This window comes from Haliotis rubra, unplaced genomic scaffold, assembly GCF_003918875.1.
Source record: "Haliotis rubra isolate DU_JTF1 unplaced genomic scaffold, ASM391887v1 Scf184, whole genome shotgun sequence".
Taxonomy (NCBI): domain Eukaryota; kingdom Metazoa; phylum Mollusca; class Gastropoda; order Lepetellida; family Haliotidae; genus Haliotis; species Haliotis rubra.
In genome coordinates, this window is record NW_025765825.1 from 1,489,853 (window position 1) to 1,634,031 (window position 144,179).

The window sequence follows — 144,179 nt, forward strand, 5'->3', positions numbered from 1 at the left end:
TATTTGACATGTATGAATCAACATACAAATAAACGAATTATATGTTTATTGAAATGAGAACCGCGATATTATTAACTGATTCCTTGAGCAGCAGTCCCGAATACTTATAATAATAAATATGCGGACCTCGCCTTTGTAATGTCTCGCTTGCATCCCAAGTACACTGTCGTCAGGCTCCCCATTGTTCTCGGTGCCCTTGGTTTGGTACCTCCTGATCTCTTGGCGCAGATCAGGAGAGTGCCCGGGTTCTCCACCGGGAGCACAGCCCTTCTGACACTCTGGGTAATGCAGAAGGCTGCAGTGTTAGGGAGCCTTCATATTCTCCGAAAAGTTCTTGTAGGGTTCGACTAGGCAGTGTTTCCTGGGAGAAGTCCCATTCGCTGTCTGGGCTGCGTGTAGAGGGGGCGAGGGCCCTGAGCTGATGATGAGCCTTACCAGCCTGACTATGCCAGGATCACCCCAACCCTTTCTGCTGCATACTATCTTTAATCTGTAAAACATAATAATAATGAGTTCATGTATATGGCGCCAACTCCATACACTATGTGTATGCTCATAGCGCTACAAATATACTACAATATTAACTGTCAGTGGGACATAAACACAAGGCAGTAGATTTTATGCAAAGTAATGCATTAAAGTGTTGAACCACTACCAATTATCACTGAGCTAGGTATGTTTGTGAGCTAGGTACGTTTGTGAGCTAGGTATGTTGTGAGCTAGGTATGTTTGTGAGCTAGGTATGTTTGTGAGCTAGGTATGTTGTGAGCTAGGTATGTTGTGAGCTAGGTATGTTGTGAGCTAGGTATGTTTGTGAGCTAGGTATGTTTGTGAGCTAGGTATGTTTGTGAGCTAGGTATGTTTGTGAGCTAGGTATGTTTGTGAGCTAGGTATGTTTGATTGTTTACTTGATGTTAACGCCACATTCAGCATCATTCTAGCTATGTGGCGTCGGTCTGTATGTAACCTGTACAGTATGTATGTAACCTGTACAGTATGTATGTAACCTGTACAGTATGTATGTAACCTGTACAGTATGTACGTAACCTGTACAGTATGTATGTAACCTGTACAGTATGTATGTAACCTGTACAGTATGTATGTAACCTGTACAGTATGTATGTTTGATTGTTTACTTGATGTTTAACGCCACATTCAGCATCATTCTAGCTATGTGGCGTCGGTCTGTATGTAACCTGTACAGTATGTATGTAACCTGTACAGTATGTATGTAACCTGAACAGTATGTATGTAACCTGTACAGTATGTACGTAACCTGTACAGTATGTATGTAACCTGTACAGTATGTATGTAACCTGTACAGTATGAACAGTATGTATGTAACCTGTACAGTATGTATGTAACCTGAACAGTATGTATGTAACCTGTACAGTATGTATGTAACCTGTACAGTATGTATGTAACCTGAACAGTATGTACGTAACCTGTACAGTATGTATGTAACCTGAACAGTATGTATGTAACCTGTACAGTATGTATGTAACCTGTACAGTATGTACGTAACCTGTACAGTATGTATGTAACCTGAACAGTATGTATGTAACCTGTACAGTATGTATGTAACCTGAACAGTATGTATGTAACCTGAACAGTATGTATGTAACCTGTACAGTATGTATGTAACCTGTACAGTATGTATGTAACCTGAACAGTAATAATAATAATAATAATAATAATAATAGGCCATTTATATAGCGCCTTTCCACGTCACAGGGATATGCTCAAAGCGCTTCCTATGTATGTAACCTGAACAGTATGTATGTAACCTGAACTGTATGTATGTAACCTGTACAGTATGTATGTAACCTGAACAGTATGTATGTAACCTGAACAGTATGTATGTAACCTGTACAGTATGTATGTAACCTGTACAGTATGTATGTACAAACATTTGTCAAGTGAGTATACTAACCTCCAGTATTCGGTAATGTTTCAGTGAAGAGTAGATATTTTTACATTTCCACTAATTATTTGACAAAGCATATCACCGGGAAAAGGTAACTATATTTCATGTAAAGTTCCAAAAAAAAAAATGTTTTCTGAAATCAAATACTGTATCTTTCGATACATCCATTAAGACGAATGGTCGGGATAATGCATGCTGCGCACCATTTTGGATGTTTGTGTGTTTGTTGTCAACAAGAGACTCCCTGTGTTTTCATGTGGACAGCACACACTGCTTGATTAGCTACCAGGTGCTCATAAAACACCCATAATTTGTTTAACCGCATAAATTATGCTTAAGAAACTCCACGGCTTGCTGAAAATCATCATCTGCACGTCGCGGGTAAGCTGCTGACGGCAATGGCCCCAGACGGTGTTGCCATATATTTTAACCCAAAATGATCTCGTTGAAGACGTTATCTTCGGCAAGGCGACACTCACTGGGAATGTGGACCACAGCTTTTCATTGGTAGTGACAATATCAAAGATGAACACTGTCGGGACCACTTTGTTTGTTCGAAGTCATTTTTACACTAACTGCAAATCCTGGAATGAAACTTCACGGTGCATCTGTAGAATACCTGCGCGTGATGCAAAAGACCTTATTAGGCAGTATATCATTGCTGCACTGCAATGGCCGGTCTCTCTCCAGGCCTGTTCCTATGGAACATGTCTGGGATGAGATGGACCGACAAGAATAGAACCGGAGGGTAACGCTAGATCACTTGGGCCAACCTTTGGTTGACGTTTAGAACAACATTCCATAGACTGTTTTAAATCATCTGGGGTCTTCAGTACACTGCCACTGCCTCACCTGTGTCAACACAAATGATGGTCACATGGCGTCAGTTGTTACACAGCATTGTTTGGAGGTATGAAAATATATTGTTTTGTTTTCAATAACATTTACACCAATATATATTCCATACAAAACCCAAAACTGTGAAGAGCGTTTAACTTAGCCTTCTTCGTTTAGCTGGATTCAGAGCCAGGATAGGTCACCAGAACTTCATGCTTGTACCTGTAGTCAGTCTGGGGTTTGGTGGATTGCTTCACTGTGCTAATTGGTTGATTGCGTCATCGTGCTAGATGGGTGATTTCTTCATCGTACTAGATGAGTCAATTGCTTCATTGCGGTTGATGAGTTGATTGCTTCATCATGTTTGATGGGTTGATTACTTCATTGTGTCCAATAGCTTGATTGCTTCATATTGCTTAATAGTGCTAGATGGATTGATTGCTTCATCGTGCTCAATGGGTTGATAGCTTCATCATTCTAGATGGGTTGATTGTTTTGCCATGCTAGATGGGGTTGATTGCTTCATTATGCTAGATGGGTCAATTGCTTCATTGCATTTGATGGGTTGATTGCTTCATTGTGCTTGATGGGTTGATTGCTTCATCATGCTCTGGGGGTTGATTGCTTCATCATGTTCTGAGGGTTGATTGCTTCATCGTGCTCAATGGGTTGATTGTTTCACCATTCTAGATGAATTGATTGCTTCATTATGCTCTGGGGGTTGATTGCTTCATCATGCTCTGAGGGTTGATTGCTTCATCATGCTCAATGGGTTGATTGTTTCACCATTCTAGATGAATTGATTGCTTCATTATGCTCAATGGGTTGACTGCTTCATCGTGCTCAGTGGGTTGACTGCTTCATCATTCTAGATGGGTTGATTGTTTCGCCATTCTAGATGAACTGATTGCTTCATTATGCTAGATGGGTCAATTGCTTCATTGCATTTGATGGGTTGATTGCTTCATTGTGCTTGATAGGTTGATTGCTTCATCATGCTCTGAGGGTTCAGTGCTTCATTGTGCTCAATGGGTTGACTGCTTCATCATTCTAGATGGGTTGATTGTTTCACCATTCTAGATGAATTGATTGCTTCATTATGCTCTGGGGGTTGATTGCTTCATCATGCTCTGGGGGTTGATTGCTTCATCATGCTCTGAGGGTTGATTGCTTCATCATGCTCTGAGGGTTGACTGCTTCATCATTCTAGATGAATTGATTGCTTCATTATGTTCAATAGGGTGATTGCTTCACTTTGCCTAATATGTTCATTGCTTCATCATGCTAAATGGGTTGATTGCTTTGAATCTAAAGGTCCATTCATTTACAAGGAAGCACAACATTAATTAATGTTACTTATGAAATGTCATCGAAAGTTATTGTGAGAACATGATATTACTCTACTACTAAGTGGAGAATCAACCCAGTGCCTTCTGTGTGTTGAACGCTCTAACCACTAGGCTACTACGCCCCCCCCTCCAGTGGTATAGGTTTCATGGATTGCTGAAACATGTTTTGGCCTTTGGACTTTTAATCTCCAGTAATGTAATGTTGAACTTTGTCATTTTACAATACAAGATTTGAAAACCATAAAAACCACACTGTTTAGGAAGCAAAGTTCAGTGTTAGACACGGCTTCCCCCTCTCCATTACCTACTGTGAAACTGTTGACACAGAGCAAATCAGATTTCACAATTGTTCTGTGAATGTTAAGTACACCGCATTTTACCTCAACTTGTTTTAAACCTACAACAGAATGGAAAACCATTGTTTTGGCAGAATGATACAATGATTGAAGATGTTAGTTATTTAAATGCCACAACAAGTTGCTCACACCACACTAAAGCAAGTAGAAACTCACAAACTATTGAAATGTTCTCTTAATTAGGAATTACATGTAACTCAGAAAGTGGAAGACAAAATGTCCTTCAATACAAAGAATAATGTTTCTCAAAATAACTTAAAGCAACACATATGAATTATCATAATTCTTTTATTATTAACAACTGTATATCTAAACTAATACACATAGTCTTAATACTCAAATTTGGAAGGTACAAAAAAGTAGATATAACGTCGACAAATCACCAATACACATAAATAAATAAATTATCATATCAAGGGCACATGTCTATATTCAGTACACAAATAGCACTCCTAGTATGACCTAACAAATATACCTACACCAATTTCCCCTGTAGTAGTTTGTCATCCATGATAAAAAAATTTGGCACATGAAAACCGCCAGCTGCTTATGTGTGAGGGTAGGAACCAGATACAGGAGTCTGAACCGGTGGGGACAAGGGGGAATCTGAAACCCCTGAAACTATCATTGTACTGATTCCTCATCACCATAACATTCATCATAATGAGCAACTTTCTGTAACATGCTGGACAGAGAAGACAGAAGAATGTCTGAAATGTACAGTTTAAACAAGGATGATCTCCCTTGTGATGGCGGAGACAAAATGAGTGAGTTAGGTTCGCTTTAAGGCTCTACTTTGTACCTCTGTGGGGAATCAAGCTCCTGACTTTCACAAGACAGTGAATTTAGTCACTATGCTACTTGACGACCACTACATTTTGAGTGAGTGAGTGAGTTAGTTAGGTTCAATTCGCTTTAAGGCTCTACTTTGTACCTCTGTGGGGAATCAAGCTCCCACTACTTTTGGTGAGTGAGACAGTGAATTTACTCACTATGCTACTTGGCATTTTGACCACTACTTTTTGACCACTACATTTTGAGTGAGTGATTGAGTGAGTGAGTGAGTGAGTTAGGTTCGCTTTAAGGCTCTACTTTGTACCTCTGTGGGGAATCAAGCTCCTGACTTTCGCAAGACAGTGAATTTACTCACTATGCTACTTGACGACCACTACATTTTGAGTGAGTGAGTGAGTGAGTTTCTATGATGGGGAGCCTCAGTTTCACATCATGTGTTCTTGAAACAATCAGAAATACATCCGTAACTTCGCTATCAGTTAAGATTGCTGAGTGCCGCGTTAAACAACAAACAAAACAAACAAAACTATCAGCTAAACATGAAAATAAACACCATTATAAAATAATAAACACAAATTTTCAGATAGGGAGGTCTCATTCTATCAAACTGAATGCATGAATAACCGACAAGTCATGCACATATTGAACAAACAGGGAAGGTCCACTAATTGCTTTACAGGAAAACATTGACTCACTGGGCTTAAAGATGTAGGTCACACAAATAAACTTTATCCCTGGTGTTGCATTGTATTTAACTGTAAATACAGAACACTGACTTGCAGCATATCTGAGCAGTTGAAACACTAACATCATGATCATCTGCACTTTCATTATTTTTGTAATGAACAATCTTGTTGAAAGTGAACAAAGAGAATGAGCAATAATTTAAAGAATAAATATATTCTCAACAAGGTGAATTGCTTTTGAACTGGAACATTAATTAGTCCATCTGGCATCCATTTGTTCATTTCTTATCACCGATCAGGGCTAATTTAACTGTTGGATTCCCTTGATACAGTTTCCTACGTGGTGCCCTAAAGCACAATACTATTGCAGCGGTGGACTGACTCTGAGTTTGGTTTTACGCTGCTTTTAGCAATATTCCAGCAACATCACGGAAGGGGACACCAGTAATGGGCTTCACACATTGTACCCATGTGGGATTCGAACCCGGGTCTATGGCGTGACGAGCCAACGCTTTGCAGCGGTGGAGCCCCTGTTACCTAAACTGTGGGTAATAGAAGTGATGCCATATATAAACCTGTTGGGAGCACAGGACAACACTTTCCATTAATGCATTTAAAACCAAACCCAACAATAAAAAAATAGACACAGATATATCAAATTTGTTTTCAGTTAACCTACCCATGAATCTTTGAGAAATGGAAAAATATAATTCAAGAAATAAAATCAAACGACTTTCTGACAACCAAAACAGAAGAAATATCAAGTTACATAACAGTATTTTTATCATTCTTTCTAGCACCCCAAGCTAACTGGTGAACACAAAATATGGGACCCAACAAAGGAGAGTAATTCATGACCAACAAAAAACCACTAAAATGCATAGAGAACTGAATCTGCACAATTGTATACCACAACTGACTGGTCAGCACAGAGGCCATATCATTGGTATATGGTCAGCAGTGTGTAACCATAGCGACGATACACTTGGGTCACCTGGACAAAGAATATAAATATTCCCCAGCATACATAAACTTGTGACATGCTGCATGTTGTATATAAATAGTGCAACAGTACATTTGTTTCATGTTTACAACTGTACCATGTGATGGAGCTTGTGACCTGAGAGCTACACACTGGACTGTGTCATATCAGCCACAGGCTCTATTAGTGACATTCCAGCAAACAGTTTTGAACTTTGAACCTCTGTGGTGAGTGAGTGAGTGAGTGAGTGAGTGAGTGAGTGAGTGAGTGAGTGAGTGAGTGAGTGAGTGAGTGAGTGAGTGAGTGAGTGAGTGAGTGAGTGAGTGAGTGAGTGAGTGAGTGAGTGAGTGAGTGGTGAGGAGTGAGTGAGTGAGTGAGTGAGTGAGTGAGTGAGTGAGTGAGGAGTGAGTGAGTGAGTGAGTGAGTGAGTGAGTGAGTGAGTGAGTGAGTGAGTGAGTGAGTGAGTGAGTGAGTGAGAGTGAGTGAGTGAGTGAGTGAGTGAGTGAGTGAGTGAGTGAGTGAGGTTTAACACTGCTTTAAGTATTGTTTCATGAAAATCACAGTGGGGGAACAAGAAAGTGGATTCACATCATGTTCCCATGAGGGGAATTGTTTTACATTACAATAGTTGTAGAAACTAATAAATTAGTACACTCATTTATTACTTGACACTAAATCAATAAGACATAATGAGGAACAATGTATGTGTTTGTGTGTGGTGATGGTGGTGGGTTGCGAGGAAGCTTATTTAATTGTAAGTAGATTGCCTACCATGATAACACGTTGATTTGTAACAATAGATATTATTACTTCGGTCGGATGATCCATGAGTATATTTTCACTATAGAAATATAGAAATAATTCATTAATAAAAAATAGGGAACAGTTGGATTGCATGACATTTCATGACTTAAAAATATATTTTAATCAGGATCATTGCCAAATTGACAGAAAACATGTTTGATGAAATTGATATGAAATAAACACATCTAATAATATCAACATGATTAATTTTTAAACAATCAATTGGAGCTTTGCACCATTGTGTGAGAGAGAATAGTGTAACTTTTTAGAATATTGTCATTAATTTGTACAATCATCGTATCTACTGATATGACAAAGATAACATAGAGGGTCATGATCAAACCAGCAGTGACATACACAGTGGAACAATGCTAACCTAAAGCCCTGGGTGCCGTTGTACAAAGCGATCTTAGGCTAAGGTGACCGTAACTCCCATACCTTAACATAGACTTAAGGTAGTCTTAGAACTAAGGTTGTTTTGTACAACTGGGCCCCATTCCACAGAGAGATCTTAGTGCTAAGGTGACCGTAACTCCCCTACCTTAACATAGACTTAAGGTAGTCTTAGAACTAAGGTTGTTTTGTACAACTGGGCCCCATTCCACAGAGAGATCTTAGTGCTAAGGTGGCTGTAACTCCCATACCTTAACATAGACTTAAGGAAGTCTTAGAACTAAGGTTGTTTTGTACAATGGCACACTGGACCCCATTCCACAGAGAGATCTTAGTGCTAAGGTGGATGTAACTCTCATACTTAACACTGGGTTAAGATAACTGTAGCGCCAGGATCTCTTGCAGAATGAGGCCCTTGGTCACCTGTTTCACAAAGCAAACATAATGATATGGCTGCCATAACTAACATTGTTTAGACTTGTGTCGCAGTTCTATGATTGCTGTGTAAAAAGAAACCTTGGAGCTAGGCTAGGCTAAATTCTCACCATCCATATCCTGTTACATGTCTTCCCACACTCCAATATCTGGTATAATCTTGAAACAGAGAACCTTCCACTGAAGGGTATTAATTTAGCCATGATCCTTTCTGCAGTGATTATGACTGTAAGCTATGTACAGGACACAGTGAAAGTCTGACTATCACAAGACTCCAGGAATTGGCAGTTTGTACCGTAAGCAACATAAGCTACAATCACTAGATTTGATATGGGTTTGCCAGAAAGAGACATATCGAAAATATTATGACACCCTAACAAGTGTAAAGTTCTACAAGATAAATACTATGATAGTGTGCCGGTGCCAAAATGCATCCTAGTTCGAGTTGTATAGTAAAATATACAATAATGTTATTCATAACATATCATAGATATGGGGCATATTGAAATAATGAACAAAAATATATATGGGATATTGACACAACATGGTATGTGTGGGTCTAGTTAATGAACTACTTGTACCAGAGTAGAACTGGGTATTCTTGTCACGTTGAAAGAGTTAGGGTTGAAGGTGGGTTTGGAATGAGGTTGATGGCGGGGTTCAAGCAAGTCAATTATTCTTGTTGATTGTGCCAATGTGGCAAAAATAGGATGGCAAGGAATATTATGACCAACGTTTAGGCTCTTACTGTTTCTCATCTCCTTCAGGTTAAGTTAAATTGATGTTCCCAAAACATTTGCCCAGCTGTCTATTATCATCCTGCTCTGAGGAGACAACAATGTTTTCCGTATTGACACCGACCTGCTTTCTTATTTTCTCACGGTTGAAGGAGGAAGTATTAAAAAAAAGTGGGTGGGGGATTGGGGTGGGGGGATAAGGGAGGAGTAGGAGGCGGAGAAAGGCTGTTATGGTGTAATTAAATTGTTTTTACTCTGAACATGAAATACACTGTCCAAACCCAATTAATGGGATGCTTTCTATAATTCAACATCTTGATAGACTCTACAAAATTCAACGCTACAAATACATTCTTTTGAAGTTGCAGCAAGGACAGACTTTTACAACACGCAAAAACCTATAACATCACAAAGGAGCCAAATTGATTCAACTTGATTAAAACAATTAAAGGCACTAAGGGATCACAATGGCACTGATCTCTAATAAACTCATTAAGTCCATGACCTTTCAACAGCAACATTTGGAAACCATAGCAACCATCAGAAGCAAAACCAGGGGAACGGTTAGTCATTAGTTGTTGCCACAGTAACACATTGCTATTGATAAGCACTTACTAAGCATGCAAAATGTAACTAAATGCCAGTAGGTTTAGGTATGAAGACCTCAAATAACATGTCTCGTAAGTGTGAGTCAGAGAACAAAATATCAAATACATGTATACAACATTCTAAATTGCATCAATGTGCATATTTGGTTAGATATGTGCAAACTTCCCAGATAATGAAAATACACAATGTCATTTAGAAAGTGGTCAAATATAACCCATTATATTTGGGATTACAATTTCTCAGAAAAGTACAGATTCTAGTACTTTCGTTGGATTGAGTCCCATTAGGGATAATATTCCCACAATTTAAGTTTGCTTTACTGAGTAATGTGGAACCAGTTCTTACATCCACTGCCATGTCTATAGGTAAGACCGACTTGTAACAAACAAAGCATTGTTTAGCAGGTTCAGGACTCTACGCCACACTGTCACCCTAGTGTCATTAGCAGAGAGCAGTTATTCAGTCTTTCATTCTATCAATTGCCTAAAAAGAATTATATTGTCAAATTAACTGCAGACTATTTTGAGTAAGATTCTTGTAAGGTTTTGCCTTTAAGCACAGTGATTAAATTTGAATAATACATTACCAAATTTCATTTCTAGAACTAATAACGAAGCCCAGGGATTAGAGATGTTACATCTGTGCATCCCCTGAAAAATGGGCAAAAACCTCTTGCTAGATCACAAACTCTCGTCACATGTTTTAAGTATGGTGAGAAGTGAGTTACAGTTGACGTTCTGCGTCTCATCTGACAACGGCTTGATACTAACACAAACAACATTATGGATACATTCTAGATAATGACCTTACAATGATCCAGGTCAGATCTAGATCCTGGAAACCATCAAACGGTTATTGTACCTCGTCAACATGCCATCAACTTGAATACATACAACATATTTGTAGTCATTTGTGTCAGTGGTTCTAACAGATCACAGGGCTTTGTTTATACTGGCAAGCATGGTTTATCACAACAAAGGGACAACTCTACATTTTCAAGAGTAAGGCTTATTGCATCATGAAAATGTCTTTATAGTGAGGCCAGACATATTTTTAAACTTTAGTTTAAGAATCTGTCAATTTGAAATGAAATGTGAAAAAATAATATTAATAACTGAAAAGGTGTGCTTTCTTATTCTGCCAACAAGATATGAATAACATGTTTTAACAAATTATTCAGCATACTTTGATTAAAACTTGTTGAAAATATATCCTAAAATGTTCAAAACACAACTAATTTTGAGCATGCTGACGAATCATGTGAGATTAATCTGCCTTTAGTTTTTCCTCTACCTTCTTAACATTTACAGGTAATAAAAATTACGGTAATATTTACAATTGGAGTTCTTATTTTTTACCTTCCATCCTAAAAATCTGCAGAGACCATGAAAATAATGTCTGGCCTCATAACATATAATAAAAATTGAAGACTGTATACAGCACTGGAAACTGTCATGAAGTGTATTGCCCTAGTGGACAAGTGGTGAGTTGTCTTGCCCTGAACAACATACATGTATAACAGGTATTGTCATAGATATATCAACATAATTAAATACAAACTGTCATGCAGGTTTCACAAGCACTAACAGTGTGTTGTGAGTCATGGATGACCAAGTGGGATTCTTTTCATAATCAGGACAAAATTCGAGCGATGATGTGACTGCACTATCCATTTGAAAATACAACTAGTCTTCAGGTAGATATGTTAGATTACCAGAAAGAATTTCTTATGCTGTAATGCAGTTCAATTGATGTCTTACAATGATATCAGGAAGCACATGATGTAGCACTAAGCACATATACAGTAGACAGTGTTGTTGGCTCTTCAACTGCTTGTAGCAACATTCCACAATATCACATTCACAATGGTTTTAAACACATGTGACGATGGCCATGATGATCACAACCAATTTTTATTGTGACATTTCTCTTATTTCACAAGCAACATTTGTTTGATATTTGAAAGTCTTTTCACTATCAGAATATTGCAAACTCCACACCACATCAAATGGTTGTGCCATTATTGATTGACAACACTGAAATTGGAAATTTTAATATAAATTGTATATTTATATACTAATCCTATCTCACGACTTATACCTCTCTCTCTTGCTTCGACTTTTGTATCTTTAACAGTTCAATCGAGACTTGAAAGTGGGTTTCTTTATCAACTTTATTAGATACTTCTTGGATGCTACCATTGAAGAGGGAGTCAGTAAACCAAGGCTGGCGAAACAGTTCTGTTTTAAATCGCTCCTCCCATGAAGAGATGTTAAGGGGTCCACGTCGGCGAACAGCAAGAGTGTAGCCCAAAAAATGAGACAACTGATCCAGGATAATTTGGAACTGGTCCAGAGCTAAAGTCATGCATCCTCGGATGTAAGCGTCTTGATCAGAGTAAGTATGCTCCAGAGCAGTGTTAACAGCGTCGACTGCTGCAACCACATAACTAATAGATGGCAACGCCTTTCTCACGGCTGAATCCATGTGAGCCAACTCTCGGTCCTCAATAAGGTAGGGCGAAGCAGCTCGTTTACCACACAGGGTTCCAATATCCTCATCAACTGTTGGAGCCGTAGAGATTTTTGTTAGGCCGTGGACATGAGAGGTAGAAGGATTATATCTGGGAGCAGAGAATCCGTCCTTAATTTGTTTCAGGCTCTTGAAGACATCATTTAGTGTACTGGATAATTTCAGAATACAAGGTCGAGGTGGTAGGGTGATGGTAGACCAATCCTGGTTCCTAAGAGTATAAGAGTGATCCAGGTCATCTGCTGAAGTACTCAAGGGAAGTTGGAGCTTCTCAACAATCCAAAGGAGTACCTGAGGTGTCTCAACTGCTGCAAAGCTACCCCCAGGGGTAAATAACTCAGAGTGAGCGGGAGATACAGGGAGATGCAGGCATGGCTATTTGGACTGGATCAATCTCAGTAGGTGGACCAGATGAAGAGCCAGGGGCTACCGAAGCCCGGATGGGCTGGAGTAGACGGCTGTATTTGGTTCCAGGCTGAGGTTATGGCCCTGATCATCATATTTAGATCCGGAGTCGCTGTAGGAGTGGGATTGTTATCAGGTTTCCATGACTCAGCGATGATCCTAGAGTGAGTCGAAGGATTCTCAGAGCGTGTAGACGGAACATCATAAGAGACTGTAGGCCTATTAGTGGTATCAGAGCAATGATCAACCGAACGTCGGTCAGAGGAACTGTATCGAGATCTCGACGTGGTAAGTACTGAAGTAGGTTGGTAAGCCGGTGATCTGGATTCCCTAGTATGGCTAGGTGATCCGGTATGATATGAAGAACTAGTCCGGGTCGCTGTAGTTCTAGTTGGTGATCTGGTTCTGATTGGAGCTCTGGTTTGGCCATCTGAATAGGATCGGCCATGAGATGTGGATCTGTACTGTGATCCCGATTGGTCAGGTGTAAGGTGATCTAGATTGTATAGGTGACCTGGATTGGTAAGATGATCTGGATTTGTAAAGTGATCTAGATAACTACCCTCTGAACAGGTTTTCTGAGCAGTTGGTCGAGCACAGATATGAGGAGAGTAACTCAGATTCACCTCAGCCCTTGTATCTGCAGCCAACATTTATTCACTATGTTTACTATGGTAGTTACCCCATCTCTAGTTCGTTAGGCTATAGTGACAGAAACTAAAGGGAGACAACCTAACCAAATATTTAATGCTAATCCTGGTTGTCTCCCCTTACCTGAAAGTTACACCATCTCATCACAGGGTTACAACATAAATAATGAATGGAACCCAGGGTCCTTCAAGTTTCTACTTTACAATTTAGCCTAAGGACACCCTTTATCTTCAGTTTGAACCCTGGGTTATGAAAAGGACCTGACTTTTTCCTCACTTTCGAACACTTTAGTGGTCTTATCTATTTAACATCATAGTGGAGCTTTGATAAATAGGAAAACGGAAATGCTGGCTATCTGGAAGCTCTTCACGGCATCATCACGATGAAGCTCCTGAGGTATCGGTTCTATCATCTGGGTTCTTGTCTCGGTTTGAGCGTGGTCTGTCCTTGTAGGCATTTGGCGGCAAGTTGTACAGCTCATTATCGACAGTAGCTCCGTGCAACACAAACTTCCTGTAGCCTTCTAGAAGCTCCTTACAGCTTTGTTCATCATGCAGGGTGTTGACAGGAAACTTTTCTTTAACTCGCTTACGTTCCTGGTGAAGAAGAAAAAAAATAATTAAATACTATTTTATCCCATCATTGTTTTTTGTTTGTTTGTTGGCACATTCAGCAGTCTTCCAGCTACATGACGATTGTCTGTAAATAATCAAGTCTGGACCTCAGAATCCAGTGATTGACAGCATGAGCATCAATCTACTGGGACATGAAGACATGTGTCAAACAAGTCAGCAAGCCTGACCACCAGATAACGTTAGTGGCCTCTTACGACAAGCTGGAAGCTGAAGGCCAATTCTAACCCGGACCTTGACGAGGCCTATCATTGCAGTAGTAATAGGCAGTAATAGACATCGGAAAGATAACATTCTTTGTTCTTGTATCATTATTAAATTCATTCATCTTTTAAAACATTCATTTGATTTTTTATGATAACATTGACTTACGGAAACGGGAAAACAGCTAAGAGATGTGCCTAAAAAAAGATCACCGTTAATTTCACCAGCTAGTCTGTCTAAGTCTATTTTAGAATTTCTGGTCTCATCAAATTATGCTAGTGAGCAAATGCTCTTCAGCACACTGTCATTACATAGTTAACTTTGAGTTACTTGCATACAAATGTGCATGGGAAATGTTAATAACAGAATAACAACCCTCTAGGAAATTAACCAGTGTATTCAGTACAAGTTGTATACCTTTATCTCTTTCCAGATCTTTATTACTGATATAAAGTAACATCAGACACATATATCAGCTCTATTGCAGTGAATAATGTATAAATGATCACTAGGTCTCATTCATTGATAACTGGACATATACATTGATGTTGTGAGTTTACTTGACATGTCGAACAGTTTGTGCAGCACAAACAGATGCAACTAGTCGCTGCTAATCACTGCTTAATGAAAAATGTTTGCTATATGGTGTGAAAATACAAAAAGTACCAAACTTTGAAAGTAAACACTCAGTGTTTCAAAACCACTACCTAGAGGCCTGATTCCCCCTCCCCACATTATTTCATTACCATGGTAACCTTAAGACAGTGGGCCCCATGCCTCTCATAGGCCAAGGAAAACAAGTGAAAACCTGATCATGCACTAGCAGTAACTACACACATCTTGTAAGCCATCCACTTCAAACATCTGCAGTTGATGCTGGAAACCAAAGTTGGGTCTGGCTACATTACGGGCTCCTCGCACAGCATTCAAGGCATCCTTCCAGCCTAGTTTTGTCACGGTCATGATGTAGGCTGAAGTGACTGTCACAGCGAGAAATACCTGCCAAGCTGAAAAATAGAGATCAATTTGTTTTGGCTACTGCTTGTAGGATATTGAAAACATTTAAAGTGAGGACGAGCATGAGTAACCCAAGTAAAGGTATATTTTGGTATATTTTGTGCCCAACATGAGTGAGTGAGTGAGCATGGTTTTACGCCGCTTTTAGCAATATTCCAGCAATATCACGGCGGGGGACACCAGAAATGGGCTTCACACATTGTACCCATGTGGGGAATCGAACCCGGGTCTTCAGCGTGACGAGCAAACACTTTAACCACTAGGCTACCCCACCGGCCCAATGCCCAACATGAGAATTCCATAGGCGTTCTATAGGAATCAAGATATCCTTCAGTTTGTCTCCATCACTGGCTTCAGGGGATTCAGAGCAGGTCGACAGCCTCCATACTTGTCCCCAACAACCAGTAGGAAAACAGACCTGAAGACTGTCACTTATGTGGATAGGATAGGTTGCTAGGCCTCAAATTTGTCAGGATTCAGGCGAAATATAGATCTAAGGAGCATTATCTTGTCCTGACATGAAGATTGGGGAGAGACAGTGAGTGTGGTGAGTGAGTGAGTTTTACACCACTCAGCAATGTTCCAGCAATAACACAGACGGGTACACCAGGAAGGGACTTCACACACTGTGCCCCTGTGGCCTTTCGACACATTGTGCTACCCTGTGGCCTTCGACATGATGAGTGGATGCTTTAATCATTGGGCTACCCGTCCACCTAAGTATTTCCATTTGGGGAAAGGATAGCTTGACAGTAAACTTCCTTTTTCATTACATAGGACCTGGAAACTTTTTATGGGTACAATGTGCAGTGTATATTATGTTAACAGCTTAGTTTGTCTAGTCCAAATATACATGATGCTCTTACCAGTGAACCAGCACACTACCACCACTCAGTCTGGCACTGTGTATGAAGTCTATGCACTGAGGGAAGAACTGAGTGAGATTCTGCTCTGAATTATCACTGGCCAAGATACACAGATATTCCCTGTCCTGAAAAGGAACAAAACAAGCTGTTAAATATCAACCATAGGCAATCACCTTATCATCGGGTCGGCATCTTCCAATTGTGTCACGTTTGTGCATATCTCATTGTACATACAGTAGCATGGTAAACAATGTGGACAGGGCTACAACCCTTGATGGTATGGTTGTATGAAGACTTGAATGAACAAACAAGTGACATGCAAAACTGGATTCTGTCCAGAAAATAAACATGGTCAACAATAACAAGGACAATGGATGGGCTAATGGCAAACTACAGACATTAAGGAATAAAGAGGTTGAAACCCAAGCACAAGCTCTCAATCTTTATCATGGTCACAGAAGTAAATACATATCTATTGTATATGTCATTTGAAAATAGTAAACATCAACACTTTATTCAAAATTAGCAGCAACATATTCCTGTTATACATGCTTAACTGACCATGCTGACTTTGTTTTGTGCCAAACAAAACATTTCACAAAATGAGCATCACAAAATATTCATATAATGATATATTTACTACAAGCTAATCATGTTGAAAAAAACATGTCCATTTTTGGCAAAGATAACGACACTTGGAGGAAGTGACGGTGCCTATAATGCCTGTTTACTTATCACCTGAATTACTTCTGTTCTATCAGGTAAGGCAAGTAACCATGGTAATATTATCTTAAGCAGTGCTTTAGCTGTATCATGTAAGGCAAGTAAACATGGTAAAATTACCTTAAAGATCACATATACCCTAGGGGTACAAATACATAAATCACTAACTGGCAGCGTTATAAATGAAACCCCGTCATTAAAACTACTCATTTCGACCTTTAATTGACTTAAATCGACCTTTTGGACAACAGTGCACAATTCTCTACCGCTTGACGAAATTTCAACCAATCAGAGCGCTGTAGCTCTGTGACGTCATATGAGGAATAGCTTTGAGGGCCGATGCAGAATTCATCTACATTTTAGGGGGTAAATTATCTTGTTTACAGGCTTGTATAAACCTGAAATCGTGACAATTGTTGTGGAAAATGAAAGCTATATGTTCTCACAATCTACTGTCATTTAATTTTGTCTCCTGTTTTGCCTAGTTTCCGAGTTACAACCTGTTTTCATAGACGATTCTGTCAAAATCGCTTGGTGTCGTTAGGCCCTATTTGTATAATGACTGATCCAAATTGATCCCATATCTGTGTTTTTTACCTCGATATTTAATCATGTCATGTAAAAATCTGTTTGTATTCTCAAAACAGTGTCGGCCCATAAGTTTTCACATGCAATACAGCAATTAATACTCCCTTGTTGTAACCCGTGTTAGGTGGTATAAACCTACACATGTTATTTGTCATCATTCACTTGATGGTCAGTTAATGAATTTATAACAGGTATAATTAGTGGTAACACACTTAGATTACCGACAAAGGTTTCCATTTGGCATTTCTTGTGTCTGGAGTAAATATTCAACATTATAAACATTGATCAAAGGATTAACCGATAAAACGCTGATTGATTAATTACTTTTATCTTACACAGCCGGAATTGTCAAAGGGTAGTGTTTATGTATGTAGATTTACTAATCTATACTGAATACACTCTGTGTCGTAATCGGTGTCTCTGCGTAAAAACAACGTCCTTCTTTCAAAGGATTAACCGGGCAATACATTGATTGATTGCCCATTATTGGCTAACTAAATTACTGTTCTTAAAGAAAGGCGGGCATTATGCAATTAGTTGCCAGGTGTGCTATCTTGGGTGACCAATGAGACTATACACCAATACCTGAAAAGATTTATCACTTTTCGTATATTAAACTGTTAAAAGACACATCATTTGGAACAATTTTGTGGATATTGATGGATACATTCCTCGAACAAGGTAATGGCCTGATATTGTTCCTATAACTTTAATCTGTTTTAATTTCAATATTTGCATTTTGTTTTATTCATTTGTCGTAGCATTCAACAGAATCATTGTTTTCAAGCCATGAAGTGTAATGAGACAGACAACATACACTAGGGTGTGTGTCGCGAATTATGATTCACATTGGCAAACTATAAAATGTCTAGATATTATAGTTCTGTTATAAATTCACTATAAGAAGTATCAGCAGATCGTCTGCTTTTTATTTAGTTTCAAAATGCATACAAGTATGACAATAAACTAATTAGGATTATAAGACCAAATATAAAGACGCATATTGACTAGTATCTACATACTGGTGAGTGGACATTAACCATGTGAATGTAGCAAGAAATTTATTAGCAGTATTGTGACTTCACCCCCACCTCGTTTCCGTGGAAGAAATCGTTAATGTTATAAATTGTGTCATGCAAAATCCGTTTGGTTATGATTCCAATACATATTTAACTATGAGTAGAAAGTAGTTTTGATTTTCTAACTTGATGAAAACAAACTATAATCTCATTAATTCTAACAGACTTTACGATTTTCAGAAATGAAGCCCTGTCGGGAACATCCACCAGTCTGAGGATAAATGCTATTTAGGTTTGTTTTCACCGAGAGTTACAAAATCAAAACTACTTTCTACTGGTAGTAAAATATGTATTTTATTGATGGCCAATAGAATTTGGCATGACATAGCATATAACATAACAATTTCTCTCCTGGCGGCGAGGTGGGTGTCAATATAATACTACTTACAATATTATTGTTACTTGACCACAACCTCACTTCCGAGGAAGAAATCGTTACGTTACATGTTGTGTCATGGAAAATCTTTATGGTCATCAATCATATACATATTTTACTACAACTAGTAAGTAGTTTTGATTCTTTACTGACTGAGTTTAGTTTTACGCTTTTTAGCAATATTCCAGCAACATCACGGCGGGGGACACCAGAAATGTTTGATTCTTTAACTTCCGTGAAGCTGATATGAACACAAGTAAGATATCGTTTCAGGCTTCCACAACGCTAAACCGCACTCACAAACATAACCCATTTAGCACGAACTGCGGGGTCCTGTGGAAATCTGTGCATGGGGACACCATCGCCCGACCCTAGGAGCAATTGGCGACAAAGCAGCGATTCGGCATGTAAAGTCGTTGATGTCGAAAATCATCAAAATGATGAGCGTGCTACACACTTTCTATACAACTAACTGAAAATCATTCCTCATATGGCGTCACTGCAGTGCTCTGGCGACAGAGTTACGTAACCTGTCTGTGGTTTTAGTTGGTGAGAGGGAAGCAGGCTGACTTTTGGCCACTTTTAATCGCCGGTATTAATTAACCACAAGTTTTTAAAGAATAAATTTGGTGTTCCGTGATAAGACTAACCACAAATCTTTCATATGTAATGGTTAAAAGAGTAACAAAAACAAAGTTTATTATTTCTTTAAGCAGTGCTTTAGCTGTATCATGGATGGCAAGTAAACATGGTAATATTACCTTAAGCAGTGCTTTAGCTGTATCATGGATGGCAAGTAAACATGGTAATATTACCTTAAGCAGTGCTTTAGCTGTATCATGGATGGCAAGGATGTGTGTAATGTTGTTAGCATTCAGCTGTTCAACATCTTTTGAATCATGAAAGTTGCCAACATACAGGCCAGGTAGGATCTGAAAGAAATACGTACACCATATGAGTAAACAAAACCTACTTGATCACTTTGATAACCTCATGCTATAGGTTAATCAGGTGAAAACTATACATGCTATAGGCCAAATTATAATGTGACTCAACATGCTTTAGTATCATGACATGTATTGATACCTGAAATAGGCATAATTGTCACCTGTATATTCAGAATTACATTATATGAGCTTCAGAAGACAAACACAATTAACAGGACCAACATTGTGATCCATTTTGATTTTGAGTTCATGTAATACGTATTTAACATGTAATGCGTATTCAAGTTAATACAACATGTTCAAAGGCTACTTTTGAGAAAGTTTTTTGTTTTTGTTTTGAGAAAGAGTAAAAGGTATGTATACCTAGTACTGGTATTGGCATACAACCTGTGATGCGATACATCACAATACTACAATTTTAGTCACGATGATATTTTGCCAAAGTATTGTGCACTAAAGCTCACGATCACGATCACTTAATCCGACATAAGGGTGGCGATACGATCATCATCCGACAATAATTCTAACACCAACTATAAAACACCTTAAGATAAAACAAATGTTCAAATGAAAGAAACTTTAAGTTGGAAAAAAAAGTCACATTAGGCACTTTTTTTTAAAAACAAATACAAAATAAATAAAACAATACTGTTATAAACAGAAAAATAGATAAAAAACATCTTTAATATCTGCATGTTGCTGGATGCAGATTTGCAATTCGGCAATATTCAAAGTTAAACATTGATTATCATGGTCCATTTGAAGAATATTATCGGGATATACGAAAAAGTAAAACTTTGTATCGATTAACTGTATTGGTAGGTCCGTGGATCGATGCATCGATGCGTATCGATGAATCGTCACACCACTATGTATACCTTTTTCCTATATTTGAAATTAAGCATGATTAGTGGTAAAAACATTATGATATCATTGTTATGTTTAGGATATTGCATGATATTATGAATATGCTGGTTTGCAAACCACTAGTCCCAAAACTCTGTCTGGTAAAGAAGTGTTCATATGGTCAAGTAAGATTAGATGGTACTAATCTATGTACTAACATAAAAATTGAAACCATGTATAATAAAAAACTTGGTAAACGCAATAGCCTGTAGGCTGCTGTGTTTGATAATATGACCAAACTTGGGGTTATTTCACCAGTTTGGTGCTGATAAACATGAAAAAACACTACACTTTAAAAATAGCTAAAAATTAACCATGAACATCCACTAGCTCGAATAGTAATAAAATATAGCAATTGTTTGGAATTCTACTAGCCTTTGGGATACCTTTAACATTAACAACTAAACAAGACTGGTCAGGTAGAGCCACTGATAACTGCTAATTTACATCCCTGTTCATAAATATGTACAAGTATTAATCAACATAAGCCAGTAATCTCTTCATGCATTAAACGTGGTAAAAAGATTATTATCCTCTACTGAGCTTTCGCAGTTTTCATGCAAACGCTTACAAAGCACAACGCGTCCAAATTTACCTTGTTCATTCCGTTTCCCATGTCTGCTTTTGTCAATGTCGTTTGCACAGTACCGTGAGTACGTCTTGATTGCTCTCTTTTCGTGCGCTATGAAAACCGTGGCATCATCTTAAGACCCACTTGAGATATTACAGGAAAGTCTTCACTTGACAAACTTGGGATCAACTGTTCGGACAGGCTTAGGGCATTGCAAGAGAACTTCGAAATTACTTTTGCATATGTAAACAATACCTTTTTGATAAAACGGAAGTTGACATACAGGTTTGTGGTTGTTGCAATCTAATCCGTCTGCACAGTCAATTTAAGTCCAAATATTAAACTTGTACTTAATTGCTCACTGATTATGCACATTTAAATATGTATTTATGATTAAAATGGTTAATGTTACAGTCTATTCCTAATGCGTATGTCGTAAAATTTCTCGACTAGTTTCCGGCATAAACAAATGCAAGCATGTGGCAACGAGAAGCTATCGTGTTTGCACAGGAGCTTCACGGAAAACTGGAATGACATATAGCAAACGTTGAACTAGCTTTTACCTAGCGGAATGCTCTGTGACCGCTAAATACATACACGTTATCAATTACTTAAGACTGATTGCTAGTAGTTGAAGAAAGCGAAAACCCAAATCAAAACAGAAGTCGATAAGATTAAGAGATTCACTCAGCATCAGGATCTGTCTGCTCTTTGACAGCAAGAGATGAGTGCATCATGACGTCACACTGAAACAGACAAGATATCCATTCTCTGTTTGAATGCACAAAATTGCGAATCACTTCAATACCGGATAAAACAATGAACTCCAAACCTGGAACTTCAAAGGTAAATGTTTTGTTGTTTTCATTTTTTAAAAACAAATCAGACATTGTTAATAAGTATGAAACTATGTATTATGGCAGGGATGGGTTACCCAAGTACCTGGGTCAGGTAAATTATTTTCATAAGCTGGGTCCTGAATAAACTACTGTACCTCGAAACGTTTCGTCACATGACTGGTCACATATATGTAACTTATGTTCTGATACATTGCGTACATTTACAGAAACGAAATAATGAACTAAATTTAGTGTAATTGTTTGTTTTCCAGTCATAGATATGAACAGGACAAAATCACTCCTTGTATAGAAGGCTTTCTGTTGCATTGACAATTTTTGTTGTATTTAAGCAGTTGTGTGTCTCTCCCACTGAATTAAAGTTATTTAAGATTGGGTATATAAATAATTCAAAATGCAGCTTCTGCCAAGACGAAATTGAGACACTCGATCACGTTTTCTGTTCAACCATATCTGGCAAGTGTATGTTTGTTTTCCAGTCATAGATATGAACAGGACAAAATCACTCCTTGTATAGAAAGCTTTCTGTTGCATTGACAATTTTTGTTGTATTTAAGCAGTTGTGTGTCTCTCCCACTGAATTAAAGTTATTTAAGATTGGGTATATAAATAATTCAAAATGCAGCTTCTGCCAAGACGAAATTGAGACACTCGATCACGTTTTCTGGTCTTGCAGTAAAGTCAACCATATCTGGCAAAAACTTGAAATCTCAGGCTAAATCATAAAGCTCTTGTCAATATCAAAATATCAAGAAAACAGGTATTGCACGGTTTCCCAGACTAAAAACAATGACCCTCTCAATATTATTATTATTATCTTTAAAAACCTAATTTTTGGAAGCAGATTAAAAAACATTGTGCCACCTTTCCATGTTTTTCAGAATGAAATTAGACATTATTATATGATAACAATTAAAGTGCTCTTCTTTAATGGAGTGTAATATCAGCCCCTTTTATAAGTTTTGGTCTTCATGTCATGAACTGTTCACATAATTTGTACATCATATGCTTGTTGTAATGTAACCTGACTGTAAAACATCTCTAAAAACAATAAAATTATTTTTAAAAAAATAAAATATTTTCATAAGATGGGTCCTAAATAAACTACTGTACCCGACATCGCTTCGGCCACATGACTGGTCACATATATGTAACTTATGTTCTGATACATTGCGACTACATTTACAGAAACGAAATAATGAACTAAATTTAGTGTATGTTTGTTTTCCAGTCATAGATATGAGCAGGACAAAATCACTCCTTGTATAGAAGGCTTTCTGTTGCATTGACAAGTTTTGTTGTATTTAAGAAGTTGTGTGTCTCTCCCACTGAATCAAAGCCTATCATAGTTTCAGTAATTCATCCATGAACATCCAAAGCTCCACACTATCCAGTTTAGTCTATAATGTTTTTGTGATACCTTTTAAAGGGTAGAGTATAACTTATAAGTTCTTGATTTTCTGAGTTGAGTTTGGAACAAACTTCAACCAATTGCCACTTTTTAAAGTTTCAGTCACCTTTACTGTCCTGTAACTCAGGGAATTTAAAGTCTGATACTGTAATGGGTACTTGCACATCTGGTTGGGTAATGCCGTCTTGGGTTGCAAAATTTCATGCAGACGCAGATAACTACCCCGGATGCACGGTATTTTTGTGTGTCTATTCTGACGCAGTATTTTTGGATTTCTGTGTCCATTCCCCAAATTTGTGTGTACTGGACACACAGTTGTTGGATCCTAACAGCTTATCGCCTTACAGCAAGGCATCTTGTGAACGATGTGACCCTAACAGCTTATCACGGGCAGCAGTCATTGGTGTTTGCTAGACATCACCAGTGATGGCTGTGTGTAATTGCTGTTTATTGGTGTGGTTGTGTCATGGTGTGGGCGACATCACACATGACAGGCAAACTGATTTGGTTTTAAATGTTAGTGGTGAGCAATAAAGGACAAAATTTTATGTCCTGTCATTGTTACATTCGCAATAAAGATTGTTAGAAATTTTGAACTGCAGGGTGACAATGCAGGACTATAACATGCCCACTTTGTCTCTGATTATCTGTGATGAGAAAGCCGACAGGTATTTGAATGGGCATAAAGTCCCTTCACTTGTCCCCACTAGAATCTGTTGGACAGTTTTGAGCATTGATGAGTTAAGAGAGTGTACACCGGGTGAGAGACATAGCGCCTGCCAATATGGGGCATTTCTTCCAGTGGAATGGCAGGAAATACCATGTGCAACCATACACAAGTTAGTCAACAGATTGCAATCAAGAGTGGGGCCAGTCATACATCAGTGTAGAAATTTACCTAATACATCAACATTTGAAGTCAATGATATCATCTACATTTATATGCTTTTCTCAACTAACATGCAGGGTCATTTGAATTTCTTTTCACAGAAATTGTTACAGGGGAAAATAATGCATTTGTGAATCAACAATTATATATGGTCAGCTGAGTTTTGTTATGACTGACACCCTAGTTATCAACATATCTTGTTCTAACCTATAAATGCAATAGTTATGATTACTTGAAGCATACAATCCACAGTATGTGTTTGTTCATTTCCATTCCACAGATCACAGGTCAGAGCAGATATCCTAGACCGAGGGCTGTCATAACGTAAGTGTAATTTAATTAGACGCAAAATCAGATTTAATATCATATAGTCTCTTTCATATGGGATTTCATTATTTATTGATGTCCCTCGAGACATCATGCTTTGAACCTAATGGAAAATTCATACTGTCATTTGGCTATCAATGAAATAATCAGACTAATACATATACACAGGATCCACTCGTATACACAACCCAGTGCAATACAATAGGTTGTCATACTGCACAACCCAGTGCAATACAATAGGTTGTCATACATCACAACCCAGTGCAATACAATAGGTTGTCATGCAGCACAACCCAGTGCAATACAATAGGTTGTCATGCAGCACAATCCAGTGCAATACAATAGGTTGTCATACAGCATTCACAACCCAGTGCAATACAATAGGTTGTCATACAGCACAACCCAGTGCAATACAATAAGTTGTCATACATCATAACCCAGTGCAATACAATAAGTTGTCATACATCATAACCCAGTGCAATACAATAAGTTGTCATACACCACAACCTTCTGCAATACAATAAGTTGTCATGCTGCACAACCCAGTGCAATACAATAAGTTGTCATACAGCACAACCCAGTGCAATACAATAGTTGTCATACAGCACAACCCAGTGCAATACAATATGTTGTGATACAGCACAATACAATAAGGTTGTCATACTGCAATATAAATTAATTGTTGTCATACAGCACAATGCAGTGCAATACAATAGGCTTGTCATACAGGACAATGCAGTGCAATACAATGGGTTGTCATACAGCACAACCCAGTGCAATATAATTAATCATGTCATACAGCAATACAATGCAGTGCAATACAATGGGTTGTCATACAGCACAATGCAACCAGTGCAATACAATAGGTTGTCATCATACAGCTCAACCCAGTGCAATATAATTAATTGTCATACAGCACAATGCAGTGCAATACAATGGGTTGTCATACAGCACAATGCTGTGCAATACAATGGGTTGTCATACAGCACAATCCAGTGCAATACAATGGGTTGTCATACAGCACAATGCAGTGCAATACAATGGGTTGTCATACAGTGCAATACAATAGGCTGTCATACAGCACAACCCAGTGCAATACAATAGGTTGTCATACAGCTCAACCCAGTGCAATACAATAAGTTGTCATACAGCACAACCCAGTGCAATACAATAAGTTGTCATACAGCACAAGCCCATGCAATATAATAGGTTGTCATATAGCACAAGCCAGTGCAATACAATAGGCTGTCATACAGCACAATGCAGTGCAATACAATGGGTTGTCATACAGTGCAATACAATATAGGTTGTCATACATCACAACCCAGTGCAATACAATAGGTTGTCATACAGAACAACACAGTGCAATAATACAATATGTTGTCTTACAGCATTTGAGAACAGAAGGGATGTACAATGGGTTGTCATGCAGCATTTTGAGATGACATGATAACATATGTTCCAGATTAATGCAAATGATTTATGCAGCAATTTCTTTTAGTTGGATGAGTTATATATGGTATTTGTTTTTCAGTTTCACAAATAGAACATCTAAATGTACATGGGTGGTGGGGTAGCCTTGTGGTTAAAGTGTTCATTCCTCACACCAAAACTCTGGGTTCTATTCCCCACATGGGTACAATGTGTGAAGCCCATCTCTGGTGTCCCGTATGATATTGCTGGAATATTGCCAAAAGGGCATAAAACCATATTCAGTCAGTCACAAGGGCTAAATACACAAATGTTTAGTATGCTCCAAGACTGGGATGAATACATCATCTTGTACTGTTCCCCCACATCCTCAACAATTCATACCCGTGAAGGTCCGGGTTAGAATACTGATCTTCAGTAACCCATGCTTGTCGTAAGAGGCGACTAACGGGATCGGGTGGTCAGGCTCGCTGACTTGGTTGACACATGTCATTGGTTCCCAATTACGCAGATCGATGCTCATGCTGTTGATCATTGGATTGTCTGGTCCAGACTCGATTATTTACAGACTGCTGCCATAAAGCTGGAATATTGCTGAGTGCGGCGTAAAACTAAACTCACTCACTCACTCAAAACAAATCACAGGGAAGGGTGACACAATAATCATGTACATGAAACATATCCTGAAGTATAAAAAAACATTATTATTTGAACATGAAGACAAAAGATATTAGAAATGCCTGAAAACAATTTGCTACTGAAATAATGCATATTTGAAATTTTACATCTCACATCAAAACAGCAGCTACAGAGGGGAATATTATGGATTTACGTAAATCCTGGTGTTTCAGGGACCGAGAAATCCGCTACAGGTGCTCCTTGCAGAACACAATCAGCGAGGTATTACGGGATCGACCAGGCTGGCAGGAGGTTATTGGGTATGTATAACACACTAATTCAGTCTTGTCCTCCTCTAAATGATGTTTTGTCTGGTCCAGACTCGATTATTTACAGACCGCCACCATATAGCTGGAATATTGCAGAGTGCAGCGTAAAACTAAACTCACTCACTCACTCTAAATGATGTTTGCGTATTCTTTGGACTGTTATGAGTTTGCCTTGACCCCATCTCCCCTATCCATCACCTTCTCCCTTGTATCCCCCTTCTAGAGGGGCNTGGAACCTATACTTGTATTGTAGGGAGGGTCACTGGGACTTCAGTTGGAGTGATTGTGATTACTTGTACTGTACAATAGTTGTACTATAGCAGAGCTACAGATGGGTCATTGAGTTATGTACTCGTGTGTGTTCATCTCAATTGGGTATCCTAATTTTCCTTTAAGTAACCAAATAAATTGTGCCCACCTCACTCAAACTCAGTTGGGTATTTTGCCATTTTCCATTAATTGTAAAAATATAATAAAGTTTAAATGTTGGTTTACATGTTTGTTATTTATATTTGATCTAAAAACGATAAGAAGGACTGCAAGTTCCATATGCTGAAATAGAACCTCTCAATATATCTCAGTTATTTTAGCTATCCTCAGTAACCTCCATCTGGTGCACATGGGTCTGCTTCCTCCCAGTAGGATTTGCGAATGTTAAAAACAACTTAAACATGATACATTCTGCATTCAGTTTAATACAAACTTGTGTGTACGCATTTTCAAACATCAAATTTTTGAGCATTTTCACAAAATATTTGCAACGCGTGTATACTGCCTATAGGCAGGGACAAGTGGGACTAGGAAGTGTGAGTTTACACATTCAATATTCTGCAGAGTGACTGTGATTACTTGCACTATTGGGTACCTTCTGCTATGGTGGGAGTACTTCAGGGAGGGCAGTGGGACTTCTGCAGTGACTGTGATTACTTGTACTTCAGGGAGGGCAGGGGACTTCTGCAGTGTGACTGTGACTGGGACTTCTACTGGTGTGATCGGGAATGGCTACATCAGAACTATGACACCACCTTCCTCCACGAGCATCAGAGAATCCTGCACTTCAGAAATCACTATGAGGTGAGTGAGATAACAAGGGAATGTTGTGTTACATGGTCCGAGTTACATGTTACATGAGTTGTAAAGGTACATGAGTAAAGGTACATGATATTCATGATTACAGGTGACATCAAAATCTCATGATGTGATGGCGAACAGTAAGGGACTGTTCATAATTTATGACTAAGAGGGGGTGATGATGATTTTAAGGGGGGATCACCCATTTTGTTCTGGGGAGGTAGGGGGGTCATCAATTTTGAACACGTTTCTAGAGGGGTCAGCAATTTTGTACATAAAAATATTTAAAATTATGCTTTAAAAATATGGAAAGGGGAGGGGGGGTCATTGACTTTGTACATGACATGCAGGGGGGTCACTTACTTTGTACATAAATTTTAGGGGGGGTCATTCACATTGTACATGCTTCTCCATAAAAATCATCATCATCCCCCCTAGCCATAAATTATGAATGGTCACTAATCTGTTTACCATGTTTGAGCCTGAATTGATTACTTACTAGATTTTCAAGAAAGTGTTCAAGGCCTGTGTAAAAGAAAACTGATGACTGGTGTGATTCACAAGTCTATTTCTAACACTGACATAGTTTATGAATGGCAAGTTGCAGTTAGCAACATGGTCAGTTTCAACAGTGCCAACTTCGTTCCAGCCTCCTGCTGATTGCCATGTCTAACTTTGTGTTAATTATTTCTTCAGTTGTTATCATCTGTAGGTATTTGAGGACAATAAAATGATGCAAGGTGTTTGATGAGGTCACAAGAGGGGATGCTAGTCTAATAATACCTTGTGGCATTACAGTGACAGTTTAGTCTACAGTGACAGTTTAGTCTATAGTGACTGTTTAGTCTATAGTGGCAGTTTAGTCTACAGTGACAGTTTAGTCTATAGTGGCAGTTTAGTCTATAGTGACTGTTTAGTCTATAGTGGCAGTTTAGTCTACAGTGACAGTTTAGTCTACAGTGACAGTTTAGTCTACAGTGACAGTTTGGTCTACAGTGACAGTTTAGTCTACAGTGACAGTTTAGTCTATAGTGACTGTTTAGTCTATAGTGACTGTTTAGTCTATAGTGGCAGTTTAGTCTACAGTGACAGTTTAGTCTACAGTGACAGTTTAGTCTACAGTGACAGTTTAGTCTACAGTGACAGTTTAGTCTACAGTGACAGTTTAGTCTATAGTGACAGTTTAGTCTACAGTGGCAGTTTAGTCTACAGTGACAGTTTAGTCTATAGTGGCAGTTTAGTCTACAGTGACAGTTTAGTCTACAGTGACAGTTTGGTCTACAGTGACAGTTTAGTCTGCAGTGGCAGTTTAGTCTATAGTGACTGTTTAGTCTATAGTGGCAGTTTAGTCTACAGTGACAGTTTAGTCTATAGTGGCAGTTTAGTCTACAGTGACAGTTTAGTCTATAGTGGCAGTTTAGTCTACAGTGACAGTTTAGTCTATAGTGACTGTTTAGTCTACAGTGACTGTTTAGTCTACAGTGACAGTTTAGTCTGCAGTGGCAGTTTAGTCTACAGTGACAGTTTAGTCTATAGTGGCAGTTTAGTCTACAGTGACAGTTTAGTCTACAGTGACAGTTTAGTCTACAGTGACTGTTTAGTCTATAGTGGCAGTTTAGTCTACAGTGACAGTTTAGTCTACAGTGACAGTTTAGTCTACAGTGACAGTTTAATCTACAGTGACAGTTTAGTCTACAGTGACAGTTTAGTCTACAGTGACAGTTTAGTCTACAGTGACAGTTTGGTCTACAGTGACTGTTTAGTCTACAGTGACAGTTTAGTCTACAGTGACACTTTGGTCTACAGTGACTGTTTAGTCTATAGTGGCAGTTTAGTCTACAGTGACAGTTTAGTCTACAGTGACAGTTTAGTCTTCAGTGGCAGTTTAGTCTACAGTGACAGTTTAGTCTACAGTGACACTTTGGTCTACAGTGAATGTTTAGTCTATAGTGGCAGTTTAGTCTACAGTGACAGTTTAGTCTACAGTGACAGTTTAGTCTACAGTGACAGTTCAGTCTTCAGTGGCAGTTTAGTCTACAGTGACAGTTTAGTCTACAGTGACAGTTTAGTCTACAGTGACAGTTTAGTCTAGTCTACAGTGGCAATTTAGTCTACAGTGACAGTTTAGTCTACAGTGACAGTTTAGTCTACAGTGACAGTTTAGTCTAGTCTACAGTGGCAATTTAGTCTACAGTGGCAATTTAGTCTACAGTGACAGTTTAGTCTACAGTGACAGTTTAGTCTGCAGTGGCAGTTTAGTCTACAGTGGCAGTTTCGTCTACAGTGACAGGCAGTTTAGTCTACAGTGACAGTTTGGTCTACAGTGACAGTTTAGTCTACAGTGGCAATTTAGTCTACAGTGACAGTTTAGTCTACAGTGACAGTTTAGTCTACAGTGACAGTTTAGTCTGCAGTGGCAGTTCAGTCTACAGTGACAGTTTAGTCTACAGTGACAGTTTAGTCTACAGTGACAGTTCAGTCTACAGTGACAGTTTAGTCTGCAGTGGCAGTTTAGTCTACAGTGGCAGTGGAGTCTACAGTGACAGTTTAGTCTACAGTGACAGTTTAGTCTGCAGTGGCAGTTTAGTCTACAGTGGCAGTTGAGTCTACAGTGACAGTTTAGTCTACAGTGACAGTTCAGTCTACAGTGACAGTTTAGTCTACAGTGACAGTTTAGTCTACAGTGGCAGTTAAGTCTACAGTGACAGTTTAGTCTACAGTGACAGTTCAGTCTACAGTGACAGTTTAGTCTACAGTGGCAGTTTAGTCTACAGTGACACTTTGGTCTACAGTGACTGTTTAGTCTATAGTGGCAGTTTAGTCTACAGTGACAGTTTAGTCTAGTATACAGTGGCAAATATAGTCTACAGTGACAGTTTAGTCTACAGTGACAGGCAGTTTAGTCTACAGTGACAGTTTGGTCTACAGTGACAGTTTAGTCTACAGTGGCAATTTAGTCTACAGTGACAGTTTAGTCTACAGTGACAGTTTAGTCTGCAGTGGCAGTTTAGTCTACAGTGGCAGTTTAGTCTACAGTGACAGGCAGTTTAGTCTACAGTGACAGTTTGGTCTACAGTGACAGTTTAGTCTACAGTGGCAATTTAGTCTACAGTGACAGTTTAGTCTACAGTGACAGTTTAGTCTACAGTGACAGTTTAGTCTGCAGTGGCAGTTTAGTCTACAGTGGCAGTTGAGTCTACAGTGACAGTTTAGTCTACAGTGACAGTTTAGTCTGCAGTGACAGTTTAGTCTACAGTGGCAGTTGAGTCAACAGTGATAGTTTAGTCTACATTGGCAGTTTTAATAAGTCTATAGTGGCAGTTTAGTCTACAGTGGCAGTTTTAATAAGTCTACAGTGACAATTTAGTCTAACAATGCAGTAAACTATCTTTATAACAAACACGATTATATCGAACTGTGTTTTGTACCCGACCACTTGCTGTGTAATTTAGTCATAATGCATACAATGAGCTACGGTTTTAATGAACAGAAATTACTGGTCCCTTTGAGTTCAGTATAACCATAGTTTACTGTATGTTATTTCTGTGTTTTCTTGAAAAGAGACTTTGGCTATATTAATTTGTTTATTGTGTAGGAGATTAATTTGGTTCTATTTGTGAATGAGAGACACAAAATTATGTTGTCAGAATTGGTATGAGAATTTTCTGAACAAACATCTCACAATATGAGGCATGATGCCTCAAGGTCAGGTACTACAGAGATCCATTGTTTTACCGGGTAGTAGTCTCATTTACATTTCTTGTCTGCTAGCTTACCAGAAAGAATTTAATGGTGAAGAATTTGAAGAGGCTTCGGAAACAAGTGGAAAGAGAACATGGCAAGCTCGAGGCTCAAAGGTAAATGGTCAAAGGATGATGATGATGATGATGATGATGATGATGATGATGATGATGATGATGATGATTGATTAAAGACAGCCAACAACATAACGTGTTCATTTATAAACAATCTCTCGTCTTGAAGTATTATCTTGGTCCTGTGCATTTGTAGTCATCGTTTTTGGCTGTGTCATATCTCAGATAACTCGAAGTATTTACGTAGGTCCCTTCAACTTTGACATAACACTGTTTGACAGCATCATTGATTGATCAGTGGAAAAGTTACACACAAGTTATAGTTTTAATCATGAAGTAACTTGACTTATATTTTGCGATCAATTTCCTTTTTCAGCTTTGACTTCTACCCAACTACATATGAGTTACCTGTAAGTATCCTCACTCACTGAAGGAAGTTTGGAAATGGTCTGTACACTGTCATGTTTATCATGGCTGGCAGACATGTTTGTTTACAGAAACATCCCCATCATGAGAAATGGAGGAAGGCAATGCAAATGGAACAAGAAACCTAATATGACACCTTAAAGTCTATTATCTACACTAACAATCTAGCTCTCTTGCAGCTAGCTATATGGAACTTCCTGTTAAAGTCTGTTGATCAGGCTACTTATGTCCTATCTGGAGCTATCAAAACGATAGTATAATGTCACCTAAATCAAGTAGGACCCAAACTCCAGTGCATCTGAATCAATCACGTGGTCAGCAGCATGTGGTCTGACCTCACAGGAAAGGTCATAGTCTCCTCCTTTTTCTGTGGGGCATGTTGCATTTACCTGGCCTGTTCCATCTGTCTGTCTTCAGGCCAGGTGGTGAAATCAGATGGCTGGTGGTCAGTTGTGAAATTGGGTGTTGGAAATGAAACATGGTGTATGATTGTAAAACAGAGGTCATAATGTCACTGGGTATCTTGTAATGAGGTGGGTAATGAGATGGTGTAGTGTGATAGGTAGAATGTAATAATTACAATATTATTGTCTGATGAATCACCAGTAGTACAGCACACTGAGCACCTTACTGATGAAATCTAGGCGCTATAGAAATGCATTATTATCCCCCGGGGGGTATTAAAATGGACTCTGTCTGTAATATGGCGGCGTCGTCCGTCAAATCCGTCCGATCAGATCATTATGTGCACATTTGTCTTTTCCGGAGCAGAACTCTAAAACCGTTCAATATTTCTTCACCAAACTTGGCACATACATGGATCTGGTGGTGTACTGGTGCCTTTTGGTAGTTTTGGAATTCTGAATAAAATATTTTTGGCATTTCCATGGCAACAAGTTTGACTAAAACTGAAATTAGTGGTAGTGCTCTTTTCTGGAGCAGAACTCTAAAATTGTTCAATATTTCTTCACCAAACTTGGCACATACATAGATCTGGTGGTGTACTGGTGCCTTTTGGTAGTTTTGGATTTCTGAATAAAATATTTTTGGCATTTCCATGGCAACAAGTTTGACATAGACTGAAATTGGTGATAGTGCTCCTTTCTGGAGCAGAACTTTAAAAACCTTTCAATACTCTCCTTCTACTTTTCTATATATAACTAAATATTTGACATAATCATAACTCGTAGACATAATTATGAAGAGTATTTTGCCATTGCGGGGGATATTGATGACTTTGTCTTCTTGTTATTATTATTTTTATTACTGATGGTGATCCATGTTGTCTGCAGTCGGAGTACCATATCTTTGTGGAGGAGTTCAAGAAGAGCCCTGGTGTGGTGTGGATCATGAAGCCTGCAGCCAAGTCACAGGGGAAGGGCATTTTCCTGTTCCGTAAACTGAAGGACATCATGGACTGGAGAAAGGTAGGGACATAGGGACCATCAAATGTTGGAAGGGAATGGCTGGCCCACTGGGCTAAGGTGCCTTACTAAGACTGGTGGGGTAGTGGGGTTGCCTAGTGAATAATGTGTTCGCTCGTCACGCCGAAGACCTGGGTTACATTCCCCACATAGGTACAATGTGTGAAGCCCATTTCTGGTCTGTCCTGCATGATATTGCCGGAATATTGCTAAGGGACCGTTCATAATTTATGGCTAGAGGGGTGGGGGTGGGGTGTGTGTGTTTTGTGATGATGATTTTAAGAGGGTCACCCATTTTGTTCTTGGGAGCTAGGGGGTCAGCAATTTTGTACACACAAACTGGGGGTGGGGTGGGGGTGTCAGCAATTTTGTACATAAAAATATGTTTAAAATCATGCTAAGAAATTATGGGAAGGGTAGGGGGGTCATATTGATTTTGTACATGACATGCAGGCGGTTTACTTAATTTGTACATAAATTTTAGGGGGCGTCATTCACATTGTACATGCTTCTCCATAAAAATCATCACCCCCCTAGCCATAAATTATGAACGGTACCGAAATGTGGCGTAAAACCAAACGTACTCACTCACTCACTAGGACTGTATTTCATCAAACTTCACTTACTAACCACCCCTCCCTCTCCCTACTTCCTTCACTCCCTCCTTCACTCCTTCACTCTCTCACTCACTTGCATTGATATATGACATTTTTGATCACCTGGTACTATAATTATGTCTACAGTGCATCAGTCTTCTCCGACATGATGCTCTCATGTTTTACTGTTACTGAAATACTGTCCAAAGAAATATAGTAGGCGTCATAAATAAAGGGTCAAGCTATTGGTAGCAGTATTTCTTAAAAGTTGTAAAATCTTCGTTTTTGTTTGAAATATATACAACTGAATGTTTTACAAAATTTCTTAACAGTATGGAAAAACACATCAGGACGCTGAAATGTCATTATTACGTTCTTTAACGTTCGATACATTCTGTTGCAAATGGCACATTTTTTATTCAAATTTTCAATATGGAATTCCACCTGCCACTTGATGTCAATGATTTGCACATGTAAGCCACTCTATCCATCGAAAGTGGAGGACAATACACATGCATTGATGCTCTTTCACTGTCGTTCACTGTTCAGGTACCTGTTTGAAATTGCAGCTTAAAATGAGACGTTTTTTGACACTTGCTGAAAGGGGTCAGGCTATATAGGCCTTTTTGGAATCTGGTCAAACTCAGCGGCAGGTAGCTATCTGCCTTAATGTGCTGTTACTGTGGCAGAGATTTCAAGCCAATGGGTCCATGGAATATGCATGTCGACCAGGTGCTCCTTTCACGAAGCAACCTTTACTAAGGTTAACCTTAACTCCCATTCTTTAACATTGCACTATGGTTACCTTAGTGACTTGCAATCACCTTAGTGCTTTGGGAAAGGAGGCCCAGGTTGCCCCAGAGTCCGAGATTATAGCCACATGATTAACACTGCGTTATGTAACAGATTCCTTAACGCAGCACATCTTCAGACAGAACACTTCAATGTTAACAATGTAAGGATATCCAGTGTAAGGATATCCACTGTTCGTCCACCACTAACACCACGTCACAGGCAGGCGCATTTCAGATTGAGTAGACATCATGGCCGCTGGAATCAATGTCAATGGTCTCGTGTGGGCTTCACAGATGAAAGCAGATTCAATTTGTCCTTCCACAATGGTCGGAGAGCGATTCACAGATGCAACTGTGGCCACATGTAACCGATTTGGCAGGGGTTGGTCATGGTTTGGGCAGGGATAACTCCTGCTGGACGTACTCCACTGCACATGGTTGACGGTAGTCTTACCTGACAGCGTTATCGGGAAGAAATTCTGGCTTCAATAGCAGTATCATTCCTGCAAGTTATGCATGGCTTTTATGGTCGACCCTCTTTACTGCAAGGCGACAAGGCTAGGCCTCATAGGGCCAGGGCCCCATTTCACAAAGCTCTCGTTACCCTAAGATCTCGTAGCTTTTCTCATAGCATTCGTTCCTCCTATGTTAACTTTGAGAACTTTGTGAAAAGGGGCCCTGGATTGTCACAGGAATTCCTTAGGCAGCAGGGTGTAGAGAGATGGTGTGGCCAGCATGCCGGACCTCAACCCAGTTGAGCATGCCTGGGATGAACTTGGTCAATGTGTGTATACACGTCACCCAGCACCAGTGGATATCCCAGGACACTGCAGAGCTCTAGTAGAGGAATGGAATGGGATTCTGCAAGCTTTTTTTATGAACTTAATAAAGAGCATGAGAACAAGGTGCACCTGTGTCTTGGACGTGCGAGGAGGGTACACAAGATATTGAATGACCGAGTGCTTCATGTTTGTCATTTTCATTTTGGGGGGTTGGTCTATACAACTGATGTTTGCTAGTGCTTTTTGAACTTTTTGTCTCTATGTCACGATGTGTCAGTTTGTCAACACATTACACATTATGATGACACTCTTAGTTCTATTATTTCTGAGAAACTTGTCTTGACATATGTGCTATATATCATTTGACCCTTTATTTAATGATGCCTAGTATATATAACATAACTCTCATTATATGTATGTACATAGTGGCAGGAATATGTCCATTGTTTGAGTTGTCATCCCTCTGACTTTCATTTGTACTTTACAGGGTCAGTACCAGCCAGTGTCCGACCCCAATATTCGGGAGGGTCCGGAGCTCTATGTTGTACAGCCCTATATTGAAGACCCCTATCTGATTGGTGGACGCAAGTTTGACATCCGTGTCTATGTTCTTGTATTGTCTGTAAGTAACTAAAGTATCCCCTTTGTACTGTCATGATAGATTGTAATGTCCAAATACCTACTCAGCCCTTGTACACATTTGTTTTGAGTCCACCTTGTGTAAAGGATTTGTCAGATCTTGACAGAGTTATCAACTTAAGATTTGATTCTAATGAGATTGCCCTAATTTGATAACTCTTCATGAACAACCATTCAAAAATGTCATATTGATATTGAACATAATCTTTTGACACCTGTCTTAAGAATTTAGTTTTAATACCAGTCTCAACATCCTATCTTTGATAATAAAATACGTCCCTTTATGCTCTGTCCTTTCTTGACACCCATGAAGATCCAGGTTAGAATTGATCTTCAGTAACCTTGTCGTAAGATTCGATTAACAGGATCGAGTGGTCAGGCTCGCTTACTTGGTTGACACATGTCATTGTATCCCAGTTGCATAGATCATGCTCATACTGGATTGTCTGGTCCAGACTCGATTATTTACAGACCGCCACCATAGCTGGAATATTGCTGAGTGCTGCGTAAAACTAAACTCACTCACTAACACACTCTCCTTTCTTGAATCGTATCAAGATTTTCTGTGTTGTAATAAAGTTTTCTTTTACTGTCTTGCTATAGATGTTTATTTAGTTGGTTGATTCAAATGTTTGTGTTTACAGTACAACCCGTTAAAGGTATGGCTATACCGGGATGGGTTTGCCCGCTTCTCCAACACCCCGGTTCTCGCTAGACTCTATTGAAGATGCGTGTATCCTTCCAAAGTTACTACTGAGTACAACTTTTCAGCAGCTTACACCAAGGGGCAGGTCAGAACACATGCCCAACATCCACTTCATGTCATAAGATAACTTCGGTGTGGAATTTAGACGTTGGTGTAATGAACAAGGGGTGTCCATGGATATACAACTTCTTAATACAATAATGTTCAATGTTAGATCCTAACACCGTTATCAAGCTACGTTGATTTGGTTGAGTGTATGTCATCCTACCACAGATGTCATGGTTAATAACAACCACTGGTTTGTCCTGACTTTATTCAGGGGCGGTGGGGTAGCCTAGTGGTTAAAGCGTTGGCTCGTCACGCTGGCGACCCGGGTTTGAATCCCCCACATGGGTACAATGTGTGAAGCCCATTTCTGGTGTCCCCCTGCCGTGATGTTGCTGGAATATTGCTAAAAGCGGCGTCAAACCATACTCAGTCAGTGAGTCAGTCCTGACTTTATTCAGCTGGACAAACAGATGTATAGTAGCATAGTGTGTTGACACTTCATGCGTGGTTTTGACAGTCAGTTGGCAGCAATAAATTAATGGTCAATGTAAATGGTTTTCAACATCTTTCCAAACAGCTTTGACTAACAACTGTTTAAATTCTGTAAATAACAATGCAATCCTTTTTGAACAGAAACTTCTTTTTTCATGTTAAGAATTACATTCTTGTTTTATCAGTATGTCATAGATGTTATACTGACTGACTGACTGAGTTTTGTTTTACGCTGCTTTTAGCAATACTCCAGCAATATCACGGCGGGGGACACCAGAAATGGGCTTCACACATTGTACCCATGTGGGGAATCGAACCCGGGTCGCCGGCGTGATGAGCCAACGCTGTAACCACTAAGCTACCCTACTGCCTAGATGTTATACATTCAACCTTGGCTTACAATAGTGTTTTGAGTGCTGGTAATTCTATGCCAGTCACTAGAAAACATTAAGACATTCTTTGTGCAGAAAACATTAAGACATTCTTTTGTGCAGTAGCTCAAGGTTGGAGTTGGCACAAGTCTGTTTCGAGTCCTGTGTTGTTGCTACTGGGTCGGCCTCCTGTGTAGGAGCAAGGACTCTGCCCACCCATCCAACTACTGTCTGTGACCAACTACTGTCTGTGACCAACCAGATTTGTGATCTGTAAACAGATCGTAGGGTATAAGGTGGCCGGAATAATTTGCTAAAGCATTATGAAAAGTATTACAGAAACAGTCTCTTCCCCTTAGTCTTCAGTAACACCATCCTCAGTGGTTTGACATTACAACTGTACAACAGACACATTTAACTGATTCTTGTCTTTGTAATGTACATAGTCAATCTGAGATGAAGATCTAGGTTCACTTCAGATAGCATACAAAGGTAATTGTTCATATTGGCTACTATGACCTTGACCTGTCTAGATGTTCATCTGACCAACGTAGCTGTTCAGAAGACAGCTCCAGATTATGATCCAGAACGAGGCTGCAAATGGTCCACACGGCAGCTTCGAAAATACCTCTCTGCGAAACATGGTGATGAAGATGTAAGCACAAAACTACTTTTGTCAAAAAGTACACTATAACATGGAATTAGTTTGGAAGTACCCCTCTTGCCACCACTTGTCTGAATTAGATCATCTGCAATTTGTTGTACTGCTGAAAGCAGCACGGATGATCCATAGCAAGAGACACCGCACTTCACTTTGCTGAGTTATCTCCCTTAGACCTGCCAAGATCAGGTGGCATAATCACTGGATTGTCTGGTTCAGTGTCAATTCTTTATACACCGCTGTTATGTGGATGGAATATTGCTCAGCGTGGTCTCAAAACGAAAAAAACAAACATGCCAAAGAATTCAGAAGTATAAACTGGATTCTGTGTTTTAGAATTATTCCAAACAGACTCCTATTTTTGTGAGATGGTAGATTATGTACAACTTTGTTCTCTTTATAACTTGAAATTCATGACATGACAAGTTATTTATGCCTTAACTGGACATAATTTTCATTGTTTTCAGTTTAATCTGATTTGTTTATATTGTTTTATTTCTCTGTGCAGGTGAAAAATCTGTTCAAGAACATTGACAACATGATCATCAAATGTCTACAGAGTGTTCAGAAGATCATGATCAACGACAAACACTGCTTTGAGATGTATGGCTACGATGTGCTGTTGGACTCCCAGCTCAAGCCGTGAGTATAATGGACCCTCTATTATCGCGGTAGTTAATGTTGTCGCCATCGGGATTATGAACGGCTGCTGACATTTACCATTTTATATATATTTTCAGTTGGCTGATGTATAATCTTCATTTCTGTCACAGATAATGTGACACATAGTCGCAACTCGTTTAATGCCATTGCGGCAATTCCGATTGTCTCGTTTGACCTTGAAATTGAAGCAACTCTCTATTATCGCGGAATTGCTATTTTCTTACTATGGCACGCGGTACAAGCAGATTACACTGTGAAACGTTTACTAAGACTAGCAACGAATCTAAATAGTTTGATCATTAAAAATTATTTAGGAATTTTATTCACATCAGTAATATCATCATGTTTTTAACCCAAACATCTGAAACTTCTATTCATTTGGATACAAGGTAACAATAACGTTACAATATAGTGTTTTTCTGCCTTAAAACGTACCATACAAGTTGCTGCCATGTGTAGAGTGAAGTTGCATAATACGTCACTTCCTGTTATATTTTTAGCACGGAAAATATGCAAATGACCTAATAGTTGTTGCAGGATTACTCTTGACGAAATAAGTTTTGATTCATGCTAGATGTAGTGGCGGTAGGGGGTCATACTAGTTTCAAAATGTTCCAGAACTTACTGAAAAGTTGAATGCTTTACTATTTCTACGATTAGACATGATATTCCAGTGAAATAAATGACTTTTTCAAGAGCGATGAATATATTTTACATAATTTGCATATGTAAACAGCCGATGCGGGGCATGGTGTTTCTGCTTTCCCGATGTTTTCGTGTGCCGTGATAATAGAGAGTCCCAGTATACATCCTGTCACCAGATGACGCAGTCAGACCGAGAATGTTCTCAGAACTCTAAACTTATCAAACAGTTGGATTTGGTGGTCCAAATTTGAGGATTTTGTTTCATCAATGGTGTAGATGATTGTTCTTGCTATCAACCACTGGTTCGCTCGGCTCCATCCTTGATAATCCAGGTATAATATATGCCCTCAATAATGATCAATACCATGGAGTAGTTTGACCCGACAGCTGTTTGTTATCAAGGGAAATCTCTACCAGTGTCTCTCTTATCAACAAACAGGACACAGGATTTCTCACGCTCACGTGTGTAGCCTGATTAAACGTCTACTTTCAATATCACATTTTTTTAATCTGGTTCAACGTGAAGCTACCGAATTGAGACATATACTGTATAGCTGTAGATATGTGTCCGAGATTCTTTGCTATATCTACAGACCAGTATGACATAGCATGGCTATTTCCCCATAGTGGCATTGAACAGGGGTTCAACATTTTTTTAAAAGCCACTTGCCAGTGACTTTAAGAAAGTAACTTGTCCTGACTAATTTTCCACTTGCCCTGATTTTATGACATAATTATGATGATGTAATTATGAAAGAAGAAATGAACATGGTATTTGATGTTAATGTTTACTGGACTATTGATTGAAAAGTGATAAATAGCAAAGAAAGATAACTCTACTTTATTATCATTGCGAAATGTAATAGCTACATTTTGAGCAGATATGAAATTAAATCCAAGTTTGTTTGCTGTTTGAAACCATAAGTGGAAATTATCTAGTAGCCCACGGACAGGTACAAATTATTGAGACACAGAAAATTCATTTTGCTGTATTCTGTGTCTGAGAAAAATTTGCATTTTACATTGTAAATGAATATGAAATTCTTTTTCTGTTATGTATGCCTAACAAACAGTAGCTGCAAGTTTCATTCTAACTGGAAAGATGTAATAAATCATAATTGTTTTAGTGATAACCTTTGGCCCTCTGCTGAAGAAAATGCAAGGAGGATATTCATCACTTGCTTAAAGCTCTCTGCCCCATTGATTGAATGATTGAATAAGAATGTCTAATGAAAACTTTGCTTCTTTTACAATAATGTGTGCAAGTGCTGACACAGTCCATTTGCCTGGCTTCTTATGGTTGGTTTATAAATCTATGACATGTTCAGTGAAAACAGGTAGTTTTTTGCCTGAAGATAAAAAGCAATGAATCTGATTGAACTTCAAGCGTTCAGGTCATCTGAATGGTTGCAATGATGCCAGTGTGAAGTTTAATTTTAACTCACTCAGTTGCAACACTTAATCTTTTCCTCTAGGGAATGGACATTGTCGATGTGGCTCATTTGGTAGAGAATTAATTGCTGACAACATCTCTGTAAACGGACCAAAAACTTAAAATGTACGGTTTTGAACCTGTTTAATGAAGACGAAGTGTTCTGCATTCACATGGCTTCTCGGCCTGGCTGCAATATTTCTCCTCTAGCTGATTGCAGATACCCAGACGATTGAACATCGATGTCAGCAGCTTCATGAATATTAAACTTTTTGGGACATTTCCTCAGATCTTATTGTTTCTAGCCACTAAATCTTATAATTGACCCTCTCCTTGGCAAGTAATCACTTAGTACATTTCCTTTGAACTAGCTGGCTCATCGAGATCAATGCATCGCCATCACTGACAGCAAGTGGGAAAGACGATTACGACCTGAAGTATGGCCTGCTCACTGATCTCCTAAATGTGCTGGATCTCGAGAACAGGTGACAATCAGTGTGTTTATTACTTCTGTACGTCTGCAGTACGCTGTTGGCAGGTTCCATATCTGGTGTATCTTCTCCAGGGTGAAGCTGGACATGGTGGACACTAAGGGGTCAAGGACACTTTGACTGCTCTCTGTACTATCTGTTATGTGTTGATTCCCAAGATGAAACTAAGATGTTAACTGGGAATCAGTCTGTGAATCAGTCTGTGAACCAACAAGCATCAAAGAAATGTGATATAATTAATAATTTCTTTGAAAGGCTTCTTAGAAGTTGTAAAGATGAAGGAAAACCAAGTTCTATGGATAGTCAAATTCTTTGTTGCAATGAGAGCGACGTTTCAGTGTAGGTACTAACACTGTTATCAAGCAAGTGATGATAACTTGATTGAGAAAATCAAAATTGAAACAGAATCATTCATCATTCATCATTTATCATCATCATGGGATCTGGTTCTGTTGAATGTATCTGATTCTCTGTACTTGAAAATTGCTAAGCAGGTATTTATGTTACTTTTTGGAACCAGTGACATTATTTAATAGTGCAACCATAATTTGATGGTGCAGCCAAACTTATAAGCCAGGTTGCACCCGGTGCAGGTACTGGAAAATTAACAAAATCGCACCCTGAGATATTTCTGTCTAAATCTGGTAAAAGTCTAAATACACCACACCCCCGCACCTCAGTGACTAGCCACATATACAATGTATTACACTTCAAACATTGTTACACAATGAACAATACTGCCACATTTCATTCATTGATTTTTTATCATTCTGTTTTCAAGGCAGATAATTTTTTTGTCTAGTTACCATGGCAAGTTGTGATTCTTGTTTCCAATCATAGAATATTTCAATTTCATGAACACTTAGGTAAAGCTATATGATTATTATGACTGAACCTGACTCGGAACACTGGCAGAGCTAGCAAGTTAGATTCAAGTCATTCATAATCTGCTTTGTCAGCGAAACTAATTTATATTAGGTATACTACTCAAAATAAGTGAAGCAACACTCAGTTGTTTCTGATACATATAGTTAATCTTTAAGACAAATGTTCTTTGGAATATATTTTAAGTATTATATGTCAATCAAATGTTTGATCATAACCCTTGAGACAACATCTCAGTTTGATCAAGTCATCAATCTTTACTTCAAACCATGACTTCAGTGGGCTCTCCGTCACCAAACATTGTCCCTGTTAAGGTGGAATTGGTCAACACTTAGCAGAGTCCATGTGCCCTGCCTCAAGTTCAATTGAAAGATTTACGTGCCTGTAACAGTGTAAGGCAGTAGGTATTAATGGGCAAGTCTTAAGCATGTTATGACCTTCTAAAAAGAAGTCTTTCAATATTTCAGTACCCTAACACATTAATCAACTGTTTGGACACATTCTTTGAAATACAGTTTTAGTGTTTTAGTAATGTCAGTATCTAACATGATGGGTTGTTTAAAATCTTGAGATAAAATCTGTGGCCAATGAATACAGTTTCCTAAGAGACATGTAAACAAAATGGAGGTTTGCATCTTGTGACTTGTCCATTTGGCTTTCTATCAGCGCAGGGGCGGTGGGGTAGCCTAGTGGTTAAAGTGTTGGCTCGTCACGCCGAAGACCCAAGTTCGAATCCCCACATGGGTACTATGTGTGAAGCCCATTTCTGGTGTCCCCAGCCGTGATGTTGCTGGAATATTGCTAAAAGCGGCGTAAAACCAAACTCAGTCAGTCAGTCAGTCTATCAGCGCGACATGTGCAGTGATATAGTACCCTAGCTGCATCTGTGAATATTTCTTACAGTTGACACACCAACACTTAACCATACTTTCATGTTGTATGAAAATGAAAGCTGAAATTAGCTTCTTTTTGTAAAGAAATCCCCATTGCTGCTTGATAAGGGAAAGCAAGGAGGTTTGGCAAGTTTTTGTAATGAGAATTGCCCTGTGCCCTTTAAACATGCGAATCTCTGAAGTGGGAAGATGTGAATGCTTGACTTCAGACTGACAGGGAGAGAGAAGAGAATTGGCGGCTGGGATCTGCTCTGGGACGACGGACCCGTCGCAGCGGATGAAGGCAACATGGACTGCAATGGAGGCACCAGTGTCTACAATGCAAACTCCTTCCTTGGTAACATAAATCCCACTATTTTTATAGTAAATAGCATATCAGTTCCTTACAACTATGTTTCTGGTATTTGTGGATACAATTGAGAATATTAGCTTGTTGGATGCTTGCTACAGCAGGTCTGATAGACATGGGGTAATCCAAGCATGACTCACATGAGTTGGCATGTTAACATTAATTGTAACGACCTGCTGATTTCCATACATTGTACAGCATGTTCGGTGGTTGTGACGAATATCAACTGATCGATTTGCTACCTCTTATACGATTCGATGTGCTGATATTAGTGTTGATCTCATAATATGTAGTATATAGTATTTTGTTTCCATGGTATTAAAACATCTGAAGCAGACGTAGCAGCAGTTATCAGTGACTTTTTCAGAAATGCCAAACTGATCGATTCTCTTTTGGAATAATCCCTGCACGTGATATTCCATAGTGTTTCGTGACTCAGATAATCACCCACAAAACACTCTGTTTCCTCCCGTGAAAAATCGAGGTGTGGTTTCTTTGAAGCAGACGAAGCCATGTTTCGCACTTGTATGAACACATTTACCATGTGACACCAAAACACAATTTGATTGGCCACGTCACATCCAACTTGCCGAATAACTAGAATAGGCTCTACACACTCGCGACACAATTGACATGTGTTCGAGCAGCCAATTTGTACCGTTTGCTGAATTCGATTAATCACTCAGATGATATGACTCGGTCAATTCAATGTGCCGACCAGTGTGAGTTCGCCTTTAGGGTTGATACCCAGCAATATGTTGGTTGTCAGAGGTTACAGTGGGATTGGGTGGTTGACTTCGTGACTTGGTGACTTGGTTGACACCGTGTCATCGTACCCCGACAATGTGGATCAGTGCTTGCATTCACTGGTTGATTATTTAACAACCTGCATGGATATGGATATGCAGAGATGCCAACCACTCCAATTTTGGAGGAGTTACTCCGATTTTCAAATACAAAATCCACTCTCCGATTTGTCTATAAAAACTCCCATATTTTAGAAAATACAAATATGTTTATAAATTTAGAATGTTTGAAAGAATTTTAGTAAATATGTTCGTTTGAGTTAAGAATTATCTGGTTAAGTATGCCCAGAAATTGCATATTTCCAAGCTAAATCTAGAGATTTTCATAGGGGAGGCCCCCTAGACCCCCACCGTCAAAAGGGCCCCAAGCCCTGTCTCACGCTCAACCCCAACTCGCAGCTTCAGGGCTCGGGAATTGCTTTTAGCAAGGCATGATTCCACTTTCGTTTGATTCAGGGTTGGCATCTCTGGATATGGATATGCTCCATCTGTGTCATTTGGTTGTGGTCAATATATTCCTTTGCCTAGTTTTATAATGATGTTTATTAAGATATATATTTACTCGTGTATGTATGTCTTTAGGTTGTCAAAATGAGCGGAAGTCCCAACTTAGAGAAATGTTCAAGGTGGCCCAGATGGTAAAGAGACCTCAGTGAGAGCAGACGCCAAGATTACGTAGCAGAACAGATACTAAACCACTTCAAAGAGGAGATAACAGAACCATATTACAGAACAGACGCCGAAACCACATTGAAGAGCAGACATCAGAGCAAACACCAAAACCACATTGCAGAGCAGACATCAAAATACCTGACAGCAGAAACCAAAGCAGATGCCAAAACAGTACAGAGCAGAAGTTAAAGAAGATGATGTAGCAGAAGACAGATCATCTGTGACAATCTTACCTACTTACATGGTACATGTAAATGCTTGCATGTTTTCATGTTTGGTGCCATGGAAATGTAAAGATTTGTTTTTGAGTTTCTGAAATGATTTTACAGAGCTCAAGTTAAGTATATTAAGAAAAATCAGAAAATTATTCCTAAACTTTCAAGACTCTGGATTCATGATAATGCATTTAAGCTGATATTGTGCTTTATCAGACTTGAAAGGGTGATCTTCTCAGGACAAGGGTGTTTGACACACAGGATGACAACAAACTCCGTACTTGGTTAAGCCCTTCATCATTGTTTGTCTACGAAATCAGTTTTGATAATCAGGTGCAATGGAGGGATAGGAACGCTGATGAGAAGTCTAGACATGGCTGAAGGGCACGCAGCTCACCATTTGTGATATTCCATCAGCAATTTTGTCTCAGCAAAACTTTATGATACGCACAGATTGGCGTGTCTCTGCATACTTTAACCATGAACAATGAACAAAATTTAAAGTAGAAAGATAAAATTTTCCTCCCTAAGCTCTCAGGTTTTAAAAAAGCCATGAGAAAGAAGAATTGATGAAACTTAATAGTTGATTACTTCAGAGTGACCATGACAGGATATCCAAGGGTGAGTCCTTGTGTACACGCTGGAAGTCTGACATTGTATTCAGACACAGGCAATATCTGGATGATGCTGATGTTGGTTAGAGATCTTGTGACTTGCCAGTTCTGCCACATGCAATTTTGTTTTTGCAATATATATATATAATTTTGTTTGCTGTGCTATATTTAGCCAAATGGATATATTTTTTATAAGAAAATGGATTCTGACACAGGGAATGTTGGTCTTGCCACCATATATGGGTGATGTATTAGAGGTGATAGAATATTGTTTTATGCTGCAGTCTGTAATACTCGAGCCATAATGATAGTGAATGAATAACAGTATGGCAGTCGCAAACCAGTGTTTGATAGCATGAACACCAACCTGTGCTGCTGGGCTAGTATGACTTGCATTTATTGCATTTTCATTGGTTGTTGGGACAAATATTTGCAAGACTACAACTTGGCAACGTCGCTTGAAAGGCAGATTGGTTCATGATTCATGCCATGCTTCACAGATCTTGCTGGTCTCTTTGATCTTTAGGATTAATTGTGTAAGGGTTAGGTATGAAATTATGAATCCCCCGACACAATCTATATCCCTTGGATCCCCATGACAGCTCTCAGGGTAAATTTTTGGGCTAGTAATCTCTTTTAGTGAATTAACCAATGATGTTGGTGGAAAATCTGTGCAATTTTGATCAAAGTCGAGGTAATTTCTACTATGCATGCACAAGCTAAACAGTTTGGTGCAGATCCCCAGATTGACAAGCACTGTATACTTGGGACTGCTCCAGTGGCCCTGTAGTAAAGTGCACAGGGGAGTAATATGAGTTCCGATCCTTATGAAATGTGGTCAGAGTAAGTCCTTAATTAACACACCTCAGTGGTGGATCCAGAGTTTGAGTTGACAATGGCAAGGATCAGGTGGATGTTGCCTGTCACTGTAGCCTGTCCAAAAGGAGTGTTACTCAACCGCTGGTTTGCCAAGCTGGGATAGTTTAGTTCCTGGTCACTGCTATATTCATGTAGTGTTGTTGATGGTGGCATAAAACAACATTCAGCCATGGATATGTTTTGTTTGCTCACAAATTGAAATATATCTCATATCTTATAATATTAATCTCCATCACAAATATCATATCTATATTCCATTCAAATATGCAATATATTTCAGTTTGATGCCAGTTTATTGAAACTTATGAAAGCTGTATCATCCTAGCCAACAAGAACCACAGTGTGACAGTGATATACAATGTGTGTGTGTGTGACTCATTATGCCCTGATCCTATGTGAGACGTATTTTACACTTAATAATTAATACACTTAAATCAATGTATCGTTGATGTTATCCTGGCTATAGAAGCTTGATGGCCAAGTGGGCACTGTGCTTGCTAATCAGGCAAAATACAATCAGATAACACTGATATAGGGAATCTTCAACATGCATAATATTATACAATTTCCCTGTTCATCAGCTTCCAAATAGATGTAAAAGAGTGAATGTTATCAATATGTACAACTTTATTTCATGATTTAGTTATATCATTACTTTACCGAAGAGGAAAACTTTATTACTTCAGGCTTTCCTCCAGGTATGGTGTTAAACCCAACTCACTCACTAATGCTATTAATTTGGTGAAACCAGTAGTAATTTCATGGTAACCCTTTCTACTGAGGTCCCCTTATGTAGGGCATTCTTTTGTTTTTTGTTGCTCAATGCCCCAACCTTCAGTATATTCCAGTAATGATGGTGCTCTCTAAATAATCGAGTATGGCCCTGACAATCCAGTGATTGACATGAGCATCAATCTGAATTAGGAGATGGCTTGCAGCAACCAAGTCAGCAAGCCTGACCACCTGATCCCGTTAATCACCTTTTACGATAAACATGGGTTGCTGAAGACCAATTCTAACCCGGATCTTCAAGGGTCCTATGTATAGTAAGTAGGCTTGATGCTTAACACTGTATTCGATCCAACCTACCTGTATTGCTTCAAGAAAAGTATGCACACCTGTTTGACTGGATGAACTGCCTGCAGGTGTACCTCTTGTCTCCACAAACCTGGGTTGTTCTGACCTTTGTGTTCAGATAATACATTGATATAATAAACTGGTACCAAAGGTGCAAATTGTGAATTTTTTTAAAGTAAAATCTGTATTTTGTGTACACAAATTGTTCTCATTATGTGTATATATGTGGGTTTAGTCCTGAAAGACTGACTGAAACTGTCTTCCACATGGCATGTAAATTGTTTTGATTGTGTAACATTTTCAGAATTAGTTGAAGTGTTTTGTTCAGTTGTTCAGTTGCATGAAAATGGCAATGGTTATAGATTTGCTAGATACTCTAAGAATTAAAGACCTTCACTAAGGAAATGTGAGGAAGCAGGAGACACATCACGAGGCGCATGCGTCAAAGAGATAAGGCACACGGTCCAATCCTTACGTGTGAAGACATTGTTCATTCCTGGTTTAACGTCACACTCAGCCATATTCCAACTATGAGACTGTGGTGTGTAAGGAATTGTGTCTGGACCTGACAAACCCGTGATTGCAGTCACGAGCATCGATCAGCCCAGTTGAGATATGATGACTGCATTAAACTAGTCAGCGATCCAGACACTGGATTCGTTAGACGCCTTTTACTGCAGGAATGTGTTGCTGAAGAGAGTTCCAGCCCGGATCTTCATTGATCTGGAGGCAGACATAGATGTCGCAGTAGCCCCACAGTAGTAACATGAGGTGTGAATGTTGTGCAGTAGGAAGACAGACTGTCATGAGTCAGGAGTACCTGTTTGGATTCCGAGTTAAAACTGGTCTCTTGCAGCCAGTTGTAGTCTCAGGAGGCGGTTGCGGCATGGTCACGTGGTCAGCAGTCGTGACCAGACATCTTGGATCGTTGCTCACAATACCACCACTGGCTTGTACATATTTACCGGCGACCTTGACAAACCTGAACATTGCCACAGATCGGCATTTCACAACCACTACATCAAACCCAAATACTAAAGTATAAAACATCATACATACATTGTGGTATATATAGGTGTTACAAAGATGCAAAACATCCCAGTTGTAGATGTTTCAGACACACAGCTCTGAATTGCATGTTTCAGTGATCCGTCCGTTATAAACATACTGCAGCATGGGTCAAGCAAATACCAAGCATATAATTCTGGATATTGCCGGAGAATGGCAAGGACTACTGCCTCCTTTGGAATATTCATTTCCGTCGTTATTAAGGAACCTGACGAGGAGATAAAAGACCCCAGGAACCGCCACAGATAGGACACGTGATGACAAGGAGAAGTTCCACAGATAATTGTTGTGTTCTGTACATTTCTGTATACCGGTAATGGGCCGGACCCGGGGACAAAGCCACTAATTGTGACGACCTTTCCGTTTATTATGGTCAGAATACATAAAGACAGCTAGGTGCCCAGGGACAGTTTCATCACTCATTAATGTTAAATGCATTATTATTTTTACAAAAGTGTTTTCAAGAACATCATCAAGTATGTGTACGGAGGGTAAGGCAGAACGCTTGTTAATTACCAGGAGAAATGAGCACCTATAGAATACAGCACCACAACTTCTCGTACGGACAGTCTGCGGTAGGACACCCGCGACCCGTTGTTACCCCGACAACTAACCATCTGAGCCACGCCAACACTGTTACATTTTGTGTTTAGAAATGTATCTTGTCATTTCAGAGATGGACGGAAATGAACGGAAAGAGTCGAATAGGCTACGGACAATTACGAAGGCTACGGGTAAACTTAGTGTCTCGTGATATTAATCTTCGGACACATTGACAAATGATCCGGATGCCATTTGGCACACTCGCCCCATTCCGTAATCTACAAGATATTGTGTGGTGTTGAATGATCCGATATGGCGCGAACTGAAAACGGTTGTTGACGTCGGGCGTCAGATGTCGAATTCACGATATGAATAAATGACGTGTTTGTAAAAAAATAATCGTGTGAATTTGTGACAGAAAAGCGTTACAGGGAAAACCGTGAGGATAAGAATGAGGTACACATGAGCATGTCTGGTGACACCAAGTTCCAGGGTAATTAGCACATATTTTCGACATTAAACCACTTCACCGTGCCCAACTTTCGACATTTTTGTGCGAGAAAAAGTATTAAAAATGCGAAAGGAAAAACAACAACAAATGCTACACATGCATTATATAGGTCTACCTACCATATTGGATTAGGTCCCTAACCCTAACCCTAACCCTAAAAAACAAGCCCCAACAAACCCCACAGAATAATCCTAATAGATAAAAAGAATTGACCGAAGCGGCACGAAAATGGCTGACGTGTTAAGTGTAAATATGAAATATATTAAAAACAAATGTGCTTTCATAAACTGCTTCTTTCTACAAAATGCGCCTCCGCCGTCGATGTTTAGCATCCCTACAGCGCTTGGTTTACTTAATGAATAAAATATGTTTAAAACAAATAACAAAACAAACTTAATGACAATGCGACAGTGCTCCAAGAGGAGATAACTCTCGCTAATCCAGCAAGTCTGACGTCACAGAGCATTCTACCATGACTTAAGTAAATACTGGATTGTGATTGGTTAATTAAAGTCATTCAGAGGTATATAACCACGTTATATACCTCTGATTGTCCAATACAGTATCTGTTTTGGGCGCACATGGAGGTGTTTGCTTACACAATCTTCGTCCGTATTCTCCACGTGTTGTCAATGTTTGAAGCCCACTTCACGTGTCCCCCGCCATCGCTCACTCACTCAACAATCGCTTAGAAAAATTCCGAGCGCATATGATATGAATCACAATTTCCGAGTGTATATATTTGGATTAACTCGCGAAAATGGTTTATTACCATGGTTACAGTGAAGTATATATAAAAGACTAGGTGTATCTTCTACATTTTGGCACCGAGAGGACGGAACTTCATCTCCAGTTTCCGCAGTGAATACCGGTCTCGCTTCCATGTCCACCACTCCACGCCATTGTGGATCTGGGAAACAGAAAACGAACGAAGAGTTACATAAGTTTGTGGCAAAAACGAAACGAACTATGTCCAAAATATTGATTTTTATATGGATCACAAACCGCCCAAGACTGACTGACTGAGTTTAGTTTTACGCCGCTTTTAGCAATATTCCAGCAATATCACGGCGGGGGACACCAGAAATGGGCTTAACACATTGTGCCCATGTGGGGAATCGAACCCGGGTCTTCGGCGTGACGAGCCAACGATTTAACCACTAGGCTACCCCACCGCCCCACAAACCGCCCAAGAACAAATGCTAGCAGTGATGTTAGGGATAATTACATTAATCTGAATACTATGCCACTGTTGTGTGTGTTTTACACAATGTGCTACTGTCATATGTTACTACCATGTTAATGGCAATAAGGAAGCCAGGACCGGCCCAACCAGTGGTCGATAGCATAAAGGCGTTGGTTGACATGCAAACAGGTCATCAAATCTTGGTACTTCCTGTTAACCATCTTGGTGTTAAGGGGATAAACAAAGGCCCACTCCCCTCATAGTGCCCGTGTTTGATATCTTTCTCAGTGGGTTGACAAGATAATCCCACCATTACTTCGGGCTAGAGGGCGGTGGGGTAGCCTCATGGTTAAGGCGCCTGCTCGTCACGCCGAAGACCCGGGTTCGATGCCCCACGTGGGTACACCATTTTTGGTGTCCCACGCCTTGATATTGTTAGAATATTGCTAAAAAGTGGTGTAAAACCATACTCACTCACGCGGGCTAGTGTGCACGTAGCCATGCATGCACGCATGGACGCACACTTTACCGCGATCCAACAGACCTTCGGTCACGCCAGTAAACACCACTTTTTAAAAATCCTATGATTAGTCTAAGGTTACCCTACCCCACAAGACGTCTCTTTTTAAACAATGCTCGTTTTACAGACATACAATGGTATACTGAACAAGGTCATCAGAGAGACCCCCTTTAAATATACTTATAGCGTCCTAGCAAAAGGCTGCAAGACGTCATGCGATTTACACGGCGATTGACAAGATAACAGCAAGTAGACATATGACGTATCACACATATTACACATGGCGATGTTGAACCTGACAGGGGGCTCCTCCAGTTGGCCACTAAACAGCCATGGATGACAGTGACGACTAGCCGTCAACGTCATCGGTTACTGACTGGCACTTATTACCAGGACACTGTCGCCAACGAAGGATCTTCGTCTCAATCCTGCAGCTGCCGGACTTATTTAATGATAAAGCTGACACCCTGCCTGTCACATGTATACCGGTGATCTCTGTAGCTGTTAAACCGTTAAATCCATGATGTACCTGAGGTTACTGAACTGTACAAGGGAGTCAGTTCGTTTGGTTTGATGGTTAGAGGGTTGTTGTTACCGCACTCAGCAATATTCCAGCTACATGGCGGCGGTCTGTAAATGATCGAGTCTGGACCAGACAATCCAGTGATCAACAGTATGAGCATCAATCTACGCAATTGGGTGAGTGAGTTTACGCCGCACTCAGCAATATTCCACCTATATGGCGGCGGTCTGTAAATAATCGAGTCTGGGCCAGACAATCCAGTGATCAACAGCATGACCATCGATCTACGCAATCGAGATACGATGACATGTGTCAACCAAGTCAGCAAATCTGACCACCCGATCCCGTTAGTATCCTCTCACGACAAGCATGGGTTACTGAGGACCCATTATAACCGGGATCTTCACGGGTATAGTTTGGTTTGAACAGTAATTTAGTTACAGGACAGTGTCAGCTTTGTCTGTCTATCTGTCTGTCTGTCTATCTATCTATGTATCTATCTATCTGTCCGTAGGTCCTTCCGTACGTCCGGGCGGCCTGCTGCTTTCTGTATGCACGCGCGCACGCACACACACATTTCACCAACAAGTGATATATATACGTTGTTATTCTTCCAATGGTTTCACTTTATAAGCAGTAACAAACAGTGGTATATGAGAGTAAACGTACAGCTTCCGTGTGTGGAGACGAATATGCAGTGATGTTGTGACAAAACAATCGTACACTGAGCTAAACTGATTTGAACAAACTACCAGCCGATCCAGAGCGACCAAAAGATTATCCGAGAATATACGAAGTTAAATGGGGGACACGGCTCAGGTGAAGGTCAGTCGCAGCTATACGACGTTAATGGTTACCCAAACCACACTGATCCATGAGACACACTCTCCTACCCAGAGTTCCATGCGGCAAGCCAGCATAGTACCTCTGCCACAGGCCAGAAAAATGTGACGATTCGTCACATCTTGCAATGTCCATTCAATATAATGTACAGATTTCTTTTACTCTTTTATTTTTGACGAGTCTACACATCTAACTAAACATCTTTAATAGAATGGTTTAGTTTCACTGAGAAAATATCTAAAAGCATGTAACACTATTTCGATTTGCGTAGCGATCCTTTGTTTACATAGGTTGTACGGCTCCACGTGCTGTCATCGAAGCCGACGGAGAGCAAACGATGCAGCCAGTTTGATATCTAAATATGTACTGTCATAGACCTAACTGTCGCAGTTGTGGAACAATAAATATGTAACAATGTAAAACATTATGAAGAGAGCGCCGAAAAGCTTTCGTGAGTCCAGTCTCTTCTTATTATGAATATGCGCGTTTGATTACAAACAAGAGAAAAGTCCGGTCACGTGATATGCAAATTAGCCTGTGACAGTGATGTTATGTTAAGTCATCGCTGTGCCGGAGTGTGACTGAGACAGTGGTTCATTCACAATGTTTGAACACCGACTGGAACTGTTGAGCCAAGTCTGGGTTAGACCAACAGACCAGCAAAACCGTATATAACTATCTATGGCAAGAGACCAGTACTTACAGGGGCTGTGTAAAATCCTTGGTTGTAGTATTTGCCGGTAGGGTTGGCAGCCCAGCACTGGTTGTACCAGAAGCCGCTGCCGTACACGAGGCCGCAGTTCTTGCTGTGGTTGTCGTTGTCGCGGTCCCAGGTGGAGAAGGGGACATTGTTCTGGGAGAATGTCGACCTGGAGAGAAGACAGAACTTTACTGGTCTGAACTAGTGCGAAGGGTTGGATGGACTTGCGATGTACGACTGCATTATAAATGATTGTTTTCAACTATTGGTTGAGATTCCACACCATAACCTGACCCGTAACAACGCCCACAGCTACGCACGCGCAATCCGCATTTTAAAAGAACCACGTTCTATGTAACCCGTCCCAACAACCAGCGGTAGAGAAATTTGACAATACAAAATTCTAAACCTAGGCATTATAAACAATTAAAGTGTCCAATGCAATTCCATATTTTGACAATTATATTTTTTGTCCGGTAAGCATGTGACTTGCCTTGTCGTTCCCTGCTATCATCAGTATGTCATAGTGATTCACAAACACGCAGACTTTGTAATGATTCTGGAAAGAGTCCCTTCCCAGCTAACATCACGTAACTGGGCCATTACCATTACTGGCCCAGTAAAGACAGAACATCAGGCCCATTTAAGGCATTCCGGTTTCTACTTTTTACAACAAGCTGATACCAAAACAAACTCTTAAAAAGAAAAACACACAAGAAAACACAAGTTTATGCATATGAGTTTAATTCATGAAATTAGATGAAAACATGATGTGTCATTCTTTCATTGATTCAGAGTTCCTTGTCCTTCTGGATGAGCTTGTTCAACAGAAGTTTCAAAATTTAAATTCACCTGATACAGTCTTTTTATAAAGTATTTTTCAAATTTTCATTTACCATTCAATCTTTCGATGTTTTGTCCAGTATGACATGATTTTCAAACAACACTATAATCTAGGCCATATGTTGAATTTATGTTTTTGTATGAGGCATGTCTACAGGTTTTCCGTTATCTAACAACATGACATACATACTGAATGTTTCAAAATGCTCATGTCCTAGCGAAATTCATACTGCATGTTATAGTTCTCTAGAAGTGATTCACAACAAATACCGTTACTTTATAGTGTCACATTAAGTTAATTTACATTCGGAAATGTGGAAAATATCACACTCAACCTTTTGGCCACATCTCTTGAGCAGAGGACAAAGTCCTGAAATAATCCCCCGCAATTCACCACACATGAAGTGCACTGCCTGTGCTGGGCCAGTACTGGGCCGGTACAGTATTGAGGTGCAGTATTTACGGTAACCACCCATATGTGGCCCAGTACAGTTTTGTTTGTAACGGGCCACTAACGGAAAACAGGCACTGGTCCAGTACTGGCTCTATACTGTCGTACATTATGCCAGTACCAACGGTACAGGCCAGAACGATGCCAGTACTGGCCCCTTTACGTGATGTTAGCTGGGTTCTTATACATTTGGACACCAACCGACTGAAGGAAGGTTCTACTCACGATGGGAAGTTGAAGGGATCTCCTGCATCACCAGTGTAGTTTCCTAGATGGATTGTGAAGGAGTCACTTTCGTTAGACAAGGAGAAGGCGTTGTATACAGCGTAGGCGCTGTTGCCGTCCCAGTCGTAGATGTCCACTCGCATCTCCATAGGCCCCTGCTTCAGGAAGGTCTCGATAAGCTCGTTGCCCCAATAGTAGTTACTTGATAGAATACCGAACCCGAACTTGTACTCGTTCCACGTCCGGTTGAAGCCCACGGTGTCGCTCACACGCCTGATGATGAATAAGGGTGAAACCCAACGTCGTGTTAGTGAGTGTGAGTATGGTTTTACACCATTTTCAGCAATATTCCAGCAATATCACAGCGGGGGACCTTCACTGTACCCTCGTGGGGAGTCGAACCCGGGTCTACGGCGTCTCGAACGAACGTTTTAACTAACGTCAACGTTGACCCGAGCGTCCCTAACGTCGCTTTAACTAGGAAGGGAAACCCCAAGGTGGTGAATGACGTTTACGTAAACTGCCTTGATGAACACTGCGAACATGGAATATGAAGTTTGCAAAAATCTTTTTGACTTTGACAAACGCTGTTCCTTTAAGTTACGGTTAACACGTCATCTTTCCCTTCGTACATAATGGTTCTTTAAAAAAGCTGCGTGAAAACACCAGTTTTCGATGACTTGACCTGCCTGTGCTTGTGTTTGTGACGGATCCTATCGTGGGGCAGGATATACTTACTTAACACCTAATATCATCACTATTTAACAGTGATTCCTAAACACGTGCAAATAATATACACAATGTAGTCGGAATCGTATAATTACCACTGTTTTCATGAAAGGTTTAATTTCGTATCATCACAGAAATTAATTAACAGACGGATGATATACCTGAGGAAGTTAGTCCAGCCCCCGTTGTCAGTGGTCATGTCGCAGTTGCCGAGGACCTCGCCCCCACCGGGAGCCTTCAAGGAGTACACGCCGTCATCGGTGATGTTCTGGTACTTGCGGAGGTCCCAGCAGTTGTTTTCTGGAGCTGAGGACACAGACACGTGGTGGGTGTAGACAGACACAGGTGAGTTAATGCTTAGAATATCGATTAACGGTTTTAACCGATTGGTACAAAACACTACCATCAGAAAAGGGAAGAGTAGCTTGACATTATTGTCTGACAGCTCCTCCTGTGGTGGGTAATAACAAATAATATGACACATGAACAGAACTGTGAACATATCAATAATTACGGGTCAATTCCTTGTAGAACATTTGACAAATTAACCACAAATAAAGAGAACATACCAACGCCTTCCCTGGTGAAATACAATATTCATACAATTAAACATTGCTGGGCAAATCGTATACAGTTTACACCTCTAACAGATTTGACATTTATAGAATTTCATAAACCGTCAGACCATAACAACATTTAGCCAAAATATTAAAATAATAAAATTTGACCTACAAAAATGTATCTTAATGCCGAAATGATATAACTATATGTAGCTGAACAAATGTATATTATGGTTAAAGAGACCTATCTACACGTCATCCTTGCTACCATCAGATGTTCCCAACACCCCGACAAGCATGGTTAACATGGGACCTGGTAAAACCAAACTCAGTCAGTCAGTCCAACCTACTCTGTTTATAAAGTAACTTCCTTGTATAAAGCCCGTCTTTGATACCATAATTAGGTGCGGTGGGCAGCCTACTGGTTAGAAGACCCGGGTTCGATTCCCCACACTGTTCAATATGTGATACTGCTGGAATATCACTAAAAGCGGCGTAAAACCATGCTTACTCACAAACAAGAAAAATGTTTCTTCTGGATATGTAATGTGAACACGGGACTGTAGACTACATTCTGTAGACAGAACAAAATCTGACAGTAAGAATATTTTCAACCTTATGAAGCCTAGGTTTTGTGCAGGAAGTTCTGGACCGTGAATGTTGGTGATGTGTTAAGTACTGCAGGTGTACTTACTCTCATCACAGAAGTGGCCGGTGATCTCAGGGTAGGTGCAGTTGCAACTGTAGCTGCCGTGTGTGTTGACACATACGCCGTACACGCAGGGGTTGGCCGCAAGACACTCATCGTAATCTGCATAAAAACAGAGAAGCGAACGGAAGTGTACAAAGAGCGTCAGGGCGCCTTGCTGTCTCTTACATGAAAACATTACGTGAGATTTAATCAGGTTGTTGGTCGGGTGAACTAACCAGTCTCCACAGATTAAAAATCAGCATTGTTTTCTTAAAGGTCACATGCAACCAAAACATCAAACATTATTAAAACATAATTAACACTTATTCATGACATATAATATACATTGCTGGTTATGAAAAAACATATAAAACAAAATTATAATCGTACAATCGCAAATCAAAAGTGCAATATTTTGTACTTGGGTTTACTTCCCAAGAAACGAAGCAGCCGGGATACCGAACTCAAGTGTAAAGGCTGGTTCATTTGCAGATGCCCTCACGGCTCATTTTGTGTGTATATATAGAGATGTTGGGTTTTGTAAATACATGCTCATTTTTTGTGTATAACATTTTGCAGTCATCAGACATCATAACATGTCATGTGTACAAGTATCACACCTGCCTGTCTGTGTAATTACATAACGTGACAGAGACCGAACTCGGGCCATAAATCAATGCGTTTTGTTTATGGTGTATAGCCTGATAGGTGTTAAGTTCAAATTGCATGTGGTCAGTGATCGAAGTTGTGTATTGAATATTGTCATTAGCAAACAGACACATAGGTGTCAATAAAACAGACATTGAGTTTTGTCTGTGACAACGACATATCTATATCACAGTTCGAAATTCTGTCAACGCTAAATAATGACATTGCCTTTAAGTATCTAACTGAGAAAGTGACTCGGTAAGAAGAACGTGTGGTGAAATAGACAAATGAAATTATATAAACAGTTAAATCGGTAATCTACTGTCATAACATATGAAAAGCTCGCGCCTGTGAAATATCAACAAAACATTAGAAAAATAGCTCACATCAAAGCCTTCACCGAGTATTCACCTCCAGCGAAGGTTTTCCGTCTTGAAATCTCGAACACCTTACTGGTTGACACATAGCTGAGTAGATCTAGATCCTGACAAGGTTCTTTTATGTAATGAATAGATTATTTACTATTTGTTTTGATTAGATTACTCCCGCTCACAACCTTATAATCCGGACATCCCGCTTCCAAGCTACGCGAACATATTTCACTGCGCATGTGCTATGAGCGCAGCCCAGCGTAGCGCAACCCAGCTGTTGAAACCACTTTTCACCCCAAGCGCTGGGTTTGTTTTTTTGAGTAGCCTAGTGGTTGAAACCTTCTCTCGTCACGCCGAAACCCCGGGTTCGATTCACGACATTGGTACAATGTGTGAAGCCCATATCTGATGTTCCACGCCGTGATATTACTGGAATATTGCTGAAAACCGGCATACAACATTGACAACCTGTATATTGGCCGAAATTATTTCCAGTGGCCAAGGCAGACACACAGTTCACAGCTACAAAGTGGTGATGTGATCTCACCTGCTTCACAGTTGACTCCGCTGAAGCCCGGTGGACATGCGCAGTAGTAACCATTGATGTCATCCAGACAGAAACCCCCGTTGACGCAGGGTCCAGAGAGACATTCGTTGATGTCTGCAGAGGAACGACTCGTTTGCTTTAAAAACAGTTTTGGTGGAAATGAAACGTCCACGCGTTGTGTCTTATGATACATATATAACATTTGATTAAATGGGTGCATTTATGGGCCTTTTATTTGAACAATTGTGACAATCAGAGTTGACTTGTTCAAGATAATGTGCTCAAAATGTCGTAGAATAACGACTTCATACTATTAACCGTCTTGACACAGTGAGTGAGTTCAAATTTTACATCACATCGGCATTATTTCAGCCATATCCTATCTGGACACAATGGACAGATCGGAGCACCAAGAACTGGAATATACGTGTAGGGTAGGAGCACATGTCTACTACAAGCAAAGAAACAAAATACCTGATGTGACATCCTCGTGGTTTGAAGCGCCAACGTTGTCAGTGTCCCACAGCTGTGTTGCACTCCGCTAATCATGGGTTCGAATCCCACTTCGCACTGATTCTGTTCAGTTGTCCGTTAATAATCGCGTGGTTGTGAGTAACCACGTTGCTGCCTTTACCTTTCAACCAGTAGTGAAATGAAAGACACTCTGTCTTAAAGCCTCACTCTTACTCAGTTCTACCCGTGAAGATCCGGATGGGAACTGATCTTTATCAACCCATTCCGAGATCGGGAAGTCAGACTCGCTGGCTTTGTTGATGCATGTCATTATAAGCGAACTGTGTAGGTTGATGCTCATGCTGTCAATCTCTGTCTATCTGGTCCAGACTCGACTGTGTCTGTGTTTATTGAACATCAAACTTACTTATTTCGCAGCTGGATCCTGAGAAGCCTGGTTCACAGACACATGTATAGCGGGCGACGAGATCGGTGCACGTGCCGCCATCACCGCAAGGGTTGCCCTCGCATTCGTTAATATCTGAAATAAAGAAGTGAAATGGTAATAGTGAGTTGGCGAGGATATTAGAGATCACATCTATTGTTCATTTAGCTCATGTTGTAAATCAAACAAATCAGTTACGTGACAACAGCTTTTGAGGTCAAAACATTTGGTGAAAAGTAAATATTTAAAACAATACTGCCACACTTGCTGTCAAGAATATTAATTCAAATTCGGTATTATTATTGTGAATTCTCACGTGTCACAATTTCTACTGACAACCTAAACACCGGGTTTTTCAAATATCCGGCTCCGATGAGTGAGGAGTTGGGTTTTACACCGCTTTTAGTAATATTCCATCAATATCACTGCGGGGGACACCAGAAATGGGCTTCACACATGGGGAATCGAACCCGGGTCTTCGGCGTGACGAGCCAACGCTTCAACCACTAGGTTACCCCACCGTTCCCCCAGCTCCGATGAACCTATACTAGCCCTTATCTACTGGCCAACGTATCTGACGACACCTGAGACTTTGAGATACTCTGTATTGTGGACATATTCAAACTATTAGTCCGTCATATCAGATCTGTTTTGCGAGATTCAATTCATCACACGTACTGATGCTGCAGTTGCGGCCGGTGTATCCGTTTTCACAGCTGCAGTGGAAGTCGCCGACCATGTCGGTGCAGTTGCCATGTTCACAAGGATGAGCATCACACTCGTCAATCTCTGAAAACAAGGGAAACCCATTAGCATTCAAACCACCTTAGAAATTAACGTTCTTGTTCGTGACAAAGCATATCACTGACGTTGGGTATCTGTGACAAATATATTCATCCAATTTCCAAAGTGTCGACCTCGATCCTCCGATTGAGCGACAGTATGTTTTTGTTTTGCCGAAGTGAAAACCTTCCAGATAAAACGAGATATTCAACTCTACAGAAGTTAAAGAACAACGATTTGCTTCTGCATGACTATATATATTTCATGACAGATTAACTATTGCGCCATTAAGAATGGTATGTTCCTTAATTCCTTTTGAATACTATGAAACAGGCGTTATAAACACAAGTTGTTGATAACATTTCTTTAATGACCCTTTGACGTATGCTTTTATTTGTATGGTAACTACTGAGGTAATATTTGTATGGTGCCTCATGTCTAGTTTTATAGTGCCAGCCCCACTGGGATGCCGAGATGACTTCATGCAGACCAAACACATTTTATCCCCATTACGCCGAGAGCAAGGCAGAGAACCAATATATACAATATTATAACATCTTTTGGTGTGACACCGCCAGGGTTCGACCCCCTACGTTTACAGGGCAGGTGTTTCATCATCTAGACTATTGAGGAGGTCATTTCGTCATGGAGTAAATAAATGATTGCAATAAAAATCAAATGTCGGTTACAAAACACGTCCACAGACAGGAGCTATCGCGACATGTACGTTGGAAACAAAGATGACGTATCAGTCGAAAATCGATACTGGATTACAAACGTAGATCATTCTGAGTACAAAAACTAGGCCGAGGAAAATGAACAAAGTAGAGACCAGTGAAACGAGAGCAGAAAAACTAACAAGGCGTCCTTGCAGAGATGTACTTCCTGATCCAACTGGTTTCCCATCACTAAGGACATTATGTAAATTATGATAGTATTAATTATTATTGATTTACGAATGGATCTTTTTCTGGTTTTATCGAATTCAAAAACCGTTTTTGCTGGAATTAATTTGCAGTTGTAAAAAGCACGACTCCATCCATTGTCTTGACTTTTTCAGAGAAATCGATCGATCGACTTGAAATAGATATATCCACCTGCAGTGCTTGTTAGGGCTTCAGTTTACAGAGACTATGGGTATTTCCTAAAAGAGGCGGTGGTTTAGGAGTTTAGAGAAATGTTTATAACTTTAGGGTTTACAGTTTAGAATATATTGTGAAAGACCAATAACTGAAGAGTTCCTGCTTGTACTATTGTGACTGTGGGAAGTAATGAAATGGGTTTTAAGATAATGAAAATATGGAATGACCAAGGGAATTTCTGGTTCTCTATTTGCCCATCTTAAAGATCATGGGAGGATAAACGGAAATAATGGAATTTTCGAACAAATATGTGCCCATAAAAACAGTTTTGTTAATATGAGCTAAAACGAGTGTCTGCATACACTGGATTCCAGAATAATGGCACGTGTTAATAATACTAATGATAATGAAGTGGTAGTGGTAGTGGTAGTGGTAGTGGTAGCGGTAGTGATAGTGGTAGTGGTAGAGGTAGTGGTAGCGGTAGTGGTAGTGGTAGTGGTAGTGGTAGTGGTAGTGGTAGTGGTAGTGGTAGTGGTAGTGGTAGTGGTAGTGGTAGTGGTAGTGGTAGTGGTAGTGGTAGTGGTAGTGGTAGTGGTAGTGGTAGTGGTAGTGGTAGTGGTAGTGGTAGTGGTAGTGGTAGTGGTAGTGGTAGTGGTAGTGGTAGAGGTAGTGGTAGTGGTAGCGGTAGTGGTAGTGGTAGTGGTAGTGGTAGTGGTAGTGGTAGTGGTAGTGGTAGTGGTAGTGGTAGTGGTAGTGGTAGTGGTAGTGATAGTGGTAGCAGGTAGTGGTGGTGTAGTGGTAGTGGTAGAGTGGTGGTGGTAGTGGTAGTGGTAGTGTGAGTGAGTTAAAATGTTACCTCACATCGACAATATTACAGCCATATTGTGACGACAGAAATTCATAAATTAAGTATAAATCTTAGAATGTTTCATAAAAGACTGTCATCGAAGGACAGTATAACTACTAGAATATCACATTTAGATTATTAAAACTAGTTTGAGAAAAACAACATATTAAGCTATTCATTTACAAACACAATATAAAAGTGGGCAAGAGATCGCTAGAAACTAAAGTGAGGCCACCATACTGTAGCGGCAGTGGGTAGTGGTAGTGGTAGTGGCAGTGAAGTAGGGTAGTGGTAGGCAGGTAGTGGTAGTGGTAGGTGGTAGTGGTAGTGGTAGTGGTAGTGGTAGTGGTAGTGGTAGTGGTAGTGGTAGTGGTAGTGGTAGCGGTAGTGGTAGTGGTAGTGGTAGTGGTAGTGGTAGTGGTAGAGGTAGTGGTAGTGGTAGCGGTAGTGGTAGTGGTAGTGGTAGTGGTAGGTAGTGGTGGTAGTGGTAGTGTGGTGAGTAGTGGTAGTGGTGGTAGTGATAGTGGTAGTGTGGTAGTGGTAGTGGTAGTAGTAGTGGTAGTGGTAGTGGTAGTGGTAGAGGTAGTGGTAGTGGTAGTGGTAGTGGTAGTGATAGTGGTAGTGGTGGTAGTGGTAGTGATAGCGGTAGTGGTAGTGGTAGAGGTAGTGGTAGTGGTAGTGGTAGCGGTAGTGATAGTGATAGTGGTAGTGGTAGTGGTAGTGAAAGTGGTAGTGATAGCGGTAGTGGTAGTGGTAGAGGTAGTGGTAGTGGTAGTGGTAGTACTAGTGAGTGAGTTTAAAATTTACGTCACTTAGGCAATATTTCAGACATATCGTGACGACAGAAATTCATAAATTAAGAATAAATATAAGAATACTTCATAAAAAGCTGTCATCGAAGGACTTCTGAAATATCACATAGATTGTTAAAACTAGTTTGAGAAAATTAAGCTATTCATTTACAAACACAATATAAAAGTGGGCTAGAGATCGCTAGCAACTGAAGTGAGGCCACCATACTAATGAGTGAGTGAGTTAATATTTAACGTCACATCGGCAATATCTCAGCCATATCGTGACGACCATACTAATGAAGTGGGTAGTTGTTGTAGTAGTAGTAGTAGTAGTAGTAACAACTGACATTGCAAATGCAGACGCTAAGGTAGACAGTGTTGTTGCCGTCCTTGCAGTTTGACGTTTATGCATATATACACACACTATTGACAAACTTCCTCAAACCCAACCTGGGGTACGTTGCTGTGATCACTCACCCCAGAACAGCGTGTTCCCGTGGTGTGGTCTTGGGCAGATTGTGCAGATACACTGTTGACTGGGCTCAGTATAACGCATTAAGCACTCTATAATTATTTCACAACTAATTCTCCATGAATAATCGGGGTTTGTTTTCTAACAGGTTCTCCCCTCGCAGCGCAAGAAGATGAAGTAATCATTCAGGGGTATAATTGTAATATCAAATCCTAACGTCATTGCCAGCAGGGTGTAATTGTGTAGAGAGATTCAGATAGCCGCTGAGTGGTTGCGTTTGTGCGGCATGTTTGTATGAAAATGCCTTGGAATCTGGGAAACGGCCTGAAAACTATGTCCTTGTAGAAATATGCAGTTGAGTATCTTGGATAAGCTTGGACGACAATTTCATCATATAGTTTCGAAACGTATTGTAGCATAATCTGACAAATTATATACATTTTCAAGGTTGATACCCTTTGCCTAAATGTGTTTTTTGGTGGAATTTAATTCAACTACCCACGAGATTATATATGCAAGGATGTACGAATCGTTTTACTCCATCTCGTAGATGACGTTTAAACCTTGGCCATGGTTTACGACCAGCTGTGTCATTCGTAACTACTCGCCTCTTTCCATGACAAGAGTAGTTACGAATGCAGCTGTGTGTTTTGATTATACAGTTAAAATTATTTTCATCTGGGATAATTTTGTATGAATACGGCTGTGGCAGGAAACCCTTTCGAGAACACCTGGTGTTAGCTGAGATTTTTAGTGGTCCATTGATATATTTTTCAGCGCGTTGCCTTTCTCGCCCAAAACTGATTATTCTCCGATTAAGGCGTTAACGTTCTTGTCTATAAAGAATTCAAACTGACCGATAACGTGTCAAATGATAAATAATACAAAACCAAATGTGTCTCTAGCGTCCGAATCGGATCATCTTCCTAGATCTACGTAACCTGTATTGTAAACTATGGACATAGAATAGATACAGTGCTGCAAACAGCTAAAAATCTGCATTTGAATATGATGTTATATTCACCATCGTCTTCAATACACAATCGACCACAATCTTAATAGATATTACCTTCACGTTATACACAGAAATTCTGCCGCGAACATGTTACTCGCACAATGTTGCCAAATTGGTAGCCAGCATTTCCTGTTTATGGGCACCTTTATGATCTCATCGCCTAAACGCAGCATCGATGAAGACACCGAGGCAGAAGCTGGTAATGCCATCATGTCTGTCGTCAAGACAACCAAACGTAACAGGGTAAACTAGGGCTATATCATACTTTGTGCATAATTAACACCTCACAACTAGTAAACACGGCAGATTGGTATTCATAGCTTCAATTATCCAGCTCATCTTTGAGGATTTTGCTTATCACACCATGAAATTGGTCCCGATATAGGACCGTCATGTCGGCCGATGGATTCACAGAGATATGATCGCCTGTTGTTTCCTATGTTAGAACATCATGTTGGACGATGCATTTATTGAGATATGCCCCATGTTTGTTTCCTGTATTATATATTTTCTGCAGTGTTGTTTTTTATGTTAAGCCATTTATATACTTATGTTCTCTTGTTTGTTCTTGTTAGACCATCCTGCTTTCACTTAGAAATGTCCCACGCCGTTCCTAATGTTAAACATCACGTCGACCCATGCTTTCATTTGGACATATCCCATGCTGTTTCCTATGTTAGACCATCATACTGTCATTTTCACATTTGTACAATATATACTTAATTAAGTTCAGTATATGATACACGATGTCGCGTTCACCCTGAGTATTTCACAATATTGTTTTCACTCTGTACCATGGACGGGTTGCCGATTAAGATGACTGCCGAGAGCTTCTTTCTGAAGTAATCTAAGAAGTCTGATCATTCTAAAAGTTAAATGCTTATATTTTAAGTCTGGTCTGGGGAAATCAGTGTTGGAAAGATGGGCAACGGTCCACGCCTTTGGAACACGATGACACCACAGTGTGCCACAGAGCCCGTCCTTCCGATCAATGCTAGTGCACTCTAACAACACTCACTGGCTCCTAGGGCTACTTCTTGCCGGGGTTCTTGAAGGTTGTTCTAGCACGGAATGTCACATCAAAGCTCACAGACGTAGAGTAAGAAACTGATAGGAACACCTCCACCAGTGAACCAATGACAGATTTGCCATGTTTTCCCGACTTGCAACCTTTGGAGAGATTCGCACAACCTACCATACTTGATTAGCGTGGGATATCAGCACCACAGCAAAACTACGATTGCTATGAAGGTTTCTACGGACACGAAACTTGTTCAACGTAACACTCCCAATTACTCCGTTTTTGTCACCACTGCCTGTCCACAACCCTGGGTCAGGCTAACAGTCACTCTAACTAGTGGTATGGACACGAAGGCACCCAACCCATTTGTCACACAAATAAGTGCCCCCACCCAATCCCCGAAAAATCAAAACAAGACCGAAAGATCCCTTTAAAATAAACAACACAAAAAAAAAGAAAAGAAAAAAAAGACACCAAAAGACAACCAAACCGAAACAACACAACATACCAGTGTTACGTAGGTTAGGTAGATATAACGTATTTTGTTTCCTGAAGTTTATCTCACCGCACTGCTCTTGAGACAAAATGGATCTCTTGGGCATAAACATGTCGACGGCCTTTGTTTCTAAGCGTCGTTCAGACTTCCTGTTCTGAATAAAAACAGCATCCATACCTGTTTCACAGTTGTGTCCAGTGTAGCCCGTCCGGCAGACGCAGATGTAGCGGTCGTTGAGGTTCTGGCAGATGGCGCTGTTCTTGCATGGGGCGGATGCACAATAGTCTGCGGAAGGCAGCAGATTAGAAGAATCAATCATTGAATAATGGGCATTTGCTAGTCTACATTGTTTCAAATATACTTTGTTACCTATGTTAGTGATGTCTTCTCATACAGATGTGACGAGGTGAAGGTCAAGATGTATTTACATGATTATACAACATTTACATTGGCGTCACCCATCAGTTGGTACACATTTAGCTGCCTCTTACAATCAGCAATGCAGCGTTAAGAACCTATTATACTCTGCGTTAGGTGCTTCGTAACCTGGACGAAACACATGTTCAAGTAGGCTTCATTGTGCTGTGCATGATAGAATTGATGGTGAATTCAATATGTCAACACAAGTGCATGACTAATGTCACCACAACGCTTGTCTTGAGCTCTGGATAACTAGAAGTGAGATGAAATTGATATACCCCGGCGTTCATTATTATTCAACTCGGCAAGTAAACGTATGTGGCTGCTTGTGCTAGTTTTCTGTTTTTAATGGGCTATCCCAGACAAGTACACCGGAGATAACATGGCTTGCCCACTCAGACACATTATAGCGCAGCCGGGGATCGAACCATCAACCTCCGCAATCCGGAGTATACCAGTAAGGCAGCCACGAAAAACTAGACAGGTTTTCAACGATTTCTAATAAGATGAAGTTTTCATGTTTTACTGTTATACACAATGTCTTAGCCTTTAGGTCAGACATTTTAACGTGCACTCTTTTCCCTAAGTTTTATAATGGATTATAGAAGAAGCTTTAGAGTCTCAACGTAGTGGATCGACAATGCCAATTGACGTCTGTTACAAAATCATATGATCAATATATTGAATGGCATTACAATCTTTCTTAATACTCAAACCATTTGCACTTAGGAATCTGGTAATCTATTTCCGGTAACCTTCAACTAGAGACGGACAGCACTAACGTCACACCAACGTTACCTAAAACTCTAGACTCGAAGTCTTGACCGAATACTATTTGGCCTTGGCCTTAGAATAAACTTTAATGGCCTTCCGCAACATCATCTTCTTAGTACTTGACCCTGATCTCTGACTCATGTTTGTAGAGCTGAGTGCTAAGATATCGGAGTTTGGTATGTGTAACATGACTTTCTCTTGGTCACCGTTCTTAAATATTGTCATTGTCAAGAGAAGTGAAAGAATGAATTTTATTTCAGTTTCATTACGTTCTTTCAGAGTGTAATGAGAGAAAGCCCGAAGTGACATTTGTGAAATCCACGAGGTACATTGCTAACCAGCGTAGAAAGGTCAGCAGGGGACCCGAGAGTAGAACCAAAGGTCATCAGGGCAACCGGGAGTAGAACCAAAGGTCATCAGGGCAACCGGGAGTAGAACCAAAGGTCATCAGGGCGGAAGTAGAACCAAAGGTCATCAGGGCAACCGGGAGTAGAACCAAAGGTCATCAGGGCAACCGGGAGTAGAACCAAAGGTCATCAGGGCAACCGGGAGTAGAACCAAAGGTCATCAGGGCAACCGGGAGTAGAACCAAAGGTCATCAGGGCAACCGGGAGTAGAACCAAAGGTCATCAGGGCAACCGGGAGTAGAACCAAAGGTCATCAGGGCGGAAGTAGTACCAAAGGTCATCAGGGCAACCCGGGCAACCCGGGAGTAGAACCCAGTATCGACGGTTTATGGCACGCCAAAATTTACACAACGACTAAGCCACCCATGCCTGCCCAAGGAAAGATATTATGCCCATTGCGTGGGCACCCAGAGCGGTGATCTCTGGCCCAGGGACCCAGAGAGAGAAAATATTTATTCTTCCCGGTTGAATTCTGACGGGTACACGTGCACGGGTAAGTTAAAGATGTACTGGAGTCAGAACTCGCGTATCCGACCAAGGGAGGAGACCCACATACTTTACATACGGCAAACACGGACGCGATAAGGTACATCTTCGGAACGTGTTTTGACATACTGGTTACCTGGTCGGCTTTTATGACTCTAATAATAAATTTGCAACCAGTAAAAGTAGATGAATTGATCAATAGCTTTAATTACACGCAGTGTCATCCGTTTTGTAAAGACTTCAGTGAAACAATATGTCATCGTAACGGGACACATTTTTTTTCAGCAATATTATATTTGTCGTTGGAAGCTATCACCAAGCGATGCAACTAGAATTTTGTGTATATCGTGCCATGCAACTTCATCTCAACTTGGCTCTATGGTATTTCAAGACTTTCTTGATTCTTCTTCCATGCTTCATAAATAGCAACCATTAATCCAAAAACATTACGTCATCAGCCGGAGGCATCCATTCAAGTACATTACGTCATCAATCGGGGACATTCATCCAAGTACATGACGTCATCAGTCGGATACATTCATTCAAGTACATGACGTCATCAGTCGGAGTCATTCATTCAAATACATGACGCCATCATTAGGGTGAGGGATTACGTGATTTTTCGGAGTGACACAAGTACATTACGTCATTATTCGGAGACATTCATTCAAGTACATTACGTCATTATTCGGAGATATTCATTCAAATACATTACGTCATCATTCGGAAACATTAATTCAATAGAGATTATTACACGAGCAAGTGTGTCATACGACTTATACGAAACGAGTGTGAAATTTTGCAGTGCCCGAGCGAGAGCGAGGGCAATACACAATTTTGCACGAGTTTCGTATAAGTCGTGTGGCACACTTGCGAGTGTAATAATTTCTTTATTATCCATTTTATTCATGAACATTTGTGCAGTAAAATACGGCAAGCAAGTGTGACTGCCCTGTTCATTGACGTCATGTTCAATTGTTTAAGTGACGTCACAGACGACGAAATAGAGAAACAATGGTTGCTAGGCAAAAGTGATATGTGCACATATGCACATATGATATATATGACTCTGGTCATGTTTCACCATATGTATAATAAAGTACATTCCGTCATCATTCGGGGGAGACAAGAACATTACGTCATTACTCGGAGACATTCATTCAAATACATCTACGTCATCAGTCGGAAACATTCATTCAAGTACATTACGTCATCATTCGGGGAGACAAGAACATTACGTCATTACTCGGAGAAATTCAGTCAAATACATTACGTCATCATTTGGAGACATTAATTCAAGTACATTACGTCATCATTAGGGGGAGACAAGTACATTACGTCACTACTCGGGGACATGCATTGAAATACATTACGTCATCAGTAGGAAACATTAATTCTAGTACATTACGTCATCTTTCGGAGACATTAATTCAAGTACATTACGACATTCATTCAAGTGTCACTTTCAGATAAGGGTACGATGTATATTCATCCAAGTGCAATAATTTATAATTATGAGACATCCATCCAAGTGCAATACGTCATCATGCACAGCTACGGAGTTTCAGATAGGGATACCGTGGCTCTGTTCTGAAAGCCTTTCCCAAGATGGGATGATCAACCCAGGAAACAACTGTGGGTGTTCAACCACCAGTGACCACCCACCTCCCCCAATTACGATCTTGCCAGCCAGGCTGCTGTTCAGGTTCTCCAGGTCTGTCTGTAGATTAATGTTCTCCTTCTGTAGCGTGGCAGTCTCACCGACCAACACCTGGACCAGGTTCTCCAGTCTTTGGTTATTGTCCTTTAAATCCTTCAGCTCGTCTATAATGTTCATGGCCGAGTCCGTATCGTTACCGCCAAAATACGACAGCAGCTGAAGAATCTGATGGTCATGGCGTTCAAGATGAGACACAATGGCGGACGCCGTTCTGTTGTCCACGACGCCGGGGTTTTCCAGAGCTTCGTGAGAAGGAATCTGTAACGTGTAGGTGCACTTCCCATCTGGGTCGCAATGTCCCTCGAACTGATGGATTGTGTAATCGAAGGGCCCTTCCCCGTGGACGACATGCACGACCAACAATCCCAGCAGCGTTGCCCACCACATCGTACCTGCAGGAGAGTCTGTTACCGAAAGACCCACTACAGCCAAATCTGGCGACAAAGTAAGCTCCACGTGGTTCGAGATAAAGAAGTACCGATATGAACTTTTTACCGGGACGGGGCGATGGTGTGGGAATACTTCATAGAGCTTTCTCGAAGCATTTTAACTACTCTGTTTCTACCTCTACCCAATGCAATGTTACCCAAAGTAACAGCATATGTGTAACAGCTCCTATCATGGCATGAGCGGTCGCTGTTTTTGAAAATGTGGTATTTTATGTATAAGACCATTCATCACTTTGCGCTTAAAAAACCCACGAGCTGTCATGTTATGTAGTTGCTGGTTATCTAAGGTATTCCTGTGAAAGTTACATGTGTACCTTATCTCTACGTATTTTTACATGATCTTACTTCAGATAAAAACTAAGCGTAACTGAGGATAGGAATTACTGATTGATATTATTTGACTCCGACAATTTCTTTCGCATGCATCTTTTATTATTTTGATAGAGACAGGATCATTTTGTTTACTTTTACAACATGCATACTGTTGGTTACGGAACTTAAGAACATTGCTGGTGCAGTTGGTAACGCCACCCGACATCATTACAGGTGTAGTTGGTTACGGAGCTTAAGACCATTGCTGGTGCAGTTGGTAACGCAACCCGACATCATTACAGGTGTAGTTGGTTACGGGACTTGACAACATGACAACATCATGAGAGAAGCTGGCAACTTTACATGACAACATCATGAGTGTTGCTGGCAAGTTTACATGACAGCATCATGAGTGTAGCTGGCAACTTTACATGACAACATCATGAGTGTAGCTGGCAACTTTACATGGCAACATCATGAGTGTAGCTGGCAACTTTACATCACAGCATCATGAGTGTACCTGGCAACTTTACATGACAACATCATGAGAGAAGCTGGCCACTTTACATGACAACATCATGAGTGTAGCTGGCTACTTCACATGACAACATCATGAGAGAAGCTGGCAACTTTACATGACAGCATCATGAGCGTACCTGGCCACTTCACATGACAACATCATGAGTGTAGCTGGCAACTTTACATGACAGCATCATGAGTGCAGCTGGCCGCTTCACATGACAACATCATGAGTGTAGCTGGCAACTTTACATGACAACATCATGAGAGAAGCTGGCAACTTTACATGACAGCATCATGAGGGCAGCTGGCCACTTTACATGACAACATCATGGGCGTACCTGGCAACTTTACATGACAACATCATGGGTTGCTGGCAACTTTACATGACAACATCATGAGTGTAGCTGGCAACTTTACATGACAACATCATGAGTTGCTGGCAACTTGACATGGCAACATCATGAGTTGCTGGCAACTTTACATGACAACATCATGACTTGCTGGCAACTTTACATGACAACATCATGAGTTGCTGGCAACTTTACATGACAACATCATGAGTGTAGCTGGCAACTGTACATTGCAACATCATGAGTGTAGCTGGCAACTTTACATGGCAACATCATGAGGGTTGCTGGCAACTTTACATGGCAACATCTGTGGTGCACTTGACAACCTCTGTGTTACAGTTGGTTGAAACTCTCAGCAACATCATGGAAATAGTTCTAATGTAATGGATTAATTATCAGAATGTTATGCTGGATATTGAGAGGATGTTGTCACTGTCATTCTACAGTTACAATGAGAATTAAAGACCGACGGTATGAATCATGAAAGCACAATACTTCGAAGTCTAATTCTACCATCGTGGCATTCGAACTGTACCCAAAAGGAAACAATGGTCAAAATAGGTCCAGAGAATCTGGTATCATGACAAAATGGAGATATGTGGACTGTTAAGCAGTTGAATTCTTTAAGAAATACTTCAACAAACAGTTCATGCCTGTTTACTGATTGAAACTCAAAGTTACACCTTACTTACCACGAAATAATTTCAATGGCACTATTTACTACAACAGGTGCTTATTTGACTATCAAACCCCAAACATTTGACATCGTGATTTGGCACGGTTCGAGACGACCAACGGTAGCGTGGCTGGTCTCTATCAAAGCATAGCGAACACGTTGTACGTTCAATGACAGAGGTCACTGCTACTGTCAGTTACGATTATTCGATTGTTTGGTTGCCCCTGTTCTTCTTTATGGGTGTGAATTATTGAGTTTTGGTAATACCTTTTGGGTAGAAAATATTATTTTAAAATTTCTATTGGAACTCCTCTCATTAAGAATAAAACCACCACTCATGATGGGGAACTGGTGGGATAACCACCTGAAACTTGAATTAAGTCACGAATCTTACTCTTTTGGGGAAACTCATTCCAGGAAAGGCTTCTAAAGTTTCTCTCTTAATTTACAAATTACTCCACAATGATACAACTTGTTACACATCTGGTTATGAAAGGATTGCCTGCATTAAGGGAACTTTTGACAAAATTGGAATGAGTTATATTTGGGCTACACAGGCTTTTCCTAATGAAAGTAGTCTTAAAACACTTGAAAACAGACTGAAAGAAATTAATGCACAGACTCAATTCTGAATTGAAATACGAAACCAATCTGAATTTATTACATTATACTAATCGGAGGGCGTTACGTAATTTCAGAACCACAAGCCATTACCTTCCAGTTGAAATAGCATGAAGGATTAAACACCCCCAAATGAAAGATTATGTACCTTTTGTAATTCAAAAGATACTGAAGATGAATTTCACTTTTTCCTAATTTCCCCGTCCTTGTTCCAAGAAAGGACAAAGATGTTTTCAAAAACTAATTCTGTAGATACCCGAATATGCACAAAATGAACCAGCTGTCTCACATAAAAACAAACTAGGGACAATTAGGAAATTATCAATAATTTGCAAAATGATAATGTCTCATTTTAAGCAAACCCCCCCCCCCACAAAGAAAAAAAAAGAAAACCGAAAAAATCAGAAAATATAAAAACAGTGAAAAATATGATATGCATGTACAACCAAGCGATATGTATATAACATAAATAAGTCTAATGTCGCAAAACGCTGCGGGAGTGTTAATAAAGTTCACTACAAGCCCTTGAGCATGCTTGCACGTGATACAAGAGGTGCGTTCGCCCGAAATTTTTCAACGGTTGTGGATGGTTCGAACCTTCTCTCCAGGTACACATGCTTGCTCGTGTTCCTGTTTCTGTGTAAGGAATTCTTGTGAAGGAATGCCTAAAATGATTATTAAGGAAAAAACAGACCCCTGCCTATGACAAAAACACTGTCAGATATCTATATATATCCGTCTAGTTCCATCATCCTGTAGGGACAGATAACAATATTACAAATAATCGTGTTTGTGCTGCAAAATATCTCCTAGAAACCTAACCAGAAAAATAGCATCCCATTACTACCGTAACAAAGTTTATGCTCAAATATATCCCGACCGGGTTCTCTATGTAAAGCCTTCTTTATACCACAGCTGTCGATAATTGAGGTCATATGATACGCACCTGGCCCTTTGAAGTAAAAGATGCGGGTCTAATTGAAAATACATTACATCTCACAATGTCTATTATATTTCCTAAATCCAGTCCCCGTAATAGGTTATCAAAGGAACGTATAATGCACTAGGTATTATATTAGTTCCAAAGAGTAACTGATTTCTTTAATGGTATCGGTTTGACAGGCTCCATGCGAATCCTGTTACACTCGTCTATGAAGTGGACCTTCAAACAACGTAATTATTTTATGTGTGATTATATTAAATATGTTTTAAGCACGACATAATGTACCGCTAATTTGATCCTTAGGGTTAAACTCATTCAATGAGCACCCCGCATATTCATGCGTCATTGCCCTGCTTGACATCGATGTGATTTGAATGTAGGCCCTACAGCAAAGGATCCTTTAAATTTTAGAAGATTTGTTAATGTAAAGTAAAAAACCGAACTTGATTTGAACGTGAAATTACGCATTTTTCTGATAAAGCTGTCCGACAAGGAAGAATTAATAGTGACGATAGCTGCCGTTCCTGCGATTAATTACCTCACAAAGTGTAGGAACACGTTGAGGTTTTGTTATTCATCATGACTCGCATGTCTCCTTTTATGATAGGGCCATAGATTGTATAAAAGGTATGATACATTATGGACGACAACTTCTTTATTATATTATGATGCGACGGTCGGTATAGATTCTTAAACCTTTGTCAAGCAAGAGTGATGTAATACATCACACAACCGACTTATATACATGTAACAGGGATTAAGTAAGACAACGTCATAATATAATGAAGACGTTGGTACCCATAAATAATCATGCCTTTCTCATTATTTATCAACTTCTAAAATTCCGATAAAACAGGTCATATATCAGCATGGAAATATTTTACAATATAGAAGAAGAAATGAAGAAGAAGAAGAAGAAGAAAAAGAAGAAGAAGACGAAAACAATAATTTATTATTGTGTCACATGCTAATATACGGTACATAATGACACAATCAAAACATTCGCATAACATCCGGTCATTTGGCCCATGAGACACATATACTCTCCCAAAAAAAGAAACGCATCATGAAAATAGCAATTTCAAGTAGCAATGAACTAAAACGTGATTCATTTTACAAAAGGTTTTGCTCTGTTTATGAGTCCTATGGTGTTTATGTTTTGAAACATCACAAAAAAACGCACCATCCGTAAAATACCCGTATTTAACAGCATGATTTTCAATTGCGGCGTGTAGTGTCACAGAATACACAATTCACATGCAATTGGGGATCAGATAGTCTCAATGATGGGTATAAAAGGTTGATCGCTGTCTGGCGATTATTCACTGTATTTGGAATATTGTTGGCGAACGCAAAATGCCACGTCTAAGTGAAGCCAACCGTCATATCGCCATTGGTTTGCTTGAATCTGGCCAGTCTCAACGTGCAGTTGCCCGACGCATGAATGTTCACCAAAGCACAATTTCACGGCTCTGGGAGAGATATCGCCGTCAGAATGCGATAGCAGATGCCCCTCGTAGTGGGCGACCTCGAGCGACCACTGCGGCGCAGGATCGCTACATCCGGGTACATCACCTGCGTCATCGAACAGCTAAGGCGACCAGTACCGCTCGACAAATACCCGGATTGAGGAGGCTTTCTGCACAGACCGTCAGGAACAGGTTGAGAGAGGCTGGTTTACGTGCCAGAAGACCTTATTTTGGCCCTGTGCTTCGACAACAACATCGTCGACATCGAGTTCAATGGTGCACCAACGTTCAGGCCTGGAACCTACCGAATTGGCGTAGAATCTGGGTAGAATCACGATTTCTATTGGAACTACGCGATGGAAGAATGCGGGTGTACAGACGTTTCGCCGACGCTTGCGTTCCCCAGGTGGACAGATTCGGCCGGGGAAGTGTTATGATGTGGGGAGCGATCACCTGCCGTAGGAGAAGTGATTTGGTGATGATCCAGGGCAACCTGACAGCTCAACGGTAGAGTGACGAAATCCTACGCCCTCACCTCCTTCCAATCATTGATCGCCAGAGGGAGTTGTTTCAACAGGACAATGCCAGGCCCCACACAGCACGTCACACTAGAGACTTCCTCCAGAACCACAACATCAATGTGCTCCCCTGGCCCTCAAGATCACCGGACTTAAACCCGATCGAACATCTGTGGGATGCCCTTGACAGACGGGTGTGACGCCGTAACCCTCAGCCCCATACACTTCAGCAACTCGCACAGGCACTACAGGCAGAGTGGGCTGCGATTGGGCAACACGAGATTCTGAGACTTATTCGTTCGATGCCGAGGCGATGCCGTGCAGTTCTGGATGCCCACGGTGGTCACACGAGGTATTGACTTCAGCGCCACCACACGTCTCCATGTGACACTCAAACTGACTTTCCTCGAGTTGGTGCCAAAGACGGATACGTCTGCATTCCCAGTGTGCAATTTCGCTATATTTCATTGACTCATAAAGCCTACAAGATGTTTCAAAATGAACATAAAAATACAGTTGAAATTCCTATATGCGTTTCTTTTTTTTTGGAGAGTATATAACACGGTAAAACATTTAAGATAGATAAATAACGTATATTACCCATGCATCACGCATATAACATACCAATCCTTCAATACATACGTACGTACATTCATCCATGCGTCAAACCCAGCTCCGTCCATTTATATGAAGAGAACTATCACACAGACAAAGTGACCTAAAATATACATGTACCTACCACTGTTACATATTACATGTATACCATGAATAGACAATTGCCTAAGATCACATGTGGCCCTCTCATGGAAAATCTGTTTCTTTATGTAAACGGGTGACAATTTATGCTCGGATTGGAAAATGAAAACTGGGTAATTTATACTTGGGCTTCTTCTATATCGATTATCTAAATTCGTTCAGTAATGATCAAATAACTCATTTCCTTCCTCTGATGTCCCCATCTGAATTATGACAAGAAGAAGCTTTTGACATGCTCTCACCAGTGTCATATTTACAATCTATGCATTAAGAGTCGGAATGAGAAAATGTATACCATCCACAAGACTGTATGACACAAAGAAAGGCTTCGATTTTCAAATAGTCAACTTTCCCTTCATGTAGAGTAGAATGTTCCACTATCTCCAATCTTTGGTAGCTATATTTCACAACTTAAAAAGTAGGGGCGGTGGGGTAGCCTAGTGGGTAAAGCGTTCACTCGTCAGGCCGAAGATCCGGGTTCGATTCACCAAATGGGAACAATGTTTGAACACCATTTCTGGTGTCCCCCGCCGTGATATTGCTGGAATATTGCTGAAAGCGGCGTAAAATAATACTCACCCACTCACATGAATAGTATGACAACAATTTGATAGAGTAGACCGACTTGGAGATGGTAATACCTGTAAGTCTTCTAACATGGTCAGGAAAGCTGTACCTTGATCGGGTAAGTTGAAACTTGACAGGGTGTTAAGCTGGAAATTGATGGGGTTCGTTAAACCGTGACAGGACAGGCTCAACTTTACACGGTATCGAGCTTAAACCTCATAGGGATATAAAGGCTGAAAACTTAAACGTAACATCACCTTGATAAGCTATGCTGTGTCATGATACTAAACGATAGAACCTGATCCTATCAGATGGACCTTGATGTCTTTATCAAAATTGACAATAGAAGCTGAACGGTAATCATGATCTCACGGGATAGAAAAACAGCCATTACTTGAATACAGAGATTGTTGAAATGGTTGATGGGTAACGGACAAAATCAAATGTGAAAACGCTGTGATTAATTAAACAAACAATTTAATTGGTTAGACAAGTTCAACTAACGAGTAGCATCAACAGCAAGACACTTCTTCCAACCATTTGCATGACCCTGGTGAACTTGCCGTGGCTGGTGAGTCTTAACTTCGTGAAAGTTGAGCGGACTTGAAAGACTTTTGTGGCGACATCTAAAGTTTAAATGAGTTACAGATACACCATTGCTATTTCTCTGTAACGTTTTTTAAAATTGGATCAGTTCTTCAGAGAAAGGTACAGGAATACGACGTTAAAGAATGCCCAGAGGTTACTGCGAAGGTTGGTTTCCTTGTGTGTACCATCGCGCCATTGTATCTGAAGTCTGTGTGGTAACAAAGTCAACACACGGGCATGTGTTGATAGAAAGGCTAAATGACTCCTGTAATGTCTCAGAGTTGACCAAATTACGCGTGAGCGACAACGAGGATCGATGTTAATGCCGTTGCTAGCCAAGAACTCCCATATCCAGCTAATCATGATGTGAGCCAGGGACAAGGCATGTAACTCAACACGCGCCGTTTCAAAATCGACAATCCTTTTGTTGGTTTTCTATGCAGACTTTCCATTTGCTCAATTAACAATTTCTGTAATGGTCCACCGGAAGGCATAGAGTTCTTCTGGGAATTCTTGCATTGTCTAATTCTGTCGATTGGAACCCGTTTCCTATAGTTGCTTAAGCCCTTATGGCAATAAGTGTGAGCGGTGTCGGGTCCAGGAAGAAAGAGCACTGTCACTGGAAGTGACTAGGAATAAAGGGATGTTCGCCTCTCCTTTAAAATACAGGATAATTCAAAGCAGATCGGAACACTTGGAGAAAGCGGACTAAATGATTCAAGAGATTCAGCCTAGCACTGTGGACGAAAAAGATTCTATTGAAGTGCGGTATGATTTAAATCTAAGATTTTTTTCAAACTCGCCATGAGGTTATGAGTTTATAGAACACAAATTGAGTCGAACAGAAAATGACTTTAAAGTGCTCGTGGTCTTTAAATCGATGGGAGAATCGAATTGAAGTATCTCCGTAATTAACCTGCATGTTGAAATGTTATAAGTAATCTTGTGGTCATTAAAGATAATTCAATGAGCGTTGCTGGATTTAACGCAGTTTTTAGCACCATTGTGGTAACAATGGATGATGGTTAAAGCCCGGGTTTTCAGTGTGATCGAGCAATAGGCTACTTCATGTGGGTGCCACGGAGGGTGATATACCGGGGATTCGTATTCTGACAACTCCTTTGTTTGTTGTTGTTTATCGCTGCACTCAGCAATATTCCAGGTCTATTGCGGCGGTCTGTAAATAACCACACAAGTATGGACCACACAAGGCAGTGGTCAATACCACGAGCATCGATCTACACAATGACATGTGTCAGCCAAGTCAGCGAGCCTGACCACCCGCTCCCATTCGTCGCCTGACAACTCGTCCCGATCCGAGATAGGTTACGGAAAGGGGCGAATAGGGACGAAAGCGAAACAACTACTACTCCTACTACTACTAACAACTACAAAACCAAAAAAAACAACAACCCAAAACTACTACTACTACATAATGGCAATCGCTTGATTGTAATTTCCACCCCAAAAACCCTACCCCCAAAAAAGAAAAAAAAAGAAATAAAAACACCCCAAAAAACAACAAACAAACAAACAAAACAAACAAACAAAAAAGCAAAAAAAACCACCCAAAATGATAAACTAAAACATCACGTCACCGTCAGAACTCACGATCGTCCATCGAACGGATTCTGTCGCCAATGGGTATAAATAGTAAATTATATGAATATATATCACTGAAAATAAACGATGACACCTTACAAAAAAGGCAAGCATCTCAGGACTGCTTTGCTGCTAACACCATCCACACACACAATCTGCATAAACAGGCAAGTGTTGCCAAAGGCCGCCTAACACTATTCTAGTCTATGGCAGCTGCCTGCAAACGATCGCGTCCGGACCAGATAATCCAGTGATTAGGATTGTGGGCCGTTCAGACTAACTACGGCGAGTATGGATCGGACAATCCAGTGACAGCCAGTCTGGACCAAACAATCAGAACAGAACTTAATTTATCATCCAAAACTGTGTTCCACAGGAGATATCGCTTGTGTGAAATCAAACGATATCTCCTAGGAGATATCGTTTTGACAGTAGATTTTGTACAATGCCCTGACAATGCTATGGCGTCATGTACTTGATGACGTCATAATGCTATGACATCGCTGCACTGCAAGTCTAATGGCAGTACCATGTTCAGAGATGTACATTTTTCATTGAAAATTAATGAAGAGTGATTTTGGATGATAAATAGAATCTCACCCTCGTGTCTTCTGATATCAAATATATCAACACTCGTTGATAAAAGTAAAAATATCCTCGGCAAGCCTCGGATATTTGTAACTTTATCAACTCGTGTTGATATAATTGATATCAGAAGACACTTGGGTGAGATTCTCTATTTACGCTCAGCCTGAAACGTTCGGCATACATTGTTTTATATCCTCAGTGCCAAGTGAGTGCCAGGCAGAGTAACATCAACTACCGACTCCCACAGGCTTGTGTTTGTATTTTAGTATGACGCGGCTGGGAATCGAACCAGCCACCTTGGCCTCCGTGGCGAGTGACTACCATACTTACTCATCAAGGATAAACAGTTGGAACATCTAGAATTCGAACTAATGATCATCGGATACTGGAAGATAAGGGATGAGACCACTATGATTCCTAATAATGTGTGAACATAAACCTTGTTTTCTCGTCAATATCGAATTCCTGGATCAATATAAAAGGAAATAGGTCTCGATCTATTCTAGACCATACGAACAGTGTTTTATTTCACTGTCCAAACAAATTATGTTGTCATGCGGTATTATTTAAAAATGTCACATCAACTTCCATGCACTGCAGTCCAATTATCGCACTATACTGTGCAAAGTTAAAATGATGAGGATTAAATGCCCTTATAGAATATTTGTTCTAATCCCAACACCTCAATTAAATACGCGACCACGCTTAAGTGCCTCGAACGCTATCATCCCATGTGCCAACAATAAAAGAAGTTACTTCATGCAATAATAACTAAACCTCAAGCCATCCGCAAAATCACAGTTAATAGGAGGAACAGCTTTCTTGGACAGTACTTCTTCATGTAATTTCCATTCTTCGATTCCTTTCCCCCTTAAACAAAACCATTTAACAGCGCAAAAAAACAACACCTGCGTCATTTTCCTGCAACATCAAAATGGAATTCATATTTGTCACCGAAACCGATCATTACATCGGCCAAACTAATTATTGAAAAGTGTTTAAAATTCTGGAAATTGCGGTCTGATGTCCCCTAAACCAATGGGAGCTAAGGACAGCCAGTGTCTATTAAGGCTTAGAGCTTCTTCGCTCGTCGACTTGCCGAAGGACTCCTATCCTCAGAGATAAAAGCCAATAAAACGCAGTAATAACATCGGACTTGTAGCATGAAGTGACGCAGCGAGCCTGGTGCCTGCTGATGAACCTGTTTGCAGCTAACTTGCCTATTCCAGAGATGCATGGTCTGTCCCGCTGCATTAGGTGTAAGGTTGAGTAACTTCGGGTGACGTGGGCACATTAACTGTGTTGAGATGAGCTAGGGGCGAGAGGAGTCGCCTGCAGTGGGTATTGATCTTATCATTACCGGCGTAAGAACGCTGAAGTCTGTCAAGTTAAACTGTGAGGGGCGGTGACTGCACTACCTCACGGCGACGACAACACCGTCGGAAACTACTGTCAAGGTAGCGTCAACTATCTCCACCATAACACAAGTAAAAAGTTTAAAATAACTATCTTCTCCGCGCCAGTGGGGAGAATAGATTGGACGGATATTATTCCAGGCGATTTATCACTCCGGTGGTCGAGCGATCGGAGGCGTTATTGATGGTATTCACCAAGTTTGAAAGTTTTTTCACCGGTCTCAGTGACAATGTGAGCTACTAGTGGTACAGCGGTTTTATGGCTTGCATTGTGATCAGGGATAATACAACACAAGAACTTCCTAGTGTGCGAGTCACTTCCATCACTGATCATACAGTGTGTAAAAGGAATCGTCTCTTGGCGGTAATGTCTGCTGTGAGACACTGGCCGTAGAAAATTCAAGTGTCGTCTGCTCGCAGCAACCGATTCAAATGTCGTCCGCACGTGATCACGGACAACAGCAACACACATCTACTTCCTATCAGTTCTAATGGATTCGGAACAGTGTATCCGTGTTGTATTGCCAATGGAGAACCTGCCGACACTACTGGCTTCGACAACAGAAGCAGTCGCCAGTTTCAGAAACATAAAGCCGCATTAATTCCGGGATTACTTACCACGAGAGACAATTCCTGTTATCCCGTACTTCCATGGTAGAAAGCCAGCCGCCGCCGCGTTGAGTCAAGTATGTCACGGATGTACTGTATAATCTGCTAATGGAATGAACAAGTCGTCATCGCTGGATTCAAAGAGAAGCTGGAACTTAATGTGCATCTCAGAGCCACCAACACGTAATACAGCTTCCAGCACACAGGTACAAGCAACGAAGATGAAAACATTATTTTACAATATGGCAGAATTTTCAAGCACGTTTCTCTAGACGCCAGTTCGATTTTAAGTTTCTTCTTGAACGAAGGCTACGTTCCAGTTCAAGGTTTGACCATTGTAAGAAAGTTTTGCGAAATCGGCAAGTCTGTATGAACCAAGACTGTGGCATTCTATGGAAAGAGTTCCCATGACAGAGATTGTTTATCCGGGATATTCTGTGTTTGCTTCTGAGATTCACGTAGAAGCACACCGTGGTATTGATTCCACAAGGATTGATAATACGCTGACACATACCTGACCAAGAGTGTGTTATGGGAGGGGATTCCGATGTACTGGTATCCGCAGTGAGGCTTGTGTAATCCAGTCTGCAAGTTGGTCTACACTGGTCGTCTGGAACACTACCAGACTCAATACTCACGATTCCACCTCTGGTGTGTGAATATCAATGTATTCAGAGCGAGGGAATTACCCCATACAGAACCACCACTGTGGTGTTAAAGGTGCATCACTCAATTGTTGTTTGATTTGAACAAGTGTTTGAATACTCTACGCAAGGTATTGCCATATACAAGCTGAAATCATTGCGAAATAGTATAGGCGTACTCTCACATGATTGTTTGATACCATATTGCAGGGATAACCCGCACAAGATAACCCCGGAAGCGGTTTCGTTAAAGGCACTCTCTCGAATAAACCGTGCTTTTGGTTTCTGTTATATCAGTGCTTTGAAATTCTGGCACATCAGTGCTTGTTTTGTTTTTAGCACACAAGTGCTTGAATATTTGAGGGAATTTTTGTGGAATTCTTTCGAACTCCATCATTTATGACCAGGATGACGTTCTAAAAGAGGGTTGAGTTTAACGACGCAGATTGATCCAAATGTGGAAGTAGATCGTTGTCTCTGTAACGAAACGACACATTAGTGTCAGCTTTTATAATCTATATCGTTATTATCTCTGATTAAAAGACGATTCCACTACCCGCCAAGATGTCGTTTGCCCAGATCATGGATAACCTCTTTCACACTGTCAGAAGCGTAAGTTTCTGGAGGTCAGTGAAGACCGAGTTCCTTCTGACAACCTTCTACGTCCTGTTTGGGTGTGGTGCCACAATCACGGCCAACACCCGCTGTAAAGCCAGTACTGATGAACTGAAAGCTGCCGTTACGTTCGGGATGACGACAGTAACGCTACTTCACTGTTCACTGAGGATGGGTTCTCCTGCACAGATGAACCCAGCAATTACCATCGCAATGTTGTGCACCCGCAAAATCGACATCATCACAGCGTTTTTTAATGTATTTGCTCAATGCCTGGGAGGGATCGCTGGAGCCGGGGTGTTGTATGGAGTTACCCCTGCCCGCCAGCATGAATATCTTGGCGTGACCTCTGTGCATTCAGACATTGAGAGTGGACAAGCTTTCGGAATCGAATTCCTCATCACATTTGTCCTTGTGTTTGCATATTTCTCTAGTATGGACCCACCCCATCTAGCGACGGGTACCTTCCAAGTTATACCAGCGGGTCTCGCAATTGCGATTGGTCATACATTCGGGGTAAGTGTATATCAAAGGTGTCTTGTTTTCGGAGTTAAAGAGAATCTTTGTAGATAAGCATTTGCATTCTTTGATATTTGAACCGTTGTACTTAGAACTTTCACTGATACCCTTGCATTCATCATCATTTGTGATTAACGCCGAATTCCATGCACATCATGATAGGTAACAACCATATGCATTCATTCATTCGGGCGGTGGTGTAGCCTAGTGGTTAAAACGTTAGCTCGTCACGACAAAGACCAGGGTTCGATTCTCCACATGGGTACAATGTGTGGTGTCCCCCTCCGTGATATTTCTGGAATATTGCTGGAATATTGCTAAAAGCGTAAAACTCATTCACTCACTCAAAAGCCCTTAACAAGATGGCCCTCCGCTGCACGTGCTATATCAGCGTGGACAAAACTAATACAGGGAAATTAATACTGGAACAAATTAAATTTGAATTAAACCTTCAAGGGTAAAATTACAATACGATTCTCTGTGAATTTCTCATTGGGTTTACAATCATGTCAGCCAGGCATTTGAATATCGTAATATTACATGTTTTTCTCATCACGCTTTGACGGGATTAGTATCCGTTGCTGAATATATCATCGCCGCAGGCGGCGTCTGTAGTGACATGAGTTATTAAGATGGATAATGATAGCAACAAAATGAGCTTAAGAGATGTTAATTAGAAAAAAAAGTACCTAACGCGATCTTTTTATTCAGTTTAAGAGAACCAAAGCTTTGTATCAAACGAACTGATCCGGTGATGGCGTTACATGATGATGAATGTGTGATGAGATATAAATAAAAAGAACCGAGTTTGTCAGTTCCAATTCCAGCAGTTCAGGGACGTTGGGGTGGTCATGCGGATGACATATTGGCCAGGTTTGATTCTACCCTTGGTGAAATCGAGTACTGGACAAGTTCCCAAACGGCGTAAAACGACACAATGTTCAACAAAAAAACCTATAGCTTAAATCCAGGTATATTGTAAACACACCAAGAATACACCCGTTCCAAATTTGAACTCAGCCTTTGCAGCCAATTACGAAGGGAATGCCAGAGTTTAGTGGATTGTAGGTCAAACTATGACATATGCCAATGTGATAGAATAATCAGTGAATACATCAGGTGCTCGCGAAAACGATTAGCATGTCCTGCCCTACGAATCGCACCCGCCATGTACCGTCCGAACCTAATTAGGCTTTAACAACCAATTCAGCACATTGAGCACAATTAGTCGAACACCGCAAATATCTGTGTAGATTTGTGGCCCTTAGCCGTTCTAGGATCCGAATTGTTTAATCCAAACAATGAATCTCCCTGATGACGATCTTTGGTCTTTCATTATCGTACCAGTATCAATCTCCTTATATAAAAGCAGCCGCCATATTCCCTACCCAACCTTAGAGACGCTAAGGTTGGGTCGGACCAACCTTAGTTATCAACCTTAACTTAAGGTTAACCTTAGTTAAGGTTGTTTCGTGCAACGGGAGGCTAACCAAAGTAAAGGTCTAAGGTTGTAATCTTAGAGATAAGGTTGACCTTAAGAGATAAGGTTGTTTTGAACAACGGAGCCCTGAGCTATATGGCATCATGGTGAATAATGCGTGCCTTCGACCTGTGTCCGTTTGGACTTGGTGGCCACAGAAAGCTGATGCCCATGATATTACTAAAATACTGTTCAAAGTACTTACGGTCTCTCACTTTCATCACCATGGTAACTGATTTGAACGGCCACTTAATGACAACCTTCAATTTGTGGAATCACTACACTACCTGTTGATTGTAGAACGACCACTTTATGACATCCTAAACTTATAAAACGATAACTTAATGGCTACCTACAACTTGCAGAACGATCACTCAGAGGATAAAAACAACTTCTAGAAGGGCCGCTCGATGACTACATTTAAGGTACAAAGATATCACTTAGGGACAATCTATAACTTGTAGAACGATCACTTGTGACGACGTTTATGGTGTAGAAGAATCACCGAAAGGCTACCTGTAATTGTAGAACGAGTGCTCGATGATTACTTTCAACATGCAAAACGATCACTGAATGGCGACCTATAATTGTAGAACGCGCGTGTGATGATTACGTAGAACGTTTAACGCCACAGGTCAAGGTTTGATTCCGAAATGGGCAAATTTACGAATCCCTTGTGCTCTACATGACTGCTGGAATATTGCCAAACGCGCTGTCAAATCACACTCACGCACGGACACATGCACCGATACAACCATGGGGATTTTTCTGCTCTGACATTAAAGTACCTGCAACCAATACATTCGCAATTAAGAATCACAGGAATTCCGTGCAGCTTGAAGGTTCTGACGTCTGTTATTACATCTTTCTTTGCCACAGTGGAAGTACACGGGCGCCAGTCTGAACCCAGCTCGGTCACTCGGCCCCGCCATTGTCTGCAACGAATGGAGGGATCATTGGGTGAGTACACGTCTCTGGCTATTTCAGTTTCGCGCCTATCGATATGATATATTATCGTAACTTGTTAAAAGCGATTTTTATTTTATATTATTGAATCTCAGGTATAGTTGTACTAGTTCAGAGGCTGGAGCACACCTTGTTTATAGGAATGCTTCACGCATCTAGAACAGGCAAACCAGTCACTTCAGTGTCAGTTGGACACGATCGCAGTTGCTGTTGCCTGTTCAACGTGTTACCAGTATCATGTTGTCATGTATCCCCCTATCCCTATCACCAATCCTTGGGTAGAACACATACCCCATACTTGTTTAGGCTCGATGATGTACCAACCGCCAGTCCACTAGGTAGTTGCAGGACCCCACGGAGATCTCCGAGTTGATATTCCATGACTGAAGGGCCCCTAATACGCTGAGTTCATTTTCCCATAAGGTTGCAGAAACAGAATGGGTTTTAAGTACCCGAGGTGTGTAAACAAATTTCAGAGAAATGTCTTAGTGTTGTGAAGATCCGATTAGAATTGATCTTCAGCAACCCAAGAAGTGTGGTCAGACTTGATGACCTGTTTGATGCATGTCATCGTACCGCTGACGCGTACATTGTTTGGACTGTTTGATCCAGATTAGATATTTACAAACAGCCGTCATAAAGTTGGAACATTAATGAGTGCAGCGATGAACAATAAGCCAACAAACTTAGGGCTTCCAGGTCAGAAAGATTCAGATTATCAGATGATCGTCTTCTTGTTGGGCTTGCTGAACCATGTTTATTTAAATATATTTAAGAAAGAAAGGACAGCAGGGGATAGCAAGCAGGATTTGAATGATGGGCGAGGGAAGTGTAAGTTGTCATGGCTTGATATGTTAAGCGACAAATCAACTTTGTTCAGTAAAACGATACAAATTGAAAGTAAGCAGAGGCCTTCATGCTTTTTAGCCTCCACGCCATGGGACGGGAGGACAGCGGCTCACATTGTCTTCTCTCTCGGGAAATCGAAACTTGGACTAATGCTTGAAAAATGAACGCACTTTCCACAAAGCTTGCTGAAGCTCGATTGGATAGGTCTTATCAAATGTCAAAGGTACAATAATAAATCTCCAGGTACAAGTGTTGTGTGTTTATGAGCTTAGACGGCATCATGTTGGCACTCATTCCTCCAGTGTCCAGTAAAATGGGGGAATGGCGCTATGGACGGGGAACAGGCTTTAAAGAGAAAATCTTGCCTGACAAATGATCCTTCTCCACTCTGTTAATGGTGTGAGTTCACTCTCAATTCTAGTGCTAGTCTATAATGATATGGATCTAATCATTACAAATAGAAGCTGGCAATTAAAACATTGGCCTGGAGATATTGATGTCGGTGATGCATCCCTTGGTGGATGAAGGGAGCCAGTAGCTGATAGATGAGGAATAAAGGTGTGATTAAAACTAGATTTTGCAGACGCAGGGGCTTCCACCAATATGGATTCCGTGCATATGAACAGTATTTGAAAAAGATGGCGTGTGATTGATGCTATGGCGTGATAGCTGATTGTATGGACCAGGCTCCGAGCAAGTAGACATTCCCTTGTGATCCCAGTGTTGTGGAATGGGTGACTGAGAAGAAAGTAGCGACATCAATGCCTTGGAGTTATTATTTTTGGTGTGTTGATGAGGGTAACAAAAATGTCCGAAGCTAAATGAATCGAAAGTGTAAAAAACCCTGTACTCACAAAACATCTTAAACTTCTGGGTGATAGAGATGTTGATAAAAGTGTGCTCTAGTGTGCCCTTTACTACACTGAGTGCGTGCAGACCATCTTGGTCTAGTGGGTAGAAAGTCAGCCTGAAGAATAGAGAGTCTATGGTTCTGGTCTCGGCCACGTCATACCAAAAAATGTCAAATGATGGAACTCAGTGTTCAGGGAATAACACAAGGCGTGGTCGTTTCAGTGTCAGTGTCCCAATTATATGCTATCTTAGTGGGTTCACTAGTCTTGAAAGCAACGTTAACACCCATTCCAATTCACCTCGCTTTTCACTAAAATGTTATTTTCTTGCCTCAAATAACGGTTAAGAGAACGTTAATGTCAAGGTAACAATATCCGATCAGCCCCGTATATAAACAACTCTATATACAATTACTCAGTCCTATTCATTGTGGTTCATCAACATCTCATTGTGTCAAAATACTGTCGGAACACACAAGGGGTCTATGTTCAATGGAAATTACTGGATTCGATTACGGGAGAATGTTGGTCAGACATTGGCGGTATGAGGTGACGGGGTCGACCTGTCCGCCTACAATCGATACAATCTAAGTAGATAACTTCATATCTCACAATCACTTCCCTCATTAAGTTGTCTATAGAACCAATGTGTGCTGACCGGTATTGTTAACACATTAAGGAACAGACCTTGAGTGGTCAGTAGACACTTGTTGGGTGCAGTGTGGTCGATAGGGTCCACTAGAGATGGTCAGACTCTCACTCGGTAACGGATATGGGACCAGTGAGACGTCAAGATTCTTGTTGAGTGTCAGATGGGAACCTGGAGAGTTCAAGAGTTCTGTTCAGTGTACGATAGGAATCTACATTGTGTTTTGTCAATTGTGTTGACCCCTGGAAAGTGAATTCCAATACAAACCATGGTCTTTCATGATGTTATATATTTTCAGACTGTTGTTGTTACCGTTACGTCTTGATATAGCTTAATTCTTATAGCATTGATGTACTGTGCGAAATGCAAGGACACCAAGAGCTTATGCTGTTGAAAACCAAAAATGTAATCAGTACAATTGAACAGTCGCTCTATCGCGATAATGTCAACTCTGTCGAAGTTGTACATTGACATTTTGATTATCGAGCATAAAAAATACTGAGATAAATGAAAAGCACAAAAAGCTCTGAATGCGACGTCCTGAAGCGCGTTGAGCAGAAATGTTCTCTGCAACATGTAATTGACTTGAACATCTGTCTTCTGCAGGAACAATATGAAAGACGGGTTTAAAAGGTCTCAGACACCAGTTATCAAATAAACTAGTCAGCCTTCCGTTCAATTGTTTAAAGTTTGTATTGGTTTCAGACTGGAAACATACTGAAATGTGACAAAACTGTCTACGAGGGCTGAGTGTAGTTTCAACAGATATGTCATTAACCAACAAAATCTGTGAGGCGTATTCTACCGTACGATAGACGTTAAGTTATTGACCAGAAACAAACGCTGCAGACATTGGTATTTCTATGTAGGATGTGAAAGTCAACATGGGGCGGTTTGTATTGACATCCTGTCACATCCGGGCACTAATGAAGGAGGCACATCTCCTGTCACAAGCTGTCTGATCCCTTTAACCAACGAACACAGAAATCTTTTTATTTGCATAATTACTGAGATATGTCAGATAACTGAACACGGTTCACTATTTTTCGATACTAACGGCGCAGTTGGGATTAGAGGGAAAGTTTTGTACATCTCTCCGCTATCGAGCGGAAGTCTACAAATTAGCTTTGTTTTAAATCTAGACAGGTAACAATGGAAGTATTACCACTAATCATTGACTATTTCCATTTGACGACTGAGACAGTTTTCTCGTTAACGTGACATAGCCTTAATGTGTTAAGCTAATTTCCTAATGGTACACGAGTAGTGTTAATGTTCTAAGGGAATTAAGCATATATTTTCAGGTCTACTGGGTTGGTCCTATTCTCGGCGCTCTCCTCGGAGGAATCACGTTTGAATACAGCCATATCAACTACACCGGAAGTCGTCTGCTACGTCGATCAAGCTCCACACGCGATGAAAGTGGCCTGGAAGCACGTGCGAGTAGCAAGGAAAGCGTGGATTTGCCCACTGAGCTGACCTTCTCAGTCAACATGCCCGACGACCCAGAAGTCTGACTGGGAATGTACAACATCGCTTGCGTTGAAATGGACGATGGAAGAGGACTCGGAAATATGACTGCCCAAAAAAGTGGAACAAAAGATAGATAGTTGCAATGTGGTGAGATCAGTCATTAGCTGTCCGTGCGTGATGTTCTAATCGGATAACCTGTCAGATACTGGCTGTGATGTTTTGTACAAATGAAGAAAGATCCTTTGGCTTCAGAGCCTGAAGCTTATTGGACTGGTGAATTAACTAGACATTCCGTTGCCCTGGTTGTGATCGTTTTTCCCACGGCAAAGTCGAAATGATGACTGATATCTGCAATCAACAGTCTCGGGATTCATCACCTGGGGTTTAGATCTGCTATTTGTCAGATTCAACTTCAGATGCTCCTGTTATTGAAATACTTCATCGCCAAGTAATGTGTGCCACATAACAATGCAGTGACGAACATGGCTGACTTTACGTGTTTTGAAAGGCATGGCATGATAAAAAGCAACACAGAGAAGTCACTGTGACCAATCTGTTAATGCATATAAGAGTGAAAGTGTCTGCTGTGTCAAGTCTTGCATTCAGATATTGCTGATGAGTACAGTCCTGAATCCGGGTGTATTTGTTTGAGTGATAAATACAACAATAGACACATTTGGTGATTGTGTGTGTGACATAACTGAATTGTCCTTATAGGATTTCACCATGCTGAAAGGAAGATATACCGCTCTACACTTATTCTCTGAGAATGAGATAAGACAATTGTACAGCTTCTATATATTGTGATTGGATATATTTACAGTACCAATAGAGTCCAATTTTCATAACGCACATCTGTACGTGTTCTGGAGCCGAATGCGGATCTTGTGTGAACTTAATACTTTGTATGATTCATTTTGTGATACTGATAGCTTAACAGTACACGGATAGTTATGATAGAAACAGGTTTCTATTTATTTTTAATTTGGAGTTTTGTAATTGGGCATTGTGTTATTATTAAAAGAGTTCCGTAAATTAGGGAAATACTACTCAGACAAGAACATGAATCTGAGGGATACAGTTTTGGGAATTCTTTGTATCTCAGATCTCGAAAATATCACAAATGACAACGACTGTTGGCGCCTTCTGTCAGTCTTACAGTCTCTTCAACGTGATTTAGAGTAAGTGTGGCTTTCAGGCCGTATCATGTCAGCATCACATGTTCTTTGGGCTGAACGTAACTCCTACTCTTCATCCAACCTCTCTAGAACATTCGCCTAAGGGGATATCCACAGTGTATCCTTGTGTAGAATGAGCAGAGTATTTGTTCTGTGAACTCAAGTTTGTGTATTTTAATATTCCGTTGGCTACATGCGCGATGTTTCAACACTGACCCTGGTACCAAAGATACATATCATGATATTCTGCAGTATTTGAAAGCTTCAGTGATAACGATTACACATTTTAGTAATGATTGCAGATTTTGAGTTTTGCACCCAATACAAAGTGTTTTGCACTCAATACAGAATTTGTTGTTTTCTACTGTTTATGTATTTTTCATGACTTATAGTTGCAGCGCCAATACTGTTCCCACAATACCGTTTCCCGTAAGACAAACACTCTCTAATTATCTGAAATAATGTATCATTATATGATTACCCTAAACGTACAGATCATGTCGTGACATTTGCAGCGTGTAAACCTCGACTAGAAATAGGATGATTAAGACCCTTGATGTTTGGTATCTTGTCGCCAAAGATCTTGAGACTGAGACTGAAGCCATATTGTAAATGAGAACGGTTGTCACGTTGGGTTTTGACTCAAGGGGCAGATATCTTTGGATTTTCCTGAAGCAGCAAATCTCACCCAGCGAGACGATGCAAGAAAGCAACTCCCAGGCTTGCCAGGTGTTGATGTGACGAATATCAAGAGACACGGAGTAGTTTATATTTGTCATCTGAAATCGTTGTTCCTACCTTTTCTGTTTGTAAATCACATATTTTGCCTGCAAAGCAAAATGAGTTTTTCAATATCTCCGAAGACATATCAGTTTTGGAGGATGAATGTGTCGATCAGTAATGAAGTTTTACGGCATTACTGTAAAACCTTGCGGTTCATCTGCCTGACCACATGCCAATCTACTGTATAGCATTTTATCGCTCAAGTATAGATATATCTGACGAAATGTGAGAGACTATATAGAGTGGATTATATTTTTGTAAGAGAGCAATTATTCATTTTCCGTATCGATATTACATTTGGTAGTGCCCATGTGAAGCTTTTTACCATCAATTTAACACAACTAAATATGTCTCGGAATGATTGAAAAGTTAATTTCAATCTTTACCGAGAAAGGATAAAAGGATATTTTCTGAAATTCCTATCAAGTCCTCATTACCACACTGTCATATTTCATATGTTTTCTTGCATATGTCATTTATTTTTAGCATCATTCAAGGAATACCACGGATGGGGACACGAGAAATGATCGTCACAAGTGTTAGCCATGTGGGAATCAAAGCCGGGTTTCGGCGTCTAGAGTGAACGTTTGAACAACCGCGAATAACGCACAATCTACAGCACATGATAACAGGTAGACACTGTGTCATTAATTAATTAATTAATTCATTCATTCAATATGGACATAACAAAACAGTTAAATTGATAATGGAACAAAAGAAATGAGAATGGCACCTTCAAAAGTAACATTATAATACGATAATTAGAATTTATCATTGAATTTACAATCATGTCCGCCAGAAAAAAATTGAAGATCATAACATTTAGATTTTCTTCTCATGCCAACACTTTAAGGAGATTAGTATCCACTGCTGAATATACCATCACCTCAAGGCTGTTTATGTAGTAACATGATTTATTAAGATGGTTATATTAAAGATAATAAAGATGATGATAAGAAAAATAGTTCTCAACGCGATCTTTTGAATTCAATTCAACGGATTGTGCCTTTTAATTATAAACGATTTTCAGGAACCAAAGCGTTGGATTCGGTGATGTTGTTACTAGATGATTAATATGTGATGGGAAATAAGATACAAGTTCCCAAACGGCGTATAACGTCATTCTGTAGCTTCAGCCATGAACCAGTTAGCTTAAACCTGGGTATGTTGCAAACAGACACGAATACATCCATTCCAAATTTGACCTCAGCCTTTCCGACCAATTACGAAGGGAATGTCAGAGTGTAGGTGATTGTTGGTCAAACACCATTATGTGGTAAATTAATCCAATTCGTGTGACAAACTGCAAACAAACTCTAACTATGGGGCGCATATATATCAGATTATTATATAGATGGTGAACACCATAGAATAATCAGACAGACAGACGGACAGGCTTATTTCAGTAACACGCCTCTGGTCCAGAATACAGTGACGAGGCCAGGTGCGACAAGGATTATCATGTCCTGCCCTAATGGTCGCACTCGTCATGCTCCAATTCAGGACACTAAGCACTTGTTAGCAGCTAGACGAAGGCTGTAAATTGCTGTGAAGACGTGTGTCCTTTAGCTGTTCCAGGATCCGCTTTATTTATTCAAACAATGATTGTCCCTGATGACCATCTTCATCACCATCGTTAAAATGGAATGTTAATATTCTCTGAATTTCCCATCTGACTGGGGCTCCTTTTGACTTTTTATATGGGTTTATTTGTTTCATTCAAATATTCATATACATTCAGAGACTAGTGAATGAATGTCCATGATGACGATCTTTGGTCTTTCATCACAATGTAACGATTGGAAAACACCCTGGATAGTGCACATCCCCTTATTCCATTCTTGTCTCTTAAAGACAGTTATTCATACTTGTAGGCGGGAAGATCTAAAGTAACACGTGGCTTAACTAGGTCACAGTGGAGTTCCCGCTGTGTCAGGTCAGTGTGTTTGTAAACACGTATCTCACAAAATAACGATTGACTGTGTAAATATATAGACAAGGGCTGACAACGAAAACCGTTTGAAAAGGTCGCTCCATATTTTCATTCAAGGTCTTGAACGGCCAGCTTGATGACAACCTTCAATTTGTGGAATCACTACTCGTATGACTATCACTTTATGACAACCTAAAGTAATAGAACGATAACTTAATGACTACCTATAACTTGTAGAACGACGACTTTATGACTACCTAAACTAATAGAACAATAACTTAATGACTACCTATAACTTGTAGAACGACGACTTTATGACTATCTAAACTAATAGAACGATAACTTAATGACTACCTATAACTTGTAGAACGGCGACTTTATGACAACCTAAACTTATAGAACGATAACTTAATGACTACCTATAACTTGTAGAATGGCCACTCTTTGACTACCTATAACTTCAAGAAGGGCCGCTTCATGACTACATTTAATGTGCAACACTATAACTTGTAGACGGACCACTTGTTGACGACCTTATGGTGTAGAACAATCCCGATATGACAGGACTGGGCTATCCAATGACAGATGGATGCTTACGTTTAACGTGTAGAACGATCACTGAATGGCTCCCTGTAATTGTAGATCGAGCGCTTGATGATTGGCTTTATCGTGTAGAATTACAACAGGATTACTACCAACTTCACTATCTCCATCTACTCAGAATAAAAGCAGTTAATATAAAACGTGTCCATGAAACATGAAGAAGATGAGTGGTTAAAGTGTCCAGTCGTCAGGCTCTGCAGGTGATGGTTTGATTCTGAAATGGGCAAACCTCCTAATCCCGTTCTTGTACTCTCCGTAACAATGCTGGAATATTGCCAAACGCGCTGTAAAATCACACTCACGCACTGACACATGCATCGATACAACCATGGCGGGTTTTGTGCTCTGTATTCCAAGTACACACACAAACCAGTCACTTATGTCAGTAGGACACAACTAGGGTATACGCCCGCAGTTGCTGTTGCCTCTCCAACCTGTGACAAGTAGCATGTTGTCGCATATCGCCTACTTCATCACCAATAATACCAACTAAAGGGATTCCAGGACAGAGAGGGTTTCCAACAATGAATGTCTCTCTTGGGGATCCTTGGGTAGAACATGTACCCCATACTTGGTTGACCTCGGTGATGTACCAGCCGCAAGTCCACTGGGCAGCTGCAGAACATACCAAGTCTCAGGAACCCATAGGCATCTCCGAGTGGATATTCCACGACAGACGTGCTACTAATACCTTGTGTTATTTTCTCATAAATTTGCAGAAACAGAATGGGTTTTAAGTACCCGACATGTGTAAGCAAGTTCACTTAAAAATGTCTCAGTGTTGTCTTCGGGTTTCCAAACCGTGAAGATCCGGTTAGACCTGCGAGAAGTGACTTACTGGAGCGTGTGGTCAGGCTGACTGGCTTGATGGATGCATATCATCGTATCCCGATCCTTATCATGTCAATCACTGGATTATTCGATCCTGATTAGATAGTTACAGACTACAGTCATAAAGCTGAACCATTAATGACTGCAGCGGTAAACAATAAGCAAAGAAACTCCAGGTCAGAAAGACTCACGCCAGATGCTTGTCTTCCTGTTGGGAAAGACTCCCACCAGTATCAGATGCTTTTCTTCTTATTGGGGTTTCAGGGTCTCAAGACCCGTCCAGGACCCCATCCAGTAGGGTATATGTTCTGATGCAGGATCATCTCAAAGTACAAATACCCAGGTTTGGACCTGTATTATGTCGTGTCATAGTGCTCAGACTTAAGGGTTTTATAGTGCTCATACTGCATGAAGCATGAATACCCCACCAGTCACCTTGACATTTCTACACTCGATTGTCGAACGCAACGCTCTAATCACACGCCCGGTAACACGTTGTCATCATTATACAACATTCAGTCATGGATCCGTGCGCTATAATACAAATATCAAAATACTTTAGAAATTCAGTTACTAGTAGCACTTTACAGAAAATTTACAGAAAGATACTGTCAGCAAGGTCACCACGACTTCTAAGGTCTATTTAAATGTACTTCAGAAAGAAAGGCCACCAGGGGATAGCAAACAGGATTTGAATGATGGACGAGGAAGTGTAAGTTGTCGTGGCTTAATGTGTTTGTCGACAAATCAACTTTGTTCAGTAAAACGATACAAGTTCAAAGTGAGCAGAGGCCTTCATGCTTTTAGCCTCCACGCCATGGGACGGGAGGACAGCGGCTCACATTGTCTACCCTCTCGGGAAATCGAAACTTGGACTAATGCTTGAAAATGAACGCACTTTCCATAAAGCTTGCTGAAGCTTGATGGGACAAGATATTTCAAATGTCAAAGGTTCAATGATGAATCTCCAGGTACAAGTGTTGTGTGTTTATGGTATCATGTTGGCACTCTTTCCTCCAGTGTCCAGTGAAATTGGGGAATGGTGGTATGGAGGGGAACAGACTTTAAGCAGAATATTTGCCTGACAAATGATCCTTCTCCACTCTGTTAATGGTGTGAGTTCACCCTCAATTCTATTGCTAGTAGTCTATAATGATATGGATCTAATCATTGCAAATAGAAGCTGGCAATTAAAACATTGGCCTGAAGATATTGATGTCGGTGATGCATCCCTTGGTGGCTGAAGGGAGCCGGTAGGTGATGGATGAGGAATAAAGGTATGATTAAAACTAGATTTTGCAGACGCAGGGGCTTCCACCAATATGGATTCCGTGCATATAAAAAGTGTTTGAAAAAGATGGCGTGCGATTGATGCTATGGCGTGATAGCTGATTGTATGGACCAGGCTCCGAGCAAGTAGACATTCCCTTGTGATCCCAGTGTTGTGGAATGGGGGACTGAGAAGATAGTAGCGACATCAATGCCTTGGAGTTATTATTTTTGGTGTGTTGATGAGGGTAACAAAAAAGGTCGAAGTTAAATGAATCGAAAGTGTGAAAACCCTGTACTCACAAAACATCTTAAACTTCAGGGTGATAGAGATGTTGGTGAAAGTGTGCACTAGCGTGCCATTTACTACACTGAGTGCGTGCAGACCAATTTGGTCTAGTGGGTAGAGTGTCAGCCTGAAGAACGGAAAGTCTATGGTTCTGATCTCGGCCACGTCATACCAAAAGACGTTAAACGATGGAACTCAGTATTCAGGGAATAAAACATTTTGGTGTCAGTGTCCCAAGTATATGTTATCTCGGTGGGTTCAGTAGTCTTGAAAGCAGCGTTAAAACCCATTCCAACTCACCTCGCTTTTCACTAAAATGTTTTTCTTGCCTCAAATAACGGTTATGAGAACGTTAATGTCAACGAAACAGTGTACGATCAGTCCCGGAAATAAACAAATCTATATACAATTACTCATTCATTGTGGTCATCAACATCTCGTTATCTTAAAATACTGTCGTAACGCACAAGGGGTCTGTGTACAATGGAAATTACTGGATTCGATTGCGAGAGAATGTTAACAAGACATTGGCGGTATGAGGTGACGGGGTCGACCTGTCCGCCTAGAATCGATTCAATCTAAGTAGATAACTTCATATCTCACAATCACTTCCCTCATTACGCTGTCTATAGAACCAATGTGTGCTGACAGTATTGTTAACACAGTAAGGAACAGACCTTGAGTGGTCAGTAGACACTTGTTGGGTGCAGTGCGGTCGATAGTGTCCACTAGACTGGTCAGACTCTCACTCGGTAACGGATATGGGACCAGTGAGACGTCAAGATTCTTGTTGAGTGTCAGATGGGAACCTGGGGAGTTCAAGAGTTCTGTTCAGTAAACGGTAGGAATCTACATTGTGTTTTGTCAATTGTGTTGACCCCTGGAAAGTGAATTCCAATGCAAACTACGTAACGTCTTGATATGGCTGCATTGTTATAGCATTGATGGATTGTGCGAAATGCAAGGACATCATGAGCTTATGTAGTTGAAAACCGAAAATATAATCAATACAATTGAACAGTCACTCTATCGCGATAATGTCAACTCTGTCGAAGTTTTGATTTTCGAGCATAAAAAAAATATTGAGATGAATGAAAAGCACAAACAGCTCTGAATTCTACGTTCTTAAGCGCGTTGAGCAGAAAGGTCCCCTATAACGTGGAATTGACTTGAACATCTGTCTTTTGCTGGAACAGTATGAAAAACGGGTTTAAAAGGCATCAGACGCCAGTTATCAAATATACCAGTCAGACCTCGGTTCAATTGTTTAAAGTTTGTATTGGTTTCAGGCAGGAAACATACTGAAATGTAACAAGACTGTTTACGAAACATTAGTGTAGTTTCAACATATATGTCATTAACCAACAAAATCTGTGAGGCGTATTCTACCGTACGATAGACGTTAAGTTATTGACCAGAAACAAACGCTGCAGACATTGGTATTTCTACGTAGGATGTGAAAGTCAACATGGGGCGGTTTGCATTGACATCCTGTCACATCCGGGCACTAATGAAGGAGACACATCTCCTGTCACAAGCTGTCTGATCCCTTTAACAAACGAACAAAGAAATCTTTTTATTTGCATAATTACTGAGATATGTCAGATAACTGAACACGATTCACTCTTTTCCTATACTAACGGTGCAGCTGGGATTAGAGGGAAAGTTTTGTACATCTATCCGCTGTCGAGCCGAAGTCTGCAAATTAGCTTTGTTTAAATCTAGACATGTTACAGTGGAAGCATTGTCACTATTTATCAACTATATCCATCTGACGACTGAGACAGTTTTCTCGTTAACGTGACATAACCGTTATGTGTTAAGCTAATTTCCTAATGGTACATGAGTAGTGTTAATGTTCTAAGGCAATTAAGCATATATTTTCAGGTCTACTGGGTTGGTCCTATTCTCGGCGCTCTCCTCGGAGGAATCACGTTTGAATACAGCCATGTCAACTACACCGGAAGTCGTCTGCTACGTCGATCAAGCTCCACACGCGATGAAAGTGGCCTGGAAGCACGTGCGAGTAGCAAGGAAAGCGTGGATTTGCCCACTGAGCTGACCTTCTCAGTCAACATGCCCGACGACCCAGAAGTCTGACTGGGAATGTACAACATCGCTTGCGTTGTAATGGACGATGAAGAGGACTCGGAAATATGACTGCAAAAAAAGTCTGACGAAGGACGTAGATAGTTGCAATGTGGTGAGATCAGTCATTAGCCGTCCGTGCGTGATGCTCTAATCAGATAACCTGTCAGATGCGGGCTGTGATGTTTTGTACAAATGAAGAGAGATCCTTTGGCTTCAGAGCCTGAAGCTTATTGGACTGGTGAATTAACTAGACATTCCGTTGCCCTGGTTGTGATCGTTTTTCCCACGGCAAAGTCGAAATGATGACTGATGATTGCAATCAACAGTCTCGAGATTCGTCACCTGGGGTTTAGATCTGCTATTTGTCAGATTCAACTTCAGATGCTCCTGTTATTGATATACTTCATCACCGAGTAATGTGTGCCACATAACGATGCAGTGACGAGTATAGCTGACCATACGTCTTATGACAGACGTGATAAAACCAAGACTGAGAGGTCACTGTGACCCATCTGTTGATCCATAAAAGAGTAATGTGATCATATGTATGTGTCTGCTGAGTCCAGTTTTGCATTCAGATATTGCTGATGAGTGCAGTCCAGGTGTGTCTGTTTGGTTTTATAAATACAACAATAGCCAAATAAGGTCATATTGTGCATGGCAGAACTGAATTGTCCTTTCAGGAAGTCACACGCTGAAAGCAAGATATACCTCTATACATACAATACTCTTTATGGGAGTGATGACAGTTGTACAGCTTATATATATATCATGATTGAATATATTTACACCAATTTTCTTAACGTCCTCTTGTTCGTGTTCTGGGGCCGAGTTCAGTTCTCGTGTGGACATAATACTTTCTACGAATCGTGTAACACTGATAGCTTAACACTGCACAGATTATACAAACATGTTTTAATATTTTATTGATGTGTAAGTTTGCTGTTGGGCCTTGTCTTATTATTAATGGAGTTCCGTTAATTGGGGAAATCCTGTTGAGGCAAAAACATGTATCTGAGGGATGTAATTTTGAGGATTTTTTGTAGCTCAGACCTGGGAAATATAACGAATGTAGAATAGTGTTGTGCCTTCTGACAATCTTACAGTCTCTTCAACGTGATTTAGAGTAAGTGCGGATTTCAGACCGTATCATGTCAGCATCACATGTTCTTTGGGCTGAGAGCAACTCCAACCCACCTCTCCCACTCTCTAGATCATTCGACTGAGGAGTGAGTGAATGAGTTTAGTTTACGCCGCTTTTAGCAAAATTCCAGCAATATGACGGCGGGGGACACCAGAAATGGGCTTCGCCTAAGGAGATACCTACAGTGTAGCTCATCTTGTATAGAATGAGTAGAGTATTTATTCTGTATACTCAAGTTTGTGTGCTTAAATTTTCTATACATGGCTATATTCGCGATGTTTCAAAACTGACAGTGGTATCAACGATACATATCATGATATTCTGCAGTATTTGAGGTGAGGTGAGGTGAAATTGGGTTTAACGTCGTGCTTGAGAATATTTCGCTCATATGACGACGTGCATGCGTGTGTATGTGTATGTGCGGCTGCTTGTACTAGCCCAGACTTAAGCTGGTTTTATAGTGCTAGCCCACTGAGATACCATGCCGCAGTGAAGCATGAATACCCCACTCAGACACATTATACTGACTCCGAGCCGACCATTCCTTGTTGTACCTATTAATACCGAGCGCCAGGCAGGGACCAACAAGTACCATATTTTAACGTCTTTTGGTATGACGCGGCCGGGGATCGAACCCGCGACCTTCCGCTCTCCGGGCGGACGCTCTAACCACTACACCACGGAGGCGGTCCCTGCAGTATTTGAAAGCTTCAGTAATATACTTACACGTATTAGTAATGATTGTGCGTAGATATTGGTTTTTGCACCCAACACAAAATGATTTTCATTCAATAGACAATTTGTTTTTTGCTGAGCATAACTTCCAAGTTCTTATAGTTGCAGCGCGTTTACGTCTCCAGACAATATCCTTCCCGTAGACTAACACTCTCTTATGATCTAAATCAATGTATCATTAACTGATTACCCTAAGCGTAAGGATCTTGAGATATTTTCAGCGTGTAAACCTCGACAAGAAATAATATCATTAAGACTCTTGATGATTTTAGTATCTTGCCCCAAAGATCTTGAGAAAGAGATGGAAGCCATGTTGTACATCAGAATGGTTGTCACGTTGGGGTTGACTCAAAGGGACAGATGTATTTGGATTTTCCTGAAACATAGCAAATCTCATCCAAGTGTCAAATATATCAAAGCGAGTCGATTAAAGTAAACAACTCCCGGCTTGCCAAGTATTGATGTGTTGGACATCAAAAGACACGAAGGTGCGATTATATTTGTCATCTGAAATCAGTTTTCCAATATGCCTGATTGTAAACAGTAATAACGCTTACCTTGAGTGAAACATATAGCGCTAACCGTTTCCATTGGTCAGGAGATAAGTAATGTTATTTGATTGTGACGTCATGATAGCCGATGGCAACATCATTGTTTGCAAAGCGCCATCACTTCTTGCGACATCTCCGAGAAAATATATCAGCCAGGTGATACCACCTGTGGAATCGAGTTTTGGTTGATGGATGTGTCTAGGGGGATCAAGGTAGATCAGGAATGAGGTACATCAGCATTACTGTGTCGCCACCTTGTGGTTCATCTACCTAACCACATGCCAATCTACCGTTTTTACAGTACATCTATAGACATATCTGATAACATGTGAGAGTCCAGACTGAATTATAGTAAGAGAGAGGTTATTGCTTTTCTGTATCAATATTTCATTTTAAGTGCTAACGTACACCTTACTGCTATCAATGTAAAACAGCGAATTTTGTCTGGAAATTATTGAATAAATTTCAGTTCGTCTTTCCTAGAGCAGGATATTGTTTTAACCACCAAGTCCTCATTAACATAGGCACATGTTTTCTTGTATATGTCAATCATTTTTTTGTACCGTAATATATCAACATACGTAGTCCATCGACAATTTAACACGAGTGTGGTTTTACGCTTCTTGTAGCGATCATAAGTCTCATCACCTAAACAAGACTACAATGTTGTTTTGATTTTTAACGCCAAACTCAGCAATATTGAAGTTATACAATAGAGGCTTTCATAGTCGAGTTTTGACTATATCAATCCTGTGATTGATGATGTTCAATATGATCCCGACCGTCGGAATACGGCCATTCTGTAATGTTATCAAGTCTGATAAATTGGGTCGCCTCATCTGGGGACCTACTGTCACCCACAATGACCAGGGGGTTGATTTCTCATTGTACAGAGTAGAACTGCCATGTTTGTCAGGAAACTTTCATTTGATGAACGGTTTCACAAAAATCATTGTTAACTCTTCCTGCACTCCTTTCTTTGATGTGGCGTGTTCTAGGCATCCTCGGTCGCCCAGGGTATATTATCTCTGTGGTATATATCCCTGCAACACTTCGCCACCATAACGCCTTTGTGATACCGATTCCCTGTACAGGGAGATAAAATAACCGTTCATTTACATTAAGCTCATGTGAGACAGATTTTCGGTTCTGTGAGAGATGGAGATTGTGACGTCACTTGTCAAACAAAGCTATGACTGTGAATGGACTAGGGAATGTATCGCAACATAATGGAGTGAATTTGCCGACCAGGAGAAAATACGGGTCATATTTGGAGACTTATCATGAATACTTGTGTTCCTAAATTTGATCTGATTGATTTCAAGCAAATATTTTCAAGGAGCTTCTACATTTATGCATAACATGGACTACCGAGTGCAGGAGGAACACCAGGCCCTTGTGCCTGGTTCCTAGTCTGTCTCACTGTCTCACTTGTGTTCCTAAATTTGATCTGATTGATTTCAAGCAAATATTTTCAAGGAGCTTCTACATTTATGCATAACATGGACTACCGAGTGCAGGAGGAACACCAGGCCCTTGTGCCTGGTTCCTAGTCTGTCTCACAGTCCCTGAACCACATGGTTTTCCCTACTGCCTAGCCCTCCATGTAATGCAAAAGCCCTAAATGAAGAAAGTGTAGATTCTCCTCAGGTTCAGGTCCATCTCACTGGGGCTCCTTTTCAATGATTATATTGGTTGCTATCAAAATTATATATATTCAGAGACTAAGCGTTAAATACATGAAACATTAACAAATAACATTCTTTTTTCACACAGAAGATAATGGCTGACATGACTTGTATCTCTCGAAATTATGAGCTGGGATAAAAAGTTTGCATGCGTTGAAATATAGGCAAAACACTCAACGAAACACCTGGAGTGTTTGTCCTAGGCGCTGTGAGACACAGATCTCCACGTGGTGCAAATATAAATTGATAATGAAACACACAATGTTTCCAAAACGGCTTTGCTTATTTTGCACCTTTTTAAATGAACTCAGCAAAAAATAACCCCAAACCCCCACAAAACCAGCAACAGCCCCCTTTATCCCCAAAACACCACAAAAACTAACGCACGTATCATTGTCGCTGACCGATGCTATTCGTGGTACACATGTAACAATGAATTGTCAAGGTGAAGGTCATCTGTTCTCAATATCCTCTATGACCTCCATGAGAGTCCGGAACTGCCTGGCATCGTCACATAATGGAGCCAATCAGATTACGAATTGTAGAATGGGGAATATTCACCCACTCTGCCGGCAGAAATTGTCCCGAATGTTGGACGTTCTGTAGCTGTAGTTTACAGAATCGTAGACGCTGATCAAGAGCATCCGATAAATGGTCGATGCGGTTTATATCTGTAGACAATTTCTATTAAGCAGATGTCGCCAAGTTCTTGTGGCCTGTCAGTGTGGTAAACACTCTTACAGTAGTGTTGCTACCTCAAACTACAGAGTTACAGATTTGTATCTACCATGCTGTGTCTAAATCAGCACTAATACACTTAGTACACACATGATGTCTAGGCAGTCAGACGAAGAATAACCAATCCGCCCAATCTCTACTGCACCAGATCTACTAGCATGTATATACTGCTTGATAGGCTTCACATGCACTAAATCCCCAGTGTCTGATGTCTCTCCGGTGATTACTGTTAACTGTCAGTCCAGACTATATTTACATAGCCTTCTCTATGGTGGCTGATTAGGGCCATCGCTTTCTCGCCTTAAAATTCGGAGGCGAGAAAGAGAGAAAGCGATAACACGAGCGATGGCCCTAATCAGCCACCATACTTCTCCCCGTTTCCTATCAACGCTAGCTGTGCTTTGCTTCATCAGTATTACACAAAGTAATGGACTGTCAATCCGAGTGTAATTTGCTGGCATTGCCTGTCGTAATGATTTCAATATCGCCTTTGAGGAACATGATGTAGATTAGAAATAACATCCTCGAATACAGAACAGTCTACTTACTGGAGAGTAGCAGAGATATGCCCCATGTGGAGATGGTCTTTTGTTGAGGAATCAATTATGCGATAATTATGCCATTATCAGCTGCACTGTTTTCAGTCTATTTAGAAAGGCTCTGATTAATGGAGACATAATTCTAGTAGAATGGAGAACACTTAAGGCTTATACCGTGCTTTTTCACTGATGTTTGATGCATCTGATGTAGTGGATACACTGGTGAATCATTCGCAGGGTCGTTTTGTACCAGTGGGTAGATAATGGTCGTATTCGTGCTTCGTCACTATGGCCTGATGAGTGTGACACTCATTTCAACAAGCATTTAATTGGCCTAGTAAAACACGATTAACCTGGACCCAGTTAATCCAGACATGTTTATTTTCGTTTTATACACAGGAGTAACATTTCGTACCAATGGTTCGTTGCTCTGGAAACTTTCACTTTAGGAAATATTGTTGCAGTTGTTGAGCGGTGACAGTTGGCGCTGGTAGTCTTCTGATATGCCGATTCATGTAGTACCATGAGTATTCTGTCGGATTCATGTCGGGAGAACATGCTGTCCACGGCAACACAACGACGTAAGCTTTATGCAGAAAGTCGTTTGTCAGTCTTGCTGTATGAAGCATTGCGGTATCGTGTTGGTAGACAATGGCACGTGGTTATTGCTGGATAAATGGCAACAAAACTGGTTGCAAAACTTCATCCGTGTATTACAAGTCTCGTTTTGAGATCGCCGCAGATCCCTCCCCACACCATCACGCACCGGCTCCAAACGGTTAGACTTGCTGAACACGATTCGGCGCTAAACGTTCACCTACTCGCATGTAAACACGAGCCCGGCCGTCATTACTGTACTGGCAAAACCTTCCCTGGTCGGTGACCATCACGCGTCGCCAATCACGCATCTACCAACGTCGAACTCGCCTGGTCCATGTCCTCCTCCGACGTCGGTTTTGAAGAGTCAGATGCACTCCGCGGATGGGTCGACGTGCTCGAATACCATATTCTGTTAGTTGCCGGTACACTGTATGTCAGTTGATACGGTGTCCTGGGTGTATAGTTTCTTTTGAGCACTAGTTCTGTAAAATAAGGTGAGGTGAGGTGAAATGGGGTTAAACGTCGTACTTGAGAATATTTTGCTCATGTGACGACGTGCATGCGTGTGTATGTATAGTTGCTTGTACTAGCCCAGACTTAAGCTGATTTTACAGTGCTAGCCCACTGAGATACCATGCCGCAGTTAAGCATGAATACCCCACTCAGACACATTATACTGACTCCGAGCCGACCAGTCCTTGTTATACCCATTTATGCTGAGCGCCAGGCAGGGACCAACAAGTACCATATTTTAACGTCTTTTGACATGACCGGGGATCGAACCCGCGACCATCCGCTCTCCGGACGGACGCTCCAACCACTACAGCACGGAGACGATTTCAGTAAAATAAAATACCACAGTAAAGAATACATTAGAATTGTAAAGTAATTAAAAACGTTGCTCTCACAACATTATGCAATGGTTGATGTGTCTTTGTAGTAATGAACATAGGCTTTAAATATCCGAAGGCTACACTGGCGATAAGGTTATGGATTAACCAAATTTATAGAATGTAATATTGTCCTTGATGATCACAAGATACAAAACAAATAGATCAGTGCAATGTTCCAGCCCCTCAGGCATTTGGTGTCAACATTTCATCATTTCATATAATACCAGTACAGATATACATGTAAACATTAACACAGGAAGGTGGACAAGGAAAATGTATCAGCTCCCTGGGTCCGAAATCGTCGGACATCTGACTATGTTTCATTTAATGCTCTGCGACAGATATTCCAGAACTTCTCTGGTGTGAGCGTTTAGAATTTTATGTTAACAGTTATAGTATCTCTGGATGAATGGTTTATCTCTTCAAAATTCGTGTCAAATAAAATCATCGTATATTTTACTGCCTATAGTATCCATTAATGATCAATCTCAAAAGTGCCTGATGTCGCTCCAAATGCTATGTTATATGGGTTTTTGCACTTGAAGCCTTTCCAGGTGACATATTCATGCAGGGTAGATTAACATAGGTTAGGATCACTTTAAATATGAATGACGAATTAATGATGCCTTTAATCGTGCAGATGAGATGAAATCAATAATTGTGAAGGAACGAAACGGTCGTCGCGGAACTTACACTGTGAATCATGATGCCTTACAGGAAGTCCTACCCATACAGATCTTAACCACGTGACCTAAATACGCCCAAATGCCACCGCGTTTTAAAACTACGATATAGTCTCAATGTGTAGGGAACACAGTAATACAATAATAACACAAAAATGTCAAATGTTAGGATTAAGCAGCGTTTCAAATAGATTTTTGATCATGTATCTTTACCTTAAGCAGCACGAAGTAAACTGTTGCGCAGTTATCACAAAAGGCGCAGCGTCTTCTACATAGCGCTTCTTCTCCTAATCCTACTGCATACTATGCTATTAACACTGAAGACACAACGATGCCGTGATCAATGGCACGAAAAAACATGCTGTTGATGCTTTGTCTACCCTGGCAGGAGAGTAGTTTATGACTTGATATCAGCCGAGACCTCATTTCGAGGTTCATTATCTTCAAGAGTATGCACGCTGACAATATATTCCACATGGCAAGAATTGGTGTTAGAAGTGACGGACAGGGAGAAATTGACTGGTAACCTTATAACAGATGTGTGTCCCCTTGACTGAAGAACTAAACGGCCATTTCCGCGTTGCTGATCTGATCTTACATGACGTACATACGTCCAAATGGAGTTTCCTCCGCATGCCACCGCGTTTTAAAACTACGCATTAGGGACAGTTTGTAGGGAACACAGTAATACAATAATAACACAAAAATGTCAAATGTTAGGATTAAACAGCGTTTCAAATGGATTCTTGATCATGTATCTTTAACTTTAGCAGCACGAAGTAAACTGTTGCGCAGTTATCACAAAAGGCGCAGCGTCTTCTACAAAGCGCTTCTTCTCATATTACTACTACATACCATTCATTCTATCAAAACTGAAGCAGCATCGACGCAGCGATCAGTGGCAGGGAAAACATACCGTTGATTCTTTGTCTACCCTGGCAGGAGAGTAGTTTATGACTTGATATCAGCCGACACCTCATTTCGAGGTTCATTATCTTCAAGAGTATGCACGCTGACAATATTTTCCACATGGCAAGAAATTGGTGTTAGAAGTGACGGACAGACAGAAATTGACTGTTAACCTTATAACAGATGTGTGTCCCCTTGACTGAAGAACTAAACGGCCATTTCCGTGTTGCTGATCTGATCTGTAGAACGGCGATGAGGGTGAGTAGCTGCATTGATTGAGGACTATCAAACGGAGTTAAATAATTTACTACCCATCTTGGTCCATCTTGTTTCTTTGCAATATTGAAACCTGTTCCGGAATGACCCGACTGGTGCAATATAACATTCATTCAAAGCCTTTGATAAGACGTCCACTGGTACACATTCTAGATCAACGTAGACAAAACTAAAATTAAAACTGGAACAAATTAAATTTGAAGTAAACTTTCAAGAGTAACATTACAATACGATTTGCTATGAATTTCTAATAACGCACAATCTACAGCACATGATAACAGGTAGACACTGTGTGTCATTAATTAATTAATTCATTCATTCAATATGGACATAACAAAACAGTTAAACTGATAACGGAACAAATGAAATGAGAATAGCACCTTCAAAAGTAACATTATAATACGATCCTTTGAATTTATCATTGAATTTACAACCATGTCCGCCAGATATTTGAAGATCATAACATTAACATTTTCATCTGATCACACTCCTTTGTGGGGATTAGTATCCTCTGCTGAATATACCATCGCTCCAGGCTGGTCTTCATAGTAACATGATTTGCTAAGATGGATAATGATAACAACAAAATGAGCTTAAAATAAGATCTAAAACAACACGTGACTTTACAAGGTCGGAATGGAGTTCCCGCTGCTGAAGACCCGGGTTCGATTCCCTACGTGGATACACTATTTAAAAAAATCATGTTTTGTGTCCACTGCGGTGATATTGGTGGAATATTAGTAAAGGTGGCGTAAAACCATACTCACTCACGCCCTCTGTGCCAGGTCAGCAGTGGAACAGCTTGATTACAGGTATCTCAAGGTCAGCAGTGGAACAGCCTGATTACAGGTGTCTCAAGGTCAGCAGTGGAACAGCCTGATTACAGGTATCTCAAGGTCAGCAGTGGAACAGCTTGATTACAGGTATCTCAAGGTCAGCAGTGGAACAGCCTGATTACAGCTGTCTCAAGGTCAGCAGTGGAACAGCCTGATTACAGGTATCTCAAGGTCAGCAGTGGAACAGCTTGATTACAGGTATCTCAAGGTCAGCAGTGGAACAGCCTGATTACAGGTGTCTCAAGGTCAGCAGTGGAACAGCCTGATTACAGGTGTCTCAAGGTCAGCAGTGGAACAGCCTGATTACAGGTGTCTCAAGGTCAGCAGTGGAACAGCCTGATTACAGGTAGCTCAAGGTCAGCAGTGGAACAGCTTGATTACAGGTATCTCAAGGTCAGCAGTGGAACAGCCTGATTACAGGTATTTCACAACATAACGACTAACTATGTACGCTTGGGTAGACATGTGTCTGTTACAACAGGCTGACACCCAAACAGTATGAGAACGGTCGCTCCATGGTTTCCTTCAATGTCTTAAACGGCCGCTTGATGACAGCCTATAATTTGTGGAACCACTACTCGTGGGTTACCTGTTGATTGCAGAACGATCTCTTTATGACTACCTAAACTTATAGAACTATAACTCAATGACTACCTGTAACTTGTAGAAAGATAACACAATGGCTACCAACAACTACCTGAAGGGCATTGTTACAAGTGAAGGCGAGATTTGTACTGGAATGTTGGGAACAAAGTTTTTTAATAAGAAAGATAGCGAGGTGAGAGAAAGATACAATGCAAAGAAAAAATTGGAATATTGTTACAGAAGAATGCGAAATTTGTACCGTATTGGAAACAAAAAAATTATGGATAGGAAAAATAAAGAGGAAAGGGAGAGATAAAAACAATGAAAAGGACGACATAGATGCTTGTGTGTAGGAACAAAGTAAAAATATTTTTTTAAAAATGAAAAAAGAAAAGAAATTAGAGTTAAAAACGAAGAAAAAGGGTGGACTTCTCCACCTCTCTTCCAAACCCAGCTATTATTCATTATCATTGACATGCACATATATTGTTCATCATTCAATAAGGAAAAGAAGTTAGCGTAATGATTTGATAACAATACCCCAATTTCCAAATCATCTTAAAACAACCACTGCGACATATTGTTCAAAGCCCTTTCCTTTTACATCACTTATGAAGCATTTTATTTTGAGATCACTGTATTCAAGTACTATTGTTTTAGTATCTGACTGTGGATAAGACAAAGAAAAGATCTAATTGATATCTGGCGGGAACTAAATCCTGATTTAAGAAAATATACATGGTGGAAAAAACCATAGACAGCAAGCAAGATTGGACTTTTTTTTAATTTCGCAGGACATGTTAAATCTTTCACTTGATTCTGACATCATACCTGGCTATAAAACAGACCATTCAGCTATTAGTTTTACTTTCTCAAACACTATTAATCAAAAAAGAGGGAGGGGTTACTGGAAATTCAATACTTCTTTACTCTTAAATCCCGATTATGCTGATTTAGTCAGATCAATCTTAAAGGAGACGACCAAACAATACTCAGATATTGACTCAGATGTTGAGAATGTGAATGACTCAGATATCAAACTTAAGATAGATGACAGCTTATTCTTAGAAACATTTCTGATGAATGTTCGAGGTAAATCAATATCTTTTTCATCTTATCTTAAAAAGAAAACAAATGACAAAACAAATGAGTTAGAAACTAAAATAAGAGACTGTGAAGATACTATTAGAAAAGATTTTCAAAACGTAGATGAAGCCTTACTATCTGAACTTTCTAAATTAAAATCAGAACTACAACAAATTAAGGAAGAAGAGATACGAGGAATTCAACTCAGAAACAGAATTCTATGGTATAAAGAAGGGGAAAACCAACAAACTATCTCTGTCACTTAGAAAATAGGAATTATGTCAGCAAATCAATTAATAAAATTATTACAGATAAGAATTAAGAAATTACTGACAGCGATGCGATCTTAAATGAACTTGAAGAGTTTTATAAAAAACTGTATTCTTCTGCTGAGAACTATGAGAATGATGCCTGTTTAGAAAATGTGATAACTCCAACCTTGAGTCACCAACAGAGAGACAAATTGGAAAAAGAATTAGACATAAATGAAATATCATTGGCAATAAAAAGTATGAAAAATAACAAAAGCCCCAGTATAGATGGATTTCCAATTGATTTCTTTAAATTCTTCTGGAAAGAACTTAAGGTCTGGATTTTCAGATTTATCAAAGATGTATCAAAAAGAAATAAGATGTCTCTTACCATGAAGAGAGGAGTTATCACTTGTATACCTAAAGCTAATAAAAATAGGAACTTATTGAAGAACTGGAGACCAATTACTTTATTAAATGCTCTGTATAAATTAATAAGTTAATGTATCTCAAATCGGTTAAAAACTACCCTTGATTCCCTGATACATAATAACCAGACTGGATTTATACCTGGCAGAACATTAAGTGAAAACACAAGGCTATTATATGACATTATGTTTGAAACTAGGAAAAGAGACATGTCAGGTTTATTAATTTTGATTGATTTCGAAAAAGCATTTGACACAGTTTCCAAGGATTTTATCAATTCTGTCCTAGTAAAATTTGGTTTTGGTCCAAAGATTATACGTTGGATTAATGTCTTAACATATGACACAACTTCATGTGTTATTCAGAATGGGCATCTCTCTGATTTCTTCCCAAATCAACGGGGTTGTAGGCAAGGGGATCCCATATCTCCATATCTATTTCTTTTAGGATGTTGCTGAAATCCTAGGATGTATGATAAGGCAACATGAAACTATAAAGATAGTCGTAATTGTAATTGATGATCAAGAATACAAATTAGGTCAATATGCAGATGACACTGAATTATTTTTGGATGGCTCAGATGAAAACTTGTATTCTGCTATAGACACACTTAATACATTTTACAATATGTCAGGACTAAAGATAAACATAGATAAGACTAAAACAATCTGGATTGGCTCAAAAGCTGGTAGCAAGGATATACTATGTCAAGATTTGAATATAGAATGGCAAAGAAAACAATTTGAAGTATTAGGAATTAAATTTACTCCGGATTTGAATGATTTATGGGTTATTAACACAAAGAAAAGACTGGAAGAAATTAATAGATTACTGGCAACTTGGAGAAAAAGACATTTGACTCTGATAGGGAAAATGACTGTTATTAAGACATTGGCTCTTTCAAAATTAGTTCATATTTTTAACACTTTACCTAACCCTCCAGAGGATTTTATCACCGCGCTTGAGAGAGTATTTTTTAAATTCATCTGGAATGACAAAAATGACAAAATCAAACGGAGCACTTTAAAAAGATTACAAAATGGGGGGTCTACGCATGATTGATATTAAGACCTTTGTTAACACCATGAAATTATCTACACTCAAACTATACTTTAAAAAATAAATTCTAGTAATCAATGCAACTTTCCTTTTAAGGATATTCTAAAATATGGAGCAAATTTTCAGAATATAGTTGCAGTTGATAATCCTTTTGGAAAGATGTTTTAAAGGCATGGAAATTATATTGTATCAAAAACACTATAGATGCAGAGAAAATTAATGAAATCTTATCCCAACCTTTATGGCTGAATAACAATTTTAAAAATTCAAATCACATCATTAGTCACTGGGCTAAAAGTGGAATCTTGACGATCAAAGATCTTTGTGATGAACATGGGTTTATATCCTTTGATCATTTGAAGCTTAAATTTGATATAAGAGGTACTCACTTAGATCTTGGATATGTTATATATATTTTACCTGAACCCTGGAAAAAGACTATAAAGGAATATAGATATATAAACATTAATGACCTTGCCATAAATTCTCTCCAAAAGGATTTCACATCCCCCCAATAAAAGGTTCAAGAGTATTCTATGATAAATTGTTATCTGTAAATGTAAACCTCACATGTGCCAAAAAATGGGAAACATTATTTGATTGTATTGATTTTGATTGGCATTTGATTTTTGATATTTGTAGAAAGAATTTAGAGATGTGAAACTGTTAGATTTTCAATATAAATTTCTGCATGGAATTTTTTATATCAAAAAAGAACTTTTTATGATGAATCTGGTTGACAATACAATATGTTCTTTTTGTAATGATTCTGTTGAGACCTTATGCCATGTATATTGGGAATGTGATGAAACCAAAACTTTCTGGAAGAAACTTGAACAGTGGATTACGAAACGTATCTAAACACTTAATTTGACAAAATCTTTGATCTGGTTTGGCTTTTTAGGTAAGAACCCATTACTGAATCACATAATCTTATCTGCTAAGAGATATATTTACACTTGCTCTTTGACAAAAACAATTTCAAAAGTTGATAATTACTTAAGGATATTGAAAGACATATTCAACCACTGAAAACATTCATTTCCAGAAGAAATAATAATGTTGAAAGCTTTTTAGCCAAATGGTTTCCTCTCATCCCTGAATTTAACCCTGAATGACTATTTAACCAAAACATATTACTGATATTGATATTGAATGTACTTAATGTACTATATCGCTATTGAACCCACTAGCTGCTATGTACACATATTCCTCTATATGCTTGTACTCATCATGACATGTGTCAACCAAGTCAGCGATCCCGTTAGTCGCCTCTTACGAGAACTATGGACTACTGAAGACAAGTTCTATCCCGGATCTTCACGGATACTACGTTTTTCAGTAGGACACAAGTAGGGTGTACTCAAGCAGTTGCTGTTGCCCGTCTATCCTGCTACCAGTAACATGGTGCAGCGTGTCTCTCCCAGTAACAATTACAACATTCACTCTATCTCTCCCTCTGAATTTTACATAGATACTCTTACCAAGATCACCAAGATTTCGAAGACGAAACAGGTTTATTTTAAGGTAGTTAAGAAAGAAAAGCCACCAGGGGATATGAAACAGGACTTGAATGATGGACGAGGGAAGTGCAAGCTGTCATGGCTTGATCGAGGAATCAACTTTGATCATTACAACGATATAAGTTGAAAGCAATAAGTCAAAGTTGAAAGTTGGCAGAGGCATTTATGTTTTTAGCAACGTTGCTTCCACACCATGGGACGTGAAGACAGTGGTTATGGTTGTCTGCCCTTTCGGGAAAACTTGGATAATGCCTGAAAAATGAACGCACTTTGCACAAAGCTTGCTGATGCTTGATGGGACAAGATTTATCAATGTCAAAGTACAATGATGAATCTCCAGGTACAAGTGTTGTGTGTCTATGAACTTAGGTGGCATCATGCTGGCACTCTCCCTCCAATGTTGAGCGTAATGGGGGAATGACGTCATTGGTGGGAACGGGCTTTGAGGAGAGAAAATGATGCTTCTCCACTCGGGACCTGCTCTGTTGATAGCGGCACTCCATGTAACATAGGTGTCACATTATACAACATTCAAAGTACAAATAGCAAAATACATTTGAAATTCAGTTACTGTAGCTTTTTACAGGTTCTAAGCTTCTAGGGTTTATTTGAAAGTGTTAAGAACGAAATGCCACTAGGGATAGCAAACAGGATTTGAATGATGGACGAGGGAAGTGCAAGTTCTCGTGGTTTGATGCGTTAATCGACAAATCAACTTTGTTCATTATAACGATCCAAGTTGAAAGTCGGCAGAGGCCTTTTTGCTTTTAGCAACGTTGCAACGGGACGGGAGGATAGCGGCTCACATTGTCTACTCTTTCGGGAAATCTAAACTTGGACTAATGCTTGAAAAATGAACGCACTTTCCACAAAGCTTGCTGAAGCTTGATGGGATACGTCTGATCAAATGTCAAAGGTACAATGCTGAATCTCCAGGTAGAAGTGTTGTGTGTTTATTAGCTTAGGTGGCATCATGTTGGCACTCATTCCTCCAGTGTCCAGTGAAACGGGCAATGGCGCCTTGGACGGGGAACAGGCTTTAAGGTGAAAACCTTGCCGACAAATGATGCTTCTCCAATCTGTTAATGGTGTGAGTTCACCCTCAATTCTAGTGCTAGTTGTCTATAATGATGTGGATCTAATCATTACAAATAGAAGCTGGCAATTAAAACATTGGCCTGGAGATATTGATGTCGGTGATGCATCCCTTGGTGGATGAAGGGAGCCGGTAGGTGATAGATGAGGAATAAAGGTATGATTAAAACTAGATTTTGCAGACGCAGGGACTTCCACCAATATGGATTCCGTGCGTATAAACAGTATTTGAAAAAGATGGCGTGTGATTGATGCTATGGCGTGATAGCTGATTGTATGGACCAGGTTCCGAGCAACTAGACATTGTGATCCCAGTGTTGTGGAATAGGGGACTGAGAAAAAAGTAGCTACATCAATGCCTTGGAGTTATTATTTTTTTGGTGTGTTGATGAGGACAACAAAAAAGTTCGGAGCTAAATGAATCGAAAGTGTAAGAACCCATACTCACAAAACATCTTAAACTTCTGGGTGATAGAGATGTTGGTGAAACTGTGCACTAGCGTGCCATTTACTACACTGAGTGCTTGCAGACCACCTTGGTTTAGTGGGTAGAGTGTCAGCCTGATGAACGGAAAGTCTATGGTTCTCGTCTCAGCCACGTCATACCAAAGGACGTTACACGATGGAACTCAGTATTCAGGGAATAAAACAAGTTCTGGTTGTTTCGGCCAAATATGTCTTATCTCGTTGGGTTCAGTAGTCTTGAAAGCAATGTTAACACCCATTCCAACTCATCTTGCTTTTCACTAAAATGTTGTTTTTTCTTGCCTCAAATAACGGTTATGAAAACGTTAATGTCAACGAAACAGTGTACGATCAGTCCCGTAAATAAACAACTCTATATACAATTACTCACACACATTCATTGTGGTCATCAACATCTCATTATCTCAAAATACTGTCGGAACACACAAGGGGTCTGTGTACAATGGAAATTACTGGATTCGATTACGGGAGAATGTTGATCAGACATTGGCGGTATGAGGTGACGGGGTCGACCTGTCCGCCTACAATCGATACAATCTAAGTAGATAACTTCATATCTCACAATCACTTCCCTCATTAAGCTGTCTATAGAACCAATGTGTGCTGACCGGTATTGTTAACACAGTAAGGAACAGACCTTGAGTGGTCAGTAGACACTTGTTGGGTGCAGTGTGGTCGATTGGGTCCAACAGAGCGGTCAGACTCTCATCGGTAGCCAGTGTGACGTCAAATAGTCTTGCTGAGAGTCAGATGGGAACTAGAGAGTTCAAGAGATCTGTTCGGGGTATCGCAGTAAACTACCTTGTGTTTTGTCAAAAGGTCATCTTCAGTTGCCGATAGATGACTTGTGTGTATGTCAATTGTGTTAACCTAGGCAAATTGAATTCCAGTACAAACTGTGGTCTTTCAATATTTAATATATGTTCCGAATGTTTGTTGTATAGCTTGATGTACGTCTTCACATGGCTTTATTGTGAATAAATTGATGGATTGGTGAGACATTCAAGGACATCAAGTGCTTATGTTATTGAAAACCTAAAATATAATCAGTACAATTGAACTCTATCGCGATAATGTCAACTGTGTCGAAGTTGTAAATTGACGTTTTGATTTTCGGGCACAAAAATGTTGAGATAAATAGAAAGCACAAAAAGCTCTGAATGCGACCTACGGAAGTGCGTTGAGCAGGAATGGTCCCTGCAACATGTAATTGACTTGAGCATCTGTCTTGTATAGGAACAATATGAAAGACGGGTTTAAAAGGTCTCAGACGCCAGTTATCAAATAAACTAGTCAGCCTTCACATCAATTGTTTCAGGTTTGTACTGGTTTCAGACTGGAAACATACTGAAATGTGACATGATTGTCTAAGAGGCTTGAGTGTAGTTTCAACATGTATGTCATTAACCATCAAAATTAGCTTTGTTTTAAATCTGTCATTGCTATCAATGTAAAACAGCGAATTCTGTCTGGAAATTACTGAATTAATTTCAGTTCGTCTTTCCCAGAGCAGGACTGTATTTTCCGAATTTAACATCCAAGTCCTCATTAACATAGGCACATATTTTCTTGTATCATTTTTTGTACCGTAAAAAATTAACATAAGTAGTCCATCGACAATTTAACATGATGAGTGTGTGAGTGAGTGTTGGTTTACGCTTCTTGTAGCGATCATAAGCCACATCACCTTAACAAGACTACAGTGTTGTTTTGATTTTTGACGCCGAATTCAGCAATATTGAAGTTATACAATAGAGGCTTTCATAGTCGAGTTTTGACTATATCAATCCTGTGATTGATGATGTTCAAGATGACCCCGACCGTCGGAATACGGCCACACTGTAATGTTATCAAGTCTGATAAATTGGGTCGCCTCATCTGAGAACCTACTCTCACCCACAATGACAATGGGGCTGATGTCTCATTGTACAGAGTGGATCTGCCATGTTTGTCAGGAAACTTTCATTAGATGAAAGGTTTCACAAAAACCAATGATAACTCTTCCTGCTATCCTTTCTTTGATGTGGCGTGTACTGGGCATCCTCGGTCGCCCAGGGTATATGATCTCTATGGTATATATCCCTGCAACACTTCGCCACCATAACGCCTTTGTGATACCGATTCCCTGTACAGGGAGATAAAATAACCGTTCATTTACATTAAGCTCATGTGAGACAGATTTTCGGTTCTGTGAGAGAAGGAGATTGTGACGTCACTTGTCAAACAAAGCTATGACTGCGAATGGACTAGGGAATGTATCACAACAAAATGGAGAGAATTTGCCGACCAGGAGAAAATCCGGGTCATGGTTGAAGACGGTTGTTTATCATGAATACTTGTGTTCCTAAATTTGATCTGATTAATTTCAAGTAAATATTTTCAAAGGAATTCTGTATTTATGCATAACATGGACTACCGAGTGCAGGAGGAACACCAGGCCCTTATGCCTGATATCCCTGAACCACATGATTTTCCCTACTGCCTAGCCCTCCCTGCATTGCTAAAGCCCTAAATGAAGAAACTCCTCAGGTTCAGGTCCATCTCACTGGGGCTCCTTTTCAATGGTAAATAGTAAATAATTTAATGGAACATTATATATATTCAGAGATTAGGCGTTAAATACATGAAAACATTTAGAAATTACATTCTTTTTTCACACAGAAGATATTGGCTGACATGACTTTTATCTCTCCAAGTCATGAACTGGGATCAAACGTTTGCATGCGTTGAAATATACTGAACATCATTGAAAACGCACCACTTATACAAGTTCAGATTATTAAAAGCACGTGTAAGGAATTGATATTTTTTTGTGGATAATAACAGATGGACGACTGACAAAAACAACAAACACACAAAAAATAGCTCATTCATTGAAATGTTCCACAGTCAGAAAGGATCAAACACACGTGGGGTCAAATCGAAAAGTCAATATCGCGTTCAACGTCTCCTCATTGAGTCAATAAGCGTCCGATTAGAGTTCTTGAGGATGGCATTCCACTTCTGCAGTAGTGCAGCCTCAAGTTCCCGGATGTTTCGCATCTGTTGTCGCCGCGAAAGACTTTTAACAATTTCGTCCCACAAGTGCTCCATGGAGGATACATCTGGCGACTGTGCTGGCCAATGAATAACCTGGATGTGTTGCTGGGCCAGATACTGCATGGAAAGTCTTCTTTTGTGTTCCCATACGTTGTCCTGTTGAAAAGTATGGACATCTTGGTGGTGATTGAAGACAGATACGATGTGATTCTGAAGAATCTGCTCACGGTAATAAAGGGCATTAACTCTCCCTTGACAGACATGAAGGCAGTCCTGTGATTGTAATTTATTCCACCCCAGACCATGACACTCCCACCACCCAAAGGTCTGTCTGAACCACACACTCATCAGCATAACGTTCACCACGTCTACGCCAAACCCGTAATTGGCCGTCAGCATTACGTAGATGAAGACGTGACTCGTCAGTGACTACCACACCATGCCATTGTTGTAACCCTCTTACTGAAAATGCCTGCTAGCCCATTGTATACGCTCATTACGGTGTCTGTCAGTCAGAATTGGTCCAACGTAAGGACGTCGAGCATGGAGCCCTGTAGCGTGTAGACGGCGTCGCATGGAGTCAGCGCTGATGACTCCCACGTCAACCTTGAACTAGTGCAGCAGTCCTGGCAGTCGGCAGTGTTCAATCACTGATATGGACAAGGTCAATATGGCGATCCTGATGGTGCGTCGTAACACGTTGTTGCCAAGGTCATTGAAGGTCACGGGTGCTGCCTGTCTACTGATGTCGTCTATGAAGCCTAACGATGGTGAAGTCCAAGTTTTTTCAATTGGACATGCCCTTGGACATTATGTTAGTTATGTTCATTGATGATTGTCATGCTGAACTCCATCTTGATGAAAATATGGACAATTTTCGACTGGTGCGTGTTCAATGATGTTCAGTATATAAGTAAAAATACTTAACGAGACATCTGGAGTATTTGTCCAGTTTACATAGCCTTCTCCCGTTTCCTATCAACGCTAGCTGTGCTTTGTTTCATCAGTATTACTCAGAGTAATGGACTGTCAATCCGAGTGTTATTTGCTGGCATTGCCTGTCGTAATGATTTCAATATCGCCTTTGAGGAACATGATGTAGATTAGAAATAACATCCTCGAATACAGAACATTCTACTTACTGGAGAGTAGCAGAGATATGCCCCATGTGGAGATGGTCTTTTGTTGAAGAATCAATTATGCGACAATTATGCCATTATCACGGAATCTGCTTACAGCTGCACTGTTTCAGTCTATATAGAAAGGCTCTTATTAATGGAAGCATAACGCCGATGGAATGGAGAACACTTAAGGCTTAAATCGTGCTTCTTCACTGATGTTTGATGCATCTGATGTAGTGTATACAGTACACTATTAAATCACTCGCAGGGCCATTTTTGTAGCAATGGGTAGATGATGGTCGTATTTGTGCTTAATCATTCTTTTAACGAGCATATAAACCCGATTAACCAGGACCTCGTTAATCCAGATATGTCTACTTTGGTTATATTCAGAGGAAAAGAACTCCGTTCCAGTGGTTCGTTGTTATAATTTCACTGGGATCATTTTGATGATTTAATCCAATTTGGTATAAGCACTGGCTTCTGACACCAGTTCCCATAACGTTCACGAGATTCCTTTTTCGTATGTTGAAGGGGATTAGCAGTGCATGGTAATCGCTCAGCAGTATGACCATTACTCTCCTGAAAATACTCTTCAATGAAAATTATTCAACAACTCAATAATGTTCTTACTGTTGATTGACAGATATTAGAAACAAGTGAATGAGGATATTTCCCTAATAAAATATATCATTCAGCATGAACTAGAACTATACGGACATATGTTTGTATTATTCGGTAATTCGTGGATGCGTCATGATCAGTATGAAAGAGCGGTGTATGTGGATGAATACATTACATGACGTGAAATCTCTGAGTGAGTGATTGAGTTTAGTTTTACGCCGCACTTAGCAATATTCCAGCTATATGGCGGCGGTCTGTAAATAATCGAATCTGGTCCAGACAATCCAGTGATCAACAGCATGAGCATCGATCTGCGCAATTGGAAACCGATGACACGTGTCAACCAAGTCAGCGAGCCTGACCACCCGATCCCGTTAGTCGCCTCCTACGACTTGAATAGTCGCCTTTTGTGGCAAGCATGGGTTGCTGAAGACCTATTCTACCCCGGATCTTCACGGCTATGAAATCTCTGAGACGACCATCGATAGGCGCCAGGTCACAGTTACACCACTGAGAGCGTGTAGTTTCACAGCCTATATATAACACTCTTGCAAGGATGGAATTAAAATATTATATGAACTAGTAATGCAAGAATTGTGAAATTACAACCCAGAAATAACGCACGTCATACTCAGCATACATCTATATATATATCAACTACGAGGGGTGACCGATAGGTTCAAAGTATTACAAAGAAGGCATTGCCTAATAGTTAAATCTTACCTTGGTACTGAACGTGGTATGTTGTCCGAGATTGTAATTATTATCATGTGATGCAGTAAGATGTGTTATAACATTTCCACTGAAATGTCAATCTTTCTGTCTCTGTTTCTAATAATTGCTTGTGATGTAATTAGTTATTGTAAAGATCTTTGGAGAGGGGACCCATAAGTTGTAAAATTGAACTTGCTTTAACTAAGATCTTACTTTTAGTTTAACGGACTATGTGAATAGAAATGGGCAAATTTGTGCCCATTGGGGAATCGATCTTCTGAAGAACGATGTATTGTACACATGTAGATGTACTCATATTAGCTCTTATTTCAAAAGAATATCTATAACCTACATATGGTACCACTGTTAGATGAAAATGAAATATACGTTTTTAAGTATCTTAATTTATTGCCTAGATATTTTAGACTCCAGGTTATAACGTAGCTCAGTCACTGAAATATGAAGTCCTGGATGGAAAGATGACATCATCAGTTTATATTGCAAGGAAATATTGCCCTTGTTCTAAGAGCACTCTTTGGTCTGGACACGCGCCAGTTTCCCCCTTAATGGAACCCGACCGAGGCCAGTTCTATGATTTTGATAAAAAACAACTCGATACGCATATCGGACTTATGAAGTCACGGGTAACTGGTAAAAGTCTTGTGTAAACGCCCGTTAAGTACAGTCGAGTTTTGTTACAGGGCCACTGTCACATTGTATTGTGTGATAGGTATGTGATCAGACAAGCGATCCCGGGTTAAACACTTCTCTGGCAGCTGAAATAGTAACATAAAACAACATAGTAAAGAATACATTAGAATCTGTTGATACGTCATATTGTTATGAAGCATTTCAGTAAAATAAAAAACGCCATAGTAAAAAATACATTAGAAGTGTCAAGCAATGGAAAACATTGCTGTCACAACATAATGCAATTGTGAATCTGTTGATGCGTCCTTGAATTTATGAACATAGGTATGTCTGGCTTTAAATGTCAGAGGCCACAGTTGCAATAAAGTTATGGATTAATTTTATTTAATCAAGACGATATTTCGAAATGTATAGAATCTAACATTGTCATTGATGGACAGTCTATTGTCACAAGACACAAAGCAAATAGATCAGTGCAATATTTCAGCCCCTCAGGCATTTGGTGTCAGTATTTCATATAATAATAGTATAGGTATACATTACCACAGGAAGGTGGACAAGGAAAATGTGTCAGCTCATTGGGTTCCACATCGTCTGACGCCAGACTATTTTTTCATTTTACGCTCTGCGGCAGATATTCTAGACTGGTATTTCTCTGGCCTGAACGTTTTGAATTTTATATGTTAACAATAGTCGATCTTGATTAATGGTTTTATCTCTTAAAAAGTCACGTCAAATAAAATCATTGTGTATTTCATTACCTCTAGTATCCATATAATGATCAATCTCAAAAGTGCCTATGTCCCTCCAAATGCTATGTTATATGAGTTGCTGCACTAGAAGCCTTTCCTAGTGGCATATTTGTGCATGTTAGATTAACATAGGCTGGGATGACTTTAAATATCAATGATGAATTAATGATACCTTTTATCATGCAAATGTGCATCGAGATCGTGACGTTAAATCAGTAACAGTGAAGGCACGGACCTTACACTGTGAAACATGAGGCCTTAAAGGAAGTCATAAACATAAAGATCTTACATGACCTAAATACGTCCAAATCTCTCTGCATGCTGCCGCCTTTTAAAACTACGCATTAGTCCCAATGTTTAGGGAACACAGTAATACAATAATAACACAAAAATGTCAAATGTTAGGATTAAGCAGCGTTTCAAATGGATTCTTGATCATGTATCTTTAACTTTAGCAGCACGAAGTAAATTGTTGCGCAGTTACCACAAAAGGCGCAGCGTCTTCTACGTAGCGCTTCTTCTCTTATTACTACTACTACTACTACTACAAACCATTCTCCTGAGACTGAAGCAGCATCGACGCAGTGATCAGTGGCAGGAAGAACATACTGTTGATTCTTTGTCTACCCTGGCAGGAGAGTAGTTTATGACTTGATATCAGCCGAGACCTCATTTCGAGGTTCATTATCTTCAAGAGTATGCAATCGGGCAATATTCCACATGGCAAGAATTGGTGTTAGAAGTGACGGATAGGGAGAAATTAACTGGTAACCTTATAACAGATGTGTGTCCCCTTGACTGAAGAACTAAACGGCCATTTCCGTGTTGCTGATCTGATCTGTAGAACGGTGATGGGGATGAATAGCTGCATCGATTGAGGACTATCAAACGGAGTTAAATGAATTACTACCCATCTTGGTCCATCTTGTTTCTTCCGTTGCAATATTGAAACCTGTTCCCGAATGACCCGACTGGTGCAATATCACCAGATATTTGAAGATCATAACATTTACAGTTTCATCTGATCACACTGCTTTGTGGGGATTAGAATCCACTGCTGAACATACCATCGCTCCAGGCTGGTCGTTGTAGTAACATGATTGACTAAGGTGGCATCATGCTGGTACTCTTCCTCCAGTGTCCAGTGAAACGGGCAATGGCGCCTGTGGACGGGGAACAGGCTTTAAGGAGAAAACCTTGCCGACCAATGATTACTTCTCCACACTGTTAATGGTGTGAGTTCACTCTCAATTCTAGTGCTAGTCTATAATGGTATGGATCTAATCATTACAAATAGAATCTGGCAATTAAAACATTGGCCTGGAGATATTGATGTCGGTGATGCATCCCTTGGTGGATGAAGGGAGCGGGTAGCTGATAGATGAGGAATAAAGGTATGATTAAAACTAGATTTTGCAGACGCAAGGGCTTCCACCAATATGGATTCCGTGCATATAAACAATATTTGAAAAAGATGGCGTCTAATTGATGCTATGGCGTGATAGCTGATTGTATGGACCAGGCTCCGAGCAACTAGATATTGTGATCCCAGTGTTGTGGAATAGGGGACTGAGAAAAAAGTAGCTACATCAATGCCTTGGATTTTTGGTGTGTTGATGATGACAACAAAACAGTTCGGAGCTAAATGAATCGAATGTGTAAGAACCCTATACTCACAAAACATCTTAAACTCCTGGGTGATAGAGATGTTGGTGAAACTGTGCACTAGCGTGCCATTTACTACACTGAGTGCTTGCAGACCACCTTGGTTTAGTGGGTAGAGTGGCCGCCTGAAGAACGGAAAGTCTATGGTTCTCGTCTCAGCCACGTCATACCAAAGAACGTTAAACGATGGAACTCGGTATTCAGGGAATAAAACAGGTTCTGGTCATTTTGGTGTCAGTGCCCCAAATATATGTTATCTCGTTGGGTTCAGTAGTCTTGAAAGCAACGTTAACACCCATTCCAACTCATCTTGCTTTTCACTAAAATGTTGTTTTTTCCTGCCTCAAATAACGGTTATGAAAACTTTAATGTCAACGAAACAGTGTACGATCAGTCCCGTAAATAAACAACTCTATATACAATTACTCACACACATTCATTGTGGTCCATCAACATCTTGTTATCTCAAAATACTGTCGGAACACATAAGGGGTCTGTGTACAATGGAAATTACTGGATTCGATTACGGGAGAATGTTGATCAGACATTGGCGGTATGAGGTGACGGGGTCGACCTGTCCGCCTACAATCGATACAATCTAAGTAGATAACTTCATATCTCACAATCACTTCCCTCATTAAGTTGTCTATAGAACCAATGTGTGCTGACCGGTATTGTTAACACAGTAAGGAACAGACCTTGAGTGGTCAGTAGATACTTGTTGGGTGCACGGCGGTCGATAGGGGTTCAACAGAGCGGTCAGACTCTCATCAGTAGCCAGTGTGACGTCAAATAGTCTTGTTGAGTGTCAGATGGGAACTAGAGAGTTCAAGAGATCTGTTCGGTGTATCGCAGTAAACTACTAGTACCTTGTGTTTTGTCAAAAGGTCATCTTCAGTTGCCGATAGATGACTTGTGTGTATGTCAATTGTGTTAACCTAGGTAAATTGAATTCCAGTACAAACTGTGGTCTTTCAATATTTAATATATTTTCCGAATGTTTGTTGCATAGCTTGATGTACGTCTTCACATGGCTTTATTGTGAATAAATTGATGGATTGGTGAGACATTCAAGGACATCAAGAGCTTATGTTATTGAAAACCGAAAATATAATCAGTACAATTGAACTCTATCGCGATAATGTCAACTGTGTCGAAGTTGTAAATTGACGTTTTGATTTTCGGGCACAAAAATGTTGAGACAAAGAGAAAGCACAAAAAGCTCTGAATGCGACCTACGGAAGTGCGTTGAGCAGGAATGGTCCCTGCAACATGTAATTGACTTGAGCATCTGTCTTCTGCAGGAACAATATGAAAGACGGGTTTAAAAAGTCTCAGACGCCAGTTATCAAATAAATTAGTCAGCCTTCACACCAGTTGTTTCAGGTTTGTACTGGTTTCAGACTGGAAACATACTGAAATGTGACATGATTGACTACGAGGCTTGAGTGTAGTTTCAACAGATATGTCATTAACCAACGAAATCTGTGAGGAGTGTCTACCGTACGATAGACGTTAAGTTATTGACCGGAAACAAACGCTGCAGACATTGGTATTCTTACGTCGGATGTGAAAGTCAACGTTTATTGACATTCTATCACACCCGGGCACTAATGAAGGAGGTGCACCTCCTGTCACAAGCTGTCTGATCCCTTTAACAAGCGTACACAGAAATCATTTTATTTGCATAACTACCTGAGGTATGTCATATGACAGATCACGGTTCACTATTATCCTATACTAACGGTGCAGCTGGGATTAGAGGGAAAGCTTTTTACATGTATCCGCTATTGAGCCGAAGTAAACAAATTAGCTTTGTTTTAAATCTATCATTGCTATCAATGTAAAACAGCGAATTCTGTCTGGAAATCACTGAATTAATTTCAATTCGTCTTTCCTTGAGCAGGATAGTGTTTTCCGAATTGAACATCCTCATTAACATAGGCACATATTTCCTTGTATATTCCTTGTATAATCATTTTTGTACCGTAAAAATTAACATAAGTAGTCCATCGACAATTTAACATGATGAGTAGTGCGTTCGCTCGTGAGGGTGTTCCCCACATGTTTGTGACGCTTCTTATTGTAGCGATCATAAGCGCTTCTTGTAAATCACACTCACCTTAACAAGACTACACTGTTGATTTTTGACGCCAAACTCAGCAATATTGAAGTTATCCAGAGGCTTTCATAGTCGAGTTTTGACTATATCAATCCAGGGATTGATGATGTTCAATATGATCCCGACCGTCGGAATACGGCCACACTGTAATGTTATCAAGTCTGATAAATTTGGTCACCTCATCTGAGGACCTACTCTCACCCACAAAGACCAGGGGGCTGATGTCTCATTGTACAGAGTGGATCTGCCATTTTTGTCAAGAAACTTTCATTAGATGAAAGGTTTCACAAAAATCATTGATAACTCTTCCTGCTATCCTTTCTTTGATGTGGCGTGTTCTGGGCATTCTCGGTCGCCCAGGGTATATTATCGCTGTGGTATATATCCCTGCAACACTTCGCCATCATAACGCCTTTGTGATACCGATTCCCTGTACAGGGAGATAAAATAACCGTTCAGTCACATTAAGCTCATGTGAGACAGATTTTCGGTTCTGTGAGAGATGGAGATTGTGACGTCACTTGTCAAACAAAGCTATGACTGCGAATGGACTAGGGAATGTATCACAACAAAATGACCAGGAGAAAATCCGGGTCATGGTTGAAGACGGTTGTTTATCATGAATACTTGTGTTCCTAAATTTGATCTGATTAATTTTAAGTAAATATTTTCAAGGGAAGGAGATTCTACATTTATGCATAACACGGACTACCGAGTGCAGGAGGAACACCAGGCCCTCATGCCTGGTTCCTAGTCTGTCTTACAGTCCCTGAACCACATGATTTTCCCTGCTGCCTAGCCCTCCCTGTAATGCTAAAGCCCTATATGAAGAAACTCCTCAGGTTCAGGTCCATCTCACTGGGGCTCCTTTTCAATGGTAATTATTTTAATGGAACATTATATATATTCAGAGATTAGGCGTTAAATACATGAAACATTTAGCAATTACATTCTTTTTTCACACAGAAGATATTGGCTGACATGACTTTTATCTCTCGAAGTCATGAACTCGGATCAAAAGTTTGCATGCGTTGAAATATACTGAACATCATTGAAAACGCACCACTTATAAAAGTTCAGATTATTAAAAGCACGTGTAAGGAATTGATATTTTTTGAGTGGATAATAACAGATGAACGACTGACAAAAACAACAAACACACAAAAGACGCTCATTCATTGAAATGTTCCACAGTCAGAAAGGATCAAACACACGTGGGGTCAAATCGAAAACTTAATATCGCGTGTGACCGCCATTTGCATTGACACATGCAGTTCAACGTCTCCTCATTGAGTCAATAAGCGTCCGATTAAGTTCTTGAGGATGGCATTCCACTTCTGCAGTAGTGCAGCCTCAAGTTCCCGGATGTTTCGCATCTGTTGTCGCCGAGAAAGACTTTTACCAATTTCGTCCCACAAGTGCTCCATGGAGGATACATCTGGCGACTGTGCTGGCCAATGAATAACCTGGATGTGTTGCTGGGCCAGATACTGCATGGAAAGTCTTCTTGTGTGTGCCCGTGCGTTGTCCTGTTGAAAAGTATGGACATCTTGATGGTGATTGAAGACAGATACGATGTGATTCTGAAGAATCTGCTCACGGTAATAAAGGGCATTAACTCTCCCTTGACAGACATGAAGGCAGTCCTGTGATTGTAATTTATTCCACCCCAGACCATGACACTCCCACCACCCAAAGGTCTGTCTGAACCACACACTCATCAGCATAACGTTCACCACGTCTACGCCAAACCCGTACGCATCACGTAGATGAAGACGTCACTCGTCAGTGACTACCACACCATGCCATTGTTGTAACCTTTACTGAAAATGCCTGCTAGCCCATTGTATACGCTCATTACGGTGTCTGTCAGTCAGAATTGGTCCAACGTAAGGACGTCGAGCATGGAGCCCTGTAGCGTGTAGACGGCGTCGCATGGAGTCAGCGCTGATGACCCCCACGTCAACCTTGAACTAGTGCAGCAGTCCTGGCAGTCGGCAGTGTTCAATCACTGATATGGACAAGGTCAATATGGCGATCCTGATGGAGCGTCGTAACACGTTGTTGCCAAGGTCATTGAAGGTCACGGGTGCTGCCTGTCTACTGATGTCGTCTATGAAGCCTAATGATGGTGGAGTGGCCAAGTCCAAGTTGTCGAGCAATATCCCCCTGCTGCTGGTGCCAGCCTGAATCGTGCCTAACAGTGCACGTTCTCTTTCGTGAGGTGTTAACCTCGGCATCTCTGTCCTCGTTTCACAATCGTTAGTGAAGCAATGAGAATCGGTTCTCATACACCTGCTTTTAATGTCACAGTCAGTATGATTTGAGAATGAAATTCGCGCTTTTTTCATGGCGTGGCTGCATGTTGATGCATTTTGGAGTCATACTGTGGACAGGAATTAGTTTTAAGCATTTTTCAATTGGACATGCCCTTCGACATCATGTTAGTTATATTCATTGATCATTGTCATGCTGAACTCCATCTTGATGAAAATATGGACAATTTTCGACTGGTGCGTGTTCAATGATTTTCAGTATATAAGTAAAAATGCTTAACGAGACATCTGGAGTGTTTGTCCTAGGCGCTGTGAGACACAGATCTCCACGTGGTGCAATATAAATTGATAATGAAACACACAATGTTTCCAAAACGACTTTGCTTATTTAACCTTTTAAATGAACTCAGCAAAAACCACACCAAAACAGCCCCCTTCATCCCCAAAACACCACAAAACTAACGCACAAATCATTGTCGCTGAGCGATGCTTATCGTGGTACACATGTAACAATGAATTGTCAAGGTGAAGGTCATCTGTTCTCAATATCCTCTATGACGCCCATGAGAGTCCGGAACTGCCTGGCATCGTCGCATAATGGAGCCAATCAGATTACGAATTGTAGAATGGGGAATATGCATCCACTCTTCCGGCGGAACTTGTCCCAATGTTGGAGGTTCTGTAGCTGAAGTTTACGAGGATCGTAGACACTGATCAAGAGCATCCCATAAATGGTCGATGCAGTTTATATCTGTAGACAATTTCTATTAAGCAGATGTCGCCAAGTTCTTGTGGCCTGTCAGTGTGGTAAACACTCTTACCGTAGTGTTGCTACCTCAAACTACAGAGTTACAGATTTGTATCTACCATGATGTGTCTAAATCAACACTAATACACTTAGTACACAAATGATGTCTAGGCAGTCGAACGAAGGATAACCTATCCGCCCAATCTCTACTGCACCAGATCTACTAGCATGTATATACTGCTTGATAGGCTTCACATGCACTAAATCCCCAGTGTCTGATGTCTCTCCGGTGATTACTGTTAACTGTCAGTCCAGACTATATTTACATAGCCTTCTCCCGTTTCCTATCAACGCTAGCTGTGCTTTGCTTCATCAGTATTACTCAAAGTAATGGACTGTCAATCCGAGTGTTATTTGCTGGCATTGCCTGTCGTAATGATTTCAATATCGCCTTTGAGGAACATGATGTAGATTAGAAATAACATCCTCCATACAGAACCTTCTACTTACTGGAGAGTAGCAGAGATATGCCCCATGTGGAGATGGTCTTTTGTTGAAGAATCAATTATGCGACAATTATGCCATTATCACAGAATCTGCTTACAGCTGCACTGTTTTCAGTCTATATAGAAAGGCTCTGATTAATGGAAGCATAACGCCGATGGAATGGAGAACACTTAAGGCTTAAATCGTGCTGCTTCACTGATGTTTGACACAGTGTATACAGCACACTACTGAATCACTCGCAGGGCAATTTCTGTAGCAATGGGTAGATGATGGTCGTATTTGTGCTTGATCACTCTTTTAACGAGCATATAAACCCGATTAACCAGGACCTCGTTAATCCAGATATGTCTACTTTGGTTATATTCAGAGGAATAAAACTCCGTTCCAGTGGTTCGTTGTTATAATTTCACTGGGATCATTTTGATGATTTAATCCAATTTGGTATAAGCACTGGCTTCTGACACCCAGTTCCCATAACGTTCACGAGATTCCTGTCCGTATGTTGAAGGGGATTAGCAGTGCATGGTAATCGCTCAGCAGTATGACCATTACTCTCCTGAAAATACTCTTCAATGAAAATTATTCAACTCAATAATTTACTTACTGTTGATTGACAGATATTAGAAACAAGTGAATGAGGATATTTCCCTAATAAAATATATCATTCAGCATGAACTAGAACTATACGGACATATGTTTGTATTATCCGGTCATTCGTGGATGCGTCATGATCAGTATGAAAGAGCGGTGTATGTGGATGAATACATTACATGACGTGAAATCTCTGAGTGAGTGATTGAGTTTAGTTTTACGCCGCACTCAGCAATATTCCAGCTATATGGCGGCGGTCTGTAAATAATCGAATCTGGTCCAGACAATCCAGTGATCAACAGCATGAGCATCGATCTGCGCAATTGGAAACCGATGACACGTGTCAACCAAGTCAGCGAGCCTGACCACCCGATCCCGTTAGTCGCCTCTTACGACAAGCATAGTCGCCTTTTGTGGCAAGCATGGGTTGCTGAAGACCTATTCTACCCCGGATCTTCACGGCTATGAAATCTCTGAGACGACCATCGATAGGCGCCAGGTCACCCACAGTTACACCACTGAGAGCGTGTAGTTTCACAGCCTATATAGAACTCTGTTGTAAGGATGGAATTTAAAATATTATATGAACTAGTAATGCAAGAATTGTGAAATTACAACCCAGAAATAACGCACGTCATACTCAGCATACATCTATATATATATCAACTACGAGGGTTGACCGATAGGTTCAAAGTATTACAAAGAAGGCATTGCCTAATAGTTAAATCTTACCTTGGTACTGAACGTGGTATGTTGTCCTAGATTGTAATTATTATCATGTGATGCAGTAAGATGTGTTATAACATTTCCATTGAAATGTCAATCTTTCTCTGTCTCTGTTTCTAATAATTGCTTGTGATGTAATTAGTTATTGTAAAGATCTTTGGAGAGGGGTTTCATAAGCTGTAAGAACTTGTCCCTGATCTTTTTCACTATGTGAATAAAATGTGCTTAAACTAAGATGTATTGTACACATGTAGCTCTTATTTAGTTCAAAAGAATATCTATAACCTACATATGGTACCACTGTTAGATGAAAATGAAATATACGTTTTTAAGTATCTTAATTTATTGCCTAGATATTTTAGACTCCAGGTTATAACGTAGCTCAGTCACTGAAATATGAAGTCCTGGATGGAAAGATGACATCATCAGTTTATATTGCAAGGAAATATTGCCCTTGTTCTAAGAGCACTCTTTGGTCTGGACACGCGCCAGTTTCCCCCTTAATGGAACCCGACCGAGGCCAGTTCTATGATTTTGATAAAAACAACTCGATAGCATATCGGACTTATGAAGTCACGGGTAACTGGTAAAAGTCTTGTGTAACCGCCCGTTAAGTACAGTCGAGTTTTGTTACAGGGCCACTGTCACATTGTATTGTGTGATAGGTATGTGATCAGACAAGCGATCCCGGGTTAAACACTTCTCTGGCAGCTGAAATAGTAACATAAAACAACATAGTAAAGAATACATTAGAATCTGTTGATACGTCATATTGTTATGAAGCATTTCAGTAAAATAAAAAACGCCATAGTAAAAAATACATTAGAAGTGTCAAGCAATGGAAAACATTGCTGTCACAACATAATGCAATTGTGAATCTGTTGATGCGTCCTTGAATTTATGAACATAGGTATGTCTGGCTTTAAATGTCAGGAGGCAACAGTTACAATAAAGTTATGGATTAATTTGGATTAATTAAATTTATAGAATCAAATATTGTCATTGATGGACAATCTAATGTCACAAGACACAAAGCAAATAGATCAGTGCAATGTTTCAGCCCCTGAAGCCTTTGGTGTCAACATTTCATTATTTCATAAAATACTAGTACAGGTATACATGCATTAGGAAGGTGGACAAGGAATAATGTATCACCCCTTTGGGTTCCAGATCCTCTGACATCAGACTATGCTTCATTTAATGTTCCATGGCAGATATTCGAGACTGGTACTTCCTTGGCGTGAGCGTTTAGAATTTTATATGTTAACAATAGTCGATCTTGATTAATGGTGTATCTCTTAAAACTTCACGTCAAATAAAATCATTGTGTATTTCATTGCCTCTAGTATCCATTAATGATCAATCTCAAAAGTGCCTATGTCCCTCCAAATGCTATGTTATATGAGTTGCTGCACTAGAAGCCTTCCCTAGTGGCATATTTGTGCATGTTAGATTAACATAGGCTGGGGTGACTTTAAATATCAATAATGAATTAATGATACCTTTTATCATGCAAATGTGCATCGAGATCGTGACGTTAAATCAGTAACAGTGAAGGCACGGACCTTACACTGTGAGGCATGAGGCCTTAATGGAAGTCATAAACATAAAGATCTTAAACACGTGACCTAAATACGTCCAAATGAAATTCTCTCTGCATGCCACCGCGTTTTAAAACTACACATTAGTCCCAATGTTTAGGGAACACAGTAATACAATAATAACACAAAAATTCAAATGTTAGGATTAAGCAGCATTCCAAATGGATTCTTGATCATGTATCTTTAACTTTAGCAGCACGAAGTAAACTGTTACGCAGTTATCACAAAAGGCGCAGCGTCTTCTACATAGCGCTTCTTCTCATATTACTACTACATACCATTCATTCTATCAAAACTGAAGCAGCATCGACGCAGTGATCAGTGGCAGGGAAAACATACTGTTGATTCTTTGTCTACCCTGGCAGGAGAGTAGTTTATGACTTGATATCAGCCGAGACCTCATTTCGAGGTTCATTATCTTCAAGAGTATGCAATCGGGCAATATATTCCACATGGCAAGAATTGGTGTTGGAAGTGACGGACAGGGAGAAATTGACTGTTAACCTTATAACAGATGTGTGTCTCCTTGACTGAAGAACTAAACGGCCATTTCCGTTCGGTTGCTGATCTGATCTGTAGAACGGCGATGGGGGTGAATAGCTGCATCGATTGAGGACTATCAAACGGAGTTAAATAATTTACTACCCATCTTGGTCCATCTTGTTTCTTTGCAATATTGAAACCTGTTCCCGAATGACCCGACTGGTGCAATATAACATTCATTCAACACCTTTGATAAGACGTCCACCGGTACACATTCTAGATCAACGTAGACAAAACTAAAGTTAAAACTGGAACAAATTAAATTTGAAGTAAACTTTCAAGAGTAACATTACAATACGATTTGCTATGAATTTCTAATTGAATTTACAATCATGTCCACCAGATATTTGAAGATCATAACATTTACAGTTTCATCTGATCACATTGCTTTGTGGGGATTAGAATCCACTGCTGAACATACCATCGCTCCAGGCTGGTCGTTGTAGTAACATGATTGATTAAAGTCCAGATACTGCACCTTACATGTGACAAAATGTTTGACAAGTATTTGTTAGTTTTAATTAGTTCCAACTTACATACATGTTAACAATTGATAAAGAGTCTTTTCCAGGTGATGTTGCCACTGGTTGCCATGGAAACATCCAAGATGGCCGCCGCAAGCATGAAAAAAGGATGGAATTAGTTCAAGTATCTCTCTAAATTTAATAAAGATATCTACAAAATTTCAACTTTACAGTACAGCTTGGCGTGTGTAGGGTGCAATGACAGAGAGAAATGATTTACAAATTTCACTTTTTGGGATTGATTTTCACTCATATTTTATTTTTTAAAAACAAAAACAAAATTCATAAAGTCTCTGTTATTGCATACAGTAATCAATTGCTTATATGTACACACAAGTTCATTTAAATCGGGCCAATAACAACTGAGAACAATGTTCACTAAGATTGAAATTGATGTATATGGAGAAAATAAGGAAATAAGTTTGGTCATGTTTTTTCCTACTTTAGCACCAGGTAAACACATTCAAAATCTCAGTTTATTAAAGGGGTGTATTCCAAATACATGAAACAATTCATTTACAAAGATCAAAAAGGATTAAAACTCCCCTGCGTCATACTACAGCCCCTCAGTTGCCTCAACACAAACTCTGTCCCTTCGCATCCATTGAGGTTTAGGTTCGTCATTGTCAAGGCAATGAAATCGGAGGTTTTGGAAAGTTTTAAGCGTGAATCTCCATTAAATGAAAACGATTTCTCACCTTCACTGGCTCCAGTGGGAATGTTTAACCCAAAGGCATGGGCTCCAGATGATTCCGATGCATCGAAAATGTGGAAGCTGTCAGAATCTAAAACAGGCTGGATCGCGATATCAATGGGGATTGGGGTGTGTGTGTGTGTGTGTGGAGGGTGTGTGTGTGTGTGTGTGTGTGTGTGTGTCATCGTACTAGTGCTATATAAAATATGGCGTCATGGTAAACGATAAACAACTTCGACCTGTATCCGTTTGGACTTGCTGGTCACAGAAGGCTGATGCCCTTAATGTTGCTAAAATCCTGTTCACAGTATCTTCAGTCACTCACTTTCATCCACCATGGATAGTCCATATACCCATATAGGCCCATATTCGATTGCCCTCTCTTAAAGGCAGTTATCGATTCATACTTGTAGTCTTGAAGATCTGAAATAACACGTGACCTTACAAGGTCGGAATGGAGTTCCCGCTACTGAAGACCCGGGTTCGATTCCCAACATGGGTACGACGTGTGGAAATCATTTCTGGTGTCCCCCGCGGTGATATTGGTTGAAAATTCATAAAGGCAGCGTAAAACCATGCTCACTCACGCCCGCTGTGTCAGGTCAGCAGTGGAACAGCCTGATTACAGGTATCTCATGACATAACGACTAACTGTGTAAACTTGGGTAGACATGTGTCTTTTACAAAAGGCTGACACCCAAACCGTTAAAGAACGGTCGCTCCATGGTTTCCTTCAATGTCTAAAACGGCTGCTTGATGACAACCTTAAATTTGTGGAACCACTACTCGTGGGCAACCTGTTGATTGCAGAACGATCACTTTATTGACTACCTAAACTTATAGAACAATAACTCAATGACTACCTGTAACTTGTAGAAAAATAAGACAATGGCTACCAGCAACTACTAGAAGAGCCACCTTTAACTTGCTACGCTATCACTAAGGGGCAATCTATAACTTGTAGAACGACCACTTGATGACGACCTTCATGGTGTATAACGATCACTGCATGGCTACGTGTAATTGAGGAACGAGCACTTGATGATTACCTTTCACGTGTAGGATGACCACAGGATTACTACCAACTTAACAATATCAGTGTCGGCAACATAAAACCAGTTAACATAACATGTCCATGAAACATGATGAAGATGAGTGGTTAAAGTGTCCAGTCATCATGACGCAGCTCCAGGTTTGATTCCGAAATGGGCAAATTTACAAATCCCGTTCTTGTACCCCACGAAACAATGCTGGAATATTGCCAAACGCGCTGTAAAATCATACTCGTACACTGACACATGTATCGATACAACCATGGCGCTTTTTGCGCTCTGTCATTCAAGTACACGCAACCAATCCATTCGCAATAAAGACCCATAGGCATTCCGTGCAGCTTGAAGGTTCTGTCGTCTGTTATTGCACTCTCTCTTTCTTTTGCAGTGGAAGTACACGGGCGCCAGTCTGAACCCAGCTCGGTCCCTCGGTCCCTCGGTCCCGCCATTGTCTGCAACGAATGGAGCGATGAGTACACGTCTAGCTATTTCAATTTCGTGCCTGTCGACATGAAATAAAATCGTTACTTGTAAAACTGACTTTTTATTTTGTATAATTGTATCTCAGTAAGGCAGTGCGAGTTGAGAGAATGGAAGATACCGTAGTTATCAGAATGCTGGACGCATCAAGCATGTGGCCAAGTACTGACAAACCAGTCCCTTTTTCAGTTGTTTGGTTGTTTAATGCCGCACTCAGCACTATTCCAGCTATATGGCGGCAGTCTGTAAATATTCGAATCTGGACCAGACTAACAGCATCGATCTACGCATTTGGGATACGATGACATGTGTCAACCAAGTCAGCGAGCCAGACCACCCGATCCCGTTAGTCGCCTCTAACGGCACGCATGAGTTACTGGCGATCAATTCTAACCCGGATCCTCTTCACGGGTACCGTTTTTTCAGTAGGACACAAGCAGGGTATACTCTCGCAGTTGCTGTTGCCTGTCTGTCCTGTTACCAATAAAATGGTGCAGTGTATCCCCCTGCCCCCCCAACACATACACACACACACACACACACACACACACACACAAATACCTTCTAAGGGTATTCCAGCACTGATAGGTTCCCCATCACTGCATGTCTTCTTGAGGATCCCAGAGTAGAACACGCTCCATTTCCGGTGATGTGGCAACCGTTAGTCCAGATGGTGGTTGCAGGACATGAAGTCCACATGGCGATCTCCGAGTGGGTATTCCATGTTTGTAGTGACAAGCGACTAACGGAACTGGGTGGTAAGACTTGGTTGATGCATGTCATCGTATCACTATCGCAGTATTAGACAACAAGCAAACCTTCTTAGTGCTTCCAGGTCAGAACGGCATACAGCACCATATGTTCGACCGCAGTCGATTCTCCCAAAAGAGATTCTAATGCAGGATCGTCCCAAAATACCCAGGTTTGGCCCTGGATGATGTCGTGTCATGGTGCCCAGACCTGTGATCATACTGCATGAACCAGTCACCTTGACATTTCTACACTCGGATGTGAAGACCCTGTAACAGTTACAACATTCACTCTATCTCTCCCTCTGAATTTTACATAGAATCCTGTTATCAAGATCACCATACTTCTAAGACGAGGTTTATTTAAGTGTAGTTAAGAAAGAAAGGCCACCAGAGGATAGCAATAAGGACTTGAATGATGGAAGAGGGAAGTGCAAGCTGTCGTGGCTTGATGTGTTAATCGACAAATCAACTTTGTTCAGTAAAACGATAGAAAAGTCGAAGTTGAAAGTCGGCAGAGACCTTTATGCTTTCCAGCAACGGTGCCTCAACGCCATGGGACGGGATGACATCGGCTCACATTGTCTACCCTTTCGGGAAATCGAAACTTGGAGTAATGCTTGAAAAATGAACGCACTTTCCACAAAGCTTGCTGAAGCTTGATGGGACAAGATTTATCAAATGTCAAAGGTACAATGATGAATCTCCAGGTACAAGTGTTGTGTGTTTATGAGCTTAGGTGGCATCATGTTGGCACTCTTCCTCCAGTGTCCAGTGAAATTGGGGGAATGACGCCATGGGCCAGAACGGGCTTTAAGATTACAAAATGATGCTTCTCCACTCGGTACCTTCTCTGTTAATGGTGTGAGTTCACTCTCAATTTTATTGCTAGTGGTCTATACTGATATGGATCTAATCATGACAAATAGAAGCTGGCAATTAAAACATTGGCCTGGAGATATTGATGTCGGTGATGCATCCCTTGGTGGATGAAGGGAGCCAGTAGCTGATAGATGAGGAATAAAGGTGTGATTAAAACTAGATTTTGCAGACGCAGGGGTTTCCACCAATATGGATTCCGTGCGTATGAACAGTATTTGAAAAAGATGGCGTGTGATTGATGCTATGGCGTGATAGCTGATTGTATGGACCAGGCTCCGAGCAACTAGACATTCCCTTGTGATCCAAGTTTCGTGTAATAAGGGACTGAGAAGATAGTAGCGGTATCAATGCCTTGGAGTTATTAGTTTTGGTATGTTGATGACAGGATCTGAAATTTCCAAAGCTAAATAAATCGAAAGTGGAAAGCCCTATACTCACAAAACATCTTAAGGTTCGGGGTAATAGTAGAGATGTTCGTGAAAGTGTGCACTAGTGTGCCATTTACTACACTGAGTGCGTACAGACCACCTTGGTCTAGTGGGTAGAGTGGCCGCCTGGAGAACGGAAAGTCTATGGTTCTGATCTCGGCCATGTCATACCAAAATACGATGGAAATCAGCATTCAGGGAATAAAACAAGGCCGGTGTCAGTACTGTGTCTGAATTATATGTTATTTCGGTGGGTTCAGTTGTCTTGAACACCCATTCCAAATCACCTCGCCTTTTTCACTAAACTATTTTTCTTGACCCAAGTAACAGTTATGAGAACGGTAATTCCAAAGAGAAAGTATCCGATCAGTCCTGTAAATACACAAATCTACATACAATTACTGAGACACATTTATTGTGGTCCATCAACATTTCGTTTTCTTAAAATACTGTCGGAACACATAAGGGGTCTGTGTACAATGGAATTTACTGGATTCGACTGCGGGGAATGTTGTTCAGGCATTGGCGGTATGAGGTGACGGGGTCGACCTGTCCGCCTACAATCGATTCAATCTAAGTAGATAACTTCATATCTCACAATCACTTCCCTCATTAAACTGTCTATAGAACCAATGTGTGCTGACCGGTAATGTTAACACAGTAAGGAACAGACCTTGAGTGGTCAGTAGACACTTGTTGGGTGCAGTGTGGTCGATAGGGACTGCTAGAGTGGACAGACTCTCATCGATAGCCAATAGGTTCCCAGTTTGACGTCAATAGTCTTGTTGAGTGTTAGTTGGGAACCGATAGATGCTTTATGTGTATGTGATAATCCAGGTAGAGGGAATTCCTATACAGACAATGGTCTTTCAAGAATGAATATATACGAACGCAAAAAGTAATTGAATAACATAGAATTTATTTAAATAACAGTTATTTGAAAAGTTATAAAAATAACACTAAATAAGCATGGAGCAAAGCACTTTGCATGAAATGATGTCACGTATCGCGCGTGGCACGTGCACTTTGTGTACCAAAGTACAACACAACACAAAAAGGTTATATTTATTTCCTGAGTTAAGTCGGCTGTTCGATTCTTCAAACATCATCTTCCGGACGGCTCGGATAGTGTTGTCCTTGTCAGTCTACAACACCCTCCTGTGCCTCTCTGATTTCTGGCTGTTCGAGTCTTCAGACATCAACTTCTTGACTGTTCTAGTCTTGACTTCAGCGCCCTCCTGGGCCTCCTCTGCCTCCATTGTGTCTGTCTTGACCTCTTTTAGGGTGTTGCTTATATAGGGACTTGATAACTTGTAATGGGCTGTGATCCCTGCCATGATCTTGTTGTGACACAGGCCACATATCCACAGCCAAACAGCCATTGGCCCTTTTATGAATTCATTATGGTCATTTAGTTGGCCCATAGGTGTGACCAATAAAACTGTGTTTGTTCAAAACCCTGCTCATATTTCTAAGGGTCAACAATGATAAATTCGTGTGACAAAAAGCCCGGCTATCAAGTCAACACCGCCTCTGCCCGTTACATAGTGTTACATTTGTGCCCAATGAATTTACTCATTTTTTCATTCTTTTTTGGCACCAGAAGTTCAGACACCTGATATTGAAAATTGAAGGACGGTTGTTTGTTCTCTTGCCTCTGAATGTTGTGGAAAACAATTCATCCTAAGCAGCGCGTACGTCATGCCACGGCTTACAGAAAATCAGCGTTTCTGCGCCGAGGGTATGCTGGAGACTGGAATGGCCTAAATGAAGTGTTCAGACATCGCAACACGATCTCATCGCTATGGAGCCGTTTTGAACATACTGGGAACACGAGAAGTTTGCCTCGGACCGGTCGTCCGCGCGTGACGTCACGTCAGCAAGACAACCGCATTCGGGAGAACCATCTGAGGAATCCATTCCAGATTGACAGTTTGACTGCTCGAACCATTCCTGGCTTACGTCCAATCAGTTCCAGGACTGTACAGAACCGACTGAGGGAGCACACCATCCGGCCCAGACGGTCTGCAATACGTCCACTTTTGCTTCAACGTCACCGACAGGCACGTCTTGCCTGGTGCAGACAGCATCTACGGTACAGGAGACAAGATTGGGATGGTGTTTTATTCACGGACGAGTCGAGATTTCATCTGGACAGCTCAGATGACAGGTCACGGGTGCACAGACGGCGAGGTGAACAGTATGTTGACGCGTGCGTTGTTGAACGTTGACAGTTTGTCGGCGAGGGCGTTATAGTATGGGGAGGCATTATCTCATGGTCAGACACAACGTGACATTGTCAATGGCAATCTGACAGGTCTGCGATACAAGTAGGAAATCATTGAGCCTCAACCGTTTATTCAAGGACAGAGACGTCACGCTTCAGCAAGATAATGCCCGTCCACATGTTGCTAGTATTGTGACAGATTTCCTGAGACAGCAGAACATTCCGGTACTCCCGTGACCAGCTGTTTCTCCGGACCTATCCCCTTTCGAGCACGCTTGGGATGAGTGAGTGAATGAGTTAAGAGTTAAATTCACATTAGCAAAATCTAGGCCATATCATGACTAAAACAAGTAATAATTTTGGAATAAATAAAGGTAAATTTAAAAAAAACAAAACTGTCAGCGAAGGAGAGTCAAACCAATAAGAGTATTACAGATATGAACATAAAACTAGTAGTAACTCTAAAACAGCTTAATTACAGAAATTTTTAGAAGCTAAAAACAGATTGCCAACAACTGAAGGTAGATCACCATACTAGAGACCTTGGAGACTTACAAGTACATTTGCTTTCTTGCAGGACCCTAGCTGGATTTACACTATCCCTTCAGCTATTAGCAAATTTAGACACGCTAGCCATAAATTAAAATGACATATATACTGCGATTAAAAAAGAAGCAAGTTTAAATTGAGTTTGAAAGTTTGGGGACTTACGTACCCTCTCAGGAAGCCTGGGAAATGGTGAGACGCTTACGTCAAGCCCAGAATCAGCATTGACTTTAGCTGAATTGGGACAGACGTTGTTTCGGGCCTGGAACAACATTCTCCAAGCTTTTTTCAATCACTTAGTGTCGTCAATGCTTCGTCGTTGTCAAGCGTGCATCAACGCCAATGGTGGACACACACGATACTGATTTTGTGAACTTTTGACACCACATCTCTTCAAGGGCGTGTCACAATGCCTAGTGTCAAATCATACAGATTTCGTTATTATCCTGTCAACAGTTAAACAGTGATAAAGGGAAACACCAGAAATCAGGTTATTATCTTTTTGCATTAGAAAATGGCATAACATCAAATAGTGCACAGTTACTTCATTCTAGTAGTATATTTTCAATTATTATGTTACAAATCATTGCGTCTTGATATGGCCGACATTTATTGCGACATTGATGGATTGGTGAGAAGTTCAAGGACATCCAGCGAAAAATGGAAATATATTCGGTACATATGAACGGTCGCTCTATGGCGCTAACGTCTTTGGTTGCGCCGATGTCGTCACTGTCGAAGTTGTACAATGACAGTGAGTTAGTGAGTGAGTTAAAATTTTACATCGCATCGGCAATAATACCGCCATACAGCGATGAAAACAAGGTAATCAATTTAAATTATCTGTCGACAAAGGACAGTAAAACCAACTAGACTATCACAGATATACATTTAATACTAGTAATTAAATCTAAAATACTTTAACTATAGTGGACGATACAATAAAAAAAACAGGCTATAGATCGCCAACAACTGAAGGTAGATCACCATACTAGGGACTATGGGGACTTACAGTACCTTTGCTACCTGCATGGACACAAGTTGGATTTACACCATCCCTTCAGCCACTGGCGATTGTAGGAAATATTTAGCCAACCTTTAAAGGAACAAAAATACTACGTGTTAGAAATCTGGTAAGTTTAAATTTAACTTTGAAAGTTTTCGGACTTACGTATCCTCTCAGGACAATAATTTGTACAATGACCTCTTAATTTTGGAGCATAATTTTGTTTTTGAAATGATTAGAAAGCACAAAAAATTTGAAAGGCGACGTACTGAGCCGTATTGTCCCTAGCAACATGTAATTGACTTTGGAATCTGTCTTTTGCAGGAACAATATGAAAGACGGTTTTAAAAGGTCTCGGAGGCCAGTTATCAAATGAAGTAGTCAGCATTCCGTTCAGTTGTTTAAAATTTGTTTTGGTTCCAGATTGGAAACATACTGGAATGTGACGAAACTGTCTGCGTGGGCTCATTGTATTTTCAACAGATATATCATTAACCAACAAAATATGTGAGGGGTCTTCCACCGTACGATAGACGTTAGGGTATTTGACCAGAAACAATCGCTGCAGACATTGGTATTCCTGCGTAGGATGTGAAATTCAACATGGGGCGGTTTGTATTGACATTCTGTCACATCCGGGCACTAATGAAGGAGGCACATCTCCTGTCACAAGTTGTCTGATCCCTTTAACCAACGAACACAGAAATCCTTCTATTTGCATAATTACTGAGATATGTCAGATAATTGAACACGATTTGCTATTTTGCGATATTAGACAAATGATCTTGGTGGGGTCAGCGTGAAAGTTTCACATCTACCCGCTATCGACCGAAACTCCACAAATTAAGTTTGTTTTAAGTCTAGGCAATGGAAGCATTGCCATTATTATCGACTATTCCCATTTGACGACTGAGACAGTTTTCTCGTTAAAGGTGACATAGCCGCAATGTGTTAAGCTAATTTCCTAATGGTACATGAGAAGTGTTAAGTTCTAAGCCAAGTAAGCATATATTTTCAAGTCTGCTAGGTTGGTCCTGTTTTCGGTGCTCTCTTCAGAGGAATTACAGCCATGTCAACTACACCGGAAGTCGTCTGCTTCGTCGATCAAGCTCCACATGTGATGAAAATGGCCTGGAAGCACGTGCTAGTAGCAAGGAAAGCGTGGATTTGCCCACTGAGCTGACCTTCTCTATCGACATGCCCGATGACCCAGAAGTCTGACTGGGAATGTACAACATCGCTCGCGTTGTTCATCAAAATGGACGACGGAGAGGACACGGACATATGACTACAAAAAATGTCTGACGAAGGACGTAGATAGTTGCAATGTGGTAAGATCATTCATTAGACGTCCGTGCTTGATGTTCTAATGAAATAGATTGTCAGATACAGGCTGTGATGTTTTGCACAAATGAAGAAAGATCCTTTGGCTTCAGAGCCTGAAGCTTATTGGACTGGTGAATTAACTAGACATTCCGTTGCCCTGGTTGTGATCGTTTTTCCCACGGCAAAGTCGAAATGATGACTGATATCTGCAATCAACAGTCTCGGGATACGTCACCTGGGGTTTAGATCTGATATTTGTCAGATTCAACTTCAGTTGCTCCTGTTATTGATATACTTCATCGCCAAGTAATGTGTACCACGTAACGATGCAGTGACGAGTACAGCTGACCCTACGTGTTATGACAGACGTGATAAAACCAAGACTGAGAAGTCACTGTGACCAATCTGTTGATACATAAAATAGTGATGTCGTCATATGAGTGTGGATCGGGCCCAGTAGTATACATAGTAACGACAAAACCCTTTCCACATCCATAAGGAATCTCTGCTAAAATCGGAATCGATTGCATAATTCTGATTATATCAGGAGTTGTTTATTTGACTCTGTATTCAGCAGTATTT

The 144,179-nt window shown here is 40.3% G+C and overlaps 4 protein-coding genes and 1 long non-coding RNA gene across 7 annotated transcripts; 3 read left to right on the forward strand and 2 right to left on the reverse strand.

Annotated features, from left to right (window-relative positions):
- Positions 1 to 5,185: 5,185 nt before the first annotated feature.
- Positions 5,186 to 7,357, forward strand: LOC124273805. Of its 3 annotated transcripts, none has more exons than XR_006897745.1 (3): positions 5,186 to 5,245; positions 5,543 to 5,664; positions 7,315 to 7,357. It is a non-coding gene; the product is annotated as an uncharacterized LOC124273805 (long non-coding RNA). The 3 variants fall into 3 exon arrangements; XR_006897744.1 differs by lacking the exon at positions 7,315 to 7,357 and adding an exon at positions 7,265 to 7,291; XR_006897746.1 differs by lacking the exon at positions 7,315 to 7,357 and adding an exon at positions 7,165 to 7,192.
- A 5,853-nt stretch (positions 7,358 to 13,210) lies between these two features.
- LOC124273775 (dual specificity protein phosphatase 22-B-like) lies at positions 13,211 to 21,677 on the reverse strand. The gene is given in 6 exon segments (XM_046709085.1): positions 13,211 to 14,094; positions 15,172 to 15,322; positions 15,324 to 15,341; positions 16,218 to 16,342; positions 19,799 to 19,915; positions 21,432 to 21,677. Coding segments are annotated over 6 exon segments (651 nt in total). The 5' UTR covers positions 21,453 to 21,677; the 3' UTR covers positions 13,211 to 13,875.
- Positions 21,678 to 21,879: 202 nt separating this feature from the next.
- LOC124273806 (probable tubulin polyglutamylase TTLL9) lies at positions 21,880 to 49,027 on the forward strand. The gene is given in 15 exon segments (XM_046709114.1): positions 21,880 to 22,253; positions 24,845 to 24,888; positions 27,174 to 27,264; positions 28,230 to 28,343; positions 32,112 to 32,197; positions 32,532 to 32,565; positions 33,874 to 34,008; positions 36,665 to 36,799; positions 37,461 to 37,517; positions 37,519 to 37,549; positions 38,967 to 39,088; positions 39,603 to 39,736; positions 42,206 to 42,319; positions 44,313 to 44,440; positions 45,841 to 49,027. Coding segments are annotated over 15 exon segments (1,326 nt in total). The 5' UTR covers positions 21,880 to 22,226; the 3' UTR covers positions 45,915 to 49,027.
- A 2,569-nt stretch (positions 49,028 to 51,596) lies between these two features.
- On the reverse strand, positions 51,597 to 71,276 carry LOC124273813. Its single transcript, XM_046709122.1, has 10 exons — positions 70,835 to 71,276; positions 67,152 to 67,367; positions 61,251 to 61,361; positions 60,555 to 60,668; positions 59,675 to 59,788; positions 58,112 to 58,228; positions 57,019 to 57,163; positions 56,129 to 56,401; positions 54,613 to 54,778; positions 51,597 to 51,747 (listed from the first exon to the last, which is right to left on the reverse strand). Exons 1-10 carry the CDS (start codon positions 71,274 to 71,276, stop codon positions 51,652 to 51,654), a joined length of 1,794 nt encoding a protein of 597 aa, XP_046565078.1. The 3' UTR covers positions 51,597 to 51,651.
- Positions 71,277 to 82,560: 11,284 nt separating this feature from the next.
- LOC124273776 (aquaporin-4-like) lies at positions 82,561 to 92,441 on the forward strand. The gene is made up of 3 exons (XM_046709086.1): positions 82,561 to 84,649; positions 87,012 to 87,092; positions 90,752 to 92,441. Exons 1-3 carry the CDS (start codon positions 84,083 to 84,085, stop codon positions 90,962 to 90,964), a joined length of 861 nt encoding a protein of 286 aa, XP_046565042.1. The 5' UTR covers positions 82,561 to 84,082; the 3' UTR covers positions 90,965 to 92,441.
- Positions 92,442 to 144,179: the final 51,738 nt, after the last annotated feature.

Coding starts and splice junctions, on each gene's coding strand:
- LOC124273813 (XM_046709122.1), bottom strand. CDS start 71,276: ATGTGGTGGGCAACGCTGCTGGGATTGTTGGTCGTGCATGTCGTCCAC. Junction 57,164..58,111: donor CGGCCACTTCTGTGATGAGA/GTAAGTACACCT, acceptor CTGTGTCCTCAG/CTCCAGAAAACAACTGCTGG. Junction 54,779..56,128: donor GATCCCTTCAACTTCCCATC/GTGAGTAGAACC, acceptor TCTTCTCTCCAG/GTCGACATTCTCCCAGAACA.
- LOC124273776 (XM_046709086.1), top strand. CDS start 84,083: ATGTCGTTTGCCCAGATCATGGATAACCTCTTTCACACTGTCAGAAGC. Junction 84,650..87,011: donor CGATTGGTCATACATTCGGG/GTAAGTGTATAT, acceptor TCTTTGCCACAG/TGGAAGTACACGGGCGCCAG. Junction 87,093..90,751: donor ACGAATGGAGGGATCATTGG/GTGAGTACACGT, acceptor ATATATTTTCAG/GTCTACTGGGTTGGTCCTAT.